At 38.0% G+C, this 144,179-nt stretch overlaps 1 protein-coding gene across 2 annotated transcripts; it reads right to left on the reverse strand.

Annotated features, from left to right (window-relative positions):
- Nucleotides 1-9,069: 9,069 nt before the first annotated feature.
- LOC149803630 (uncharacterized) lies at nucleotides 9,070-81,171 on the reverse strand. Of its 2 annotated transcripts, none has more exons than XM_089953384.1 (2): nucleotides 81,039-81,171; nucleotides 9,070-17,186 (listed from the first exon to the last, which is right to left on the reverse strand). In XM_089953384.1, the coding sequence occupies exons 1-2, from the start codon at nucleotides 81,051-81,053 to the stop codon at nucleotides 15,546-15,548; spliced, it is 1,656 nt and encodes a 551-aa protein (XP_089809510.1). In that variant the 5' UTR covers nucleotides 81,054-81,171; the 3' UTR covers nucleotides 9,070-15,545. The 2 variants fall into 2 exon arrangements, with proteins under 2 accessions (XP_089809510.1, XP_089809508.1); XM_089953382.1 differs by lacking the exon at nucleotides 81,039-81,171 and adding an exon at nucleotides 28,105-28,192.
- Between the last annotated feature and the right edge of the window lie 63,008 nt (nucleotides 81,172-144,179).

Genomic DNA, 144,179 nt, shown 5'->3' on the forward strand with positions numbered 1-144,179 from the left:
TCCAATCGTAATCGCCTTTGGGGCTACCGTTCTGAATAGACCATGAACAAAATTGCCGAGCCGATCTCCATAGAAAACCTTACTTGTTGGTAATCGTGAATTTATCACCTTGACCATCACAGGTCCAAGTTAAGGATTATGTAGGATCATATTATTTTGATATCACTGATCGAATTACATACCTGATCGTTTATGTATTCATCGGTATTTTCATCGATAAGTGCATGATAAACGTTGATGTCCATGACACCACCTTTAAATAAACGCTGACAAACCGCAGGTGCTTCATTGACGATTTCGAGCGAACTATTGCCGACTCGTCTTCCGCCAATGAGAATTTCTAGTCGATCAACATCAGCAAGAACGTTATTGGGACAAGGTTTATCATAAAGTACCGGGCATTTAGGTGACATATTACTATTTTGTTTTTTGTGACTTCGAGCTGACCCGCGATTGGCAAGGCCGCTACCTGTTGATTCTTCTTCCTCAATACGAGGTGGTCTGAATGGCGATTATTTGGGCAATGATGTATCTCAGGATAAAGGGGTTTCGGCAGCTCCCTTGACTTGTTTCTAAAAGCTTTCTTATATATCCCTTTAATGTTTATTGATTTTACTTATACCGTAGTAATTTCGAAACACAAAATTAACCCATTTAGATTCTGAAGCATCAGCGGTTTCTGGATCAAAAAAAAGTATTACGAGCTGAATATCCTGTTGCTATGGGGTTCTCTAGAAGTTTTATAACACCTTCCTCGGTAAATCGGGTAGGTGTTTTTTTCCAAACAGGTTCTGGTTCTGGTAATCGTTCTTGTGTAAGAAGATTTCTTATATTATCAATCTCAACGCTAGCGTGCTTAATACTTTCAATTGCTTCTTGTAATTTTTCCTGTAATTGTGATTGAGCAGCAGCTATTCCAGCTGGAAGTTCTCGAATAATCTGTTTATTTTCTGCTATTTTTTCGGTTGCTTTAGCGGGTTTTATTCTACGACGGAAGAATATCTTTATTGGTTTCTGTGACCAGTTTAAATAATTCCGAAGCACCCTCTGCAAATTCTACTTCAGTTTCCCGACGTTACTGCTACTGATATTTGAAAGAATCACGGACGGGGAGATATTTCTCAATTGCCTTTGGTCGTCGTCGAACTAGCTTAGATGTATAAGATTCCATCGTTAACACAGAATCACTCATTGTTATTGCTATAACAACGATTTTATTATCTCATCTATCACCACTGTGGCTATATTTTCTTACACCAGTAAAAAGGTTCGGTTTTCAAAGTTGATTCATCCCCAACATTTTGACGCAAGCATTTCGTGAAGCGTTATTTGTACTAACCATACAGCGAAGTGGTCTACGCCCCTAGCTTCAGCCCCCCGCCTTGTATAGCCAACTTTCTTATAGGCTTTATTTTGACCAAACAGTTGGTCTGTTCAGCCTCCCTGCTGATGAAGTTTTCAGATTTTGTTCGAGGTCTAATAAAATTGTGACAATCCCATTCACCACCACCAAACCATTATGTAATCTTTGAAGGGCTGCTTTGCTATCAGTATGCCATGTCTATACATAATTAACTTGTATCAGCTAAAAATAGTATGCTCATATATATTACCATGATATGAGGTTATAACATGGCTGCTGATTTGGAGCAGGGCGCAGTGCAGCAGGAACTGTGTCTGAAGGTTTTGTATAATTTATCTGCAGAGGAGAATGGAACACACTCCTGTACTAAGTGTGGTTTGAGGACAAAATAACTGTTTTCTCTCTTTCCTGACTGTGCGTAGCTGCGGCGCTGAACATACGTGGAAGAATACAGGTTACATTTGATTGTGGGTGCACAAGCCTTAATCGATATCAATGCAATTTTCATTTTATATAGGAGATATATTTGTGTAACGAAATTGACCTATACATATATAACAAAATAATTAGAAAAAAGCTGAGTGGTAGATATAGAGTAATGATTAGCAAACATATAAATGTAATCCATCTTGTCAGGCATGCCTAGATGATAATTTTCAATTGCAAATGCTCTACGATACTTATACAGCAGATGGATACAACAGTACAGAACCTACCAAAATTATTCAAATGAGGGAAGATGGAGAGATTTGCCAGAAGGACATATTCAAATGAACTTGCCGTTAATCGTGCCCATGACGAAGGTCCCAGTCGGTTCCAGCAGCACAACAAAATGTCGGGGTTGGGGGTTGGGTTATTTCTTACCTTAGATGTATAAGATTCCATAGTTAAAGTTGTATTCTCAAGTTACATCACGCACTTTAGTTTACATTTCATTTTCGCCACATGATATTCTATGCATGGCGGGCAGTATATCTGATTGAGGAAGAATACACCATGAACTAACGACTCACTCGAAGCTACTGTCCACGTTGGGTGAGCCAGGAACTCAAACCAGTGCAAACAGAGGTGGGATGTCATCGATCGGCAAGACTGAGCGCAGTTTACCCCTTGGCCAAAAAGAGCCCCACAAAATATCGTGATGTCATCGAAGACACTGCAACAACACATCACGCTAACCGTTGACGTCCTAAACAGTATTCATTTACCGAGTCTCAGAGGAATTTTTCCAGCACCTCTCCCAAGGGGCAGTCAAAACCACTTGACTTTAAACAGCGACACTTTAAAGTCAGCGTGGTTGTGAAAGACTAGCACGCAGTTGTACATGAAAAGCATGAGCTCGAATAAGACGCATTGGGATTTCATAATGCCATGGTACTAAGAACCTTGATATCCTACCTAGTGAACTACGAAGACTTGATGTCCTATATGTTTAGTCTCGTGCTAACGACACAGCTAGAGAAAGCTATGCAAGGCCTAGAAATTTCCAAGATTTATACCTTCTAGGCTTCAGATTCTGTTTTAAGTAAAATCTTTATTTCAGGTAGTAATTACTTATTTTGATCAAATATTTGATAATACGTGGCAAGCTATGAACGGAATGTGAAAAGAACCCTAGTTTGTATGTTTATAAAAAAGAAAATATTATGTAACGTGTCCGAACAGGGCTTGTATCCTTAAAGTCAAAACTTGGTAAAGTTGTATTCTCAAGTTATATCACGCATTTTAGTTTACATCTAAATTAGTTCAGTCTAACTTATACTGGTCAATACGTTTTTAGTATTTCTGAACATTTCTAAAGACATTTTAAACACTATCTGCAATTTCAAAATATCAGTCATGATGTTCAAAGATCTAACTTCATGCCTATTTTTTAAAAGGTATTATATGCACCCAAATAATATATATCTTCAAGGTGCAGATTTCTTGTCATGTAATGCCTGGCAAGTATTAGGCAAGGAAACTGCCCTTGATCATGAACCTAATAGCTGAAAGTTCCACAACACAAATAATCTCATGTTCTCAGTGCACCTTAAATGAAATCAAAAATGCACCGTCAAATATATATATATATATATATATATATATATATATATATATATATATATATATATATATATATATATATATATATATATATATATATATATATTTTGACGGCGCATTTTTTATTTCATATATATGGATGCCGTCCAGTTATGAACACGAATCTCCTCTACCTGGGGACATTTGTACAAACACGTATAGCATGATATTATGTTACGTTGTGACTAGACAGGACATGTCCCATAGGGACAACGCCGTTCCTTGTGCTGGGTCAACAACAGTGCAAGAATGAAACTATTTACTGCGGTACTGTACACATCGTTGTCTCTTACTTTCTCCTGCCTTCTCACCGGAATACTGCGATCTCTCCATCTTGATTGCAAATTTTCATTTTACATGCATAAAGGACCAGTGTCTTACCCTAACAGTATCCATTCAACTCAAACGGTCAAGATGGAGGATTTAAAACAGCTTGCCCTTCCGGTCAGGGATTTGCAGAGAGTCATAAGAGTCATAAAAAGTATACGTCAGAAAAGACGACGGGCTACTCTTACTCTCATGATAAAAGCAAAGATACTTGCTATATTTGTCAGGAGAAAGGATGTTGGGTCCCAGAAGACCCACAACGTCAAAGCAAAGAAACGACAGGAGAATAGAGAGACAAAGGTCAAGATACTTGTTATCGTTGTCAGGAGAAAGGACTCTGGTCTTCAGATTGCCTTATGTAAGCAGAGAACAAACAAAAGACGCAGGAGGAGGATGAGGGGGAGAAGAAGAACCCATCCTCGTCAAGAAATGCAAGAAATCCAAACCACGAGAAGAAACTGAAGACGAGAAAAAACCTATACCACTGAATAAATTCAACAAGAGCGACAGCGAAAGAGGCAAATGGACTTTTGTGATGTGTTTTGAAATTTTCTCTTTGGTCAAGTTAAAGAAGTCTGATACTTTTGTCTCAGACACCATACGTTTGCCAATATGTGTTGTATTGCTCATAGTGTTTTCACTGTCATTCCTCTGCCCTCCTCCTTTGCTCTTCTTCTTCTTCTTCTTCTTCTTTCTTCTTTCCTCTTCTGATCGATCCGGTAGCCAAAGTGGAAGCATGAGGTCACGGGTTCGAACCAGCCGAGTCATACCAAAGACTTATAAAATGATACTAGGAGCTACCTCGCTTGCTGCTCGGCATTAAGAGGTCAGTGTTAGGACTGGTCGGCCTGGTGTTAGGACAATGTGACTGGGTGGGACATGATGCTACATGTCTGAGGCATGATTCTCCTGTGCTACACATCACTATAAAATGCCACACTGCATAAACGTTAGCGATATGACTGAAAAATTGTTAAGGCTGCGTTAAAAATCCGAATTACACGCAGTTTCCTCTTCTTATTTTTTTGAATAACCAATGTCCTCTTCTGTTACTCTCTGCCGTTATTGTTGTTTAAAGTTAGATTTATAGACAGGAATTAGTTTATGTGATGGAACTGCAGAAATATGTGATTAAATTCACACAATTGTTTGATACCACATAACACACACACACACACACACACACACACACACACATGATTAACACTGGCTCTCCTTTGGCGACGTCCTTAACTGTAGTACCGTGCAACAGACCCAGGTTCGTTTTTTAATGTTCGAAAATTATCCCATTTAAAAAAATACGACGTACTAAACGTATTTTAAAACTTTCATTAGCATATATTTTCTGTTTCGCCATAAAGGAACGTGTATTTGTTCATTTATAAAGAAATACTCGATAGGTGGTATATTATGGAAATTGATAACGATCGTGATATTATTTTCCTGGATTCGTTAATAAGAAGCCGTAATTTGCCTTTATCGCATGACTGTATGTTTAAACTAAGCAACAGGTCATTAAACAGTTTATAGATAATTATTATTAGTCGATCATGATCACATGATGGTACTTTTGGCAAATTATATAACCTGCTCTATTTATCTAAATTGCAATTATTCATGCTTAATAGGACAGACATTACGAGGATGATGACATCAAACCTTTGGGCAGCAACGTGTCACATACAGATACAACGCAGGGATCGCATCAGTACCTCTACCAGCAACACTTGATGTAAAATGGAGTACATTTTCTTTCTTTCTTTCCTTTTTCTTAGATGCAGAATTCCATAGGTCTTTCTAATGCTTTGTACTGGATAGCCAGCAGAACTGGAATAATTTATCAAATAAAATAAGAAAAACAGCATGGGTATATACTTTCGGTAAATACCGTTTTGTTTTAAGTACATGGCCTTGAAGTATACAACCACCTAGACGGAAAAGACCTTTAGGCTGATAATTTAGCTGTTAGATTTCGGACTCGCTGGGTGTGAAAATAGCTTCAAATTTTATCACCGTTGTCCTGAATAGAAGAGAAAACCGCCGCTTCGCGACTCCCAATCACTGTCTCTCTAGAATGTGATAAACAAACTGCTGTTTGATGGCACTGTCTCTGTAGATTGTGATAGAAACAGCCGTTTATGACTCCGAATCACTGTCTAAAATGCTATAAATAATTGCCGTTTCATGACTTCCAATCATTGACTCTATAGAATGTGACAACCAGAAAACTGGTTGAATGTTTCCTACTCTCCTTCGTTCTAGAATATGATTGAAAAATATCGTATTTTACTCATAAACTCAGAAAGTGATAGAAAATTGCCGTTTTATGACTCCTAACACTGTTCCTCCCTCAAGAAAAAAAAGATTTTAATTGCACAAAATATTTATTCCATACCAGAGGTATAATTGGCATAAAACATTAGACATAGATGTTATATAAAATAGCTAGACAATACCCAAGACTGACAAACATCAAATTGCCAAGTATCTTTTCTGAAACCAAATATGTCTGATGCTAAAAAACGAAATTCAACATTAATAGTATTTTCAGAGTAGCTTTGCTCATTGGATGCTGTGATTAATCGAAATAAATAGTTATATTCATTCAGCTTAATGCATTGACATCAATATTTCTTGTAATGAGTCTTAGGTTGAATACATTTGAATTCCAATCAATGCCAGATGTGTATGTGATTTGTAGTCTTTGAATGTTCCTGTTTGGTTTTATTTACTGCTCAAAATGTGACAGCTTATTTTAGAGAAATCCTTTGAATCGCTTAAACATGATTTTATGTTTATCAGTAGTATTATTGTAGTACGAGGGTTAAAAATAAATGATTAAACAATCTCTCACATTCTCACTGTTTGAATGTTCAAAAGTAAACCCTATTTCTAAAAGACGTGACGTACAACATTTACTTCAAACGTACCTTTTTCAAATCGTTAAATATTTCTGTCAAACTTTCTTTAGTGTGCATCTTTCGTGTTTCGTCATAAAAAGAATGCATGTAATGGGGCGTACACACACATTCATATTATATGGTGATATATTACAGAACATCATAACACAGACGATACTGTTTCCCTGGAATTAATGTTAAGGTCACACCCTGGTTTCTAAGGCTTGACGGCGATATTGATAACATTGTTTTATTAGTATTCAAGTGTACAATTCAAAGTTTGATTTTTCCTGCGTTTATCGTGATAAAATGCATTCCTTGCTGAATATCACAGCAAATAATGTCCCATACGAGTCGGCAATGGACAGTTTATCTAACGATAATCGCAGAGAAAATGACATAAACAATACAATCTTACATTTGTAATCCTGTACTAATTTATTCTTGTCTAAGATTCTGCTGTTTTTATCTCTCTGTTTTCCGTTTCCGACTACAAATTCCTGCAACAAAAACAAGATACAAACAACCTAACTCCAAAATAGAACCAAACAAGAATACCAAAAAGTATTTTTTAAAAACCAAACAAGCAAGGAAGTGGCCTGTAGATGTAAGCAGTGAATGGCTGCATCTTCTCAAGAACAAGTTGATTTGTGTCGAAACTGCATCAGGAAAGTTGTTGAAGAACTGGATATACGGGAACGAAGATCAGTCCCCTAAAACTCAGCATACAATCACCGAACTTAGTATAATGTACATGTCAGTGAAGCTGATGTTTTGATTTTTTTTATCTCGGTAATACCAAAGGCAGATTAGATTATAGATTATTTCTGATTTCTAAGGACATGATTTCATATTTCACAGATGTGTCATGTCAGACTACACATCAGACCACCTGCTATAACTCTAAGCTAATTTACACTTCCCAGAGGTAATGTTTATTGGAAATTGAATGCAAGACTTCAAAGACAAAAGAAATACTCTAATACAGTTAAAAGGTACTGTTGTACTGTAAATACTGTTGAAGAATATCGTCATGAGGGTGAAAAAAGTATTCATTACAAGTAAAGCTAACATTATCAGTTCTCTCTTTCTTCAAGTTCATAATTTGAAAATTAGCACTGACACAATTGACTATTCACCGGTAAATGCAAAACAAGAAAAACGCATTATAATAATTGAAGATGGCATATAATTTCAAATAAATCACTTTATCAAATAAATAATTCAGAAGTTATAATACAAAACGATATTAAACAAACACAATTTGAAGAAATAAGAATAAAAGGAGCAGAATGAGTAATGTTAAGATAAAAAAAAATTGGTATAATTTTGGTGAAAAGAATCCAAACGATTCTTTCTTAATTTGGAAAAGAGAAACTACACTGACAAAATAGTGAAGGAATTAATTTTGGATGATGGCTAGAGTTTAACTTCAAAACGAAATACCGAATGAACAGAAAGATTTCTATGAAAACTTTATTAAATTAAATCTAATAGTGATCTACAAACTAATGAACACTTCTTCATGTACAATACATTTTTTACAGCTACTACCAAAATCTCATGTGATTGTAACCTGGCCTTTTCTGAGTGTGGTTAAGCATTAAAAATGTAGAAAATGAAACTATCCCTGAGTCTGGTGGATTCACGGTCGATTTGTATCAGTTCATTTGGAAAGATTTGGTCGATTTCAATATAGATCTCTGAATTTTGGAAATCAATGGAATTATCTCATCCATTCCTAAAGAAGTTAATGAGAATAAAAAGATTTATACAATATTACATAATTGGAGACCTATTTCATTCGAGCACCTATTTTATGATTGTCCAGTGATTGGCACACCTATATTTTTCTTTGTGTATTGGTGTGTGCGTGTGTGTGTTTGTATATGTGTGTGAGACGGGGGAGAGAGAGAATTTGCATTTATTTATATTATTATACACTGTCAATTAGAAGTCAGGATTTTTCAACGATTATGTGTAACCCTTAAAACACCGTGTCAAGTGGTTTTTAAGTGAAATTTGTCACGTTTTATTAGCGTTCATTTCAATTGGTTGATCGCATGACTATTTGTGAACAAACAAGTCAATAAACAGTTTATACATAATTATTAACATCTGCATATGATCACGTGATGGTATTTTGATAAATTAAAGTACATATTTCCGGGTCTTAATGGGTCTATTGCCCAATTGTTATGGTCAGTTTATTCAGTACAGTTCTTTTCGTCATGCCCAATTTATTGATGGTACACTTCCCAGATAGATAGAAAGAGAGAAAGACATCAGTCTGGCCACCATTTTGCCGGCGGTGTCACTCTTGAGATGTATGTGCTACATACATATGTGCTAGCGAAGAAGTACAGGGTTCGAACTGGGAAAAGGGAGTCAGAATCTGAAGTCTGCAACGCAGCAATTCTTTATTGAAATTAAACATCACTCGATATAGACAAAACTACACACAAGTAAACTTTTACATTTCATATATATGATGTAATTTCTCTATTTAGGAATCAATTGCCGAATAAATTATCAATAATCCGAAAATAATTAAATATAAAATGTTACAAACTAATACCAAAGTTATTTTCAATCAAATAATTTTATAGAATGTTTATTATAAAATAAAATAAAATATTACCTTCTGTAATTTAAAAGGTAATGAATTACTTTTAGCATGAAGTTGGTAGCAAACCATTATTACAAAAATCAAACATAATATTATAAATTCATACAAATTCTAAATACATTTTATGAATCAAAGAAACACTATATTTTAAAAAGTAATATTCTATAATAATAACAGATTACAGACATTTTAAATTTAAGTGAAATAATGTATAAATATGTTTCTTCTCAATTTATGAGACACCTAGGAAACATCTTTAAACTGATAATAATTAGATTTTCTTACCAGGCAAGAAGTCAGAATCTGAAGTCTGCAACGCAGCAATTCTGACAGGCTGTCGAGAGCGCAATATATATATATATATATATATATATATATATATATATATATATATATATATATATATATATATATATATATATAGTGGTTCACACTCAACTACAGCTTACGTGGGGGGCCCCGAGTGGCCGAGAGGTCTAAAGCGCTCACCGTTCCGGATCACTGCCATCTCACCTCTGTCTGCGTAGGTTCGAGTCCAAGGCTCGGCTAGCGTGGGTACGTGGGAAAGCCTGCCAGTAGCTTCTCGTGGGTCGGTGGTTCTTCCCTGGGTTTTCCAGGGTTCTTCCTCCACCAGTTATACTGGCCGCCATGTATAGCCTATCTTGTGCTGAAAAATGGCGTTAAACCCTAAAACAACAACAACAACAACAACAGCTTACGTGTTCTTGGATTGTTGCTCGTGTTTCGGAAAAACCAGGAAGAGCCCTCAATTTTGCATTCCGCTTCCAAGAATAATTTGCCTCGTCAAAAGTTGCCTACAGTTCACAACTAAGATTCTAACCGAACTATTTTTAGTCATTAGGCATCAGTGACTGAGACTGTTGGTGTAAAGTGTTGCCTCGTGTATGCAGTGCATTTGTTATTCGAGCTTGCTATAATACTTAGGAGATATTTCGATTGAAGATTTTTTTACGGTAATACAGCTCTGACAATGATAGACTTTATTAAAGGCATACAATTTTAAATTACACAATACAAAAATTCTAACAAAACCATCTTTACAAAAATATTATACAAATTTAAATTACAAATCAAAAATTGCATTTTCTAAAAGTTCCTCAAAAAATTTACATCGAAATAATACCCTTCTTTATACTTGAGCCGAATCGAGAGGCTCGATAAAGAAAAATACACTGAGATACAAAAAGCAAAAGAATACACCATAACTGTAAGATATGCAACAGAGATTTAACCCAAAACAAATATATATATATATATATATTGACTGGTTTGAAGGCATAAGAGCCCCTTCTACATAAAACTAGTATCAAGACGTGAGAGAAAAATCTCATTGACGTTATGGAACACATGGGGCTAATGAATACATCGGCATCAATATGTTTGAGACGGTCAGGCTGAAATTACACCTCTTCCTACGATGAGAACATACGGTGACACATTATTATGTTTGTAAGTAGCGAAACATAACATGCCACTTTTTCGTATTTCAACACAAACTGTTTACATGTAAAACGCAGTCTGTGGAATGCAAATCAAAGTTAATATGTTCATTCACCTTTTCGGTAGGTAGTAGGAACCAAGCAACAGTGAGGAAAGTTACTGCAATAGATATAGAAAGAACTATTTTTCCTGTATAAAAGATTAATTACAAGAGAAATTACTACATGCATTCGAGATGCCAGAAATTGTAGGTGTTATTGCAGGAAGAATTCTCACCGGCGATGCGTATATTGCTGCTGGAAATCATCTCAGTGATAATTATTTCGCTTCTCGCAATGATGTTCCTGGTGCTGATGTTAAGAGCTGTCCCTTCTTGTGGGCGAAATGTACGAAAGTCACAGAAGAGCGGTTCAATCTTTGCGGAGTAATATCTGGCTTCATTATGGTTTCATCTCCAATTATGAAAAAGGATCTCCACCAATTTTCAGGAGTGAATATATAGTGGTTTATATACAGGCAGACGCCTGCTTTGTCCTTAATAGGTAGTGGCCTGCAAATTTCAGCTTCAACTTACGTGTTCATGGAGGGCGGATGGCCGAATGCTTCCATAACAACACGAAGAGCCCTCCATTTTGCATTCCGCTTCCAAGAATAATTTGCCTCATCAAAAATTGCCTACGGTGCGCAAATTCTGACTGAACTATCATCGGTCAGTATGCATCAGTGGCTGAGAATATTGGTGTAAATTGTTACCTCCTGCATGCAGTGCATTTGCTACTCGAACTTTTGTTAATTCCTTAGAGCTATTTCTTCTGAAGATTTTTTTTTACAGTAATACAGCTCTGACAATGATATGCTTTATTACAAGTACACAAGTTTTAATTACACAATGCAAAATGTCTAACAATTGCTATCTTTATAAAACTTATACATTTTTAATTACAATTAAACAAATTTGATTATCTAAAAGTTCCTCAAATGTTACATCGAAATAATACCCTTCTTTATATTTGAGCCGAATCGAGAAGCTGTATAAAAAGAAATACATTGAGACACAAAAATCAAAAGAATACACCATAACTGTAAGATATGCAGTAGAGATTAAACCCAAAACAAACATAAATATATATAAGCCTGTTAGACGATGATAACAAACTATAAACAACATGCAGTTCGTGTTTTTTTTTTGTTTTTCTTTTGTGTGTTATTTTACTCTTTTTTAATTATTATACTTTATTAATTTTCTTTTGATAACATCAGCGAAACGTATTTAAGGGCGACTACCATTACTTTTTTGATTTAACGCATTGTTGGAAAATTCTCATTCCTATAGATAGTTCTAGTAAGCCGACTTCGAGTGTATCTTTCTATTGCATACAGAATATCAATAAACATGAATAATTGCACACAGCGAGGTAAACATATTTTCAAGGAGAGTGGCTTCAGATATTAATCAAGAGGAAGAAAAGTATGAATTTTAGTTTTGTGTTAGTGCTACCTTAAAAACCAAGAACTCAGTTCACTTTCAATCAAACCTTGACATGCGCATATATGAGATAGAAATCGCATTTAAAATGACCAGAGAGCGGTAAAGTGAAAATATTATTATAATCGTAAAACTTGTTCGATGTGGTTTAGTGCAACCGTGAAATGGAGGTATATGCTAATATTGACGCGTGGAAGAGAAATATCGCCTTTATCGTTTCAAACAAATTTGACTCAGAAATTGGCCGTATGTTCGCCGATAGCTTCTCACGTCTTATGAGAGCTATAGCAAGATTCACACGACTCGTGCCGAGCGATTGCTCCGACACTTTTATCTTGTTATTATTTAAGGATACTTAATTTTGCTGAAAAACACGACAACATCTAGGTTGCCAAACCTAGAGACGGAAGCGATTCTTTCGAATGGTTTGAAGGCGTAAGAGCCCCTTCTATGGCGGTATCGCCGAGTCATAAAATTAAGATCAAGACGTGAGGGAAAAATCTCATTGACGTTATCGAACACATGGGGCTAATTAATACATCGGCATCAATATGTTTGAGACGGTCAAGCTGAAATTACACCTCTTCCTACGATGAGTCCATACGGTGATACTTTGTTATGTTTGTAAGTAGCGTAACATACATGCCGTGTTTCGTATTTCAACACAAACTGTTTACGTGTAAAACGCAGTCTGTGGAATGCAAATCAAAGTCAATATGTTCATTCACCTTTTCGGTAGGTAGTAGAAACCACGCAACAGTGAGGAAAGTTACTGCAATATATACTGAAATGACTATTTTTCCTGTATAAAAGATTAATTACAAGAGAAATGGTTACTACATGCATTCGAGATGCCAGAAATTGTAGGTGTTATTGCAGGAAGAATTCTCACCGGCGATGTATATATTTCTGCTGGAAATCATCTCAGTGATACTTGTTTCGCTTCTTGCAATGATGTTTCTGGTGATGATGTTAAGAACTGTGTCCCTTTTTGTGGGCGAAATGTACGAAAGTCACAGAAGAGCGATTCAGTCTTTGCGGAGTAATATCTGGCTTCATTATGGGGTTTTTTTCTCCAGTTATGAAAAAGGATCTCCATGAATTTTCAGGAGTGAATATATAGTGATTCCTATACTGGTGACAGACATCTGATTTGTTCTTAATAGGTCGTGGCTTGCAAAATTCAGCTTCAACGTACGTGTTCTTGGAGGGCGGATGGCTGAATATTTCGAAAAAAACCCAGGAAGAGCCTCCATTCCGCTTCCAAGAATAATTTGCCTCATCAAAAATTGCCTACAGTGCACAAATTCTGACTGAAATATTTTCAGTCAGTATGCGTCAGTGGCTGAAAATGTTGGTGTAAATTGTTGCCTCCTGTATGCAGTGCATTTGCTATTCGAACTTACTTTAGCACCTTAGAGCTATTTCTTCTGAAGATGTTTTTTTTTCATTTTACAGTAATACAGCTCTGACAATGATATGCTTTATAAAAGGTATATACAATTTTTAATCACGCAATACAAAAATTCTAGCTTATTATCTCTATAAAATTATACAATTGTAAATTACAATTCTAAAAATGAATCTTCAAAAAATTGAAAAAATATTTACATCCCCAACACTCTTGTCAAAATAAACAGTTCAAATTGCATAAAACATTCATTCAATACCATATGTCTAGATATTTATAATTTTAAACAATGGAATGCCGACAGACAACCCATTACCTAGTACCTTTATTGAAACAAAAGTTTTTATAGTGCTAAAATTACATGATTCAATAATTAACTGGAATTTCATTTATGAATCTTTCCTGGTTCAGTACTATGATCGCCCAAAATAAACATTTACCTCAATTCAACCTAATCATTGACATCGAGATGGCTTGTAATGAGTGTTATTTTAAACTTATGTGGATTCTAATCAAATCCAGAGGATTCTTTTGTAGTTTTGTTTATGTATGTATATTTGTGCAAATTTGGAGGAGTATTTATCGAGAAAGATTTTGAGCGAGAATTTCTCTCAAAAGCACTTCACCTTTTTGGGGTACCATAAATAAATAATTAATTTCGCAAATTTTATAAGGATATAACTATTGGTCTAATTAATAATGGTAACTGTCAAAATTTTATTTCGCACTGGTTGAGGTTTGAGACAATTAGTGTCTTATCTTTAGAGCTCCTCGTTATAACTGAGCGATTTTTATAAGCTGTCAATTATGAACATCCTGACGTCAATATATTTTTCGAACATTTATCCGCGATCCTTGGATTAGGAGTCTGACGCTCTACCAAACTAGCAACCGTAATCGAACTATATACAGCAAAACCAATAAAATGAATAATGGGAAAAAGCTAAACTACTTAACAAAACTATATTGTCATGGTATTATAGTGAATAGATACACCAGGCTAAAAGTATTGTTAGAAAAATGGTCATTTGAAACCTTTCAATGATTAGTAAGATTTCTATACAATATAAAATATATTTTCACGATTCTTTGGGGGTATCAGAGGAAACGAGGTTATACATAAATACTGTTATAACCAATTACTAAATGGGCTTTCAAAACTAATTTATGTTTGTGGAGGCATGCAATGCTTTACTAATTTCATCATCTATTTTACCCGCAACTTTGGAGAATGTTGGAAAAGGTTAAGTCTGGTATCTAAGTACAGACGAATTACAACAAAAAATCCAGCTCTTGTTCCTTCATTTTTGGAAAGAATGCTGTTTCTGTAGGAAAACAAAAACCTTATTGCTGCCCGGATCAAATATTATCTTAACTGTTACAGTGGTCTGTATCAACGTTATCTTTATTTCCTTTCCCTCAAAATCGCAAACAATGACCCACATCAGTTGTAATAATCGAACCAATGTTTGAATGTAAAGCTGTGAGATATTTATTATTTATTGGAGTAGTGTGTGTGTGTGTGTGTTCTACACATTTCGCAAGGTGGCAAATGCTACTGCTGAGTGTATGGAAATTAGTAAAAGACAGGGTCTAAATATCAGTTGATGACGAATTATAATTCTCTGTACATGCAGGATTCTTTTTGTTTGTTACCTACACCTGTATTATCTGTCGAATATTCTTTGCGATGCTTCAGATGTACATGTAGTCTGCAGTAGGCAAAATTCAACAATGTTGTATTTGTGTCATTTGAAACTTGAGATGTGTTCTTAACTTTACAAAAAACTGTGACACTTTCAAATGAAATCATATTTTGTCAGCGAAATCGAAATATGTTTACATCTTCAAAAATCAGCTAAAAACATTATAATTCCACATAATTACTTCATTAGTCTGTCGAACAGAAAACCTGATATTCCAGAAAAAAGGGCCTTCCCAGCTGCACCGAAAATCATCGACCCCAGGCAGGCACCGACTCCTGGCACCGGAATTAAAATTTGGCCAACAGCTGCACCAATAGTAGATCCTAGATACGCACCAGCAGTAGATCCGGCAATAGAACCAACTGCCCCAATTATCTTTGTGCAGACTCCTCTTGCAAGGTCTGTGCCACTTATCTCTTTGTTATTATGAGCTTTATTTAGCTTATATATATCACACCCAACACCTATCGTTTCGATGACAGTGGTACCAATTGCAGCGTATTTAGCAGCTTGTTTAGCTGTTTGCTTAATTGTTTCTTTTCCTACTGCAGCAGCTGATTTTCCTGCTGTTTCGACTGCTTTATTACCCACTGATTGAATAGACTTTTCTCCCACTTTCTCTATTGCCACTTTTTCCACTGCAGCAGCTGATTTTCCTGCTGTTTCGACTGCTTTATTCCCCACTGCTTGAATAGACTTTTCTCCCACTTTCTCTATTGCCACTTTTTCCACTGCAGCAGCTGATTTTCCTGCTATAATCTCAACTGCCTGAATAGATTTTGCTCCTGCTTTCTTTACTGCCTCTTTTCCAGCCTTCTCAACGATTGGTTTCTGCGCAGTTTCAGCCGCAGTTTGAACCGCATTTAGATTGATCATATACTTTCTAGTTGTGTCTGAAACCAATTTTTGTATGGATTGTATGGATTCATCAACGAATTTTTTCCCTAATTTAGGTGCCATGTTTCCTGTTATAGGTATAGTTTCAGGCATAAATACACTTGCTTTGTCAACAGCCCATTTACGAAGTCCATCCTCAGCTAATTTTTCCTGCACATTTCCAATCACACGTCGAAATGTTTGATCAAGCTTACATATATCAGGTATCTCTGAAAACATTTTTTTGGAGGAGTTAATTATGTTCCGAGGTAGATCAAACGTTCCAATGTTTTCTGCAGGCGTTGTTATTGTTGTCGTCACGGTGAGTTTTGTTGCTGGCAGGTCAAAAGTCACTTTCGCTGGTGATGTTGGTGTCTTCGGTTGGACTAAAGCTTGATTTTCTAGCTGTTTAGGTACAGTTCCTCTTTTAAAAAATGCATTCAAGGGCACCTGGCCAATGCCTTCTATCAGATTGAAAGGTGTTGTCTTATCGAAACATGCATCTAAGCAATCTATGCATAATTTTTTCGAAGCCTTTGCATAATTTATTTGGCGACTCACAGGCCTTCCTGTTAAGGCCCAAGTCACAAAATGCTCACAGTTATTAATTGCTACCATATAAGTATCTTCTCCACGACGTGAGAGGGCGCGACAGATAGCTTTTTCCTTCTCCTCTTCTGACTCTGGATACCCATTAGACCATATGAGATAGACTCCTAGTTTGAAATCCATTTTATCAAATGGCAAGAATGTTTCGTGTACCCGTACAAACAATTTGTAGACTGGTGCATAATGAATAATGTGAACACCATTTTCCCGTACTTCTTTGACGAGATAATGGTGGTAATAACCCAATGGTCTCTTTTCTGCTATATGGGAACATGGACATACCTCTTTTATAAACTGTTCCCTGTTCATAATCTGTCGTTCGTCTGCATGACTCTGAAACCAAATTATCAGAAAGATAAAAGGAACATGTACATAAACACGTGCATGCATGCATGTATGCAAGCATGCATGCGAGCATCCATCCATCCATCCATACAAATATACATACATAAATACATACATATTTTATGTAAACTAGCGAGACATGTATTAAGAGAAAAATATAAAATAGATTTGACCTGACTGATTAAAGTAAATCACTTATTGCCTATTAATTAAAATTACAGCTATCTGCACGTGTTTATGTATTATGTAGACGTGTCTTTCTCCCGCTTTGGGACCGCTCCGTTGGCTTAAGTAGTCAGAGCGTTCGCCTAGGATGCGGGAGGTCGCGGGTTCTAACCAAAGACTTATAAAAGTGGTACTCACAGCTGCTTCGCTAGGCGCTCAGCATTAAAAGGTAAGTGTTAGGACTGGTCGAACTGGTGTCAGGATAATTTGACTGGGCGGGACATATGCTACATGTCTGCAGCACTATTCCCCAGTGCTAAACATTACTATAAACTGCTACACTGCAGACATCGTAGCGATATAGTTGACACTGTTTAAAAACTATGTTGAAAATCCAAATCTCTCTCTCTCTCTCTCTCTCTCTCTCACACACACACACACACACTATCCGTCTGTGCATGTCGTTGCCGATAAGTGACAAGGTTTGTGCATCAGGTGCAATGAGAACACTGCGTCAAAGACATTTCTAGAACATTTTTGGCAAGTCAGTAAGACATGGAAATTTATACATAACAGGGCTGATCACATACAGATTAAACTGGCAATGCCAGAATCCGTAAACGAATAAATGTTGATGGTTGAGAAAATGTATTAAATGAAGTGAGATCCTGAAACAGAAACAGACAAACCGTATCATACTGCGATTACAACCATTGACGCCCTCAGTTGCATAGAGATAATGTTAAAAAGATGGAAAGACAGTCAGTGGTCGCAAATAATTAATATGAGAAACATAATTAATCTGCAAGGAGATACTAAAAAAGCAAAGATCACTTGTCATTTAAGCTAAAATTTAAATAATAATAACTGAGTAAATATTTTAATAACACAAACGTTGGAATTCAAAAGCAAAGATTGATTATTAGAGACTTGCGTTCGACAAACAATTTACATATTTAATTTAATACCACCATAGTACCAAAAGCTGGCCACACCTGATAACCTGATACGTCATGGGTAGTATTAAAACAAAAAGTATATATATATATATATATATATATATATATATATATATATATATATATATATATATATATATATATATATATATATAAGTTGGTACACAAGTGATATATTTAGCGACCTAGATATCATAATAGCTCTGATGAAGAATTGGTCTTGTCTCTATTCCATGCGATCCTCCATAATAACTGAGGAAATTTGGTCTTGCGTAAGGCACTTGCTATAGCAACCTCGAACGAATGGTAAACAAACAACGGCAAAAAGAACCAGCATGTGTACAAATCAAGTATGCTACAAAGGTCCTGAGGATGACGTTATATATGGAGAATGGCAGACGAGAATTGTCTTGTTTAACTTTATGAAAGGCGTTGAGCTGGGTTATATAAGATATATCCCGTCAGTGTTCTCTAATATGATTTATTTTATTGTCCAGTATGTTTTAGACTCCTCCCATTTTACCTATTTCATACGTCAATTAATGTCTTGAAATAGAGGCCTCATTGGTATTCAAACTCCGAACAATTGGCTTCATTTTATATCTATCAGTGACAGTTTCACGTGGCCAAAAGCTTAGCTATGGTGCATCATTCGTTAATTGTTTTGTTGGAGGGGGATGGGTTTGGCACCAAATGTGCAGCAAATACTGAAGAATGTTTTCATTCTTTGTCAGTTGGTATTAAGTCGTTGACAATGAAAGGGTCTGCACTGAGAGTCATATTCAACTATCCTAAATAGCCAAAATAATGGAAATTCTTATACAGCCAATTTTAAAGCTACACTATGCTCACCTATGCAGATAAACAAGTACAAAAATCTTACTTTGCATTTCTCGATACTAATATTGACTTGTCACAGTTCTTGAACAAATTTGTGTTTAAGGTTTCCTCAGCAGTTGAATTAGACTTTAATCTAATATAAAACCGTTATTTCATCGATAAATAACGACTAACTATTACTCTGAAAATGCTGCTAGAGCCTATAAACACGCATCGCTGGCTGGAGATAATTCATGCAACAAGGATTCGGTGTGCCTTCAAACATTCTGCACAAATTTGGTTTAATCTCCCAGTTATGTAGATTTAATTTACATTTTTACTTGGCTTTTCTCCATTGATTATACGTTATGTATATTCGTAGTTTGTACTTGACCCTTGTCCAAAAAAAATTATAGGTGTATCTGACCGTTGACATTTATTTTGTAAACAACAGATTAAATATTCAGATTATTATGGATGAAAGCAAACATCTTTACTTCTGTCTGAATTCTAGATATTATTTTTTCACTTGGAAATTCCGAAACATGTTGACAACTTTAAATGTTTAAGGAAAGAAACTGACCTCTTAGCTTTTTGTATAATAGTAAACAATTTCTCACACTTTCCTTAACATCTGAAGCAGAATCAGTCTTAGTATTGTGTTCGGTTTTTAATCTGGGCAGAATTATTTGCTCAAAATCTTGTTCAGTGGAATTACGAAGTGTTCAAAAATATTCTTGGACTAAATATTATTTTGGAATTATAGTGATTTAGAAAACGACTATTTGGATTATATTAACAAACGATTGTTAGCACATCACGCCAATACAGGCCATTGGCACATTAGCTCATTGGAGACTAAAGGCACATCGACGTATACAATATTGGAATTTATCTGGAACTCCACTTGAATTTAGTTGAAACCTAATACATTTTGACTTGGGACAATTTGGATTTAATTCACTATACTGCATTTTTTTTTAAAGTTTCAATTTGTATTCTAGGAAAATACATTATTTGTTGAATTTGACAAAACGTGCTGGTTTTGTTCTTTTCTGTTGCTTAGAACAAGACCATATAGTTCTAAGACTACCACATATGCACATTGCACTTTATTTTATTCCTGTGCAGAACTTCGAGAAAAGGTTTGTTGAATATTATTGATCAAGGATAACACAAATTCGAAATGTATGTTTGTTTCAGAGGAATTAAAGTTGATTTCATTTTCTTCATATATTTATTTATTTCTCTTAATAGGCTGATCGGGAATCAGATACTATTCATTTCAATCTCACCAAAATTGGATACTCATGTATAACATGATCAATAACATGCTAAAGTGCCAATAAATTTGATGATTTCTCATTCTGTCTGTCCGTCCATTCTGTCTATCAATAAAGATCATTCTAAATTACCGCTGGGAATTCGTCAAACGTATTTCATACGTTGTTAGTGTAGCAAATACTTCTAAGAGGGGCATAGGTTTCTTGCATATATATAAGAAAGTTGTGCAGAAAGCCTAGCCTGAGAATAAACTCCTTAAAACTAATTGTAAATTTGAAGTTTATTTAATTTTATTGATCCATCCCTATTAATGACACAGAAAAAGTGACACAAATTGTTTGGTTTCAAATAGATGATTAAGGTAGTGTAAGTACACGAGGTTAAATGGCTGCTTTGCAAGGTTAGCACAAGCTTATAGAAATAAAATCGTATGTTTCAAACCAACCAATGCGTCAAATGGATGTTATTAGTACTATTATGCTGACCATTCATTGCCTCAAGGGCTGCTCTTGCTATATATGTCCCTGATTTAAGACACGTTTGCCCGACGAGAGCTTGATGTTGAAAAAAGCTATAATATGAAGAAAACACAGTCTCTCAGTAAATAGAGCAAGTTGCATATGTGCGAAAGTTTGTCAGGGCAGGCAAAATTCGTGCAATTCGTACTTTTCGGAGCCCGTAACTTCAGTTTGATAAAACTCAGATAACCAATGATGACTTGAAAATAGAAAAGAGAAAAGATAGTCATAGAATATAGCCGAGTGCCTTTAAGGACGTAAATAGTAGAAGGAAATCGAGGGTCAAGGGTGGAACGAAGTTTTTGGAAGTCACTTGTCTTGTCTTTTTTATACTATGATAGTCATGGTCCTACATCAAAACGGGTCAGTGGGTAATCTGAGGCAATTTGACACTCGGTATGACTTTTTCCTTCATATTCTGACTTTTTTTCAACATCAAGCTCTCTTTGAGCACCTGTGATTTCAGACACAAGTATTTCGAAAGGACACAAACTATTGTTGTTGAGGGATTAATGCCATTTTTCGGCACATGATATAGGCTAGACATGGCTGCCAGTATATCTGGTGGAGAATGAACCCGAGAAGAAACAAAGACCCATGAGAAGCTGCTGGCAAGATTTCTCACAAAACTACGTTGGCCGAGACCTTAATTATGACAACGCAGACTGAGGTGTGATGTCTGTGATCTGCAAAGGCGATCTGCCACCCAGGGCCCACCACAATATGTAAATGAGAGAGAGAAAGACAGAAAGAGAGAGAGAGAGAGAGAGAGAGAGAGAGAGAGAGAGAGAGAGAGAGAGAGATAGGGTTGAATTTCTAAAACAGGAGATATTGTTCTACCTGTTGATAAACGGTGAATGTAAAGATCGGTCTCTTCACAGTTCTTAACTTGTAGAAGGAGCATTCATTAAAATAATAACAAATGAAACAATCTAAAAGAAAACATTTATTTTGTCTTATTATTCAATAAATACTAAGTTGCTTTCGATACACGATATGTAAGGTCTGTAGCTTAGTACACCATAATTTGAATATGCATTATGTCTGTTCCTCCTCATTATTTTCTTATTTATCACGGCGCCATCTGTTGTTTTAATGGTACATTAATCTATTGCAGCTTGCGGCATGTTACCAGTCAACTTGTAACTTTCATCGTGTTACAGTATAACTTTTAGTATGTGAACGTTTTACATGTGTAAGACTTAACACTGTGTTATAAAATGAAATGTGTCAATTGCACAGTGAAAATTTAACGTTGGAAGGACACAGTTTAGAATAACAACGTGTGTACTATTAGAAACGAAATAGCAGTATTGTTGTATTATACTTAACAAACTCAGTAATACATACTGGCAGATGTAAAGATGCCATCTGGAACGTGCAACCTACACAGTTGGAAAATACAAACTAGAATAGTATAAATCAGAATATACAGCCTAAAACAAATATGAAATGCAAATAGAATATACAGAATGTAATAATAGAAAATACATGCATATAATTATGGCGGTAATCCCCTCCATAGCCATGAGAAATGTATACGACAAAAATTAATGTTAAAGTACGTCGACATTTTGAGTCGAGGCCACCAAAGACATCCAGTGAAAACCGGATTGAATATCGCACTATGATATTAAAATATAAAGCCCCGCGCAATTGAAACAATTTAAACTAATCTCCTGCTCTCTTACCGAACAGGGCTGATGTCCGATTGTTTTGACTCAGGTTAGTGGAGGTCACTAAATAAGTGACTCGGCTATCTGACGATTTACTATCCGATTTGGGATATTATCCCTACGCCGACAAACTCTGAGGTTACGTCTGTATGTTAAGAACAACAAATTAGTCCCAAACACATAGCCTTATTACTGTGTTAATTTTTATGACGTACTGAAGTCAATCTAATACATCTCTTGGGAGTAATTTTAAACTAAGCAAAATAATTTCGAAATAGTGTGTTATTATGTGTTTTTTCCGATGCTTGGTGGAGTACTTTCGTTGTCAAATCCTCATTTTCGGAGGTGCTTAGTTTTGTAAGTTGTAAAGCTCCTCTATTTTCGGAGGTAAGTAAATACTGTCTGTAGTTCGCAATTGCATAATGCCAATAGAAGTGATATGTTTTAAAAACAAACAGCGGAACTTGTGAAGTCTGAGTGGAGGTCTGCCATTTTACAAGTCCAAAGTGATCGATAATATTCGTTATAGGTACAGATTATGTCTTTTTCAAACCACTTTTGCATGAAATTTTAAACATGAACTAATATTGTTTTAGATCAGTGAAAGTACATTTGAGATTAGTTCCAAGCGAAGTTACAAAATGGTCATGCTTGAGAGGGAAAGATGCCGTTTTCATTGTAATATCAAATAAAGAAATAAATAGATTGATAAATAAATAAATAAATAAATATACTGGAATACCTGATGTATGCTATACCTTATTGTCATTGTCACGTCGCTTTGATGCTTAGAATGAAAAACAATATGCCTAATGCTTGAGATGAAACTCAGAAAGTTTAGCAGGTCAGATTTTCTTCAACACTGGCAAATTATAACACTGTAAGTATAGGGAACTTTGCTTGATACAACATTAACAGGCACGTACACCGAATTTCAACTAGTTTCTTAAGTAGTTTTCTGTGTACAAGGTAGATTTAAACCGACGCAATGAGTTATACATACACAGTCACCAGATACACTGACGGAGAATTTTATTTTGGAGCGTATCAGGTTAAATAATATTTCCATATTTAGCAGATCTTACAACAAAGGTCTAGTCTATTGCAGATGACAAACGTGCCATATAGTGGAATGTTCTAGAAACTGTGGAGCACCATCTTGCCCCCTTCCCCATCGCTCTATACTTTTTTCAGACCTTCATTATGTTTTTAAATTAAAAAAAGCTGTAATATTTTTTTCAGGCTCGTTTTCTTTCAGTGATGTGTGTGTGTGTCTTAGCCAAAGTTTTAACAACATGGAAATCTTTTTAGAACAGCAAGATGGTTTTGTGGAATTATACACATCTACGGTGATTTAGTGCGGAGTCTAACTGGCAAGAGTGGAGGAAAGATAGTATATGCTATCCAAATATAAAAATACCAAAGTCTGAGTTTCCTCCTCTCCAGTGCCAGTAGACAGTTGGAAAAACTTGTGTGATTTTACTACATCTTTAAAACTTAAGATTTCAATGCACATAGCCCTTTCGTCTGTACCTAACCGTAAGAACACTGATTTACTTTCCAATAGGTCAACAGAGAACAGTTCAAATCTACAAAAACATGCAATGGAATTCGTGTACAGTTTGTGTATTTTCGCATTTGTTGACTTATATAAAATCAGTCGGTGGTTCTTTCCGGGGATTTCCCGGGTTCTTCCTCCACTATTAATACTGGCCGCCATGTATAGCCTATCGTGTGCTGAAAAATGGCGTTAAACCCTAGAACAACAACAACAACAACTTATATAAAATCAGTAAGTCCTTGAGTTTAATGCATTTTTTACTCTTAACAATAGCTGACAAAATTGAAGGAATGATTAATTAATAGTCTGTAATTATTATCTCACACTCGCACCCGCTAATAGTTCCACTACCTTACTTAACCCTTTAAGTGCCTACATTAAGTGAAACGAATTCCTCAGTTGACATCCATTTTAATCACTGGCACGTCCTTGATTAGCTTTAATTATTGAATGATAAATGAACTGAAACGATTTTGGAAGTTGTGTCCGAACATGTAGATGAATAGCAGGTTTAACGGAATGCTTACTAGCACCATTACAATTACGAGAGAGAGAGAGAGAGAGAGAGAGAGAGAGAGAGATAGAGATGATTATTTGGTTTATTTGGCATTGCATCTAAAATACGAACATTTATTGAAAACTGTCATACTCACGTCCATGCTAGTAATGGTTCATAGTCCAAGATGTTACTGATGCTGACGTTAATATCCACCTATAAATTAATCTGAACGCTAATTACGTGGTTTAGCGATGACACGATACGTTCTCAGTGAAAAGCCTATCAGGTTTGTCGGTTTAGCTTTATGTATACTTCTACTTTAGATCCTTTTGATATCGCTAAAAATTATACTGTTATGAACTTTCTGATATAACAAAGAACTGGTTAGCAAAATGGCTCCTATCCCGATTCTGAATATATATCCATCGTGTGATTATTTTCCAGTTAGTATTTATAACTAATGAATGATACACATATTATTGTGGATTGATTTGGTGTTTTGGGCTGTGTTGGTCTTGAAACAGGTATGAAGCTTGCGTATACCGTTTCTAGGTTGCCTAAAATTATCTAAAGTACCAAACCTTTATATACTTATATTGCTCTATCTGATAAAAAATTCAGATTCACATCTTCAATCAGGTAAATATTTTTGTCATTATGTTTAACATAATAAAACTACTCATCGTCGGTATATAGATTGCCTAAAGCTCTTGAAAGATGAGTCATGGCGAACGTTCAGATTTCTTATAGTGTCAATCAAGTTCATTGCACGGCCTGTGATACATTCGTGTCTCATGTTATTTCTCAACTTTCATTCACTGTGCCAAAATTCAATTCTCAAATCCCAATCACTGTGCTAAAAGGAATTTCTCACATCCCACATACTGTGCCAAAAATGTATTTCCCAAAATCATTTACTGTGACAACAAGTATTAACTAACTAGATAAACTTGCTCAGATTTATTTTCAATATGTCCTGTTTTTCGGTACAACTTGAAATTGCATATCTTGATCAAAACTTGGTAAGGCATGGAGAAAAGTAAAGTCTGAGTAAATGATACCTAGCGAAATGTTAAACGAACATTAGTTCTTATGATTAAATAAATATAAAATATTACGTAAATTGGCAACACAAGGGTCTGTCACATTAAACTCCATTCTTGGTCAATTTTGTCTTCTTAAGTTACACTAAGTCCTAATTTCATTTAAATAATTTCAGTCGACCTTGAATAGGTTAATAAGGGTTCTGAGACATTTATCAAGAGTTATCATATGTTTTAAACACAGTCTTTAGTATACAAACATGAACTTAATGTTGTATTCCAAATACTTACTCAGAAATGACATCATAACGTTTAGAACTTATGTTCACTTTATTCTTTATCCTAAGATCTATAAACAAAAATCATCACATTTTATTTGGGCGTGAAAGGACATATCTTAAAAGCACAGATTTATCGTTCTCACCACGCAAGTGTGTATGATAAAAGGTGGCGGATAACCTATTTATTACAAACCCATTTAGTCTTACATGGCTAATCTGGCGTTCGATACAGATTTTCCGTATGTGAGTCCGTAATGCACACCTAAACTTTTCGTATCGCACACCTAGCCTGGAAGTAAATTTTCCAAAGTAGTCAATAAACAGTCCACTTATATAGCAGCGACGAGTAGTTTACAGGCATTTCACGTCATCTACGACCGGAAAAATTCGAATCAGTTGCGGTTGACAACAATATTTTGGACATAAAGTTTAATGACAAGTTATCAGTTGAAGCTGGTGTGCAAAGTGGCACGAAACATGAGAGAGAGAGAGAGAGAGAGAGAGAGAGAGAGAGAGAGCACTTGGTGTTGACAGTTTAAAACGCATGGTTAGAAATGCCCCCACATTCGGAGAAAACTTTACCCTATGTTATATTAAACACTGAAAAAGGTGTCTACCTGGTTACTTTTTTTATTAAACCGGATTGTTTGTCCATGAACCAAATACTGAACCGCACAATATATATCTAGGCCTAGCCCCTTTTACGTGCATTGGGCTTTTTTCAGAGAGTTGTACAGTATAACCCCAAATGCCTAATCCATAAAGTATACATTAGAAAATGTAAAATAATGCGTGCATAAAAAAGGGAAATGTAATAAATTCAAAACCTCGTAAGTTCTAGATCAAGGGAAATAACTAATTTCGTACGGCGTTGGAATATTAGCATTACATTTGACAATACAGTATGCACTTCTTACTTTTCTAAGAATTTGTAAAACAGAGAATACAGATCGATTTACAAGTCATGTCCACGGCGGTGTGTCCACAATAAAGATGATGAGACCTCAAAACCTTTTGTGCACACACATACACACACTCTTTCTTTCTTTCGTTCACACACTTGGACACAAATATAAAATATCCACTTACACAGATCTCGCTTTTACTCAGTAACGTTTTCTATCTGCCTCTACCATTCATCATACGCACAAATGCACGCGCGCACACAAACAAATGAACACACAGATTTAAAATTATTTTTTCCTTCCTCTCTCATATTCGTTCCTTTAGCGTCCACTTCTCTCTTCACACACACACACACACACACACACATATATATATATATATATATATATATATATATATATATATATATATATATATATATATATATATATATATATATATACACACACGCGCATATGAAATCGCATACAGAAAATACTATGTGTCTACAAACTATATTATCTACCCAATGAGGGGACCTCATGTAACGATACATTCACGGATGTAATTATCCTATTTTTCCAACCATATTATGTTTTCCGAGTAATTTCATTATAATCGAAAGATTACGATTTCAAATAAAAGAATATATCTTGCAAGTCGCACACATTTTGATCCGTTGGAATATATTTGCTCGTACTAGTCAGCATGCATGTGGGGTAAGAGTAAATTTCTGGAACCCAGTATCCACCTTGCATTTTCTATGTTATTAATCTAGTAATGTTTCTGCTTACTTAGACGAAGTTTAAAAGTATTTTAATTGATACCTAGCATTTGAGGTGACATAAGTAAGTTTGAACTGGATGGGTCAATGATAAGTTCAGTCGGGAAGAAACACATAAAGTCTTCAAAACATCAACACATGGGTACTCTATTTTTAGCACACAAAGAATAAATCGATAGTTACCATGTTTATATCATTTAACGGACAGGTCGAATACACTAAGAACTACTCCTCAATTTGAGTCGCTATTTTGTAACGCAATCAGTTCTACATACTGGCGTAGTAGAAGTAGCTATAATTGACTATTAATTAGTAGTGTTACGAGAAAGAGGGGGGGGGGGGTAGCAAACAGGAAGAATTATTTGATATTCGGTATTCTGATTCAAATACATACATTTATTTCATACATTTATTTAAAACTTTTGTACTCACCGCCATGCTGTTGATGCTAATGTTAATATCTTCCGACAAAATGGTTTGTCCACTAATCATCTAGTTGATCAGCGTTCGTCGGGCAGGTATGATCGAGTGAGTTCGATGAACGACTAAATAGTATAAAAGCAATAGACACCGCCACTAGAGAGCGCTGGCAATCAAACTTAACATTTCTCAAAATGGTAACCACATTACACAACGTACTTTATTCACTTTCATACGTAAAATGGCGACACTATTAGATCCGAATGTAATCATAATTGATAGGTTAACTATCTATATTTGGCGTCTATGACATCGGTGATCTTTTGGGGGATTTTCCACAACGTAATCGGCGGAGAAAAAATCGATAACAAAATCTGTCAAAACGTAGAAAAATTCATACAACGAACATATACACTTACCTAGGCTAGCTTTTTAAATACTTTGAAACTCGTATTTACGAGAATGGTGGTAAAATGTGTGAGAATATTTTTAAAGGTCACTCATTACAGCAAGAACCGTAAGTATAGCAAATATCAATGTGGTCACGTAGGCGAATTTACTCACCTTAAAATAAATATTAATCGCTGTTCTAAAATTTAATAATATTATACTTTAACCGAATGTCCATTCAGGCTTGATTATTAAATGCTATGCTACTCCTTTACTGTCATGAATAAACTTCCAAACTAAAATTATTCATCATTGTGGACCGTTCAGGTGATGATACAACCTTTTGAACGTATTCTGCCATATGTAGTGCGAAAGCCGACTTGTTTGTCCTACATCATGCAGCATAGTCTGCAAGGTATAAATTGGAATGCCATTTTTAGCGCTTATCATTATCAGTAGAGTTCTGCTATGGGTTGTTTTCACTGACGTCACAATCATGTAATCAAATACGCACAATGCAATACGCGCGCACCTTGTGACGCCATTTTGCTTCCTAACAAACTGTTGTCAGCATCAGTCATCACGTGAATAATGAAGTTGAACCGCAATCATGCATATTGCTATCAAATAGAAATGCCGATATTTCTGACAAACATACAATATTGCGATTTGTTTTTAAAAAGTATCTTGTATGTCCCCAAGATTGTCATTTTGAATGAATATTTATGGACAATGATCTTCGGGATACAATATCAGATACCATCAAAAACGGAAAGAGAGTGGGGAGAAAATTAAAACAGCAGAAGACCGCAGGGGAACCTTCAACTAGCCTGCCAAAATAGCCCTTCGTATGGCTTTTCATTGCCTCTTTCCAAAGTGATTACATTTTGGCTTGGAATCACGATTCGATAAGACCACAAAATTAATTTGATCCTTGTTACCACCGCTTCTAAATTAACAATTTACGATGCCTAATAATGACTACAAAAATATTACTTTAAGTCGCTAAGACCTAATAATTAGTAAAATATCATTTAAGGACAATACAATGTACACTTCGTACTAGATTTCTTTAGAACGGTTAAGATGTAGAAAAATTTCGAAACTCGTATAATTTGACACAATTACAGAGGTGGCTTACACATTATTGGATCTATTTTTTGTCCACTAGTCCACTAGTCGAATTGAAATAAGCACAAGGCGTTTCAGGGCTACAAGAATGCTGTGCTCGGCTGTACAACAAATCGGACTCAAATTGGAACTGTTGGTACTTTTGTTCTCAAATCTGATTGGCAGTTGACTCCTTTTCATTTCAATCCCTTGGTAAATTTTGCAACTTCACTAGGTAAAACGGATTGAAAATCGAAAAACTCGGCTCACATCTTAACGCGGGAGAATCAGGTTTGTAAACCCTTATCTGATTGGCAGTTGAATCCATAGTTGATTTTCTATCTTTTTGAAAACTAAATCGGATTGAAAATTCAAAAACTCGGTTCGCAACTTTGCGCGGGAGAACCAGGTTAGTAAACTCGAATCTGATTGGCAGTTGAATCCATAGCTGATTTTCTAACTTGCTAAAAACTAAACGAAATGAAAATTGAAAAATCTCGGCTCGCACTTTACGCGGGAGAACCAGGTTTGTAAAGTCAATTCGGATTTGTAGTTGAATTTAATGAATTAAAAGCATATTATGACAAAGAAGAAAACATATTTTATTCTTAAATTGAAGAGATCGTGACAATAGCAAAAAATTAACTCTTGACTAGACATATTGATTCTATTTTAATATTATTCTGATTTTCGGAAATGTAACCCAAATACTTAAAAGCTTCATGAAAAACGGACAATTGGTGATTTTGGTACACACGGATTCATCAATGGTATCTTGGACAAGTAGAACTGTGCGTAATATTTACTATACAAAGGTCTCTCAAGTAAATCAACGCTGGATAAAGGACTCACGATCCTAATTATAAGAAACAAAATTAGCCAGTGAAGAAATTTGTGTAAATGTAATAGAATATATTTCAGAGTAAATATGAATGGTGCTAAACAAATGATGTAAGTTACGAAATCACACTAAGATGGAAATAATCACGGGTTCCTGATTTAGACAAATACTGTGCGAGATTTAAAGAACAAGGTGTGTCATTTTGTGTGCATACAGAAACACATACAAATAAAAGATACAGACATTTTCTGAAGGTTATACAGTCCACAGAAAGCAGAAAATGAACAATACAAATTTCACCATTTTTAGCTATTGATTGTTTTGTGCCTTCAATGTGAAATTTTAAATTTTTGAATGGGTTAATCTGGTTCATCTCACTGTCAGTAATTCAGCTATGTCTGTAATGTTATCCTCAAATTCACATCCATTTTTGTCAGTTGCACTGACATGATGATCATACTTAAAATAAAGCTGGTTTGAATGTGGAGTCCAAGCAGGTTAATTAAGAGTTACTCTATAGACTACTTATTACCCCAATTACAGCGGAGGGAAAGAGAGACAAAGAGAAAGAGAGAGAAGGGGGAGCGATATTTATCTGATCAGTTGCAGAGACTTGATTAACCTTAATATAAATATTCATAACGTGAAACGAACTAATTATTTACACAACCAATCCCATGTGTGGAGAGAGAGAGAGAGAGAGAGAGAGAGAGAGAGAGAGAGAGAAGATTATTTGATATTCTCTATCGCATCTTGAATATGAAAGTATAGAGAAAATTATAATACCAAGATCCATAATGTCCGTACTGATAAGGGGTTGTAGTCTAAGAGGTTACTGGTGCTGATGTTAGTATATTCTTATAAATTCCACTAACAATTTGGTTTTGCGACGTACGTTGGCACGGTACTCTTGGAAGGAATAGATTATCGGGTGTAACAGGCAATAATATACCCCCAGTCCGGAGTATAACTGGGGTTAAAGCGGCCTAAGCTAGATTACACCCGGGTATATTATGGCCTGGGCCAATTTATGCCCCTGGGGTATATTATGGCCTAAGCCAAGTCATACCCCTCATACCAAATTATACCCCCATCATATCAATAGTGTTGAGCGATATACACAAGAATTACTTAATTTTTCAACATTTTATTGAGGATTCAGCTTTGTCAGGTATGTGACATGTTTCAGTCGTACTCGTAGTCTGTCAAGGTATACACATACAATATATATACTCTTCATGTCTAGAGATAGTGTTAATCATGTGGTACACTATCGTGGTAGTGTGTCAATGCACAATTTGAGCTTTTTGTGGAAAACATGAAGAAGGAATCAAGAATCATAATACAATATATACCTCACATTCTTCCAGTCCAATTGTATTGATTAACTATTATATTTCCAACACTCCCATCAACATGTTCTAGTTTTTAGATCACAATGGTATTCTTATTTCTTTAAGCTGAAGCTAAAACATACCTCATTAAACTCAGAAAAGGCGATGATGAATGTTGTTCATGTTTTCCTGCTACAAGTAAAGACCAGAACGATAAGTAAATAATAATTTAATATACAAGTGGGGCATATTCTCGCCGGAAGGGGTATGGTGTGGCTCAGGCTATTTTACACCCCCAGGCACAGTTTAGCCTAGAACGCTTTATCCCCCGGAGTATACTCTGGCCTGGACCAAACTATACCCGGGTTTTAATCTGACAGAGGTTAATTTGGCCTGCAACACCGGCTCGTTGATTTGGGCTTATTTAGGTTTCTACTCGATATGGTAGCAAATTGGTCACTGTCCAATTACATATACTTATTTAAAATTTACCATGTGATTTTTCAGCTACTGTTGTTTGCTAGTGACGGAGAGAAGAGACACATTTCTGATAGGTGTTCTGGGTATGTGTTGGGGTTTGAAATTGATATGAGATATGTACATCTCCAGTGTTAGCTTAAAGTTTCGTGGTACTAATTACATAGCAAAATGGGAAGCATTATATAATATGATGATAATACAATGGAGTGTAACAATTCATTTGCAGGGCCATGCTAATACAATGTAAAAGTTTAGCAAAACGTATTTTTAAGAGATTGTCGTATTTGTAACAGTAAATGTAAAATGAAGGTTTCAGATTTTGTTCGACATCTAATAAAATTGTTTGACCATCCGAATCACCACCACCAAATTATCAGGTAACCTTCAAAGGGCTGCTTTACCTCAGATATGTCATGCCTGCAAATCATTAATTGTATCAATTAAAAATAGTGTGCTCCTGTATATTAACATGATACGAGGTTATAATACATATTCATGGCTGCTGAGTTGGAGCAGGGTGCATGGAGGGTTGGATATTTGCCTCACAAGACCTATTCAAATGAACTTTCCGGTCTTCGTGCCCATGACGAAGGTTCCAGTCAGTTTCAGCACCACAACGAAATGTCGATTAGTTTGTAGGTTTAACGTCATTTTTCTCCACATGCCACGAACTACCGACACACTTGAACTTACTACCAAAGTTAGCTAAACTCGAGATTCGAACCCACGCGGACAGAGGTGGGATGTCAGAAATCGACATGAGCTAGCGCTTTTGACAACTTGGCCACCCGGGGCCCCAAGAAATGTCGTACGGTTTTCGAAGACATTGGAACAGTAGTACATTGAGCTGGCAGTTGACGTCCTAAACAGTTTTCAGTTATCGAGTCGCAGAGGAGTCTTTTGCAGCAACTTTCCGGATTGGCTGGTTAAAGCAAGCACCAGACTTTGACGAGTGACAGTTTAAAGTCAACACGGTTGTGAAAGAATATCACGCCTCCGTACATTAAAAGCATGAACTTGAATCAGACACATTGGCATTTCATAATGCTATGGTGCTAAAAGCCTTGATATCCTATCTAGGGAAATTCTAAAACTTAGAAAATATTCATGATTGCTACCTTCTACACTTATGATTCAGTTTTGATAAGAGCTTTATTTCGGTGCAGATAGTAATTGCATATTTTGATCACAACGTGATAATACGTGGCAAGCTATGCATCGGAATGTGAAAAGAACCCTAGTGACATAAAATGAAAATATTATGTAACTTCCCCGAAGAGGGTTTGTATCCTTAAACTCCAAACTTGATAAATCTGCGTTCTCAAGTTACATCTCACGTTATAATTTACACCTAAATTAGTTCAGTCGAACGTCAGTACGGTTTAAGAAAACTTTCTGAAGATTTCTAAAGACATTTTAAACATTATGTGCAACATCAAAATATAAACTTATGATGTTCATAAATGTTAACTTCACTCCTATTTATAAAACGTATTCTATGCACCCAAATAATATATATCTTCGATGTGCAGATTTCTTGGCATGACTGTAATTTCTGGGCAAGAATTATGGACAGAAGATGAATCGTGTAACTTCCCCTGATCATGAGCCAAATAGGTGAAAATTCCATAACAGAAATCATCCCATGTTTTCAATGCATCTTTAAATGAAATGAAACATGCTTTGTCAAAGGATTTATCTAAATAGCATTTGATTTTCATCCTTTCAATGCAGTTGTATACAATATAACTTGCTGACTCAGCAGCATCAAAAGATCTTTGACGACATGAACACCGACCGACTAAGATGGGTCCTATCATTTGACTTGTATACGCATCATCTTTGAATGGGATTCTTGATTAGCTTATGTATACTTAACTACATTAGGAGGAAATCATCATGTTTACATTCCAACATTCTAATAACATCTGTCACTATGCTTTTTTATTTTCCTAAGATTTTACGATACTTACTTTACAAATGAGATAATGTAAATCTATCTAGTAAGTAAATCTTGCGTGTAGTTCGAAACCCATAATGCCTAAATAGAAGTGATCGGTTTTCAACCCACCTTTCCCCGGGAACTTATAAAGTTTGAGGGCGCCCGTTTACTTGATGAAAATGTTAAAGAAGCAATCGACGTGATGCCAAACGTGCCACCCGAGTACAAGTCGTAGATGCAGACACCACTTTAAATAATTTAAAGAACACTTGAGAGAGGCAATTTATGTGAATCCTGTGAATATCGATCTTAAGAGACTCGATATCTTCTTTGACTTCCGCCATCGCCTCTGGCAAATGTCCAATATTATCTTTCCTATTTAAATTACTACCAAAAACTACACATTTTCACTGAATTGACTAACATTCTATTTAAGAATCTTATTTTTATTTTTTTTTTAAATTATTGGTGAACTGTGGAATAAACACATTAATGCATTTAAGAGCAGAAAAAGAGAGGAAGCTAAAAATGTATGGAGAAAACATATGGCGCTGTAGATTCCTCACCAGTAATACCCTCGCAACCCACGCAGAAACAACAACAAAAAATTGCCAAGACAACAACCAGAAGAATTAATAGAGAACAAGATGAATTTCCAAGACACCAACAAGAAAAGTATAATGTATATTTAATTTGTATTTTGTGCTTGACGTTTTCCTTTATTGAGCCTACATGATTTTTTTCATGGTTGTACAAAGTAAACGAGACGTTTACTTGAAATTAAATTCAAGACCACTGTTTTCCGCAGAAAATATTATTATGTCGCAGGTCATATGAAATACGTACTGAAAGAGATCTGGTAAACAACTAGTCATTCCTGTCTTAAATGAGTTTGTGAAATCATTTGTGTTCAGATATAATTTGAAAGGAATTACTTATTTAAATTATTCAATGGAATCAAATAATGATAAGTTATCTTTTCGACTAAAACACTACTTTGGGATTATTGATAGCTCATTAAAAGACATATCGAGATTATATCATTATGATACATCAAGACAATCACGAATTCATTCGGAACGTTCCATACTTTGATAGAACATTTGGGATTTAATTCACAATGCATTAAATGTCTTTGAATTTTCACTTTAATTTCATGGGAAATAAATTACTTGTCGAATTTTGCTCAAATTGTTGCTTTCACTTTCTTACTGTTACATAGTTAAAAATCACAGAGTTCAAAGCAAATTTGGCGGGCATTTCTGGTACATGAATTTCTATAAAACATTTAGAGATAAACAATTGTCTTCAAAAGTGAAATTCACTTTGTTTCGGAATTTTCATTGTCCCTGGTCAAGATTAGCATTTCAAAACATTTGATAAATGCCATACATTATGAGCTTTGTGAAGCGAAAGCATCTCTGACAAAACAAATAGATAACGAATGTTTTGGTTCAGTGTTTTGTGGGAAAGGAAACTTTGGATGATAGTACTTTGGATTTGATTGGTAAGTCTGTATCTAGTTCTGATATGATTTTAAATGAATTAGAGGTAAATGCCCAGAAGAAATTGGAATTAACAAAGATATGATGGAAAAACTAAAGCAGATATATAGAGATAAATACAAAAGTAAAAGGGTAAAAAGAGAAATATAAATGCAGAAAGAGGAAAAGAAGAGGCATATGCAAATGGAGAGAGAGATAGTTGAAAGTAATTTTCCATGGAAATAAAATATTTGTAATATTTTCAAAGCTTGTTTTCACTCTTACTTGAATTACTGTTTGTTCCAGCCTAAACACGTAACATAAGAGTAGTTTTAATTATTTTTTTATATTATCATATTATATTTGACTGATATGTAAAGTAAGGCTTTATTGTATCAATCTGTCTTTTCTTTATTAGGATATATGTTATGTATATTTAATTTATATTATGTGTTTAGCTTTTGTCCGTGATTGAGGGTTGTGAATGAAGTATTACCTATCTGAATTTTGTTAAGGTGGTAAGTTGTAAAAAAGATGTTTACTGGAATTTGAGGACAAGGCCTAGCCTTCTTTACGATAAAATTGGTTTTCCCCTTTGAAATTCCGGACCATTCTATTGCGTCGAATATCAGGTGGGGATGTGCATATATAGTGAGCTTGCTATACAGAATATTTCATTCCTGTTATAGATCAGTCTCTGGGAATCTATCGAATTTAAATTTATGTTGAATCAGAGATAATTCAAGAGGAATTATTTATTTGTATTATTAATTGGAATGACTGAAGTGAGCAATGAAATTGAATTAATACATTACATTAGATTTTTGTGAAAGGCATTTTGGATTGCATCATTGATATATCATGCAACTGAACAACACTATTCGCATGTCAGAAAATTCAAGAATATTGGAATTCATTCGGAATATTCTATATTCGTAGACATTGTGATAAGGCATTGTAAGAATCATTTGAAATTTCATTTTGTATATTAGGGAAATAAACTTTATGTTGATTTGTATTTAAAACGTTGATCTCACTTTCTTTCTGTGACATATTGTGAGCCCTTGACTTGCAACACTAAATAATCTCATTTAGAAAAGATACAGAAGTATATAATTTCATTGGAACAGTTAGTTCCTGCTTTAATGACAGCGTTTAGGCGTTTACTCACTTTGTAAATGTTTACACGTATCGTTCCAATCTTAGAAGCAGGATAAGAATAGCATCCTTTGACAATACTCTGTGATTGAAGAAACAAATCCTGCTGAATGTCATTATTCAGGCAAAGAGAGGTATATTTAGTCGAGTTGTGAATACTTTTGTATTGAATAAAGTCTGTGGTGGTTATTTACAAATGTTGAGTGGTACCCTGGCCATTGACTCCCAAATTATACTGAATTAATTTATGAAGTTACAAATATTGGCATAAACCTGTTAAATGACTGGAATATAAGAGATATGACTGACAAAAGGAGATCGCTGAATAGTTTGAATGCATCACACAGGTTTATTACAGAATCCCAGAATATTCTGTACGCATTCACAGAAAATTCAGAGTAAATCGATAAACTGGTTAGTCTAGGAGTGACCTTAACAATTGAATGAAATACATTTTGGAGCCAAATACAACTACAAAGAAACTACAAAATATCGTGCATGGTAAAAACAATTCCTCGTCCACTACGTCTGAAGCTAGTAACATTTTTGATGTGGTCAGTGGCGAGGATGTTCAAAAGCAGGCTAATTAAACAAATGCTTTGGGGCTATAAATATAAAAATGACATCCGAACTCAACGAGCAACACTGTTTTACGAAACAATATACCACCATGCAGAAGAGAGGAAGCGCGGGTATATGAGAAAATTAGCAAACGCTATCATCATATTTAAGCCAATCAAAAATGTGGAATATTTACACGACGTTTGAAATTATTGGTTACTTTCAACAGCCTGAAAAGATACCCAGTGATTTAGGCTTATTGAACGGACGTTTTTCTGAAAGAAGTTTTATTTCGGACTGCAAAGATATTTCGCTATGAGCGCCATGATATAGGCGTACTAAATCATTTGACAAGGGCTGACTTACAGCTCCGTGTTACTTCTTTTAACGGTAGATACCACGGGTTACTCCATAAAATACCACTGGAGGGTTATAATAGGAAAAAACAAGAAAATGTAGCGGTGTTTCCGTCAATTAGATAAAATGCTTGCGTGTATTTATTGGAAGCTCCGTGGCATTGGGACGCAACAAATGCAAAGCTGCCTGCCATGAAAAATACGATCTCTGTGGCAGAACATGCCATTATGAGTACTGTAAATATACGCAAATATTACGTCATGGCATATAGCATCTCAAAAGAAGATTACGAACATGCAAAGAAAGTTTGGATGGCACTCGAATACAAAAAATCTATGTGACTATCACGATCTGTATCTGTGCAATTATATGTTGCTTGCTTGCTGATGTGTTTGAGAAATTTCGTGATACTGCCATACGCGTGTACACGCTCGATCCCACCCATTACTTCTCGTCAGCGGGTATCGATTGGGATATGGTATCGTTGAAAGCCAGAATTGAACTAGAATTGCTTACATAGATCAGCATCTGAGAATCTGAGACTCGAAAGTTCATTTCATGGCGGAATATAATCTGGTTGGACACGCCTCTGAAAATAACATGAAAGTAAAAAGTGTTCCAAAGGTGATTGTGAATACGGACACACAACACTTATGATTCTATCAAAGAAATTTCGCTATGTTGTAAAGTTCTGTTCCAAGGTGAATTTCTGCCCTCTTTACACCAAGCGATGGATGGAATCACCACTTATATGTTTGGTCATCGTACTGTTGTGAACCAACTTACTATTAACACTGGTTAACGTGTCAACACAAATCCTGGTGGCAGTTCCGTATTTGCTGGAACGACTTGCACTTCATTTCGCATAGATGTACAGATCGGTGGACGATGCCCTTCAGGTGATGGTTGAGGCAATCAGTAGCGTGTTAGCTGTCTTAACTCTAAACACATCTACGGACCATACCGGGTCAGTTGCACGACATTGCTGTCCTAACTCTCCGGGTGCATACCGATACCGAATAAACTCGTCTCAGAGTGGCTGTAACGGTGCTGGCTGTAAAATAATTTACTAAGTAACACTGACGGTCTTTTGTCAAATCGCAATGGCTGGTTTTAATCCAGTCGTGCGTGCCGCTTCATTGTTTAATGCTGCCATGACAATGGAAGTCGTACTACCGAAACCTGAGGTCACTCTGGTCTCAACAACTGTGCGTACTGATGACTGAATTACCGTTCTGCAAGACTGCGATTAAATCGTTCAAAAATAGCTTGGTCACGATATACACTGACATGTCCGACAGGTACTCGCGCACGGTATTTGGCTAGCATCACAGCTGCAGATCCGAGAAAGTCTTTGCTAGGATCAACTTGTAACAACTGTGGCCGTGTAATTGGTCCTCGTTCATCAATGCACTCGAGTGCTATGCGACACATGCATACTCTTTTGACATTCTTTGCTGACCACATTGACAGTAGTGAACGCGTATTTATAGGTGTACATTAGGCCTTGACCACAGACACGGTCGTGTGGAATAAATAACAAGTCTGCTTGATGCATATCATGTGGTGTTTGGACCAACCACGTGAAATTGTCTTGGTACTGGTATGTAAATTTGCTAAAATGCTTGATTAGCTTGCCATCCTCTGGTAATCCCATGAGTGACCATGGATGCACTGGCTAACTGTTACACGGCGGCTTCACCTCTGCATTTCCCGCACTGACTGTAGTATATTTTGAATAATGTCTGGCTCATTGTGTCCACTGTTTGTTTGTTTATATCGGTATAATTTTAATTTTAATTAGTGGACTTTTGTCTGCCTCCAAATGAACTATGTCCACTAAGTGCCATCTTGGCTTTGATACCTTCGTTGACGATCTATCGTGCGATTAGTTCTTCCAATGTTGGATTAATTGCATTCAAGCGATGGATAAGTTCCACATCGGCACGTTGACGTCCTTTGATATCATTGGATGCTTTATAAGGAAGGTTATCTCGGTAACACGTAGCGTCAACTCGTTTGATTGGTGCTTCATTCAGGCCTTGCCTTGTTAGAATAGAGTCGTATATCTAGCCGAGTACCGGGTCAACAGTAACTGTACCCAGGAAGAGACTTTTCACCGAGATATTCACTCCATGGTGTCCAAAGTAACTTTGTTGATGCAGTCGTGTTGTCAGGGTTGACGACTTTTTTGAAAACCGTTTGCGACTTTCCTGGTAAATGTGAACCTCGTTTGCTCCACAACAACCGTAAGTTCCAGGAATCGCTGATCCTCCATTGTGTGCTTCAACTCGAGTTGGATTTGCAGTAGTTATTTTTGCTCGACATTGCAAACATTCTGAAGAGATGGCTGTATTGCATAAAACAGTCATTTTACTCAATGACATCATGCAAAAGTAAATTCGCATGTGATTTTGGAAAAGTCAAAGACTTTTCCGTCATCTATTTCTCCGCGCAAGCAACACATAAACCATCAAAGGATGTTAATGGAACCGTATTTCCAAACTCAGTTCGTGCGCTAATCATTTGCCTTGCTGGATGAGGAAAAACACAATTGTTGCTGAATGTGCTCTTACGATAGTTAATAAGTGATATTTTTGTATATGATTTCACCATCGGCTGATGAATAACTGTGTTATCATATTTTAAAAGACTTTCAAAAAGCGAAGAATGATAAAAAAAAATCTTTTTAAAAACAGTGATAACTTCAAAACGACTTTGTTGTCCACCGTTGACGTCTTTTGTACCATTGATAAAAACTCTAGCTTTAACGATCTGGATGCAAATAAAAACAATCTTGTTGTATACCACGATGTAATACCTGAGAACAAAGTCAATCCCGCACAAATATTTTCACAAGGCCGGCAAAAAGAAAAAAAAAAAAACAAGGACGAGCTGCATTTGACTCAAGGATACGCACATGTGCATGAAGTGAGCAGTGAAAACTATAACATGTTGATGAAATTTCGTGGCAAAGTAGCGCATAGATTTGGAAATATTCATTGGGCATGGTTAGCTGCTTACCATTCTTAGCATAATTTTCGTGAGATTTTTGCACGGATCCGTATAGTTTTCTCATAATTGGTTTGACCGGAACTTGCAGTCGAGGCGGTAAATATCATATAGCTTTGGACACAAATGTGTCTCACACGGATGGGTCAACTGAACAATCAAAATTTAAAAAAAATAATCGTATAAAAAATGGATCTTAGTAATGCCATAAAGGAGTATAGAAAGCAAGGAGGTGAAGCCGTTCAGAACACCTAAAATTAATTCAAAATATTACAAGCGAGGACACTTCTTTCATTTCTTCTGCGACCTATTTAAAAACCGGCACTGATAAAACACGCTACACTTAGCACTGGGTAAAAACTTTAGCGCCCATCTTTAAGTCAGAGATTCGCTTTTTTAGGCCTACATCAGATATGGCTCACTAAGCCAGTTTTGAAGAATGTCAGCACTTTTTCAACCGTTACCGCTGCCCATGGTCATGATTGCGCCTGCTTATATGCAAGTGCAACGTGCTGATTAGGATGCTGCCCTCTCACAGGTCGAATGAAAGTGAAGTTATCATTAGGCGCATTATGTCAGAGATTTCAGTACTTATTTTGAGTTGAATGATACCATTTATGTGAAAAGAGATCTTTTATGTTTCGTGTTCGCAAAACTTTCAACATAAAATTCTTAAAATATTTTGGATAAGTAAAGAAACATGTCTCTATATACAAACGACAAAACCGTACGGGCATTGTTCCAATATTACTATATGTGGGACTGTTACTTTACATTGTATTTGAAACTATATCTTTATGAGTTCAGCCTACCGTGAATAAAATAGAGTTGCTATTAACATTAAACAATACTGCTGTTTCGTGTTTGGCAAATTTTCTGTTGTTAGAAACTGTGATCAGCTATATAGAAAACAATGGACCGCATATAAAAGACAAGATATGGTGAATGTTGAATAGGTACCGTTTATGGAGTAAAAAATACCACATACACGAAAAAGTATCCTTTATGCTTTGTGCCCGCTAAATGTTCAACAAAAATATCTTAAAATCTTTCGATAAATAAGGAACCATTTACTCGGTACATTTTGAAGGAAAGAAAAGCCATGCGTGGATTGTTCCAAAATTATTCTCTGTAGGGGAGCATTTTAAATCATGTTTTATACTTGATCTTTGTGAATTTAATCTACAATGAATATTAGTAAAGGCTCGCCACTGCAGTTAAAGAATCCCAATTATGTTTGGCAAGTTTTCTTTTGTTTGAGACTTTTATACGTCTTATAGAAAACATTGGACGTCGTTTGAAAGACAAGATATGCTAAATGTAGGATACACTCTTGTTATATACAGTTACCCCCAGGATAAACTCATAAAGTACCATAGCTTATTGTTCTCAGTTTATTTTGCTCAGTTTTGTACTATAGTTACGCTCTTCAAACTTTCATTTTATAAATGAACAGCAAAGTCACTAAAGCTTAAGTCAATGTATTGCAAGATTTGATGTCACTATTTCCATTGCGTAAACTCTCAAAACTAGTTTTACAACGTCAGACGCAATGACATTTCTGGTACAACTGCACAATTTAAAAGTTAGTGTCGTTGTAGTTTTGACCGCTGGAAGCACAGCACCCTTAGCTTTTTCAACTTTGTTCCTTAATTACACACGGCCTTTATATTTTGTTTGTCTTAGATATTCTTCCCTGCTATGATGTACCACTCTGTTCACATTGACTGAAGCTCATAGAGTTACGTTACTCAATATTGAACTGCACTTCAGCGTACGCAAATAATTATTTATGTATGTTTTCATTTAGTATGTCACTTTCTTGCATATGCATGATTTTTAAAGTCTGTTTGATCTGCTTGATCGCTCGAAACGTTTCCAATTTTTCACAATGTATGACTGAGGTTTGTGTAGTTTACTCAGAAATCATACAGAACCCGGTATGATGCATGCATATAACTTTCTTAGATATTTAAATGGATACAGACACTTAAATATCAACAGTCAGCGAGGATGCAAAACTATCCACTTGTTGCAGCAGACACGTTGAATTCAAAGCAGGTGCAATATGTAAAAACGGCCTGGATGGCAACTAGTCTGAATTGCATCAATCTAATTAGTACACAATCGTTTTCAAAATTATTACATGGGAACCGTTTTTAACAATTTCTGTCAATAATGACATTTTGACATGAAAATGCGTGGGTGAATCCGGAGCTTGGTTGCATTAAGTTCTTTTGCTATGAACTAGTACAGACTTGTCAATCGAAAATGAATTATATTGATATATTTGATTCGTTATGGCATTCTAAAAACATAATCCTGTACACCTCACTATAGGAATCTATTTGTAGGACTTTTTATTGGACGCATGCTGATTTAGAATTCAGTATTTGTATTTGTCTCCCATTGTTTGGAAAGAAAAGGTATGAGACCATATGGTAACAGTGCATGCGTACTCTGCAATTCCTCTTACACAATTCAAGACATAATCTTCAAACGTTAGGATATTATTTTGAGCGATCTGTAAGTTGTACAGTGTAATCGGTGTTGGCCTTACTGAAACAAATTCTTTGTCCCACACGTATTAGTTGGTTTCATTTTAGTCAGTTATGTTTTATCTTAAAATATTTGTTTATAGACGCGAATGGCAGAGATTTATTTTCTACTATTTTTTCCAAATACCTACGCCGTAGATTGTGAAGCCGGTTCATATGGATCTACATATAAATATTACATTGATGTTATCAGTTAATAAATTTAGTAAAGATTTTGATATTTGCGCTAAGGTTTCGTGGAAAACGAGCACAGTCCTATGACGAAGGTTGTTAAGTAGACCCCAAATGAGTAGGCTGCCCTAAGTTCTCTTATCATCACCTAGTAGAATCAGTTTCACAATTCTGATAATCTAAACATTTTCTTCATCAGAACTGTAACCAGCTTTTCCATAGATGAGGTTACAATGTTTACTCTCGTTAACCATTTTCAAGCGTTCAAAGACAGAAAGAAACTGGGAGTTTCTAATGATGACAGATCCATTTTCTTATTGCAGAAAGAACTCCTATATTTTGATAAATTAAGACTGAAACGTTTACAAAACATTCGATACCCGAATTTGTTAGAAACGTGCCCTGATCTACGGGATAGGCTACCAGTTGACTATTATTTATATGAAAGACATTGACCGATCTCTGTAACCATGAAACTAAGTATCAATCCATTTCCGATGTTCACTATTACAAAGGCCGCTATACATTACTAGTTTGTGCGAAAGGCTACGATGCATCCTTTGTGATATTTCCTTTAACTATTATTACATGATCAAAATTTTAAAAGAGCACATTTTCCTTCACAAACAATAATCCTTAGTTTCGATATCCGAGGAGGCAGGCATTTATTCAAATTTTATTTACCTTCGCTTGTGAAAATAATTCCAACGTACTCTAAAGATCGCCAAGCAGGATCAGTTACCTTATCCATACAAATATCCTTACAAAAGCATTGAACTACCTTTCAACTTCTTTTTGTCAACGATATTTGCATTGATAATTCGATTATTTACAAAGGACAGCACTATTGGAACAAGACCATAAACCGAGAATGAACAGAATACCGCTTTTGATCCACGTTTTTATAATATCTAATGAAACAGTTACGTGGTTGTATAGGGAATTCTTTCATATGCTTAATTTTAGAAAACTAAACAGGTATAATGCCTGAATACAAATGAATTACATTTTGTCTTTTCGCTTCTTATCACGGTTCTCGTGACCTTAACGTTGTGACTGTGTCGAGTATATATCGATTTTAACATATTATAACATGATTAAATTTGTAAGAAAGATCTTTTTTTATCTGCGAGACAAGTTTATTTAATCTTACATGTATATAAAAATTCGTGTTATTTAGCAATTCACTCATTTTTGCATTAGTAGTATAGTATACTACTGATTGGGGTGGGTGGGTAAAAGAAGAAAAGATACTACAGCTAGTACTAAAAACGTTAAATAATATATCAATTAAAGAATGGCAATTATTCCTTACAGTAGCTATTTTGGTCTTCTTAGTTTGTCTGTGATATATTTTTGACGGCATTATGTTATATTAGTAGAGAATCATGATTTACCTACACAATAAAGCTCTACTGTACGTATGAATTTCATCGTGTACCTTTGTCAGTCTGTAGTTGATACATATATTTTCCATCTGTATATATCCAGAGAGATGAAGATGCATGTACTCAAAAAATAGTATTCTATCATGTTCTAAACATGTTTTGTATGGTTAGAATTTAAAATATGCTTTAATAAAGTAAGATCATCCGGTCATAATCAGCAGATTGGAAAATGAAGAAGTGACTTAATACAAAGACAATATAGCATATACTGAATATGTAAATATCAATGCCATTGGAGTACTACAAAATATAAAATCTACATTTTTGTCTATAAAACGAGAATACATTTGTGCACAGTTTAATGCATTTTATCCATAATGACGTTTTTACAGAATGCAGTGGGACGTGACAATTATGGCACCTTAGTGAATGTGTGTATTTGATCTAATACAGAATCAGCTTCACTGCTCCAAAGAGGTAGGTATGTGTATTTTTGTCCTTTTTTGTACTTATTTGAAACAACAACTCGTTAAGCTTCTCTTCGCATACACACACATGCATGCAAGCGCACACGTATGAAATCACATGCAGGAAATTATATAGGTCTACAACTTATGTTATCTACCCGATGAAGGGACCTAGCAAAACGATAAATTCGCGGACTGAATCAGCTGAAGAAGAAAATACATGTTCTGAAAATGTCGTCGTCATAATTTTACAAACCGGGGTTATTTTGCAGAGTAATATCATAATAATCCAATAATGATGATTTCAAACAAAACAGTATGACTTGAAAGTTGCACACGTTTTGATCTCTATTGTGGCTAACGAGCAGGCTGGGGGGGGGGGGGGGGAGAGAGAGAGAGAGTAAATTTCCTCAAGTACGAAGGGTGGTGGTGAAAATATTTCAACTTGAAGAACTATGTAATCTATTTGACAAGGCGATGCGAACAGGACCTGAAACAGAGTAATAGGTTCGAGTCGACAGAAATACCTTTGTAATATTACTTATTATATAAATATACCGAAATTATATGCTCTTTAGCACGACAGTCAGCTTGTAAATAATGCTGTGAACCTATGATAAAATAACAACTATACAATGTGAATGTTGGAAAAATCGTGTACCCTTTTTTATCCCCATTCAATAAATAACTGAAGTGAGGGAGAAGTACATAAAGTTTTTAAAATGCCAACATACAGGTATCGTTTTAGCACACAAAGAATAAATCGATATTTATTATGTTTATATTATTTAAAGGACAGATCATATCCATTAAGAACCACTCATCGATATGAGTGGCTGTTTTGTAAAGTAGACAGTTCAAATTACGCATGCCATATTTTCAAAGCCTTTCATATATTTCTGCTGCTATATGTTTTGTAAACATGTAGGTTTTAAAAGCACAAACCAGAACATAGATAATGTATGTCTCCTAAAAAGCGCGTTGGCCGTTTATCCGCTCTTATGCCAGCCAAATGTAATCTATGGTGCCAAGGTGCCAAGTGCTCCGCTGAAGGGGCGTTAGATGTGGGGTAGGGGAGGAAGTCATTCTCCTGCAACAAGAGAAGGCTTTGGTTTATCGAATCTCAAAGTTATGGTTGTAAGTTTGTTTCGTTGTGGTTTTTGTTTTTTTTGTTGCTGTTATATCCGTGTTCAGAGACAGTATTGGAAAAAGGTAGATGTGTGTGTGTGTTTGTGTGCGTGTGCGTGTGGACAGGATGGAATCGTTTTTCTCATCGATTTCAAGGTAGGGGCTAAACGTTATCCTGATTTCAGAGCTGAGACCAAAATATTTTAACCTGGAAATGGGTTTGGAATCCTTTTTGAGGCCGTAAAAGTTAAACTTTTTTGCTGGAAACGTTCTTCAAGAATCGGAGTAAAACAATTTTCATCCTAGAAATGGAATCACTTATTTTTTAATATGGCTGAAAAAATTCAATTGTTTGGTGGTATACGTTGAAGTTATTAAACTCACATCAGGAAGCAATTGGATCATCCTTGCTTAGTCTTTTCATTGCATGCCAGAAAAAGCCTCAGATGTAATTAATGGGATCTTTAGAATCCCTACAAGCCTTACGGTTGTTTCCACTTCATAATTGCTTAATTGAAGTCACAATTACTAGATGTATTGTCATGACTAACAGAAACGTAAGCAACAATTTGAACTTCCAAGCAAGAGGGCACTACGGAGAGTGGGTGTATTTGCATTAATATCTGTATAGAGATTTAAGGACCGAAAAGGAATACATGTATGAGAAATAAAATATGGCAACACTAATTTCAGGATATTTCAACCGGACGATTTCTTAAATGTTTTCATTACAAAATTGTAGGAATAACATTAAAACTTGGGAGTGCATGCATTTCATTGATGGCCAGAACGTCGTCTCGCATCGAAAAGAAATGAGTTAATTCCAAACTATCACACACATATGAGGATGTTCCAAACTATCACAAAGATATGATGATGTTCCAAATGCAACAGATCAGGCACAACCACCTTTGCTTTAACAGCATTCCGCAAAAAGGATAAGGAGTGCAGTCTTTTCTTCACAGCACCAAAGAAAGAGTAGACATATATTTTAATATAAATTACAGTGCGCTATGGTACCACAATAAGGTACCACATATATATTTGTATACGGTTACGTTATTTAACGAAGAATCCTTAAATGTACCAAATGATTTGACTTACAAATCATACAGGCTAGGTAGGCGTTTGGTACCAACTATTTCAGCAATAGACGTACTTTTTGAGAATTTGATTCCATTCAATTTTAAATGGCTATTCATTTTATTTCGCTCTTGGTCCATCAATAGTCCAAGATGATACAATGCCCCAAGTTATAGGTTTGACAAAGTCATTATTCAAGAACATGGACCTTTCTAGATGATGACAACTAAGAGGACTGATCCAGTGGAAATGGATGAGAAATCTCATTATGATGTTACAATTTAAAGCGTGACATATTAGAAACAATATCAACTGCCCCTCCTCCCCACCTTCTGCCTGCACTGTTAAAGATTAGACCGGAGTCAGCTATTCTTTACTGATGTTAGTGTACGTCTTCCATTGTAAATGTCTTTATAGTAATGAACAATTTTCATGATTTATGATTTATGATGAAATGCAAATTCAGGTAGTTCACACTTTCAAGCGAGTGCAGTACAGGAAAAATCGTTTGCAAACAAACATACCGTAAAAATGAGATTTTAGAAGCAATTGTGCATGTTCAAAATTTTGATTAAAACCCATTCAGTGTCCGTCCGACTTAAATTCTGGAAGATGACAATGTCTGACATTGAAGATTTGTGGAACCTGTGTAATGTAACCTTAGTGGAGAAAACGAGAAAACTCTCGGACTACGTAATCTCAGGTAAGTGTATTTGCTGAAGAAAAGCACGTTATCTTTCAAGCAAAAGGCAGAGAAAGAGAGACAGACAGACAGACAGACAGACAGAGAGTTTAATCCAAAATTTAACAAAAAATCTTTATATAACAGCAAGATCACTGAGTGAAAAAATGCGCATCAATTTTGCTTTCAATCAAAAGTCTAATTTCGAAAACTGGAGGCATTCTAGTAAATGTTACTCAGATCTTCACAAATGCCAACGTTTGAATTTCCCCCTTTTCCAGTGCTAATAGACAGTTGCAGACACCCTTGTTGCTCTTTTAGTTTTGTTTGGGGTGGAGTTTGTTGTTATTTTATTTTATTTTTTAGTATATATCCCCCAAAGCCTAATACGACCAGGAAGTCGACGATTGATTCCCTCGTTCATCCGACACTATCTTGAAACTAGTTGATACAAACCTTGTACGTGCTTGAGAACTACAGTTGCAGCCAATTTCACTGATCATTTACTAATCAATGTGTAGTCTTTTTGACTGTACCTATTCTTGGAAATAGTGAGATCCAATCAGTCAGCAAAGAAAGTCTAAATTCATGTACAACTTGTTTATTTTTCATTTACTATTCACTATTTTTTAACGACCAACTCTTTGAGCTTAATGCATTGTTACTCTTAATGATCTCTTATAATATCAATGGAACTTAACTGGTCTCGTTAGAGAATGCTTATATTGATCTATGACTCCATGTAATACAAAACCAGATTCACGTCTCAACTCTCCATATATTTTTCCCCTAGTTTTTCACGATAAATAGCTACATTGTTTTGTCCTCCGTACTTTAATCTTCCAAAAATGAATGAAGATGGAGCTCAAAGTCAAACTTCTTGCAATATGAATCATCACGCTTCTTTTCAAATTTTGGTATCTGGTGAACCTAGTTTTCTCACAACCAGTGGCACAGACACGTCTGTTATTTGTCCTTCTTATTCGCATCCACGGTAATCAGTTCGACATCTATCCATATATCATTATACGCATGCGTATATTAAAATGACTTTTAAAATTAGCAGAACGTTTGTGGAACCTGTGAGTAGTAAAGGGGGCCAGCAGCAGGGGGGGCGAATCCGACATTTTGTCCAAACGTCATTTGGCTTAATTAGTACTTTCTGCACTCAGCGGATCCGGTGTCGTCAGCGCCTGGTAAAAAAAAAAACGACGTCGTCGTCGAGGGGATCGTCCGGACGTCATTTGGTTTAATTAACACCTTCTGCGCGCCGATCCTAGCGTCGTCAGCGTCCGGTAAGCACATCGACGACCGCGTCGATGTCATCGCCCCCCCTGCTGCTAAGTGGCTACTTGCAATTTAACCGAATATTTGGTCAAGTCCGATACGATATTGTGTCCGAGGATCATGTAAATTTATCGTTACGAATCCATGTGGGGTCGACTGAGCATGACTAAAAAAGTTTCGAAAACCATTAAAGTCCATGTCACCGCCGCACCATGTTTGCCAAATATTTCGTAGCGTGTGTGTATCAACGCCGTTGAATACAGCAAGAATATTACAGTTGTCTCTGATTACTTTTGGAATCTGAGTATACCGTTGAGTGACATATATCACGTCAGTGTTTTTATGCCTGCCTCTGGAAAATATCCTAGCTGGGTTTTTTTGATTGTCTAACATAACATCATCGTACACGACTAGATTGTTAACGTCGCCATCAATATCATCGATACCTGGTGCATCATTGATATCTGTAATAAACTCGATGACATTTTTTTTAGCGATCGCTGATGCATTCTCGTTGAAATCTTTCAACACCTCGTAGCATCGTTGATCATCCACGCTAGGGGCGATTAAATACAACTTATCCCACTTCATCCATCTCATTATTAAATTAAGTAGTAATTGCGTTTTGCCGGATCCAGATGGTCCGATGATAATCATCCGGATCGAGTTTGGTAACGCTGCAACATGCTTAACTGGTTCTCTTGTTTTAGTCGCTGAAAAGTCAATTATATTCATGTCTCTATACATAAATTATGGATCTATATTGTGTGAAGTGTAGAGTGCGTACTGGCACAAATGATATGACAACCGTTACAACAAGAAATAACAGATCGACACTTACTGGTAAGTGTGTACAATGCGGTACAAAGAAATTTAGATTTATTTCTATTAAACCCGGAGATGTTTTAAAAAAAAGCGAGGAGGTGATATTGCAGCCAAGTTATCAAAACTCCCCGGAACCCCGTGGGCAAAGTATCCAGGAGAAAAGCACCTCCCAGGATATAACTACTGTGGCCCCGGAACACGATTAGATATCAGACTCGATGATCAAAATCAGCCCAAACCCGGTGAGTATCCAATAAACGCTATCGATAAGGCGTGTCATGCTCATGATGTTGCTTACTACAAAAGTAGCGATCTGCAACAGCGTCATATCGCGGACGTAAAATTAATTCACGCGTTAAATGCTATTCCTGATAAATCCGTCAAAGAAAAATTGGCCTCATGGTTGGTAAAATCGGCTATGAAAGGTAAATTAATGATTGGAAGCGGAGCTTCTCGCGCTGGTAATTGAAAACGCTAGCGTTTATAATAACAACATGGAATCCATCTATTATTCTCCGAGAGGATACTGGAAGGGGAAGGCCGCAATTGGTAAACTCGCAAGCGCTGCAAAGGTAACAAAGGCCACTGCGGCTAATTGGTTATCCAAACAGGCTATATGGCAAATCTATCTACCACCGCCTAAACAAATCAACTTTTCGCGCTTTGATGTCAGCGTACCTAATGAAGTTCATCAGGCTGATATACTATTTCTGCCGCATGACAACGGTTACAAATACGCGCTAACCGTAGTTGATGTTGCGAGTCGATACAAACAAGCGGAGCCGTTAAAAACAAAGTCGGCAACTGAAGTAGCCGATGCGTTTGAGCGGATTTACCGAAGGGGTCCTCTGCGCTGGCCAAATCTATTACAAGTTGATCCTGGCAATGAATTTCGCGGCGCTGTTTTATCAACGCTGAAACATCATAGCGTCGCGATACGACGAGGTCATACTGCGCTACATCGTGATCAGGCAATTGTTGAACGATTCAATCGGACTCTTGCTGAACGGTTATTTGGATATCAGTACGCAAAAGAATTCATCCAAGAAAAACGATCTCGTGAATGGGTCAAAAGGTTGCCAGGCGTAATTGCAGCGTTAAATAACGAGATTACCCGAGCAATCAACATGAAGCCCAGCGACGCGATTAAAGAAAAGTATATACCCGGAAGATCAAAAATAGATAGCGTTTCCAAGCCGATTCTCGGCGATGTTACCGTGAGATATCTATATGAACCAGGAGAGCTTGAAGGCGGTAAAAAAAGAGCTACTGATCCTATCTGGAGTGTTACCACACATAACATATCAACGATAACACGATCAACTGGTAGACCACCGATCTATAGACTGGATCCAACTGCCCCACAGCGGGGGTTTACACGCGAGCAACTACAAGTGATACCTGACGATACTCAATTACCCCCGCGTGGTCTTAACTAGCGCCGTTGCGTCTATTGCACTCAAGACAGGTCAATCTCACATTGTTTTTGACATGACCGAGACTGTTATCGATCCTGTCCACGGTAAATTGGCGAGCGTCTTTATCCGAATAACGCCAGCGCATTACGCAATTACAACTCGCGCAGTGATTATTCTGTTGTTGTCGTAACGCAATTATTAATTCGGCATCAATATCAAAACGCCGTTGTTTTTTTTTATCCTGTTGGCGGTAACCCGAGAGTTTTCTATCAATGACGCTTGCATCGATGACTTCGTCAGTGACTCCGTCAATAACAATTCTTCGAAGCTGATTTATCCTCCGTACTCGGGACACCGCAAGATAGACTAGATTCGACCATTCGATGCGATTATCAACTATCCAAACAATTGTGTCCGTGATGGTTAGTCCCTGCGAGGAATGTATTGTTGTTGCGTATCCTAGCGTCCAAGGGGATTTATTAGCACGTAGCGCGTCCTCGACGACGCTGATATCAACGAGCACAATATCATTCAGCACGAGAATTTGTTTTTCTGTCCGGCCTGGAATTTCAACTTCAATGTTCTGCCGCCGTGTATCCGCGGGTCTATAACATAACGGCACTGGGCGCGTTGGAAACTTTTCCTTATGCAACGTAAACAACTTCCGCTGAAGTGTGTCTCTGACTATCTTTCTACTCGCTACAATCAAATCGTTTGGTCTCCATGTTTCCCAGAATTCATTTAACGGCGTTTCCGGAATCACCTCGCGGATTATTTCACACTGAATTCTATCCGGCTGTAATCTGATTAATTTTTTAACCCCGCGCAGTTGTTCATCAAGTGCTCGGTAATCAGTATCGGTTTCTTCATAATAGTCCACAAAACCCTTTAACCAATCATGCGGGCCCTCGCCGACAAATGGTGGTGGTTGGCCATGGTCGCCACACATGATCACCGCTGTATTCGCGCGCAGCAACCACTCAAGAAACATTTGTAAAACATCTAACGAAACAGTACATATTTCATCCCAAATGATAACTTCAGGAATAAATTTTTCACCCATTCGATCAGGAGTCCACTCGCCGCCGCTGTATCGAAAAAAGCTGTGATAAGTAACGGCGTCAACATTTCGTTGTTTTATCTCTCGCGCTAGTCTATGGGTCGGTGTAAGCACGATTATACTTGCCCGCGTTCGAAATAATTCAATTGCCCGAGTCGTCTTTCCTGACCCGCCACAGCCGCTTAAATAAACCGTCTTGTGTCTACAAATTGGATCAGAACACGGTGGTGCATTAGACCATTCTGACAATTTATCACCGCGTAAGTAATTGTTTTCAACGGTGACATCTGCTGACGGGGAATAATCGCGTCGTATTTCATTTTTAATTCTCCATGTACCCCAACTCTCGTCCGGACTAGTAAACTCGGCTACGTTTTCCTTATACGCTACGTCAACATAAAACGAATCAACGGCTACTCTAACCGCGGTGTCGGGGAATCTATTTATCATCGAGAATAAATTGATAGCGGCGTAACCCAGCATAGACGCCCTCAAATGCGGGTATGCCGGGCTGTCTCCATCGCTGTAGGTAACAACTGTACCCAACCTTGTTCCATTGGACAAGAAAGCTGTTTCGCAGTTCACGTATCTATTTTTCGCCACTGCGTCCTTGATTACGAAATCATATTCTGCGTCATCTATAATCAGCCGTGAGCAATATCGTTTGTAATCGCAGTTTTTTCCACCTTGTGTGAACTTACCAATTATTCTTCTACCGAGATCTTTTGCCTCGCGGTTTCGTTGGTTGAATATCCTCCTGGACCATTCGACGATATATTCCTCGTCGGCATCAATGTGTTTTTTGGACTCGTCAATTATGCTATCCAGACGCTCCGGTTCTGGTAACCAGACTTCAGTCTGCGCTCGGTATGATATAATCGCGTCGCTGACAATCAACGAAACTAGCATGCTACAATCAATCATATACCGTAGCAGCGCTATTGGCAACCACTTCTTTTCAGTCATGTGTCTACCGATCCAAATATAGCAACAGCGATGAAGTCCTGCCGCGAACTCAAATGATACTATGCGAGCGAATCCGGTTAAATCAAAATCAGGCAGTGGTCCATTAATAGCAACACGAGTCATTTCATGTCTGGGGTGTCCAAATCGTTTGAAATACTCAGCGGCGGATCCATACCCGAGAAAACTCGCTGGATAACAGGCAACCATATCAACGGAAATCATAGCGTCGCGGTTGTATTCAGTGTTCCATAGTCCGCCGTGATAGTATTCCAAACAACTGGATTGTACATCCGGTAAAAATTCCTTGCGTGTTGGACTCCACGCATTTTTCTTTGCTGCAACATGAGCCGCAACCGATGGAATCGTAAAACAATTTGTTAGCAGTTGTTCATCATGCTCCTCAAATTCTATGGCGGTTTTTTTCATCTTGTTGTGAAATGCTTCAGTGCGATATAATTCACCGTTTGGTCTTACAAACTGATCAAAGGTATCAGCGCTGCGAAGTAACCACACTGATACAGGGTCGTTTTTACACAAGTAGGCAATAGCATCAAATAGTTTCCTCTCCGCGAGAAAACCATCCTTGGAGAATTCTTCGGGTATATACTTTACTGTTCTATCCCGTGGAAATATTGTGATTGCGGGCGTCCATGCGTGTTCGTTATGATCAATAATTTTGATTGGGGCCCCATTTGATTTATACTTCGATTCGTATAATACTTCACCGGTTATCGTTGTAACGGTTATTGGAAATCTCAACGACGTTTCTAATCTCGCTATGTCGCTGATGGTTGCTCCACGCTCTTTTACGGTTAGTTCCCACTGGTTGATTTTGCTACGTCGTAAATCAGTCAATTTGTTTCCTCGACATGCATTTGTAAAATGCTCTATTATTCGTTCTGCTACACAATTTATCCCCGTTGACTGTTTCATTGGTTTCAGTTTTCGGATATCAGGTTTCTTATTTAACGGGTATATTCCATCAACAACTGCTGTTTCAGGATACGCTCGTTCATAGTATGGTTTGTCAATTCCGGTTAACAACCCCGGCTTGGAGTCGCGGCTGACAATGACTGTTTTCTTGTCGCTGAGAACTGGTTCAAATTTATCACGTATGATCCAATTACCTGATTCCACCCGGACAATGAATTTTACTCTGAAGAAATACTTTTTACCGTCAAGTTGTGATATTATCATTGCTGCGCGGTTGTCGTTCATGGTAGCATCAACAACGCCATCAATTCGAAATGTTGACCAACTATGAGATGCACCATCACGCTTGAATTCATCGATACAATCGCGTATTTTATTCAACAGGGTTCTATCGTTTATTAACGCTTTTGGTGTGTCCTTGAGGACTCTATCGAGATTGAAATTAATATTTTTCCAGGGCTTAATTACTGCTAATCTCTCGAACTCCTCATCCATATAATTAAAACAAGTATTTAAATAAAAGAATATAGTATAATGAATTACTGCAAATGGTTGATGATTGGGTCGACAACCCCGTGCAATAAATCATGTAGAGGCGAATTCTGCGGGTATCATTTACAAAGCGTTCGTAATGGTTCTCTTGGCCCCCTCCCGTGCTTGGTTTGTCACGTCGGTGTAAGAGGAAAATCGCAGTTGTGTATCAATTGTGGCGGAAAGCGATACAGGGAACTAAAACGCTATTATGACAAGCGAATTAAAAACGCCGTCATTGACCCCACCGCCGATTTCGTCATCAAAACCCCCCAAGACTACGTTGAAAGATTTATAATTAAACCAAATAATAAATTAGACAAGTAGTATTATTATACAAATGGACCAAGAATTTCAGCCGCATCCTGTGCTCGTCAATTACGAGGCATCTCGCGACGGCATTGTTAGAAATCGTAGACTGAAGAAGCCGGTTGGATGGAAAAACAATCACGGGTATTTAATGTTTGGTGCCGGAAAGAAGAAGTATCTTGTTCACAGGGTGGTATATGAAGCGTTTAAGGGGCCAATCGAGGATGGTTTCGTTATTGATCATATTAATAATAATAAGACTGATAATTCTCTTATAAACTTGCAAGCTATCTCTCAGAGTGAAAACAATAAAAAAGGCCAAACCGGTAAATACCCAAAGAAAGCAAGGGGCGTCAAATCGTTTGATACAACAACTCACGAAGAAAAAACATTTCAGTCGATGAATGAGGCAGAAAAATATTTCGATATTTGTAGAACCTCAGTTCGAGATGTTGCAGAGAATATAACTAAAACAGCGATCTCAAAAAAGACGGGCCACAGAATTCGATTTTTATATATAGATATGAAGTCACCGGCGCCCATGGCGCTGACGAAGTCGCCATGACAATAAATTGTCCATTCCGGAAGAAAACGAATTATTAAACACCTTCGGAATTGATACACGGGGGTTTCATTTTTTTTTATTTAAAAACAAGATGTTTTATAGGAATAATGAATATCGAAGACATCAATAATATATTAGCCGAGATTTCAAAATTAAAAAATCAAGGAATTGAATTATCTGATGGTCTTGACAGTGAAAAAATATTATCCGATTATGAGATTATTAACGAACAATCGAAACGGGGGCGTTTTACCCTGGCCCGCGAGTACTTTTTTATAAAACGATTACAACATACGATCAATGAAAACTTGTACCACAATGACGCAAATGCATTCATTGGACTATTCACTGCCGTTGAAATAATACGAAAAAAACTCGGACGTGTTTATGAACGACGCCGGGAGATTTCTAGTAAGATCAAAAACATTAGAAGGATTATAGACGAAAACTCCGGCGGGAAATTAGAAATTGCTTCGCAATTGCAATAATGGTAGGTGAATCACTCACTACTCGGCTAGCCAGAGAGCGGCTAGCAGCGCTTAAAAAGTTCATACCGTTACGAGACAGGGTCCGAGAGCAACTTCAAACGCGGCAGCAACTACAGACCGATTTTACTGTTGGAAGCGAACAACTCTTTGCCCCGGTAACTAAAGCGACCAAAGATGTTACGGCGGCAACTGTACCCGTCCTCGATGCGCTTGAAAAGATAGCGGCTCAGACCGAACAAACAAAAAGGTCTTTAGAAACACTAGCGGCTGCTACAACACGGAGGCCACCACCACTCGCTATAACCGAACCACAAGAACCCTATGTTACAATGGCCGACGAAGAAGAACTAGGTGCTACCGCAAGAGAACCAGAAGAAGAAATACCGGAAGAAACACCGGAAGAAATACCGGAAGAAAAAGAGAAAAGGGGGAATATACTCAAGAAGAGCACAATAGATCAAATTAGAGACCTCAGCAGCAGGAGGGAAGAATTAATTGATTTTGCTGCCAACAATTTTGCTAAGAGCATACGAGATAAGGAGCATATCAATAGCGGTTACGAGAAAAATATAAAGTCGTTAAGGGATTGGACAAGAATAGTGTATTTAGCGAGTAAATACAAGAATGTATTACTACGTGGTGATGGTCCCGATTACGACGCATTCCACAAGAAAGTTGATAAAAGGGTAAAACAAAAAAAAGGAAAAGGATACTCTGTTGGCAAAGAATCCTACGGCGTTACCTGTCCTAACAGTGTTCTCAGTGATATATCACGGCTAGAGGTACTAATCGGAGGAAAACGAGCCGGAAATAACTCTCCGGAAATAATCAATGAGGCCGCTGATATTTGCAAGCGGTTATTTACGGGCGGTATCATGGACGTTAGTGCGTATCGAACGCTCATAGACGAACTCGTGGATGATTAAAAAAATTATCGTTTTTGTTAATTCTGGCCGTTTTTGGTCGTTTTTTGACCGTTTTTGGTCGTTTTTTGACCGTTTTTGGTTGGCTTTTGACCGTTTTTGGTTGGTTTTTGCCCTCAAAAACCCCAGGAAATCATTTAGAGAAAATCGATGTTTTTGCTGAAAAATCGAAAAAAAACGACTATAGGCAACAAAAAATTACCAAAAATGACTAGAAATCAAGAAAAAACCGGAAAAAAACCGGATTTTTATCGAGGGCAAAAACCCCAGGAAATTTTGATAAAATTTATTCCGGTTTTCCACACGGCGGTGGGAAGGGGGTGATCAATCACTGGTGATCACAATCACTAATTGAAAAACCGGTGTTTTTATAATAAAGATGATCATACACTACAACCACGATAAACCAGTACTCGTCTACGTGGTAAACTCGCGATTGCCTGTTTACCGCGCGTACTATGGAGATGGTCTCGGTAGCACCATTGCGGGGTTATTTACAAGAATGGCTCCAAAAGTAGCGCCGTTAGCCAAACAATTAGGAATGAAGGCTATTGATGTTATTCGTGATAAGGGTATTAGTGCTATTGGAGACGTTGCCGGAAAGGCGCTTTCTGCAGCAAAGGACAAACTAATGTCGTTGGTGAGAAGAAAAAAGCAAAAACCACCGGTGATGCCATCAACGACAGTGATGCCTGCGAATATCAGTAAAGTAATAAATAACGCCGTGGAAGAAAAACTAGCGTCGTTGGTAAACAATAATCAAGATGACGCCGCAAACATAATAGCGGGAGTGGTTTAAAACGACGACGATGATTTAGATGCATCAGCGTATTATTAAATAAAATGTTTAAACGAACAGCTGACCCGGCGTTTGATATGGACGCACCAGTGCACAAGGATGATTCTGTCCGTAATTATCAATTTTATTCCTATTATGCAGTACAACCCGACATACGATCGCGAATTGAACTTCAAGTCCATGATACCAGTAAATACTTTTTACCGTGTGAAGCGTTTATTGAAATCGAAGGAGAACTTGTAACAGAGGCCGATACTCCTGCTGTACCAGCACCGTATCCAGATGGTACCAAAGTTGGCTTAGTCAATAACGGCGTAATGGCGCTGTTTGAGAGCGCAAAATATCTCATTGACGGGCGAGAGATCGAGTCTATAGAACGCGATGTTGATGTTGCTACAACAATAATCGGGCTAGCAAGATATTCCGACGATTATACAAGATCAGCGGGTCCATCTATGATGTTTGCAAAGGATACTAAAAACACTGCCGGAAACTCGCAATTTGTGATAAGACGACCAAAAAAAAATGCTGGTGACGCTGATGCTGATGTTGAGAATATGATTATAAACAGCGATCCTAATTTCAACCTCGGAGCCGTAACACGCATATCAATGTTAACAGGACCGCGTAGATCTTTCTCATGCGCGATTCCACTGCATCATATATTTGGATTTTGTAGGAACGTGCGAAAAGTTATCTACGGAGCAAAGCATACCGTGGTGCTTGTGCGAAAAGGTGATGATAGAAATGCAATTTGGAGAATTCCAGCGGATACTGCAAATCCAAATAATGACCCTGGTAAAGTCGTTTTAACTAAAATGTCATTGTGGATGCCGGTGTTGACTCCATCCATTACCACAGAGGCACGATTGCTATCCTTCATGGAGCAGGGAGGAAAATCATTACTAAGTTGGCTAACAACAACAACAGATACTAAGCAATCAAATATCAATGGTATATTCACATGGAACCTGGCATCACAACAAGGTATTTCGGCTCCGCGTCATATATTTGTTGCGTTGCAGGATATGACGAGAGTTGATGATCAATTATCCAGCCATATGATATTTGATCGATTAGGCGTTACTGACGTCTCGCTGAGAATAAACGGCCAGCAGGAACCATCTGAGGATATACAACTTAATTACGGTCAAAACCATATCGCACGTGTGTATCATCGATTGCTGTCGTACATGGGTCGTGATCAAAACGTCGACACTGGTTTGCAAATATCACAACTTGATTTCAGAGAACTATATCCGATCTATTACTTTTCGCTGGAACATCTTGATTTAACAAGACAATCCGTCGTTGATATACACTTCCGAGCTAATGTAACTCGCGGCACTATTGCTAATTATAGAGCGGTTGCTGTCATTCTCAGCGATAAATCAATGCTGTTGGAAGGTGTTGGTGGACGAATGAGAATCGTTGATGCACCAGTGGAAAACATGTAATTGAAAGCACAAACACGTTTACAATAAAATGTCGTATAGTGTCGTCAGTGTAGAGTTGACTGATGGTCAAGTCAAGAAATTACGATCAAAGTCGGCTAAACAATGCGGGACCACAATAACGCTGAAGCCGTCACAGACGGCGGGTGGTAATCATAAGATATCGTTGACGGCGCGTCAAATAAAACATTTCAATAATGCGATGAAGAATAAAAAGGGTGTTCAAATAGATTTCTCGGCCGCAGCGATCAAAGACATGGAAAAGACCGGTGGGATATTTCCGTTGTTAGCCGCGATTCCGGCATTGATTGCCGCGGCGGCCCCAGCAGTGGCTAAGGCGGCTGCGTTAGGAGCCGTTGGTACCGCGGCGGGGATGGCATTGAAAAAGGCAACCGGGAAAGGCTATAAAAAAAACGATCCGTAGCCGGAAAGGGTCTAAGACTACCGGGAACCCCGTATTCATGGTACTCGGGAAAGGGTCCAAGACTACCGGGAACCGTTTATTGACTCAGGAGTCTATGACTCCCATGTCTAATTTTGATTTAATAGACGCCGCAGACGCGCTAGCGATAAAAAACTTCAGAGGTGTTTTTATGAGGGATCAATTACCGGCGGCACCAAGGAATATTGAAACCGGCATAATTAACCTCGATGGGTCCTCCGGAGCGGGAACTCATTGGGTTGCATACGCGATTGATCCGCGTGCGATCGTCTATTTTGATTCATACGGGTTAGCCCCGCCGAACGAGTTTATGCGGTATATCCGGGCGTGTTCAGCCCGGGTTTTTTATTCCACGCTGCCAACGCAGCAATTAAGTGACCCACCGATATGCGGCCGTGAAGTATTGAACGTACTCGCGGCGATTTCATCATCGCGGAAACCACCTCATGTGGTTGTAAACGAATACACTAGTAGGGTCGTAGAGGCCCGGCGGGTTAATTAGAAACGCCGTTTTTTTTTACAATAACGATGATTGATATTTGGGGACGACCGGTTTCGGCGCTGAAAGGATCCACGGAAACGCCCGCCACCGATGACATAAAAAAACTAATCGAGGATGAAATCGCTGATACGTTGAATTTAACCAGTGTCGACCCGGGCGAAATAGTTGTATTTCAAGACCGCCAGGGTAAATTGAAATCCAGTAATGTGTCGCTGGATGACGTTTTAACACGACGGCGTGATGCCGCCGAGGACACTATCGCGTTGTATACCAGCGACGGACGACTCAAGCCGGGTGAACATCTGTCGACGATAACATTAGTCAAAGACGGTTTTATAAGGTTGAATAGATCGGTGACCGAACTTGACGCGCAGGTGAAAAAATCTGTCACCGAGGTGAAAAAATCTGTCACCGATATACAACTCACTACCGCTAGTTTTTTCGGGACCCCGACGGTAACCTAACCTAATCTTGCAACAATAAAAAATACTATTTCGGAGTTTACAACGCTGTCGGGCCAATTTTACACGTTACGAAAAAATGTTAACAGGATCGATGACAACTTTGATAAATTCTTTGGTAAAAAAAATACCAAGCTGGATGAAATCACAACAACTATAAATGATATCACTGCGTATGGACAGGAAATAAAAACAATCAAAACTGATGTTGCAGCGAACAAAGGGAGTGTAGACGTGCATGAACGGGAAATAGAAATAATCGGCGCTAATGTTGCAACGATCATAAATAATGTAGACTCGCATACAGGGGAAATAGGAACGATCAAAACTGATATTGTAGCGAACAAAAGGAATATAGACGCGCATACACAGGACATAATGACAATCAGAGCTGATATTGAAGCGAACAAAAGGGGTGTAGACGTGTATAGAGGGGAAATAGGAACGATCAAAACTGATGTTGCAACGAGCAAAAGAAATATAGACGTGTATGGACAGGAAATAAAAACAATCAAAACTGATGTTGCAGCGAACAAAAGGAATATAGACGCGCATACAGGGGAAATAGAAACAATCGAACTTGATGTTGCAGCGAACAAAAGAAATATAGACGCGCATACAGGGGAAATAGAAACGATCAAAACTGATATTGTAGCGAATAAAAAAGGTATAGACGTGCATGAACAGAGAATAGGAACGATCAAAACTGATATTGTGGCGAACAAGAATAATATAGACGCGCATGAATGGAGAATAGATACACTCATTACTAAGGTTGCAGCGAACAAAAAAGATGTGGACGCGCATACACGGGAAATAGATACACTCATTACTAAGGTTGCAGCGAACAAAAAAGATGTGGACGCGCATATACAGGAAATAGATATACTCATTACTAGGGTTGCAGCGAACAAGAATAATATAGACGCGAATTTGCGGAGAATAGAAATAATCGGAACTGATGTTGAAGCGATTAAAGACGGACTACCGAGAGTAGCAGAGCAATTCGAAAAAATAAAAATCCCTCATGAGAACATCATCAACACAGTATACACAATTCGGCATGGATCATTCGATTGGACTCCTACACAGAATACAGTAAATACTACCGCAACTGTTAAGGGCATTTATCGATTGACACTGGTTTCAATGATGCAGTTTAATATATTATCGTCGAGTTCATCTGGGTTTAACAATACAATATCAACAATTATAGACAAGAACGCAACTGAACAGTTTACAATTTATGCCGTTGATGGAAATTTAGCCCGGGCAAACATCACATGGTATGTGGAATTTGTAGCGAATCTAAGTAATTAAAAACACTAGCTCTTTTAGAATAAAATGACCACCAGGGTAATTGAATCAGAGGTATCACCGACGTCACATCAATATCGATTCGATACCGCAAAAGAATTCTCCGCGAATTTGAAACCGCTTTCCGAACAATACCGCGCAAAAATAAAAAAATACCGCAGAAAAATAACCACCATCGACGCGGTCGTGTACTCGGTGTCGGGTATAGTAGCTGGCGCCGGTGTTATTTTATCCACGGTGACCACGATAGCCCCGATCGCTGTTCCAATCGCTGTCTCCGCGATGACAACAATTGCTGCAGTCGCCAACGCAATCACTAAAAAGATATCATCGTGTTTTCAGAAAAAACTCAACGAGTATACAGTAAAACATCAAATAGTATCCGACGCGTACTCGAAATTATCCGGGTTGATCTCGTTATCGATTGATAATTTGTTCGTATCCGATGTTGAATTCTCCACGATGGTCCAGTTGTATAGCTCCGCGATGTCAAAAATCGAGGATTTTCAACTGGAAGCCGGAACCACCTGGTTGTTGAAATTAGACACTAAAAACAACGAATAATAATAATGTCGCTGAACCCCGAAGGGTCTCAATTACTTCAGCGGATCGCGGAGAACACCACTCCGGTACAAACAAATATGATATCGATAACGTCAACGAAGCCAGAATTCAGTGTGAACTTCCCGTCGCCGGTTCCAGTGAAGGAAATAGCGCTGACAAAATTGCGAGTATATCACAGTTGGCCTAATATTCGAGCGGACGCATTTAACGGACAACAACCTAATAACTCGCTGGTTTTTGCATGGACAAATAAGCCCGATGGGACCCCAGACTGGAATGAGGTTACAATACCAACTGGGTCATACCAAATAGAACAAATCAATAAGGAATTTCAACGCAGGATAAAATCGATCACAGGAAAAGAATCAAAAATCGCTATTACGGTTCATGAACCGACGTTATCGTCGACGATTGAAATAAGCACACCGGGGTATATGGTTGATATTTATAACAGTTCAATAAGAACCATACTAGGATGGCCTAAGAATCCACCCGCGGACGCCCCCCCCATCAACTATCCTCAGACACGATAACGGAGATGGTGGTAGGCATATTGCTCCATACAACGTAAATATTGCATCGGTGATAGCGATCAATCTGGTGTGTGATGTTATCGAAGGGAGTTACCAGGTGGATACCAAGCAATCAAATCAAGCTCAACAGGGGTATATCCTTTATTCGTTTTCACCAACAACCCCTCCGGGATTTTTGATCGTTGAGAGTCCGATTAATCCGGTCTATATGAGATGCCATAATCGGTTTTTAACGAGAATTAATTTTAGAATTACAGATCAGTCAAATAACCTAATTGATTTACAAGAGGAGGAGTTAGTGATCACTCTGTTTGTAAGATCATAGCAGCAGGGGGGGCGATGACATCGACGCGGTCGTCGATGTGCTTACCGGACGCTGACGACGCTAGGATCGGCGCGCAGAAGGTGTTAATTAAACCAAATGACGTCCGGACGATCCCCTCGACGACGACGTCGTTTTTTTTTTTACCAGGCGTTGACGACACCGGATCCGCTGAGTGCAGAAAGTACTAATTAAGTCAAATGACGTTTGGACAAAATGTCGGATTCGCCCCCCCTGCTGCTGGGCCACTATAGCCTCAATGGAAATTAGCATTACAAGAGCCCCCCTGGGCCACTATAGCCTCAATGGAAATTTAACATGGAGAAAAACCCTGGGCGACTATAGCCTCAAGGGAAATTTAACATGGAGAAAAGTCTTGGGCCACTCTAGCCTCAAGGGGATTGAACATGGGGAAAAAAGCATGGGCAACTCTAGCGACAAGGGAAATTGAACATGGGGAATTGTAACAGGGTCCAGACCTGATGGGTCTATGGAAAGGGAACAGGGGGAGAGGGACATAACACACACACACACACACACACACACACACACACACACACACACACAACGTACGCGCGAAGACACACACACACACACACATATAAAATAATAATTCGGGGTTAGGCAATTGAAAGTCAATCTCTTTTCGAGAAATAGGAGTGGCCCTGAAAAGGGCCTTTGGATTTATGTTAATATGCCCTTAACATAAAGGGCATCTGTGGCATCTTCTTGTCCTCAAGCTGCGTCTTACAGCAGGGCCATACATCAGAGTCCTCTTGAGGCATCCTTGTCTCTCTATGTAGACTCTTCGTATCCACAGACTGCTGGTGGTCCTGTGGACAACGGTCCACTTGGATCGGACATACATGAGCATATCCGTCCTGAACATCATTGAAGACACGAGGGTGGAAGATTCAACGTCAGTCCACATCTTGCGGCTACGAGAATAGGTGAGTGAGTGATTGCACTGAACTGCGCTTATTTATAGGGAGAGGAAGGATTGAAACGGATTGAGTTCGTTGACCAATCCAAACACGCGTGACGAAATTCAGTCAGTCGGCATCCAATCGGAAGAGAGCAATCTGTGACGTCACGTGGCCTATATACATTCGCTAGCGCCTGTGCGCTGTCAATCTATGCGACAGTTATTCAACATGACGGAAACTCAGAAAACGATTCATGGGGGTGCACCGACGGTGGATACTACCCAAGGGAACCCGGACTTACTTTTAGAAGCCGTAAACTGGGATTTTGTGGATTTTCTGACCTCGCAAGAATTTGTTCCAGAACCTTCGTTACCATCTTTACCGCACGTGGAGAATTTTCGACAGGGACAGAAAGAAGAATTGGAGAAATTTATACAGAGACAAAAGGAAGCAGAACAAGCTTTTCTGCTACAGCAACAGCAGCAAGAAGAAGAGGTAAGAAGAAAAAAACAGCAAGAAGAAGAAGAAGCAGCAAAGAAACAAGAGGGTGAAAGTCAAACCGTCACGGTACTGTTGGACATTTTAGCGGAGTTAAGAAGTCTGAAACAAATGTATCAGACTTCTTTATCACGACCGAAGAGAATACGACCTTCCCGAGCTAAACACGCCAACCCTGAGACTAAGCCTACCTTACCACCCTTAGTGATTTCAACCCAATCATCATCATCAAAAGTAGGCCTCGGACGTGGCAAAGGGTTAAGACAGTTAAAGTTGATTGCTTAAACTCACCCCTACACCAAGAAAATAACGGCCCTTTTCAAGGCCACCCACTTCTCTCGAAAAGAGATACCATTTCAATTGCCAATAACTCAAAATAACAACCCATTTTACCCCTATAGTACGTGTCTGTGTATGAGTGCGTGAGTGTAGGTTCTTATTTTAAAATCATAACCCAAAATCACTTTTACCTTTTATCATTAATGTATTCTGTTATCCATAGTTACAATTCAATTCACAACATAAACACTCTTAAAAAAGTTCATTCACTTCTTTTGTGTCATTATTTACTCTCTCTGTTTTTTAGATTTCTTCACAGGCTTTTCCTCTTCTTCCTCCTCACTTTCTTCCCTTCTTCTTTTCTTCTCCTGTTTCTTTTTCTTCACCTGTCTGCTTTCTTCCTCTTCTTCTTCCTCTTCTTTCTCTGAAGAATCCCTCTCTTCTTCTGACTCCTCTTGTTTCTTTTTGGGGCAATCTGGAGACCAATGTCCTTTTTCTTTACAATAATAACAGGTATCTTGACTTTTGTCTCTTTTAACCCCTGTTTTTCTTTTTTGACGGTCTGGACACTCTGAAGACCAATGCCCTTTCTTTTGACAGATATAGCAAGTATCTTCACTTTTATCTCGAAAGGAAGGAGAGTAGTCCGAAGGCTGGTCTGAAGAGAATTTTCTAATGACCCCTCGCAACGCTCTGATGAAACGTTCCATCTGGCTAGTCTCTTCCATCGTTGTGATCAGGTAGAGAGTGAAATGAATAGTGAAAGGACAAGACACGTACACTTTTATATACGCTGGTCTGCCAGGACTATAAAGTAGCTCATGGTGTTTAAACTTGAGTCATTTGAGAAGAAAGAAGAAGAAGAAAGTAAGAGGCAGAAACGTGATCTATCGCCTCGTACCAGAGCTGAAGTCTTGGCACAAATTCATGCCAGTGATTTTGAAGACGACATGAGTGAACCAGAATCCAAGCCCTCTCAACCAAGTTCACCGCCCTTAGTTAACCCTGACAAATACTATTCCAATCGAGAGACAGAAAAGCGCTCCTCTAGAAAATTTAGAACCACGGCTTACACCTACACGGTGAAGTTTAAAGATTTCAAGTCCGAAGTACCCTTAGAGAAAGCAGAAGGGTTCATCACCGAGATGTGGGATTCTTTACTCACCGCACTCAAGCGACAATGTCAACCCAAAGAAGACAATCGCTTGACACTATCCATACAACACGATGGTCTGAAGTCCCCTGTTTGGATCGAGTTTAGCAGACCCACAGAACTGACCCCTTCCAAAGTCATGGACAAGATACAACAGGTGCAACAATCCAATGACCAGTTTGACATCACCGATGGAAAAGCCACACTGAAAATGGCTCACGTCTCTCTTCCTCAAGGGACTGGACGCAAAAAGATGTTATTGGTGAACGATCTTCGCAGCATTAGGCGTAGCCTCGTCCAAATTTACAACCCTCATGACCAGATGTGTTTAGCCCGGGCTATCGTGGTGGGGCGAACCTATGCCAACAAGAACGACACGGCAGAATGGAAAAGAGCCTGGAAAACTATTCGACAATCGGACCGAGTCAAACAACGAAACGAAGCAGAACTCCTGTTACAACAAGCGGGCCTGTCCAAAGACACACCCTGTGGCATTCCTGAAATGCAAACATTGCAAGATGTCCTAGCTCCACGCTACACCTTGAAAGTGCACCCTCAAAAAGTGCGCGGACCTCTGTTGTTTCGAGGCCAAGATTTTAAGGATGGAAAATACATTCACCTTTATCATCACGATGACCATTTCGATACCATTACCAATATCACTGGATTCCTGGGATACAGATATTACTGTGAGAAATGTGACCGTGGTTATAATAATCGAGAGCAACACAAACATTGCGGATGGAAATGCTCAGGATGTTTGGCCTCTCCACCCTGTCTGAGCGAAGGACCAGTGCCTTGTTCAACTTGTCTGCGCACGTTTGTCAGCCCTACCTGTTACCAACAACATTTGAAGACTCAAGGTTCACAGCAGAAATGTGCTTGTCAACTGCTGAGATTGTGCCCTACGTGTGGACAAGGCATACGTACCAATAATGCCAAGGCACACGTATGTTCAGGAAAGAAAAAATGTCACATTTGTCACCACATCGTGGAGTTGGAACATTAATGCTACGTGCAAAAATACCAACCAGAGAAAGAGGATGGTCACAAAAATGAAAAAGGCAATTTCATCTTTTTCGATTTCAAATGCATGCAAGAAACTGGCATTCACATTCCTAATTTCTGTGTGGCTCATCGAGCGTGTGAGAAGTGCATTCAAGAACCTATTTTCAGTCATTGCCCTCACTGCAGCAAGATTCCTGGAGGGTGTGAAAAACTCTTTCGGGGACCGAACACGCTAGCCGATTTTGCCCAATGGGTCTTAGACCCCATCGACAAGACGTGGAGCCAACAGGACATCGAACGTTACGGAGATTGTCATCGTCATGCCACGGTGATGGCTCACAATTTCTCCGGATACGATGGACAGTTTCTTTTGAGGTATTATACGGAACAAGGCACCGAACGACCTAAAGTGACTTTGAACGGAGCCAAAATCATTTTCATGCAAGTGGGACAAGTACAGTTTAAAGATTCCATGAGTTACTTGGCCATCCCTTTGAGTCGAATGCCCAAAACGTTTGGAATGACAGAAATGGCTAAAGGGTATTTTCCACACTTTTTCAATACGGAAGCCAATCAACACGCCGTTCTACCCCATTTGCCTGAGGCTAAAGATTACGACCCCGACAACATGGGTACCGAACAACGAGAAGCTTTCTACGCTTGGTACCAGGCTCACGCCTCGGACCCTTTCGACTTTCAGGAAGAAATGCTAAACTGTTCATGGAACACGGAGGGGTCGATCCTTTGAAAGAAGCTTGCACCATTGCCAAAGCGTGTTCCTTAGTGTACAGACAAAGATTCATGACTGAAAACACCGTGGCGGTCATCAGTCCTCAAACGACCAACTATGTCAAACGTCAATACTCGGTCAAAGCCCTACGTTGGTTACATTACTTGTGCGACAAGGAAGACAAATGGATTCAGCATGCCCGCAACGGAGGGGGCGAAAAGACCATTGGAACGCATTCGGTAGATGGCTGGGACTTAGAAAACCCCAAGATCGTGTACGAGTTTAACGGCTGATTATTTCACGGATGTCCCGTCTGTTACCCTGACCGTAAAACTAAAAATCAGTTTCTACAACGAACCATGGAAGACTTGTACCAGGCCACTTGTCAGCGACGCCTAAAGTTAGAACAGGAAGGATACCAAGTGGTGGAAATGTGGGAACACGAGTACGATCACCGTTTGAAAACCCATCCCGAGTTTAAATGTTTCGTGGAAAGTTACAAGTTGGTGGACCCCCTGAACCCGAGAGATAGTTTGTACGGAGGAAGGACCAGTGCCACCTGTTTGATGTACCAAGCCGACGAAGAGAAAGGAGAAGAAATGAAATACTTGGACGTGTGTTCACTGTATCCCTACGTGTGCAAATATTGTCGCTTTCCTGCAGGGCACCCACAATTGTTCACGGAACACATCGACCTGAAAAACATTCGACAATACGAAGGCTTGATCAAGTGCAAAGTTTTGCCTCCCACGGACTTGTACCATCCCGTCTTACCTCACCATTGTCAAAGCAAACTGATGTTTCCTTTGTGCCGAACTTGTGCCGAAACGTGCAACCAAGACCAGCCTTGTCAGCACACCCAGGAAGAACGGGCCTTGACGGGAACCTGGGTCAGCGTAAAATTGTTCAAAGCTCTGGACATGGGATACCAACTGTTAGAAGTGTACGAAATTTGTCACTTTCCCAAGACACAACAATACCACAAGGGTGACCCCACGCAGAAAGGGATTTTCGCAGACTACGTGGATGCTTTTTTGAAACTGAAACAAGAAGCCAGTGGCTATCCGTCCTGGTGTCACACTCCCGAAGACGAAAAGACATTCAAAGAGAAATACTATGCACAAGAAGGCATCTCTTTAGACCACATCGAGAAAAACGAAGGCAGGCGATCGTTTGCCAAATCGATGTTAAATTGTTTGTGGGGCAAAATGGCACAACGTCCGTGTTTACCCAAGACGGAGTATTTGACTGAACCTTCCCGCTACTTTCAGATGATTCACGACAAAACCAAATACATGAAACACGTGGACGTCGTTCGCGAGGATTTGATCTTGGTCAATTACGAAGAAGATCTGGACTTTGTACAAGACGGCCCTTTTGGAAATGTCATCATTGCGGCTTACGTGACAGCTCATGCTCGCTTAAAACTGTACGAAGCTTTAGAACTGTTAGGGAAACGCGTCCTGTACTTTGACACGGACAGTTGCATTTACATCCATCACCCGAGTCAACAGCACCCTGACATCGAAGGAGACCGTTTAGGAGCCTGGACAGACGAGCATCCCGACGACAAGATTCTAAGTTTCGCCAGTGGTTGTCCTAAAAATTACGGTTACGAATACCGGGACAAACAAGGAGAAGTGCACACGCAGTGCAAAGTGAAAGGATTGACCTTTGAATTATCGTACCAGTCGAGTGGTGAACTTTGGGGTATTGAAAGAAGCCTTGCAGTCTGGAGAGGACGAACACTTTAAAGTGACCACCTATCAACCCAACAAGATTGTACGTTTACCCACTCACCACATCGTCAGTCGACCCTTGCAAAAAGTCTATCAAATCGTGTACCAGAAGCGAGTGCGACTTCCCAATCATTTCACCGTACCGTATGGACACGTCGGTATTGGTCTGTATATAAAACGGAACCCTAGGCAAGATCGATAGTTCATTGTGACTACCAGGACCAAGTGAACAAGATGAATACTTTCAGAGAAACACAAAACAAGTTTAGAAAGGAACAATTCAAGTGTGGGGTTTCTGAAGTGGAATGCGCTTGTGAGCCTTGCAACTTTTCAACCTGTGTTAGTGACAGTACCAGAAGAACCCGTCACCCAGGACAGGACTGTCGTGGACATTCCTGAAAGGTCATTCCGGGAGGACACGTGTGTGACTGTACCTCATGTAGAGACTGTAAGAACATTACACACTGTCGCTAGGACATCTTGCTTACCCAGAACATGTTGCACAGAGACTTGTTTATATTCCACTTTGATCGTTTTGATGTGTTTTTTATTCCTGTACATCACTATTTGGCTTTTATGTATTTTTGTCTTTCGTGTTGTTCATATTTGAAACATTCAATAAACGTGTCCTGAAAAAGTATATAAACTCTCGTCTTGTTTTTTTTCGTGTCACAAGTGACATTCCTAACACTATGGCTACTTCTACTGTCTCTGCTCCCTTTTTCCTCCACTGTCAAAGTCATCGACGAACACTTAGATCGTACCAGTTGGGAGGCTTTGTATCTTCGTCATCCTTTTAACATGCTCATTGCTGGACCTAGCGGTTCAGGCAAAACCGAATTTGTCAAACGTTTGATCGAACATAAACATCATTTGATCGATCGACCACCTCAACGCATCGTGTGGTGTTACAACGAGTGGCAATCGGCGTACAGCCTCTTGCGAGAAAGTCAAGGCGATTCCATCGTGTTTGTGGAAGGCATTCCTAAAGAAGACGATGGCATCGTCTCTGACTCCCGTCAAACCCATTTGGTCATTTTCGACGACATGTTAGGAGAAGACGAAGAAGAAATCAAACTGTGGTTCACGCGCAAAGGGCATCACCGTAATGCCAGTGTCGTTTACATCACTCAAAATTTGTTTCAACAAAGTAAAGCCCATCGCACCATCAGTCTCAATGCGCATTACGTGGTTTTGTTTAAAAGCCCTCGAGATAAATCGCAAGTGCAAGTCTTAGCCAAACAGTTAGGAACGCCTTGGCTGACTCAGGCGTACGACGATGCCACTCACACTCCACACGCCTATTTACTCGTCGATTTGAAACCTACGACCCCCGAGGATTTGCGATTTCGTACCCACTTGTTTCACCACTGGTGCCAAGACGGAGGGCCTGTCCTGTACACGTCTTCGTCATCGACTTAACTTCATTCCACAAAAAGTCTATAAAAGCCTCAGACCCTTTTCGTCTGTCTCACACACAGTGTGAACATGACGTCCCTTCAGTCGCATCTTCCCGTCAAATTGATTCGTGCGTTGTACGGCATCAGTCGAGAAAAAAATCCACAAACACGAGCTCGTGTCTTAGAAGCTAGTCTCAAAGAAGTCTTACGATGGTTCACGGTGACGGCACGTCAATTACTCCAAGGGATCATTCAGATTCCTCATCAAACCAAACGCTTTTTCGATTGAAACAAAGTCGCTTTAACCCAACTGGCCGATCCCCGCATTGACACTCAAACCAAAAAACAAATCATTTTGAAACCTGGAGGGAGCGGTACTCTAGGAGGGGTCATCATTCGCTCTCTCTTAAGATGTTATCCTAATGCTCCCAAAGTTTTCCCCAAGACAAAAAAAGCAGTCAAACGAAGCTCCAAGAAGAAAAAGAAAAAGACCAGGTCCCCAAAAAGACACGTGTCTGCAAGAACTTCTCCAGTGGCGGGACCCTTCTCTTACCAGACACCACCCCGGAGAAAGAAAAGAAGCCCTCAGGAAAAGAAACAGAGAAAAAGTCCCCAGAAAAAGAAAAGCCCACAGAAGAAAACTAGTCGCAAGAGAGGCACTTCGGCCAGCACGCAACCTTACACTCGCAAACCACGACCTGCCACGGCAGTGACTGCGTCTCCGGTAGCCTCAGGTTCCATCACTTCTCCGTTGATGTCACCAAGAACCGAACATTACTTGGAGACGTTGATCACACCAAGAACTTCTCCGTTGATGACCCCAAGAACTTCCCCAGTGGCAGGACCCTCCAGTTTCGCAACAGTGGCTGCGGCTCACAAAGTACCTGCTTCCAAAGTCAAAGTCCAAGAAAGATCGGGCATGTTACAAAGTTTACTGGATTTGTCCAAGCAAGAACTGGCTCGATTTAGTCCGTTGCGTACCCCTCCACGACGTGTCATGCCTGTCCTCAAGTTGATACGATGTCAAGACAATCAGTGGCGACGCGTTCCAGTATAAAAAAGGTCTGTGACTAAGTAGGGGTATCAGTGTTTTTGGTGCTGAAGACTCAAAGATGTCACCCTCTAGAAAGCATCCCTCTTCTAAACCCCAAGGAAAGAAAAGGAAAGGACTGCCTCCTCGTTTAGTCAAACGTGGGGACATGTTATCTGTCCTGTCCAAAGCTTCTCCACCCCTACGAAAAAAACTCATTCAAACAGCCTCCAAAGAGGTCATCGATACCGTGTGCGAATGTTGTCTGAACGTCTTGAAAGGCACGATCCCTTTGTCCAAACACCAGAAACAATGCTTAGGTAAACATCGTCACGTTCTTCGCCAAATGGTTCAAAAGAAAATTCCCATTCGTCAAAAGAAGAAGATGGTGGTCCAACGTGGAGGCATTTTACCCCTCTTGTTAGGTCCCTTACTGAAAGGAGTCTTGGGAACCATGTTGGGAGGACTGGTGGGAGCAAGATGAAAAGGCCCTCGGAAGTCCCAAGATCTCAGAATCGACCCCTGACAACCCCATGAAAGGACGAAAACTAGCTTTAGTGCCTTACAAACGATGGATGGAATACCATCGTTGGCAAGAACAACGTACTCCGCATTTACCTCCCAATCCCAATTTGAGCGAGATGTCCCAGTTGCAACACGAATTGCAGTCCTTGATGGATCGCCAAGATTTGTCCGAAACAGAAAAATCGCAAAAGTACGGTCAACTTTTGCAACGACTGCAACTATTTCACCAGAAAGCTTTAGACGAAACAGCTCTACCCACTCTGAAAGATTTTAAGACCTTGATGAAAAGTCCAGCACCATCACCAGTACCAGTACCAATACCGGTACCAGTGGTCAAGACAGAAAAAGGAAAAGAAGAAGAAGAAGAAGGGTTTCAAACTCCACCAGAAAAAGTACGCAAGTTAACAACACCACCTACCTCCAGAATTGGATGGATTAAAAAGATGATGGCCACCCCTTCTTCATCACAAGAGAAAAAGAAAGTGAAGACAGAAGTGAAGACAGAAGTGAAACAAGAACCGATATCCCCCGCTCAGACATCCTCCTCTTCAACACCTATTGCCGGTCGCACACGTAAAGCATTGCAATCCAAGAAAGTACCCCAAGAGAAAAAGAGTAGCATCCTCCAAGAGTGGGTGTCTTATTAACACACAAACACAAAAAATGGAAAAAGTCTTAGCCAGCATTTACTACGATCCCTCTCATCCTGCAGGTTACGCAGGAGTTCAAAAATTGTATCGTGCTGCCAAAACTCTATTGAAAAGTCTCCGTTTACCTCAAGTGCAACGATGGTTACAAGAACAAGCTACCTACACTTTACACAAACCCATTCGACGCAAGTTTACCAGAAGTCGCACCCGAGTGGAAGGCATCGATCATCAATGGCAAGCCGATTTAGCCGATGTCTCTCATTTGGCCAGCTACAATCGTGGCTACAAATATTTGTTTTGTGTCATCGACGTCTTTTCCAAATTTGCCTGGATCGTGCCCTTGACTCCCAAATCGAGCAGCGAGTTAGTGCTCGCCCTGCAACGAGTGTTAAAACAAAGCGGTCGTCACCCTCTTCGATGGCAAACGGACAAAGGTACCGAATTTCTGAACCAAGCTTTCCAAAAAGAATTAAAGAAACGTGACATTCATTTTTTTACCACGGAGAATCCCGAAACCAAAGCCAGCATCGTGGAACGTTTTCAACGCACTTTGAAAGAACGCATGTGGAAATATTTTACGCATCACCACACTCTGAAGTACATCGACATCTTACCGCACCTGGTGCAAGCGTACAACCAATCTTACCATCGAAGCATCGGACGTGCCCCGCAAGAAGTGACTCCCGACAACGAAGTGTTGGTGTTTGAGCGCCTGTTTGGTACGTCCCCGACGAGGGCTGTCCCCAAGAAAAGTGGAGAGTTGACCGTAGGAGATTGGGTGCGCATTGGCAAAACAAAACGCACTTTCGACAAAGGTTACTTACCTAACTGGACGACCGAATTGTTTCGTGTCACTGGACGAGTGCATGGCCGTCATCCTGCCGTCTATAAATTGGAAGACATGAACGGAGAAGTGCTCAAAGGAACGTTTTATTTGCCCGAGTTACAACGTGTCACCAAAAAAGAAGACGACGTGTACGACATCGAACGCATTCTCGAACGCAGAACCCGTAAAGTAGGCAAACGACGTGTCAAAGAAGTCAAAGTACGTTGGAAAGGATATCCACCCAGTTTCGATTCTTGGATCGACGCTTCGCAAGTCATCGACTATAAAAAGAAGTGACCATCATGCCCTTTCACACAGACGCAGCTACGTCGACCACTCCTTCACCCAGTTCTTCTCTGCAAGATTTACAAAAACAAACCTTGTGGGTGTGGTGCGGAGAACGTGTGCCTAAAACGCAAATCGTCTTTTTCTGCCAAATCTTCGTGGTGTATTGTGTCATCGGGGCAGCCATTGCCAATTTGAGTTTGCAACAAGGAGACAAACAATTGTGGACCATTTTATTGAGCAGTTGCATCGGTTACCTGCTTCCTAATCCCTCCCTGAAATTCACCTCGAACGGGAACCACGGAAACCTTGCGTCCAGTGCCAGTGCCAGCCACTACTCCAACAACAACCCCATTTTGAGCGGAGACACGCCTCTGACGTCCAGTAACCCCTCGGACAGCCACAGAACTCTGGAATTATGAGTCACCAAAACCAATATTACTTAACCTTACCCAGTGACAGTTCCATGGAGGTGTTTCCCAAGAATACGTTGTGCTGTTACACGGCCAAATTACCTCAGACCATCCCCTTAGATCACGAAGCCCATTGGGAAGTGGCTTTAGTAGAAATCATTCACCCGACCCAAGTCCTCAATGTCCTTCCCAATCAAAATTTTTTTGATGTAGAAGTTCATGACGAACAATTGCAACAGTACTTGGATACCTATGGCAAATATGACAAGAAAGCCCCTGGCACAAAAAATCAAAAGTACACCACCTATCACTTGTTCATTCCACCAGGCTATTATTTTAGTGGTCAACATTTGGTGAGCACCATAACCTCCAGATTTAATGTCGTGTTTCTGAAAGCTTTGGAGAGTGTCAAAAAAAGTGTCACCATGGAATACCACAAAGCAGCTCGTCGCTTCTTGATGAAATTTGACGGGAGTAAAATCCTGTCCATTTTATTTTGTCCTGAATTGTTTGACATGTTGGGCGGAGACATGGACATGAGAATGGCCATGCTCAAGAAAAACGAATTACCAATCGTTTACGACAACGAGTCTTTTAGCAAGTTATTTCGTGCCCCGGTAGAACTGAACCAAGGACTGAATTTGATGTTTGTGTACTCCGATGTGGTGGAGTACAACGTGGTGGGACACACCTCCGCACCGTTACTGCGTGTCATTTCTTTCAAAGTGGATTCTGCCACGGTCACTGACGAGGAAGGTGGAAACACTTATCACGTTCACCGCGAATTTGTCCATCCTCACTATTTGCCTGTCAGCAAGTCGTATTTGGACACGGTCAACATTGCTATAAAAGGAGATTTGGGACAAAATATTCCATTCACCAAAGGAAAAGTCACGGTGAAACTCCATTTTCGAAAACGGTTCTCTCACGACTCGTAAGTCATGTATCCAGTGTACCGAGGGGTTGCTCGACAGCGAGGACACGGTTTAGGAGATATGTTAAAATTGGCCTTTCGTTCGGTAGCCCCGGTGTTGAAACCGATGGTGACACGCGGATTGCACGCCTTGAAAGATGCGGCACTGACGCAAGGCAAAGAATTTCTCCAAAATGTCATCATCGACAAACAAACCCCTAAAGAAGCCTTCATGAGGGCAGGCAAAAATGTCTTGCTGCAAACGGGCAAAGACCTTTTGGACCGACGCGAAACACCTATAAATGCCCTGCACGCTACCGAGTCAAGCATTCAGCAGGGACAAGGCAGAAAGAGACGACGAAGAAAACACCCTTTCACCAGACTTCACACGTCTAAAGCGAGAAAGACAAAGAAAAGAAGAACCGTTCGAGACTTAGACGTTTTCGATTATTGAGACACAGAACAAAATGATGCACCGAGAGTCTTGTGCTTGTTCCAAGTCGGAACTGGATCTCTTTGCCATGCCCCCTACCATGATGACCTTGCAAGAATCCCAATGGGTGGAATTTCATCCCGTCTCCTCTTTGACGGATTCCGCTCCCATCGAGTTTGAAATCAAAGGACAACCCGAAGATTACATCGATCTGAATAGCAGTTACCTGTATTTGAAAGTGAAAGTGATCAAAACGGACAACACCAATCCAGGAGGCGATGCTAGAGTAGCTCCTGTCAACAATTTCATGCATTCCTTGTTCAGCGAAGTGGACTTGTACTTGAATAACAAACTGGTCAGCAGCAGCATGGATACTTACCCATATCGTGCCTACTTGGAAAATCTCTTGACGTACGGAAAAGAAGCCAAGAATACTCATCTGGATGCTTGCGTGGTATGGAATCCTGACACGGCAGGTGTAGGCACGTTTAGCGACACAGCCCTGACAGAAGATGACAATCCTCACAATGTGGGGTTTAACGACCGTCGTAAGAAAATTCTGCAAGGGCGAAGTTTAGAACTGATGGATCGTTTGCATTTGGATATGTGGTTACAAGAAAAGTATTTGCTGAACGGGGTGGATATCCGTCTGAGACTGAATCGTAGGAGTGCCGCTTTCCATTTGATGGCCCATGCCAACGAATACAAAACTGTCATTCAAGAAGCCCGACTTTACGTGCGTCGTGTGGAAGTGTTACCTAAAGTGGGAAACGACGTCAGTCAGACGTTGAGCAGAACGACCGCCAAGTATCCGATACGACGCGTAGAAGTGAAAACGTTCACCATTCCCGCTGGACAGCGATCTATGATCGAAGATCATCTGTTCCAAGGACAGTTACCCAAGCGTTTGATTGTTGGTATCGTCAGGAATTCAGCCTTCAACGGAACCCACGATCAAAATCCTTTTGAGTTTCAACATTACAATGTGTCCAAGATCGAAGTCAGTCGCGACGGCAAGACCTTGTGTACCCGACCCTTTGAGCCCAACTTTGGTGTCGCAAAGAATTGTTTGAGATCGTACTTGTCCCTGTACGAAGCCACTGGACAGTTAGGAACCAACACCAGTCACGGTATTTCGTACGACGATTATGCAGGAGGCTATGCTTTGTGGGGTTTTGATTTCACTCCAGACCAAGGGAGCGACGAGGCACATTTCCACCCTATAAAATCGGGTCAGATTCGTGTGGTTAGTGTTAAGTGATTTTGAATAAAAAATGTTGTGTTTTGAAAAAAATGCCTCTGTCTTTTGTTTGACTATAAGAATGTTGATTCATGCACTTTGACTTCTCTCTATCTTTCTCATGACATTCATTAAACGTTGAGGATCGAAAACCGTGGAGGGATGTTTTCCTTCACGTCCGCGCTTTGACTTTAAGAAACGGGGTAGCCTCCAGTCTAACCATCCATTGTTGACTCATCCTCCTACGAAGATGTGCTCCAAACTAGCTAAGCTAAACGAAGCCTACGTGAATTTGCATAGGGTCAGACACAGTCTGATACCGAAGCCAGAAGAAATAGAGAACGTGAGAATACTAAAAGTCACTGAAGACCTGATCGAAGAGCTCTTCAGAGAAGAAGTGAACAGGGAGAAAGAAGAATGGACAGAGAAGTACAGACTTCAGAGACAGCAGCAACAGCAGCAGCAGCAGCAATCTGAACCTGACAAAGGCTTTGTCGATTGTCGTATCGACACCAAAGAGTTCTTCTTCTCTTTCCGAAGAAGCAGACCTATCGCCAGAAAGTCCATCCTGAGAGGACGTAGCATTCTTAGAAACTAAAAGATTGCCATAGCAAACAAAAAAAAACAGCCCTTTTCAGGGCTACCCAATACTCTAGAAAAGAAATAACAATCCAATTGCCAATATGTGTAGGTAGAGTAGTGTGTATATAAACACTGACTCTTTTATAGTGTGAGTGTTTGTGTTTGTGTATATGATTGTGTGCTTGTAAGTGCTCAAATACGTTGGTGTGGATAGTATATTAAGATCAAGTTTTGTTTTGTTTTGTTTGTTTCTTTTTTTTTTCTTTTTTTTGCTGCTTGACGTGTGTGGAGAGTAGATTTAGGGTTAGATTGCTTTGAGTATGTGGATAGTATATTGAAGTGATTAATGAACATTTTTAGAATAGTGGTGGGTAGTATAAAAAGTGAGCGAGTGTTTATTTTAGGTCCGCGCGTTGTTGGGTTATGATCTAGGTAATATCAATTTTTTGTCTTAGGGGATGTTTTCCTTCACGTCCGCGCTTTTAGTATAACTTAAAAACTAATCGTCAGTTGGACTACCCATCGTCGACCTGTTAGCAGCAAGACAATGAATACAAGGATTGTGAAACTGCTAGAACTCCAGATGCACCTGGAATATGCCAGGCGCATAGTAAATGAGGCTATCGTAGAAGAAGCAAGAATAAAGAAGGAAGAGGAGGAGAGAAGAGAGAGGGAAGACGAGGAAAAGAAAATAGGAGAGAGGATGACTTACAAGATACCAGAGACATATGATTGGGGTGCTGAAGCGAATCATCCCGCCTCTGCACTCTCAAGACAAAAAGCAAAAAGAGACTGGAGTCGAAGATGTGTGTGTGCTGCCAGACCAGGAAGGTGCCAGCATTAAATAGGTGCATCTGAAGTTCTAAAACAAACAGCCCTTTTCAGGGCTACACAATACTCTAGAAAAGAAATAACCATCGATTTGCCAATGTGTGTAGGTAGAGTAGTGTGTATATAAACACTGACTCTTTGTGTGTGTGTGTGTGTGTGTGTGTGTGTGTTTGTAAGCGCTCAAGGACGTTTGTGGGGATAGTAAATTTGGGTTTAATTTTATTGCTTTGCGTGTGTGTGTGTGTGTGTGTGTGTGTGTGTGTGGATAGTAGATTTGGGGTTAGTTTATTGCTGATTTAACTTATGTGGATAGTATATTATATGAAATGAGAAAAGTAGGGGAATGTTTTCCTTCACGGCCGCGCGTTTTAAGTGATGATCTAGGTAATATCAATTTTAAGTCTTAGGGGGATGTTTTCCATCACGTCCGCGCTTTCAGTATAAGAACCCACAGAGTTTGATGTTCGAACCATTCTACGGAATAATAAAAACGAAGATGGTGGTTGCAAGTCAGTTGTTTAACAACTTGGTACATATATACTATTGGATAATAGATGGTATCTATGTAGTGGAGAGACTAGAAAAAGAATGGAAGATAGCAGAGTACCTGTACTACGCTAAATGCCTAAAGGTAGCAAAAGAAGTGATAGCAGGAATGATAGAAGAGGAGGAAAAGAGATTGAGAGGTATGATAAATCCCACCTATGTCAGAGTGGGAAGCCTAAAGGAAGCACTTGACAATGCAAGCAAAGTCAGGTGCTTTCTTGGAAATATGTCACATGGGACAGAGTGCTCTTTTATGGAGAGAGGTCTGGACAGACTGAAGAAAGGAGAGGAGTTGATGAGAAAAGTGATGGAGGTAGAGGTCAAGAAGATTAAAGAGAGATGGAATAAAGAAAGAAAAGATCAGGAAAACAAAAAGAAACAGGCAGAGTTTGAGCGGCTAAACAACAATTGGATCAAAGTCCAGGAAAAGTTCAGAGCCATGGGTCATCCTGACTGGATAACAGAGGAGGAGAAGAAGAAGAAGAAGAAGAAGAAGAAGAAGAAGAAGAAGAAGAAGAAGAAGAAGAAAGGAATAATGGAAAAAGTGAGATCTTGGTGGAAGAAGTGGAGGAAATAGAAGAAGAAGAAGAAACACAAAGGCCCTTTTCAGGGCCACTCCTATTTCTCGAAAAGAGAATGACTTTCAATTGCCTAACCCCGAATTATTATTTTATGTGTGTGTGTGTGTGTGTGTGTGTGTGTGTGTGTGTGTGTGTGTGTGTGTGTGTGTGTGTGTTATGTCCCTCTCCCCCTGTTCCCTTTCCATAGACCCATCAGGTCTGGACCCTGTTACAATTCCCCATGTTCAATTTCCCTTGTCGCTAGAGTTGCCCATGCTTTTTTCCCCATGTTCAATCCCCTTGAGGCTAGAGTGGCCCAAGACTTTTCTCCATGTTAAATTTCCCTTGAGGCTATAGTGGCCCAGGGTTTTTCTCCATGCTAAATTTCCATTGAGGCTACAGTGGCCCCCTTTACTACTCCTGTGGAATGTAATCTTAGTGGAGAAAAGTAGAAAACAAAAGGACTACATGATCTCACAATCTAACAACTATTAAATACTAACATTACAAGCGAGAGGGAGAAACTTTACTCACAGTCATGCTGGCCATAAGTAATTCTTGATGATATCAATATCTTCGTACAAGTTGGCTTGTCCTCTAATCAACTGGCTTATCACCGTTAGTCAGCGCGATACTCTTTCAAAGAAAACCCTATCCTGATCGTCTGCCAAGTGTTATTGAGGCTTCTACTTTTGATATCAACTAACGTTGTATGTCACTCTGCTCCTATCACGTGCCGATTTGGATGAGGTCACCGACCAATACTATCGTTTCTTCTCTTCAGGTATCAAGTGTTTCTGAAAGAGGGACGGTGAAGTGTGCAGTTACAACAAGCAAAGAGAACAGTGGCATACCTCTATATGGTATTAGAGGAACAACATGCTGCCTAAAGGTGGCAGGGTCCAGTTTCGTAAACTGGCCCCTGGCAAACTTCCTAACTTAAGGCTATGGTGTGACTTTTTCAGCTATTATTGTTTACTATTTAAAGATATGGCTATATTTCTGACAAGGTGTTTCGGGCTTGTGTTGTTCTTGAAATTGATATCAGTCATGTACACCTTCCATAGTTACTCTGCAGTATGTTGACAGTGAAATACCAATTGTCGGCTAGGAAGAAGAGTTAGCCTCCCATAGCAGTAGACACGTGGGTTCAAGGCAAGTAGAATATCTCAAATACGGCTTGGAAAACTATTCTGAATTGCATCAAACTATTTAGTAGTCAATGTTTTTCAAAATTTACATCCAGGGAAAGGGCTTGCGTTTGCACTGTGAGCACCACATGCTGTCAAAAATGGCCTTTGGAGGTGAAAAATGCATGTATAAAAAGGGGTTAGTGTGCATAAACTTCTTCTGCTATGAAATGCCATTGACTTATTTGGTCAAGTGAATAATAGTCTTATGCTTTATTTTAATATAGGTATCTAAAAATATGGACCTTTTTGACCTCACTAGTGTATTTGATTTTTTTATGATTTTTTATACTATGTCGCTGATTGCGGCATTAAATTTGTACATAAAAACTGGCACCTGCCCCCCTAAAGCAAACAGCTGATAAAAATGGCTACTCACATATGCTCTGGAAAAAAACATGAATTAGTCCAAAGTACACTAACTTTAGCAGTTATCAAAATAGAGAACATTTATTTAACCAGAGTCGATAATACTAACCTCTCATAGTGCAATTATTGATTTATAAAATATGAAGGAAAAAGTAAAATAACAATGTTATCTGGTAGGCAATTTTTTCCTTTTACGAATTGGTCTTTTGGGAAATGCACATCTAACGTCAGGCCGAGCTTTAGCCTCTTATAAGCCAAACTACACCCATAAATTATATATCAAAGTAAAGGTAATTAAATTTCACAATTTCCTTAGATTTATGAGGTCTATTTTTAAGTTACTATGAGAATCAGTGGGGGAAAATCTATTTAAAAAATATAATTCATTTGAAGTTATTTCGTGTTGTAACGATTCGAGTTGAATAAAGTCGACTGTCTGAAGGAGACACAGAGGAAATCCTAATAATACCTCTCAAAATGGTAAGAGTTTGGAAGTCGAACTGCCAGTTGGATGTGCGAACATTATAGGTCTTGAAAACAAAATCTAAGACGTTTCATTAATCAATGAAATATCTAGACGTTTAATTTGTATATTTATTCCTGCAACTTTGTAATGTTGAAATTGAAAAAAGGTATTATGATTAAATTGTATGTAACCATTGCTTGTGTTACTCTAAATCATGACATATCATATATCTGCTGTGACGTTTTAAGGCTAGTATAATATAATAGTGAAAACACATTTGAGAGCAGTTCAAGGTGGAAATGATTTACATTCTAGATTTCATTTTACAGCTGAAAAAGACCAAGGATGAGTCATTGACGTCAAGCTGGTTAGTTATTCCTTATTCCCGATTGAATAATAGTTTGACCTTCACTCTTCATTTTTGTAAACATAAGGTTGACCTGGTTCCCGACCTTAACTCAAAATTAGTAACAGCCACGTGAACAATTTATTTTTATTGTGGGAATATTAAGGTTGAGATCGATATTGTTTTGTATATGTGATCCCTCGACTTGTAAATAGCTTTTAGTGACTTAAACAACTTTTATTCTCGGAGTAATAAGGACATACGTGATATTTTATATGTAAGCATGATCATGTGATCCTCTATTTTGCAATTAGTCATGTCCAGAGTTGCGCATTACTTAGTTTTAATAGTGATATTTGATGTGTGCTCATACAGAATTCTTGAACAACGACATTTCTTAGAATTTTACCTGTATTTCAAAAACCGGATGATTATTTCCTGTGTTCTACAAGGAACTGTAGACAACAACATTGAACAGGATACAGAATACGTCATCGACTTCCATCTTGGATTCTTCGTTTGGACTCGAACTTGAAATCGTGTATTATTCTTGGAGTTTATTTTGTAGATTTGATTCTTGAAACATTAAGCTTTTATTTTTTTATGTTTACAGTATCTTTCCAAGGAAATAAATTATTTGTTACATTTTTAAAAGCTTGTTATTTTCACTCTTTCTTGTGATGCTGTTTATTCGAGCCTAAACACGTAACATAAGAATTGGGGGCTCGTCCGGGATTTTCAATTTTGGCTAAGATATTTCAAAATACTTTGTTTGTTTTGAGATTTGAATTCCCCTATTTTAGAAATCTTAGTGAAATCGACAAACCTTTTCTAAAACGTCATCAAAAGTGGAAATTTTACTTTCAAATCCCACACAGGAACAATTAGATCTTTTCAAAAAAGATGAATTGATTCAACATGTCAGAAAATACGTTTTCATGAGGAAAAGGCGTCCTTAATGAAACAAGAAATGAGAAATATTTTGGTTCAGTATTTGGTTGAAAATATATTTTTGGGATAAAAATGATTTGGTTTCGCAAAGGAAGTCTGTATCAGACTCTGACATAATAGGGAAAGAATTAGAATTAAAATATAAGATGGAATTGGAGTTGAGGAAGCTTGAGCATCAGAATGAAGAAAGAGTAAAAGAAACGCTATTATAAGCGGACGAAAAAACAAAAGAAAGACAAATACAGTTACAAGAAAAAGAAATGCAGTTACAATATGAGAAAGAAGAGAGAGAGAGAGGAGAGATAGGAAAGAGATAAAGAAAAACAAATGCAATTAGAAAAAGAACAAATGCAAATACAGTTAGATAAGGAAGAACAAGAGAAAGATAGGGAATATCAATTTAGAATAAAAGAAATGGAGCTGGCAAGTGAAAATCATATTTCCACTTCAAATACAAATTTAAGTTTTGATCTTGTAAAGAATATTGAATTAGTGCCCCCTTTCAGAGAAAAAGAAGTAGACAAATATATTACTCGTTTTGAAAAAGTTGCTAAAATTTAAAATGGCCAAGGGAGCATTGGACTCAAATAACACAATGTGTACTCACTGACAAGGCTAGTGATATTTACAATTCACTGTCAATTCACCAAAGTGGTAACTATAATGAGGTTAAAGAATGCATCTTAAGGGGTTATAAGTTAGTCCCTGAAGCTTATCGGCAACAATTCAGAAACTATAGAAAAGAAGCATTTCGAATTTGCTTGGGAAACAGAGTGTTATTTGATAGATGGTGCTTAGCCAAGAAAGTTCGAGATTATGAAAGTCTCAAACAACTTGTATTACTTGAAGGTTTCAAAAACTTTGTCCATAGTGATATTAAGTCTTATCATGACGAGCATCAGATTGAAACCTTGGAAAATGCTGCTCAAACTGCTGATGAGTATTCTTTCGCTCATAAAGTTCCTTTAGCAAATAAGACTTCTACTCAACAGTCTTTTGGCACAAAAGCATTTCAGCATAATACAAGCCCTTCTAAAACTCAAACTGGCACAACTTCTAAAAATCAAGTTTCTGATAAGCTTGATTAAAGATCGTTGTCTCTTCCTACGTGTACCTATTGCAAGAAGAAAATTCAAGTTATTTCTGATTGCTACAATTTTAAAAATAGGCATCAGAATCAAGACAGACCTATTCCAAATGCTTTTATTTCTAAGAGGACAAGGTCACGGTCATGTATTGAAAGCAATACGTTTGTTGGCTCTAATAAACCCCAGTCTGATTCTGTTATGGAGAATAATAAACCATTCATATCGAAGGTTTCTATATTACTCTTGAGTGATTCGGCTAATCCTATCCCTATTAAAAAATGTAAGGGACACAGGAGCTTCTCAGAGTCTTTTATTGTCAGGTACTTTGCCTTTTTCTGAGAAGTCTTCTTCTAACGAGAGTGCTCTTATGCAGGGAATAGAGTGCGGTTTTATTGATGTTCCTCTCCATTGTGTAAATTTGTCATCAGACTTAGTCTCAGGACCCATGACAGTCAGCACAGTGTCTGTTTTACCCGTTGAGGCCATTCATTTATTACTAGGCAACGACCTAGCTGGAGACAATGTTGTGGTTAATCCACTTGTAACTGACAAGCCTTACTTGGATCAAAAAATCGATCCAATTGAAAAAGAATTCCCGGATTTATTCCCAGCTTGTACAGTTACTAGAGCTGTGGCGAAGAAAGCTCTTGAGAATGATGTTGATAAGGAATGTATTCCGTTAGCTGACACATGTATTGGTCAGGCTTTTGATAAGTCACGTCCACTCCTTGTTTGGGTCAAACAGAAGGTATTCATCACAGTGATCCTATTTTAACTACACATTCTCTTTATTCTAATCAGGGTGATACACGACAATTACTTGTCCTTGAACAGGAAAAAGATCCTGTGATCTCCTGTTTGTTGCAAAGGGTCATTAGTGAAACTGAAGCTACTGAAGTTCCTGTCTGTTATTTCATTAAAAATGGAATTCTTATGAGAAAATGGAGGCCTCTCGAGGTACCTGCTGTGGTGAATGGTCACTATTCCAAAACCTTACAGCCAGGGAATACTCTGGCCCATGAAACTACATTTGCTAGTCATTTAGAGATTAAAAAAGGTATCACAAGATCTTGACTCACTTCTATTTGCCAAAAATCAAAAGTGATGTTAGTAAATACTGCAGATCTTGTCTTGCCTGTCAAAGGGTAGGAAAACCCAATCAGAAAATACCTAAGGCTATTCTACGACCTATTCCTGCCTTTGATGAACCATTAAATAGAATTATCATAGATTGTGTTGGTTCCTTACCTAAGACCAAATCAAGTAACCAATACCTGTTGACCATTATGTGTACGTCAACAAGGTTTCCAGAGGCAATTCCCTTGAGGAATATAAAATCTGAAACAATAGTAAAAGCTTTGATAAAGTTTGTTTACTCAATTTGGCCTTCCCACATCTATCAAGTCTGATCAAGACTCAAAGTTCATGTCTGGAATGTTCCAGCAAGTTATGTACGAATTAGGCATCCAACTATTCAAATCTTGTGTCTATCACCCTGAGAGCCAATGGGCATTAGAAAGATTCCATTAGACTTCGCAAAATATGATTCGACCATATTGTTTTGATACGGGTAAAGATTGGGATGAAGACGTTCATGTACTATTGCTTGCTGTTAAGGAATCAATTCAAGAATCTCTAGGCTTCGGTCTCTTAGAACTGGATTTTGGACACACTGTGCGTGGACCATTGAAGTTATTGAGAGAGAAACTTCTTTCTAAAGAAGAGTCTGAAATTAATCTTCTTGATTATGTTTCCAATTTTAAGTATAAATTGTCAAAGGCTTGTGAGGTCTCAAGAGCAAATCTGCACTCTACTCAATCCAAAATTAAGTCAAGATAAGATAAAACTCGAAGGAAAGGAGCATTCAGCCTGGTGATAGAGTCTTGGCTTTCTTGCCCATACCTCAAAATTTCATACCCTGTACCCTTAGGATGCCCTTATTTTGATACTTCTTCTCCTTGACATTCGTCAGGACTTGGATCCTAGGTCCAATAGAGATAAAATGTCAATGAAGAGTCCATGTTGAAACTCTTTAAGGAGGCGAGGTAATGTCCCATCATTATACGTAAAATATAATCTTCTTACAGCATGTGTTCGACCCATACCTCTTTATCTAGCCGCGAATATTTTTTTAAAATTTTCCTTTTGCTAGGACGGGTCTCTTATTAAATGCTGTCCAAGAGACGTAGAAATCAGTCTTTTGATCGAGAGTACAAATAGTACAAATGATTGATCTATTAACCTTTTTGTATTCTTCATACCCGACACCCATGGTGCGCCCTTATTTCGCTGTTTTCTCTCGACGAAATGTCAGGACGTCCTTGGTTAGTGGACCTTATACACTAGGGTTAAAATATCAAAGAAGGGTCAATGTTAAAACTGAATAAAGAGGGGACGTACTGATTCAAATGGAAACGTAAGATATAATCTTACAGCATCTGTAGAGCTCTAATTGCTTTATCTAGCCGCGATTTTCTAGAAATAGGCTGGAAAACGTTTTTCTCTAATGTTTCCTACTGTTAGAACGGATCACTACTTTCGTAATATCTAAGAAATGTTGAGATCGATATCCGCTAAGTAGGAGTACAATCGATACAACATATTGATACAATTTATTAATATGTTCTTGTTTTTTATACCTGTACCCATAGCGCGCCACTTATTTCGCTGATTACTATCGACAAAGTTCAACTGGTCATCCTTCGAGAGTGGAATCTATGCACTAGAGATACAATAACAAAGAACGTTCTATGTCGAAACTCTAGAATGGGTGGACGCATTTGCAAAACTGTAAACGTAAGGTATAATCTTCTTAAGGCATGTATTGAACCAAACCTCCTTCACCTGGCCGCAGATATTTCGAAATCAGCTTGAGGAATCTTTATGAAAGTTTTCGTATTGCTAGGACGGGTATCTATTTAGATACAGTCCAAGAGACTCTGAAATCAAAATCCTCTGAGTACAAATTAGCACAAATTAATGATACGATATATTAACATGTTCGTGTTGTTCAAAAACGACACTCACTGGGCGCCCTTTATATCGCTGTTTCTTGTCGACGAAATTCGTCAGGACTTCCCTTTTTGGTGGACTTTATCCTCGAGAGACAACATATCACTCGAACTCCTGTCTCTAGCCACGTAATCTCGAAATGGGCTCGAAACCTTTTCTTCAAACATTTCATACTGTTAGACCGGGTCCTGATTTAAATACTGTACAAGAGACGTTCAAATCTAAATCCTCTAAATTTGAGTACAATTATTAGTCTATTGATACAATCAATTAACTTTTGAGTTTTTCATACCCGATTCGTATAGCCTACTCCCCCTTATATCGATGACTCCTCTCGACGAAATTCGTCAGGACTTCCTTCATAGATGTACTCTATCCCCTAGAGGTAGAATATAATAGAAGGGTCCATGTCAAAACTCTAAAGATGGGACTTAATGACCCAACTGTGTTCATAAGATATAATCTTCTTTCGGTATTATTCGTACTGTAACAACGGGCCCCTAACTAGATAATGTCTAAGAGACGTTGAAATCAAAATCCTCTAAGTAGAAACTCAATTAGTACAAACTATTGATACAGTATATCGAGATTTGAGATTTTTACATACCCAGTACCCGTAGGACGCTCCTTATTTCCATGTTTACTCTCGGCGAAATTCGTCGGACTTCCATCGTGGATGGACTCTATCCCCTAGAGATAACGTATGGAAGAAAAGGCTCATGTCAAAGCTCTTAAGAGGGGAAGTAATAGCCCAACGTCCTATATCAACTTCTTATGGCATATATTGTATTCGACCTCCTTCATCTAGTCGCGAATTTCTCGAAATTGGCTAGACGAAATTTCTTCTAGTTTTTACTACTTTTAGAACTGATCACTGATTAGACGCTGTCCAGGAGCAGTTGAAATCAAAATCCTCTAAGTTGGACTACAATTAATAAAAACATTACCATCTATTAATATTTGCGCGTTTTTCATACCCGCGACACATAAGGCGCCATTTATTTCATTGTTTTCTCTCGAAGAAATTCGTCAAGATATCCTTCCTAGGTGGACTCTAGCCGCTACGGATAGAATATCAAAGGAAGGTCCATGTCAAAAGAGTACAAAGAGGTGAAATAATTGCCCAATAGTAAACTTAAGATATAATCTTAAGGCATGTGTTCTGATTGACTTCCTTTATCAAACCGCTAATTTCTCGAAATCGGCTCGACGAATTTTCTTCAAAACTTTTCAACTGTTAGAACGGGTCGTTAATTTAATACTGTCCAGGAAATGTTGAAATCAAAATCCTCTAACTTGGAGCACAATCAGTACAAACTAGTGATACACTCTATTAACATTTACGTGTTTTTCATCCGGTACTTACTATTCGCACCTTATTTCGTTCCTATCTCTTGACGAATTCGTCAGGACTGCCTTCGTGGATGGACTCTATCCCCTAGAAATAAAATATCAATTAAAGGTCCATGTAAAATCTCTAAGATGGGACGTAATGACCCAACAATATCTGTATGATCTCATCTTCTGACGGCAAGCGTTGTACTCGACTTACCCTATCTAGCCGAAAAATTATCAAAATCGGCTTGACGAATTTTCTTCAAACTTTTCCTACTGTTGGAACTGGTCCCCGTTTAAATACCGACCAAGAGACGTTGAAATCGAAATCATCTAGGTTGGCGTACTCTTAGTACAAATTAGTGATACAATCTATTGACATTTACGGGTATTTCTTACACGGGACATATAGAGCGCCCCGTATTGAGCTGTTTCCTCTCAACGTAATACATCAGGACTTACGTCGTTGGTGGTCGCTATCCCCTAGCAGTAAATATCAAAACTCAGTGAAAAGGGTACGTAATGGCTCATATGTAAACGTAAGATATAAGCTTACAGCATGTGTTCTGCTCGCTTTCCTTTATCTAGCCGCTAGTTTTTCGAAATTAGTTCCACGAATTTTCTTCAAACCTTGATTACTGTTAGAACCGGTCCCTAATAGATGATGTCTGAGAAACGTTGAAATAAAAATCCTCTAAGTTGGAGAAGAATCAGTATAAACTAGTAATACGATATATTAACATTTGCGTGGTTTTCGAACACCCCCTATTTGATCGTTCCCTCTTGATGAAATTCGTGAGGACCCGCACTGTTGCTGGATCTATCCTCTAGAGATAAAACATCAAAGACTGGTCCACGTCAAAACTCTTAAGATGGGACGTAATGGCCCAGCTGAATAGGTATGACGTCATCTTCTGACGGCACGTGTTGTACTCGACCATATTTCTCCAACTGCGAATTTTTCGAAATTGGCTAGATGAAGTTTATTCACATCTTTCCTACATTACGAACGGGTCCCTATTTAGATACTGTCCAAAAGACGTTGAAATCAAAATCCTTTAAGTCGATGTACAATCACTACAAACTAGTGATAAATCTATTAACATTAGCGTGTTTTTCATACCCGGTACCCATAGGGTGCCCCTTATTTCGTTGCTTCCTTTCGACCAAATTCATCAGGACATCCTTTGTGGATGGTCTCTATCCCCGAGATATAAAATATCAAAGAAGTGTGTATGTCAGAGAAAAGGTAACGTAAGATATAACCTTACGGCATGTGTTGTAGTCTATCTCCTCTAGTCGCGAATTTCTCATTTAGCTCATTTATCTATTTTCCTGCTGTTCGAACGGGTCCCTAGCTAGATAATGTCCAAGAGCCGTTTAAATCAAAATCCTCTGCGTGGAAGTTCCATTAGTACAAACTATTGCTACAATCTTTGAATATGTGAGTGCTTTTCACACCCGGTACCTCTTATTTCGTTCTTACCACACGACGAAATTCGTCATGACTTTATTTGTGGATGTACTCTATCCCTTAGAGATAAAATATTAAAGAATTGTCTGTATCAAAACTCTAAAGAGGGGAACGTAATGGCCCCACTGCACAACAGTAGATGTTCTACTCGACCTCCTTTCTCTAGCAGCGAATTTCTCGAAATCGACTCGGCGTATTTTCTTCAAACGTTTCCTGCTGTTAGAATGGGGCCCTATTTAGATACTTTATGAGAGGCGTTGAAATCAGAATCCTCTAAGTAAGGTGTCAATTAGTACAAACTATTGATACAATGTATTAACAATTGAGTGTTTTTCATACCCGGTACACATCTGGCGTCTCTTATTTCCCGGTTTCCTCTCGACGAAATTCGTCATGACTTCTTTCGTGGATTGACTCAATCCTCCTATAGAGAAAATGTCAACAAGGGTCTATGTTAAACTCTATAAAGAAGGGATTCAATGGCCCAAATATATACGTAAAATACAATTTTCATACGGAATGTGTTGTACCCGGCCGCCTTTATGTGGTCGCGACTTTCTCGAAATCGACTCAACGTATTTTTGTTTGGTTTTTTTATTTTAATTTTAGCACGGGTGCCTAACCAGGTGCTGTCCTACAGGCGTTGAAATCAAAATCCTCTAATCATATGTTCAGTTAGTACAAACTCTTGATTCAGTTTATTAATATATGCGTGTTTTTTATACCAGATACCCTTCGGACGCCCCTTATATCGTGGTTTGCTATCGACGAAATTCGTCAGGACGTCGTTCGAGAGTTGACTCTATCCCTTAGAAATAAATTATCAAAGAAGATTCCATGTCAAAACTTTATAAAGATATAACGTTCTCACTGCGTGTGTCTTACTCAACCTTCATCTAGCAGTAGATATTTCGAAATCGCCTCATATAATTTAAAAAAAAACAAAACTTTTTCTCCTGTTAGACCGTGTACCTAGTTAGATAATATGCAGGAGACATTGAAATCAAAATCCTCTTAGCAAGTGTTCAATTAGTATAAACTATCGATACAGTATATTAATATTTGTGTGTATTAATATTTGTGTGTCCTTGCTTTTGTTGTGTTTTTTCGGGGGTGGGGGTGAGGTAATACCAGGTACCCATAGGGCGTTCCTTATTGTGCTGTTTCCTTTCGACGAAATTCGTCAGGACATTTTTCGTGGATGGAGCTCTATCCCTTAGAGATAAAATGTCAAAGAAGGGTCTATGTTATAATCTTATGGTATGTCTCGTACGAGACCTCCGGCATCTAGCTGATTTCTCGAAATCGGCTCAACGAAATTTCTCAGGACGTCTTTCGTTACGACACTTTCCTCTAGAGATAACATCTCAAGAAGGTTCCTTGTCAAATCTCGTAAAAGATGATACTTAACGACCAAACTGTATAAGTAAGATATAATCTTTTTGCGGCATGTGCTTTACCCGTCCTCCACTCCCCTTTATAACCCCACTTTCTGGAAATCGGTTACAAGTATGCTAATTTCCCCAGTTCCAAGGACTTCAAGACAATATTCTTTTTTTTTGGGGGGGGGGGGGCACCAGACAGATGCCCCCCCCACACACACACACACACCTATAAAAAAAGAAAATGTTTTTTATGTGTTGTTGCTTCCACCAAATTAGCATGTTGTTTGTTTTTTATTGTTGTTTTTTTATTTAAAAAATAAAAGAATTTTGATCCAAAAAAAATTTAAACGAAATTTTTGATGGGGTATTTAGGTCCTAGTGTTATCTATAGGGTTATTCATCCGAGTTCAGTTTCTATCACCTAACTCGAAATCCCTCACCTGAGTTCTTAGTTGACCATGGCTAGAGGTCTCCTACGTCCCGTGTGTGATATGTGTATATATGCTATATTGTGTGTGTGCTATATAATTTTCGTGTAGAACAGCACGCCTTTTTCAGTTCATCCCAGATGTCTTAATATATATTTTTATTTGGATATCACAGATCCATTTGATAATATTCATGTCAGCCGAAGGCTTCTTAAACTCGTAAATACTGCATATAATTCTCCTTTAAGGACATGACGACCACACAAGAAAAATCTCCAATTTCACCCTTGTATGATTTTTTGTGGTTTCACTTGTTCTGAGTCATTAGTAAGCTTTTCGAACCCGAATAATAATACTTAACGCCATGCATCACAAGACACGACCCAGATGCCTAACACAGCTAATTAATCCTATATCAAATTACAAAACACGTATTCCTATCAATATGCTAAACCATTCCTTCATCTATCTTTGATCTGTCTATATTTAGCTTTATATTGCACTCGTATAGCACTCGTATTTCTCCAGTCATGTTACAATTACACCAATGCGTGCCCTGAAAGCTTTCATCTGCATTAACTAAGTGGTAACTAATTACACACTGAATTGGGAATAATGAATAAATAAAAGAACTCGGTGTGAATAAGGAATAAGTATTCAAATGTATGTGAAAATATTTGAATCGGGAATAAGTAACTGGTTACTTATTCCTTATTGAATCGAGAATAAGGAATAAGTAACCAGCTTGATTTCGCTGGATGATTCGATGGGCATGATGCCTTGTTTAAAGTACAAAAATACAGAGTGAAATGTAGCTGACAAAGATGTGAACATCACGGTATTCACAAGCACATTGTTATTACCCATCATTTATCTGACCACCACTATATGTCATGTACAAATTCAAATCGTCATAACTTCAATATTTGTCAACCGTTTTTCATGAAATTTTCAGTAGGCAAGAATGTAAAATACTTTGATTTAATATGGTGTGATAAGTCAACAATTAGGGCGTTGTTACGTCTGCTCTGTCTATAGGTAATTTGTGGTTCGTTTTACAATGTTGGACCGATCCTTGGCCCTTTCTAGAATCAAAGGGCGATTTCATTGTGATTATTCCTCCTCTACGTAATACATCGATCGGTAATTGGTACTTTATACGGCATGGTGAAACCCTAGTGGTTCAATACTTTTACATATTTGGAGAACATATAAATAAACTCGTGTATCGAAACCTCTTTTGTGATATTTCAGGTGTGTTTAAATCTATGGTATCAACCTATTCCACAAAATTTGAAGCCATATCAATCAAGATATCTCAAGATGAACAATTTGTATCTTACGTACTGCATTTATTTAAGCTGGGCTGTAATAATATTTTTAATGTATTTATCAAAATGAACCGTGTTTCCAACTGTACCTAACTATTGAATGAACTATTCTTACAATACATAACAATACAATACACAATACAATACAATACAATACATGACAATACATTTGTTCAGTATTTCAGGCCATTGGTTGATAATACATATACAATAGCATAATATAACGTTGGAACGGAGCGCACACAAACAACCAACAATATAACTACAAATATGTATTATATCACAGGACACATCATAACCTTTCTCTTGATAGTACAGAAAAATAAGTAGACTTGTTAAGGTACTGGGATTAACAGCGGTAATAAGTTTAACAAAAAGGATAAATGATCTCTTATTAAACCATATTTTATGTAAATAGTTTTATATGAGATATCCGTCTACATAACATCTTAAAATAAAATCATGTCAGTTTTCTAGAAGCATTAAAATCATTCTTTCCACGATATGGGTAGATTCTATCAAATATATCCAAGCTATAATGTCGACTTGTCTTTATCTCTAAATTCTTACTTTAACATCAAAAGATAAGAATTTCAGTTGTAAATTTCAATGCATGTCATGTAGATAAAAGCTTCAGAATTTAGCGGACTCGATCCATCTGTAAGTTTCTCGCAATGATCACATGAATTTCATTATGCCATTTTTGTATCATACAATATTTCACTTTTTTGAAACATGTTATCAACTATTCAGATTTCCAACACGTGATGAATCCTTACCAACCCATATGAATAGAGTAATGTATTTTACGCATCACGCCGATGTAATACGATTATTTTCATAAAGATGTTTTGATATCAGATAACACTTATAAGAATACAGGTTTCGATTCATGTGAATTTAGACATAATCGAAATGTAATACACCTTGTATATTATGTAACACATAGTAGGTATCTGCCACTGTGTGTAACTGAATAAGCATTCTTCATCCAAGGTGAGTGGTTATGGTACCGTTTACAAAACTTGTGTGTTGTATTTTTATATTACTTCAGAATAGAGTCTTGAACTCTAGTCCAAACATGTTTAATCATACTATCGAAAAGTCTCAAAATATGCAAACTACCAAAGCAACCAAATTTACACCTATATCTAAACTATATTCAACAGTTTTCTTTGCCTGATCAGCCAATGTACATTTAGCTATATTCCATATCAATTTTAGGATATAAACCTAAACCTATATATTTATACAAAAAGACACATTCAATCAACCGACGTCGGAAATACATTGTCAAAATGCCACTGTTCTTTATATTTTAACATTCCACACTTAAAAAAAACCAATTATTTTTGTATTGTCTAGATTGATATTCAAACATGAACTTTGAAAAAAATTAAATTTGAAGGTCAATTTGTTTTGTGCAATAAAATCTCTGTTTCAAAACATTTTATAGCATCACCGGCATTTAAAGTAGCAAATAAAGTCTCTGTGTTTTCATTTACAAACATGCCTTGATTTTTTGTTGTTGAGTTTAATTATAGTAGCGTGCGCACAATTGTGCATGTGCCACTTTTTTCTGACTGCACCGCAGCCTGCTAGTTGTTCCTGGGAAATGTAATGTTGCCACCTCCCCCAGGCTTTTATGGATTCAAGGAACCCTGATTGTTTGGCCTCAATCTGTGGGTCCATAAAGGTCCCTTACAGTTGAATGGTTGGCTGTCATTAGTGGGAAGGAGAGCTCGGGAACGGTCCTGCTTGCTTCACATCGCTGGTTTCTTGTTGCATTTGCCTGGTGTTTCTTGGTTTTTTTTTTTTGTTTGTCAAAATGTCCCAAAAAGGGGTGTGTTCTATGCTGTTTATAGAGGTTCTTAGTAGAAATCATGTATGAAGAGAGATTTTCAAGGTTATTATGGTATTACTAGTCGAGGTGTTTAGGGTGTGCTTCCTACGTTATGTTATTTATAAGTTTTTAGATAGTGCCTCTTTAAGTTATTTATTTATTAATGTTTTTAGAGACTGAATGGTATTTATACTTTAGTTAGCAAGAGACCGGAGTCCTAGCCGATTACACGGTTCGTTAAAGACATCTAGGACCGGAGTCCTAGCTGATTACTCGGTTCGTTCAGGACATCTAGGACATCCGATTTTGCGGTTTCCTTAGTTTTTTATATGTGCTTCGTAAGTGAATCATTTATTAATACTTTTATAAAATTGAATGATATGTTATGGGTTTGTATGTGGTGGCTTCTAAATTTATTTAGCTAATTACAGGGTATTTTAGTTTTGTGGGGATAGTAATTTTATTTTGTTCCTAAGTCCTGCTGAGTCTATGAATTTATTTATATTTTTATATGCTAATTGTTTATATTTAATAGAGTCCATAAGTAACTCTGGGTATGTGTGTGCTGATCCAATCTCTTTTTCGGTTTTGATAAATATTTTCCTATATTTTGGGCATATATTGAATACGTGCTGTAGATCTTTGGTGGTGTGGCAGTTAAAGCAGTTAATGTTGCTGGTTTGGGTACTATAAACCTTCCAAAACTGCTTGCTAGTTACGTTTTTCCAGTTATTATCCTGTTTATGGTTTTCTGTTCTAAATAGGTACCCTTAGTAAGCCGTGTGTTCCTATCTACGGGGTTTGGGGTTTCATGGAGCATTTTACCTTTTGTGGAGGAGTTCCAAAAATCTTGCCATGTTTGGTCTATATATGCTTGTTTGTGCGAAACTTAGTGCTTCTGTAGAGCTATAGTTAAGCTTGAGTTTTGATCTCCTAGTTTGGTTTGTGCAACTTTGTCTGCTGTTTCGTTGCCAGAGATTCCAATGTGCGACGGTATATCCTCATGAGCTCGACTAATTGATGTGCTGTGGTGATATCGTCGATTAATTGGCATGCTCTCTCGAGGAATTGTTCCCTAGAGTGTGTATTGCGATTTTGGATCGATTTGATAACTCTTAGGGAATCGCTTATAATGACTGCTTTAGGTATTTGGTTGTCTTTGATCCATTGTAGTGATTCAAGTATAGCCCAGAATTCAGTGGAGTAAATGGAGCAATAGTCAGGTAATCTGGATCCCGTTTGTATATTGAATTCAGGGATGACTATTGCTGCTTCTGTTCTTAGTGGGTTGTTTGTTTTTGATCTATCGGTATATATTTTAACATAGTCCGGGTATTTTTGGTTGATTTCGTTTACCAGTACAGGTTTTAATAAGTTTTCTTGTCCTTTTTTATTGCCTAATTTTGTAGCTTCAATGTTAATCCTTGGTGGTTTTTGTAACCATGGTGATTTGTTCTGGTCTGTATTGTTTGTTACATGTTTTTTTAGTAGAGGTATCTTTTCTCTTAGTTCAAGGATTACTTTGCCACTTGGTGTGGTGGGTATGATTTTCGGTTGGAAGACAAGTTCACTCTTATTTATAGCTATTTTGGTGGGATGGTTGTCTGGGTGTATATCTAATCGAATGGAGTATCGGAGGAGCAGTTCTTGCCTACGTAATTTTAAGGGTAGTTCTCCTGTTAGTGTTTGTAGTTCTTCTAATGATGTTGAGGGGAGTGATCCTGTGCATAATAGTAAGGGTTGTCTCGCCGCTTTCGTTGTCGGATCTTGGTCAAAGTCACGGATTGGATGCGTAGGTATGCAATGCATTGGGCTTTTCTCTGGATAGTGTCAAGTTTTTCTAGTACAGGCTGCTTAGCCGAGTTATATGCTTGGCAACCGTAATTTTGATATAATTTGGGTTTTATATATCGTGAGGAGGGTTTCCTGGTTGGATCCCCAGTCAGTCCCTGTGATGTTCTTAAGTAAATTGAGATCTTACTTACAATTCTGGGTGAGTTGTTCAATGTGCTGTTTCCATATGAGGTGGTTGTCAAAGGACATTCCTAGGAATTTTACTACTGTTACACATTTGATTAATTGATTTTGTATATATTCGTTTGGATAGACTAGGTTGTTATTTCGTTTGGGGGTGAATATGATTGCCACAGTTTTTTCATGAAATATTTTGAAACTCCATTAGTCCGCCCATCTCCCTATGGTGTCTATGCTCTGCTGGATTTCTTTAACTACTGTGTTACTGGCAGGATTTCCATTCCTCCATATGCCACTATCATCAGCAAATTGTGACAAGTTTATTTTGTGGAGGCTGCATTGAGGTCAAGGTCGTTTACCATTAGGTTAAATAGTAGGGGACTTATTACACTGCCTTGCGGTGTTCCATTTTCAAGTGAAAATTCTTCCGAATGGGTGTTGCCTATTCTTGTGGTAATTTTCCGGCCTGTGAGGAAATCGCCAATCCAGTTGAACAAGCGTCCAGTTATTCCAAATTGGTTTAATTTGGCCATTAGTCCATTGGTCCCTACTAGGTCGAACGCTTTTTCTAGGTCTAGAAAAATGGCTATGAGGTTTTCCTATGTGCGTTAAAAGCGAGTTTGATATTTGTTTCCAATCTGAGAAGTTGGTTAGTGGTGGACCGTTTGTTCCGAAAGCCACATTGATTTATAGAGAGTAGGTTATTGGTTTCTAGGTGGTGTTTTAACCTATTTGCGATTACTGTCTCCATTATTTTGCAAATATTGTTTGTAAGGGAGATGAGTCGGTACGAATTTATGTTGTTGGGATCTTTACCTAGATTGGTGATTGGTATTACTATGGCCTGTTTCCATTTGGTGGATAATTGGCCTTTATCCCATATCCTATTAAGGAGCTTGATTATGGCTATTGTTATATTGATAGGTAGTTTTTTGTAGATAATGTAACCTAACTGATCCTTACCAGGAGATGTTTCGTTTTTGGATCGTAGGGCTGTCTCCCATTCATGTACTGTGATGTCGCTATTTAGGTGAGATTCTTTTGTTCCTTGGTCTTGAAACATTTGTGGTTGGGTTTCCTCCATTAGGTTTTTGTGTTCTTGAAAGTTTCTCGTGTGGTTATTGTTGCTACTCATGTTCGAAATGCTTCGCTAACAGGTCTGCCTTATCTTTATTTGTTATGGCATTTTTAATTTTTGGGGCTGAGGTAGTTGCTTTCCTTTTTATGGCTTTATTCTTGTGCCATATTTGTTTCGAGTTTTATTTTAGTCTCAGTTTAGAGCAAAAGGTTTGCAGCAGTTTTTATTTTGTTTTAGTGCTTTTTCTTTATCTTTATATTGCTGGAAGTAGATAGAATTTTTGGTGCGTTTATATTTATTTAAGGCTCTGTTTTTGTCTTTATGTGCTATAGTGAAATGTTTAGTCCACCATGGTACAAGGATTTTATTTGGATTTTAGTTGTCTTTTGGGATGCATCGGTTAGCTGCTTCTATAATTGTGTCTGTTATGTTATCATAATACATGTCAATACTTGGGCTTTCTAAGTTATCTGGATTTACTCTAGCTAGCAATAATTGGAATTGGTCCCAGTTTGCCTGTTGGTACCTCCATTTAGGTGGGGTTTCGTTAGGAATGTGTTGAGTTTTTGTTTGAATATTGATTGTGATGGGGAAATGGTCACTTCCTAACGTATCTTCTTGATCCACCCACCAATTTGTGATTTGAGCCAATTTTGGGGTAGTGATGGTTAGGTCTATGGCTGAAAGAGTGCCATCCTCAGGGTATAATCTAGTGTTCGACCCATCATTAAAGATGACCAGATTGTTCTCAGTTATCCATTTTTCAACCATTTTCCCTCTGTGATCTTTCTTTTTACCTCCCCATAATTCACTGTGTGCGTTGAAGTCGCCACAGATAATTAGATTGTTGTTGTTTTTGTTATTAGTGATTGCTTTTAGTGAGATTAGGTTGGTAGGGCAGAAGGTACCCGCTAGGTCGTATGCATTTATTATTTGAATGTTTGTGGTTCCTATATTTATCATTACTGACATTATTTCGATGCTGTTATTGATGTTTTGGTTAGGGGATACTTCTATTATTTCATAGTAGATTAGTGTATCTATCACAAAATTGCCAGTCCACCCCCTTTCTGCCCCATGTGTCTGTTTTTAAAGATTCCCTGGATATAGCCTTGTAGTTTGGGCAGGCGTTTGTGTTCTTTCTTATGAGGGTTTCCTGTAGGCAGATTGCGTCTGGTTTTACGGCCGTATTATTCAGTTTGTTCTGCAGTTCTGATAGGTTTTTAAAGATTCCTCTGCAGTTCCATTGCCAGATGGTGATTTTATTATTTTTTTGTACTATTCATTTTTGACGTTGTCTTTATCTGTTAGTCTTGTGGTCCAATCAGCTAGTATGGTGGAAATGGTTTTGAGGGTTCTCATTATGCTACTGAAAACTTGTATCAGGGTTCCTGTTGTTAGGTTCATTATTTCCTGCATTAATTCTCTGTTGGGGTGTGTGTTAGGTTTGGGTATGTTTGGGGTGACAGGTTTGTTTGTATCTGGAGTGTTATCAGGATGGCCTTGGTTTGTTACAATGTGGGTTGTAGTTTTTGGTTCTTGATTCGAGGGTATGTTTTGTGGTGCAATGTTTTCCCTTCTGATTCTGCGTGGAGAATTTTGGTGCTCATTGATTGTTTCAGAGGTAGATTTTGGTGTGTTGGGGTTGTTTTTACAGATAATGGTTTTGGCAGAATGGTAGGTGAGGTGTTTTTCGTTCATTAAGTCCAACATTAATGCCACATGCCATATGCCTTGATGGCAAGTATGACTTCAATAAGAACATTCACGAATATAAAGGAAACAATGCTCCAAAACACAAGTCAATCTCGTACCTATTTGACCGAAAAAAATATGTTCAATATTTAGGAGTTTTACCACATGATTTCAAACTAATACACATTGAGTTAATTATATTCACGAATTTACCATTAATACCTTTTCTTTATAACTAGACTCCAAGTTTCATATGATACCCTTGCATCAAAATCTTTGGACAAATAAACAAACAAATAATAAAATCTACCACCCATCTTTGACAAACGCTTCTATACAGTTGTATGTAGAACAACCAGACTGAATATATTGTGCGAAAACCTGTTTGTGATTAATGAATACTAATATTATCATCGGACCACATACTTGATTCGGTATTTAATACTTTTGAAAGTTTTACACAATACACCTAAAAACGCGACACCTCTGTTATTGTTGGGATCTTGTCATTACTCTTTCTTAAATAACGGGTGAGTTTATGCACAACATAATAGTACTGAAGTGTATGAAGAAAAATAAATGATTGAATACAGGTATTGTAAGAAATAAAGGATACATGAGTAAATGCATTTATTCTCTTCTCTTACTCACTCTATCTCTTTCTCTCTCAAAAATGCCACTTTTCATTATTACTAATATTCTATAACATCAATTCATAACTAAAATAACACTTAATTGAAATATTTAAACAATATGTGGCTCTGTCTCTGTGGGGGCTACTCTTGGGCTAGAATCTGAATGTAAAGACTAATTCCCAATCGATGCTAGGAGTATCTCAGCATTACAGTGTATACTGGGATGATCCCAGATTAAGTAGAATTGGCGCTAGGCTGATCCCAGCATTTGATATATTATGGGCTGATCCCATCTTCAAGTAAATCTTGCTAGACTGATCCCATCTCCAGTAAAATCTGGGCTTGGCTGATCCCAGCATTCAAGTGTATTCTGGGCTGATCCCAGCTTAAGTAAACAATGCGCTAGGCTGATCCCAGCATTCTAATGTATTATGGGCTGATCCCATCTTAACTAAATCTATGCTAGGCTGATAGTTTATGAGTGTCCGATTGAGGAAAAATAGAAAATTGAAGAGGATGCAAGTTTGGAATGTGAAAATCCATTTGGAATGAATGACATCCAAAAAACACATGATACTAAATGTATGAATACAACTGTTCCTGAGCAGAAAGAAGTCAGGGTGAACTATGATGTAACACGTATAAAATGACGAAGAACATCTTCCTCAAGTCTGAATTAGATGGTCCTCCATACCATCTGCAGCTGCATTTGTGGCTGCTCAAATAAGAAACGAATGACGATAAAAGTTTTGCTCTTCATAGCCCATGCGTGCCAGCAGGAGTTTCAAGTACGACAGAAACAGTTACCCACTAAACGGACGGCCCATGAAATCCACAAATAGAAGAGCATTTGCCCCATGGCCTCCAACCAAAGCTCCTTGCCGCCGCTGACTCAAATATTGCCCCTTACAGGGCACAGGACACATGCACGAGTTCTGAAAGAAAGAAATCTTGACACCAGCATGAAATGGGTCCATTTTTGAAGAGGCAAACTCAGCATAAACATAGATTTGTCTGTTGAAAATGTCACACCCCGAATCCTCAGGTAATTGCTTGAAGAAATGCTCTGCAGTGATCGAACTGTGAATTCACCACATCGCAAGAATCTAAAAAATGCCACCAGACACATCAGCCTTAGTTAATAATTTCAGCAGTTGCAGAATTGTCACGGTTCACTAGAATTCTTTCTTTGGCCACTGATTTCCCCATTAACACCACCAGTGCTGCACATGCTGTGTCAAAATGGCACACAATATCCAGAAATGTTTGTATTCCATGCCACTGAACGACAGTGAAAGAACTCTGTGTTGTAAGACGGTCATGCTTTCAATGGAGCCATATGATGTGCTCTCTAATAAACCTATATGAAGAGCAGTGCCATATGATGTGGACGGCTGTATCAGTCTGCACTGCACGCATGCGACTGCTGAGCTGTGAAAACACTTTCCAAAACATGTTTGTATTTCCCTGTCACAGAATGCCAGTGGAAGAATGAATCTATATGACGTGAAGTGCTCTCCAGTGAACCCATCTGAATTGCAGTGTCCATACGATGTGGACATCGGTATGGGTCTGTGCATCTACAAGACCTGAAAGAAGAAAATTGAAAAGCAGAACCAGGTAGTAGGAAGTGCTATGGTGATGTGCAAAGACGACCTGAAGTCAGCACAAAATTACAAACTTGAAATTTTATCGCTCAGGCAGATATATTTCTCAAAGTATCACCTACCCAAGACTCAAAAAGTACTGTCGGATAGACAATGCTTAGTACCCGGATGCAGCCCTAATCTTAAACGTACGAGTTTTGAATAAACGAGGATTAAAACTGCATAGCACGAGGAAGGTATGCAAGGCTTGGTTGAACTCCTGTCTAGTTATAGGAATCCCCCCCCAGAGGTAAGGAAGAGTGGTCCCAAATGCTACCACAGTAGTTGTAAATAGTAACGCAGCGCACGGACAGGACACTGATATTGTACCTTTTGGGGCATGACACTTAGGCAAAAGGGGTACCCTTGGAGTGTTACTGTGTAAACTCGACAACTAAACCATCGTCACTGATCTGAACCCGAGAAAACTAAATTTGGGTTTCCGCGACCAGGTTGTCTGTCATTTCCCCTAACCACAAGAATGCATGAAGTGCAAGGAGAAACATGGAATTAAATAGAGCCGCACGGATGGCGTTGTGAGTGAATCTAGGCAGGACTAAAATGAGGTTTTGTAGAATGCATTTATCAATGGTAGTCTGCGGCAAATGTTATGAAGTGTTTGCAGAAGTTTTTGAGGAAGGAGAAAAAGAAAGAAATTGATTGGATCTGGGATATTGTTCAATTTCTGTACATAGCCAGTAGCCGACACATAGGTAGATATGGTAGATACCGCATAGTGTTTTTCAAAAAGATATGAAATAAAATTGCCAAACTGTTACATGGAGAAAAAAAATAAGAATAGTGCTGTGGAGTTTTAAAGTTGTTGAAAAAATCGATGTAGTGTTTCCGACTGCACCTGTAACCTTCCATATAACATGGAGAAAAGGGCACTTTTTGCCAAAATGGACAATTTTATTACTCTCAGTCCTTAATGTTGGAAGTTCTGAGAACTGTACTAGAATTTCCTCTGCATAAGGCTAGTGCTGGATGAATCTGTGCACCTTCTTGAATTTGTTGGTGAAGATCCTGATGCACTGTCTCTACGAATGGCAAGAATTCTGCCTCGTATATTGCAACCGTCACTGAAGGGATGGGAATAGTCTTCCCTAGGGCCGCATTGTTGTCCATGGCGGGGACATCCGGCGGCAATGATTCTGCATGCTCTAAAGAATAGCATGTCAGATTGGTCCGTGCTTGCATCATGCCAAGCTATTCCTAGAGTCAGTCAAGGAGCGAAATACTTTCAGATAATGTAGCCAGAGTATTGTGCAATGCCACCACCATCCTCGACAATTGGATCACTGTCGAAATATTAGGATGTGCTGAAGGCACTTCCGGTTGTGCACGGGCGAACTTGTCTGTTCCAAGAACTGTTTGATTATCATTAATACCGTTGCTGCTACATTCCCTGAACAAAGGAATCAACGAGATTTCGTTACTCCCAGGCTGAAATGAATGCCTGATCATCAAATAGATCCTCTAGGTGCTGTCTCAATTGTAGATCTCTGACCATTACCTTCTTCGTTCAAAGTGTAAGGTCCGAGTAATTATCTGTGTGCCTTTAAGACATCATACATTTACAAGTAGCCACTTATCTGTGTGTCTTCCATAGATTTGTCTTTTAAATCCATTAAAAGCCATAATGCTTGACATTTTAAATTGATCTGTATGATAAATCCATGAATTTAATTATAGGTCACATACCAGTATAAAAATAGTTCACAATGATTGGATTCACAATATTCCATAATATGTTAATTCCACATTTCTGACAAATAAAAAGCGAAAGTTAAGTACACATTTTTGTGATTCAATGAATCCATTAAATGTCACTGTCTCGTGTCATCTGGTTAAAAGTCCAAGAATTTGTCCTCTGACAAAGTTCTGAAATCCTCTCTAGTAGCATAGTGATGGTATATTGTCTATTCCTTGAAAATGTCCTCTGATTATATTTCCTTGGCTTCACTGTCATGTGTCGGTGCTTATGTAGAGATTGCATTTGAGTTCTGTCAGTAACTCTTCGATCATACAGTTTATGAAATGTATTGAAAGCTGCAATTGAGCCTATGTGAATCGTGCAGCAAGATCACAAAAAAATACACCCACACCCACAGTTGATTGACGGCCAGCACAGATCCATAATAAAAGTTCGATGTGGAGACTCAAAATTCATTTTCTGTACCTTTGAAAAGCCAGGCCAGCGCAAATTCCTAAGAAAGGTGTGATGCAGAGACTCTTAATCCATTGTCTGTACCTCAAAAAGCCAGTGATGTGAAACCATACATTCATTGTCTGTACCTTTGAAAAACCAGAGAACTGACTGATCATTTGGTACTATATATGTTGCAGTGTTACATAAAATTATCTAATGTAGTTGGCTCTCTGAATTCAGCTGGCAAAAGCCCTATGAAGACAGCAAGTAAGAGGCTAATAACAAACTCTTGCATAATTCCCTGTCTGCCTCTCAGTTTCAAGGTACATGTAAAACACCCAGTGTTAGCCACTGACTAATCCTTATAATCTGACATTACATCATCTTACCACACCACCAATTCCTCCCTTAATGTCATTATCGGGGAAACCCCATCATAAAACCAGCAACATGTACCTAAAATAATTTGAGATCATCAAATTTAATAAATTATCATTTATGTTTTCCCCATTCCCTTCAAAATATACTATTAAGTCCAACATTTTCTTAAACGAGATCAGTAAGAACGTTGCACTAATCATGTCTCTTTAGCACTGCTTTTAACATAAATATAATGTTGTTTTTTTTTTTATAATAACTGCTCATTCAGAAATTAAGAAATTGGTGATTCAGAAATTCAAACTGATTAATTCAATTTCGCTTTCTGCATCACCGTTTGCAGTAAGTTCGGCATCTCAGGAAAGTCAATTTATAGAACAAATCACATACAACGAAGACTCGCTGTATCCTTTAAAATGGGCATGAAGATAAAGAGTATTAGGTATTGGTGAACAATTCGAATTCAGTTAGTGCACTTGGCGAATTTATAGTTTATTGTTTTAAATCGAACAGATTATTAACTTTTCTCAGAGATAAAGTATGACCGCTTTATGATGATCCATCGTCTAAGCAAAACATTTACAATGAATTGTTACTTCAGACAAAAAAGTGACAACAGTAATTGTGTGTACTGGGAGTCATGTCATACTCATATAGGCACCAGTAGGTTAACATCTAGTGCCTTTTGGAGGTCAAATAATGATTATATAGGTTAACATGGAATGGCATTATTGTATCAAATTCGTTTATGAGTTCATATGTGTTTATGGGGTCAAAGTGGAATGGGAATGTTTAACTGGTGAAGGAATAAAAGATCGACAGCTGATAAGCAGAATAAAAAATGTAATGTTACTATCCACACCTTTACCACGATCCAACGAAAAGGGTAAGATTGCACAGACTTTCACACAAACATATACACACGCTATTACACACAAAGGTAGGAAGCGATTATATAACAATACCATACATTTAGATAAAAATATACTATCATATACAATGAAGGATAGGAAGTGTTGATAGACACTCTTCTATACTGTTACATACAAACATACTATCACATACAAGGGTAGAAAGTTTGTATAAACATGCTAACTATACCTTAACGTACAAAGACACTATAACAAAAGATGGGGTATATGGGTTTAAAGTGTTCGTTTGTCAGCAACATAAACAAGCAAACACATACATGAACAACACTTGAAACAAACGTTCGATGGAGGTTAAGATTAGTGTCTCTCTTAGAGATATCTGCGGGTCCCTGAAAAGGCCGTTTGTTTTCTACCACTTTCTTAGCATTGATTACTCCAGGGTCGGGCGTAACTCACCCCTCATCTTTTCGCCGATAGTTTTGTTGGCTCGATGGCCTCTTTCTCGCAGTCCTCTGTCTCGTCCGGCATCTAATACAATGTTTCCTGGATCTTCATTTAATTGGCATTCAGAAGATGGAAGTCATGTTTTCTCTTTTTTTACCTGTCTTCTACCCATAACGTCTTTTTTCTGCCTGTTTACTAATAACGTCTCTCATATGTGTATTTGTTGCCTTTAAAAAGATCATTTCCCTCCTCAGGTGACACCACTCTTTAATTCAGTCCAGACGTGTTTTCTCTTTTCAAGAGACCCAGGGCAGTGCTTAAGTTTCCCACTCTGCAGTGCTCGCTACCATTCTTCTCTCTTCTGCTCGGTCAACGTTCGCCGTTGAATGGCACGACTGAGTAATGCGAATTTAAGACTTGTGCGGCCATTCGGCCATTTACATCTACACCCTGAATTGGGGATTAAATTGTGCGCAAAGCGCACTATTAAAATACTGGTAGAATAGGTAAGAAATAACCATTCGACGCCTTAGATGTATTATTAGTAAAAATTTGCCCATTTATCTAATTTGGACTGTTTATGACAACCAGCTGAGTGTGAGCCACATATTTTAAATAGAGTCACGCTAATTAGTTTTGAATATTCCTCGAAAGAATAGATATTATTTGCGTTTTTACGGAGTTATTATCGAACAGGGTTTTCAAACAAAAGGGAACACCTTTTGGCAAGGCAATTAATCTTTATCCCTACGAAGGGCTGTTTTTCGTGGTCCCTGCTCTGAAGACACATGCCAGGTGATCTGGGTATCTGAACGGACGTCTAACATGGTTCTTGAATGGTCAAGGTTCTATCAGTTTCACTTTGATTGATCTGATTGCTTGGCAAGGATGCAGAGCTATTCCAGTTCTATCGTGTGGTGTCCAATTAGGCAGCGTCCACCATATTTGTCCGACTGAGCAACGCTTCTTCCTGGATACTTGGCGTTGTTTACTGTCCCACCCCAGTGGTTTTCATGTTTTGCTCCGTCCTTTAGTATCGGTTATCACCTGTATGTGTTCTATGGTGGTAGATATATATGAGGACTCCCTGGTGCAAGTTTACTTCATGCTCCTCGTCAATAGCCTCCATGACCTCTGCAGCCGCTGTCGTTGGTGCCAGTGTCGATATCGCAGGTGATAGCGGTTGCTTTCTTTCTGCCTGCTTTCTCTCCGGTTGTTTTCAACTTGTTTTTCAATCTCTTCTCTGAGATACCTCCTCCCGTTGACTTTCCTTGACTTTTTAAGTGGTGTTTGTGGAGCTGGTGGACCAATAGTTTGCCTCTTTGTGTAGCGTAGCCTGATGGTCTTGGCTTAGGACCACATTATATACTATAACTGTTGGTTAGGGTGAGAGTTTCATCGAGTTCTTGTTTTTCCACAATTCATCGACACCCACGCTCTGTTTAGGGAGAGAGGAAGAATGACATTTAAAAAAAAAAAAACAATTAGACAGAGAGGATGCATGCAATTTTGTTAGTATAGGTTTAGCATGGGCTAGTGTTTGCGATAAGTGTGGAAGTGTTTTCATGAACTTGTTTGGTGAATAATGGGCTGTATTTGGATTTACTTAGGGATTTTAATTTAATTGTCAGAGAGCGGGTTAGTCGTCCCTTTCGGCACGACTACTTCATTTCTTATATTGGTGTCACGTACCTCTAGTCGGCTTTGTGGGAAACAGGAGCCACCTCCCGACGACACCGCGGCTGAATTCAAGCACTCACCTCACTGACTTGTGTACACTTCACAATAATTAATAGGTCGAATGGGAAACGAGAACGTTTTATTATATGAATCCTGTCATGTCTAAACGCGGAAAATGCGGAAAGACTGGATAGAGTCCCCGAACGTCAGCAGATAAGTACTAAAACCGCTAGTTATCTAATTTCCGGATGCTCCCTGCTGCTAGTTATGTGAAAGTCACATACTGAAATTAGGATCACACTAAAAGCTTGTAAATTTTCCGATTCAATGCGAATTTAGCAGAATTTTGTGTACATAGTGCGAATACATTTTTCGAAAAGATAAGAAAACATGGTCTAAGTGAACCATTAAATTTGTTTGTTCTAAATTACATATAATTCTAGTCCCTCTTTTGGATCGGTGTGCCAATGGTTATTTACATAGTAATCTACACAGAAGACGGTACATTTGAAAGTATGAATAAATATGTGTATTCATTAGCAGATTTGCTATGCTTAGGACTAGACATTCCTACTGTTATGGGTTACTTACCGACGATAAATGCTTATTGTATGTGTGAATGAGTAGGCTTTAGAACAGTTTTCTGTACACATTTTAGCTGCAGTGACTCATGAAGATAAGTATCGATATATGAACCATATTTGTAATAGTGGTGATACTGACTGTCACACCAGGAGTAATGACTGTCTCATTTAAATTAGGTAAAATCTTAATTTAGGTGGGACAATAATAATAGTTTCTGAAGCTGATTTTATTAACAATTTTATTATGCCCTGTCACAACAGCCTACAGTTTATAGGTCACGATCCCTTGGCATTAATTTGGTTTCTGCATGGTAGCAGGACACTGCACACTGCTTCATAGAGTCATCTATTTAATCAGTATTTACTGATCGTCAAAGAATTATTATAACTCAATAATTAAAGACACAAAATCTTACCTTTCTAAGATTCCTTTTGCTGTTTATATATTGCACGGGGCCTAATTCGTTTTTTCTCCCATATTTTCACCTCTGTTACATATGAGTGGGGACTTATGCAATTATTAGGACCCTTTGTGATTATCATAAAAATATGGGGGGAAAAACTACGAAATAGACATGAAATAAACTCACACCCAACTCTCTCTCTCTCTCTCTCTCTCTCTCTCTCTCACATAATGTTGATCAGTAATCATTGGTGTTCTAATTTATTTTTTGTAAAACTACAAAGCCTTGAGCAAGTGCATGTAGTTTCACCCTGAAACCTCCAGCAAAAAAACTGCACTGAACTGATTAGTATTCATGTGTCATGTGGTACCTGTTTTCGTGGATTCTGCAGTTGTTACGGACTGCGAACATAAAAACCAGACGAACAACCATGTATCCATCTAGATAACAGCAATCCATCGCAGTCAGACACAGATGCATGAATTCATACACTGACAGAAAACGTTGTCTTGTGCAAAAGCATGCAATGTGATACCTACAAAGATGTATGAAGTCACATTATTATTGACAACTATGGCGTATTTTTAAGTGGTTTTCTAATTAATAGTAGATGGAGAGGCAAATTATTTCAAACCAAATATAATATTAACATAAAGCATTGTTATAAATATAGAGGCGTTGGCTGCGATCTATTCGCTCATTTTGTGCAGGTGCCGGGAGTAAAGTATTTGTCAGAAGAAAAGAAAAACTAGTTCAGATTTTCCCCTACAAATGTAGTAACCTTTTAATGTATGCTCATTTTGTGTTGCTACCTTGGGCTTCGTAATAAAATACATTGCAAGAAACAGTGTAATTGAATTTGTGCTTTATTCTAAAATAAATTCACTACGGTAGATTCATCACTACACAATAACATTAGTCATGCCCAGCGACCTTTGATCTTTATAGCTTACCATGTGCTCTGTCTCTCATTTAAAAAAGGAGTCCTATTTTGCACTATCTAAGGATGAAATTTATTATGAATGACTGCGTCATTGAACAAAGTTCACATTTAGTCATTGTAGTGAATAGGGTCACTTTAGCCTCATTGGGAATTAGCATTACAGACCCCCCTTGGGTCGTTTTAGCCTCAATGGAAATTTAACATGGAGAAAAATCGTGGGTCGTTTTAGCCTCAAGGGGAATTTAACATGGGAAATAGTCTTGGGTCACTTTAGCCTCAAGGGGAATTGAACATGAAGAAAAACCCTGGGTCACTTTAGCCTCAAGGGGAATTGAACATGGGGGGAATAAAGTGTGGGTCTATTTAGGGACAAGGGGGACTTGAACATGGGATTTTTTTTTTTTTAAATTTTTTTTTAAAAAAAGGGGTAGGCAATTGAAAAGTCATTCTCTTTTCGAGAAATATGGGTGGCCCTGAAAAGGGCCTTTGGGTTTATTTTAATGTATCCATTAACATAAAGGGCATCTGCGGCATCTTCTTCTCCTCAAGCTGCGTCTTACTCGAGGGCCATAAATCAGTGTCCTCTTGAGGCAACCTTGTCTTTCTACATACACTCTTCGTATCCACAGACTGGTGTCTGACTTGTCGACAACGGTCCACTTGGACCGGACATACAGGAGCATGTCCGTCCTAAACATCATGGAAGACACAAGGGTGGATGATTCGACTGTGGTCCACATCTTGAAGCGACGAGAACAGGTGAATCAATGCAGTGAACTGCGCTTATTTATAGGTAGAGGAAGGATTGAAACGGATTGAGTTCATTCACCAATCCGAACACGCGTTACAAAATTCAGTCAGTCCGCATCCAATCCGAAGAGATCAGTCTGTGACGTCACGTGGTCTATATAGATTCGCTAGCGCTTGTGTACAGTCAATCTATGCGACAGTGATTCAACATGACGGAAACTCAGAAAACGATTCATTGGGGTGCACCAGCAGTGGAGACCGCCCAAGGGAACCCGGATTTACTTTCAGAAGAGGTGAACTGGGATTTTGTGGATTTTCTCTCCTCGCAAGAATTTGTTCCGGAACCTTCGTTACCTTCTTCATTACCGCAAGTGGAGAATTTTAGACAGAGACAGAAAGAAGAATTGGAGAAATTTATACAACGACAAAAGGAAGCGGAACAAGCTTTTCTCCTACAGCAGCAGCAAGAAGAAGAGGTAAGAAAAAAACAACAGCAACAACAGCAAGAAGAAGTAGCAGCAAAGAAACAAGAGGGTGAAAATCAAACGGTCACGGTACTGTTGGACATTTTAGCGGAATTAAGAAGTCTGAAACAAATGTATCAGACTTCTTTATTACCACCGAAGAGAATACGACCTTCCCGAGCTAAACACGTTAACCCTGTGACTAAGCCTGTCGTACCACCCTTAGTGATTTCAACCCAATCATCATCAACATTACGCAGTCCAGAAGTAGGCCTTGGCCGTGGCAAAGGCTTAAGGCAGTTAAAGTTGATTGCTTAAACTCACCCCTACACCAAAAAAAGGCCCTTTTCAGGGCCACCCACATTTCTCGAAAAGAGATAGCCTTTCAATTTGCCAATAACTCAAAAAAAATAATAAACAGCCCATTTTACCCCCTATAGTACGTGTCTGTGTATGAGTGCGTGAGTGTACGTTCTTATTTTAAAATCAAAACTCAAAGACACTTACCTTATATAATTAATTTATTCTTTTATCCATTGTTACAATCCAATTCACAATTCATATCATAACACTTTAAAAAAAGTTCATTGACTTCTTCTTTCTCCTTATTTAGTCTCTCTGTTTTTTAAATTTCTTCACCGTCACAGGCTTTTCCTCTTCTTCCTCCTCACTTTCTTCCCAACTTCTTTTCTTCTCCTGTTTCTTTTTCTTCACCTGTCTGTTTTCTTCCTCTGAAAAATCCCTCTCTTCTTCTGAAGAATCCCTCTCTTCTTCTGAAGAATTCCTTTTTTCTTCTGACTCCTCTTGTTTCTTTTTTGGGCAATCTGGAGACCAATGTCCTTTTTCTTTACAATAATAACAGGTATCTTGACTTTTGTCTTTTTTAGCCCCTTTTTTTCTTTTTTGACGGTCTGGACATTCTGAAGACCAATGCCCTTTCTTCTGACATATAGAGCAAGTATCTTGACTTTTATCTCGAAAGGAAGGAGAGTAATCCGTCGGCTGGTCTGAAGAGAATTTTCTAATGACCCCTGGCAAAGCTCTGACGAAACGTTCGATTTGGCTAGTCTCTTCCATCGTTGTGCTCGGCTTGAGAGTGAAATGAATAGTGAAAGGACAAGACACACACCCTTTTATATACGCTGGTTTGCCATGACTATAAATTAGTCTATGGTGTTTAAACTTGAGTCATTTGACGTTTTGCACTCAAGATGAAACGATCCTATTCATTTGAGAAGAAAGAAGAAGAAAGCAAGAGGCAGAAACGTGATCTATCGCCTCGTACCAGAGCTGAAATCTTGGCACAAATTCATGCCAGTGATTTTGAAGAGGACATGAGTGAACCAGAATTTGAAACCTCTAAACCAAGTTCACCAGCCCTAGTCAACCCTGAAAAATACTATTCCATTCGAGAGACGGAAAAGCGCTCCTCTAGAAAATTTAGAACCACGGCTTACAAATACTCAGTGAAGTTTAAAGATTTCATGTCCGACGTACCGTTAGAGAAAGCAGAAGGCTTCTTCCAGCACGAAACGTATAGCTGTCACTAACAGTGGTGGGAAATCCCTTGCTGATACAGCCAGTAAAGTAAGCAGTCGGTACTAAAGCATTATCTACTGTGCGAGAAGCTGTAGCTGCCAGTAGTGATTGTTCATCTAAATTAAGTGGTTTATGGGTATCATATTTCTTTTATTATTTTATTTTTTAAGATATAAATATATTCAGATTTCGCCGACAAAATATGATTTATTCACAGTTTCACGGACCTTACATAATTAGTAACATATCTAAAGTTTCAAAAAGTAAGCAACACAATTTGCTTTAAATATTAGCCACTGTACATTTAAAACATCAAAAAGAATATTCAACAAATAAATCAGATGTAGGAAACAAGAAACAAAAATTTTACCTGTACAATATTGGGAATTATAATTCCTGTCCAATGACATTCAGGCCTTGAATTTGTGGTAACTTTCATACATAGAGAACTACGATTTTCCAACTTTGCAAAATGCGCAGAACACACACACACACACACACACACACACACACACACACACATATATATATATATATATATATATATATATATATATATATATATATATATATATATATATATATATATATATATATATATATATATATATATATATATATATGACTAAGAACATTGAGCTTTTAACCCACTATCCAAACTTTATTTGTCTGTGTTTTTTCTCGATTTTGAGGAGAGTGAAGTAAAAGTGACGCTATTACCGCTCCGGTGGCCTAGTGGTTAGAGCATCCGCCTCGGATGCGGGAGGTCGTGGGTTCGATCCCCGGCCGAGTCATACCAAAGACTTACAAAAACGGTACTAACAGCTGCCTCACTTGGCGCTCAGCATTAAGAGATTAGTGTTAGGACTGGGTGGGACATCATGCTACATGTCTGCGGCATGATGCCCCAGTGCTAGACATCACTATAAACTGCCACATTGCAGACATCGTAGCGATATGACTGAAAAATTGTTAAAGCTACGTTAAAAATCCAAATCACATCACAACACAAGTGACGCTATTAAAAATCCACACATAAAATCACGAGCTCTCCTCAAATCAGTCACTTATTCATTTATGTTACATGTGTAAATATCTTTTCTGATAAGTATACAACAATTTATGACACAAAACTCTCTACACACGGATACGTGTTTAAATTACACACACAGACACACACATATAATATATGGGTTTTTTCTTTGTTGCTGAGAGCGATGTGATAGAGTTCTAATTTCCAACAAACAATGGTATCGGATAACAGTGGTTAATTCCGTTAAGTATATTGGCGTCAACATCCGAGATTCCCCGAGAGTACGGCGAGAATGAATAGGGCCCAGTTTATTCAGATTTCAGTGGGACTGCGTCATAAGGCTGTTCCTCTGGAGATATAAATGTCGGCAGTAAATCAAAATTTATAATTACACAAAAAATTTAAATCTCTAATTTTTGAACATTTAACAGCAATGACAAATTTATATCAGTTAAAAACATTTCTGAACTGTTATTTTGAGAGTTATAATAATTTATATCATTTCAGATTTGGGTTTGTCTAGTCTCAGAAAAAATTCTAACTTGTACAAAAAATTATAGGAATAATATTTCTAAATATAAATAATTAAAGGAACATCAGCTATATTTCTGTAATATCATTTATATATCTGGTTTGACAGGATTTCAGTATTTATTAGTATACTACATTTTTGATTCCCAGATTTTCAGATATCGGAAGATCTATAACCTGGTTTATAGAGTCTCCATATAAGTAACAAAATTAAATTGATTGCACTCTGATAATACAAACAGTAGTATTCATTCAGCAAATTTGATCTAGAAAATATAAATTTGGTATAGTTTTGTTAACCTGTTTTTAATAAAAGTTGTTATTTTAAGCACGCATGCAATTGTCTTGTGTAGTTTGTAATATGACAATTCAAATCATGCAATTGTCTTTTGAAGTTTGTAATATGAGAATGAATTATAATCATCATTACTGTACGTAAATAAAACTGTGAATATGTAAGTAAAAGGAAAAAAAAAGAGAAACATAATAAAAAGTAAATTAGAATTATTCTTTATTTATTTATGGCATCATAAATAGCATGTATTTCTTCTTTTATCTCTGTGATCTGTCTTTCAAGACTTTTATTATACAGAAATATCAGCAACAACACAACTTGCATATTTCTACCGCCCTTTCACCTCAAACAAGCACCAGGCTAACCCAGATATTGTTAGGACTGGAATAATCATGACGAACTCTCCCAATCTTAAAGCTGTCACATTTTCTTGAATTATGACGGGAAATCATGCTACTTTTTTCAAGAAATATAAAGTGGAAATATCTCCTGACTCAGTTTTTTAAAGACGGTTCAAATGTCCGTTTACAATTACTTTGTATAGTAGTTAAAGTGGAGAACCGAGTTCTAGGCATAGCACTTACAAACTCAGGAAGTTTATTAAGATTTAATCCTAGTCAAAAATAATAAGAAAAATAAGAGCAAAATTTGAAATTGTGGAATGGAAACTAAGACAGAAATATCATGGCGGCAATGTTGAATTCTGATGTCATGCCATGAAATGGAAGCTCAGTCGGCTTCGGTGCTTAGAATAACGATACCAATTGCTTCCCCATAGACCCAAATGCTAACGTTAGGTTAAATAAAACTACCTTCTGCCCTGCTTTGTCGTGTGTGTCATACACTGTTATAGAAACCAATCTTAGCTTGACAATTTGATGAGGAGAGAACTATGTACGCAAAGCACTTATGAGAGATAACTCTGCCAGGACTAAACTAGGGTAAGAATGATGCTGTTTCAAGAGATACATTTTAACTATCCCATTTAAAAATATTAAAAAAACTAACGTACAATACAAAACGTGATCTAAATATAAATTAACGAAATCTCTCATTTGGCCAAGTGACTCAACATTTTTTAACGCCTGACAAGAACTACAAATCTGGCATACTGCAAGAATTACAGCTAGTGTTATTCCTTATTTCTGAATAAAATGTTCCCTGCACATAATGCTCTGCCCATGGGCGTTTATGCAATTGCTTCCTGTAGATCTATAGATTACCTTAATTTTCTCAATAATCTGTAATATTTGTTCTAGAGTGTACAAGTTTTCTACGTCTCACTTGTGAAAACAGTTTTATGAGATACCAAGATATGTTCTATGTTAATGTGTATGTAAACGTCTGTTTCAATTGCTGTCATACGTGTGTTACTGGCAAAATATTGTTTTTTTATATAAATAAAACAGCTTTAACTATGAGTTGTATTTTTATCATATCAGCACTTATTGAACTTCACATAGGTGATATCGGATAAATAACATTATTTCATATTATGTAATAACCAGATCAAAGGTCAATGTAGCTTACACCTCCACTACTTCAATAAGGAGATTTTATCTAAAGTAAACGTCTTTATATTTGTGAATTAAACACAGAAATGAACATCAGGAAAAGGTAAACATGACCAAGTTTTATTATAAAGTATATGTTTCCAATACTTTTCACTGACTGCAGATAGATGAGGTCAGCCTACTAATTTCTCTATGTAAAACGAAAAGAAAGCCTTCGTCCCTAGTAAAGTGAATAAAATGGGGAAGGGGGTAATCAGCCAATATGTCATTAAATAGTGTACACCAGTTTAGCCTCTATAACTTTTTTGTATTTAGTTGAAAATTGGGGGAAAATCTAGAAAAAAAATGTCAAGTGAAAACAATAGGTATAGCAAGTAAAAGGGGGTAGAAACAGGACGAAAGTATGCAGCTAAAAGGGATGTATAGTTTATAACAAAGGAATCATAAGAGACAGCTGCAAAGAGAAGAGATAGTTTGATCGCCTTACCTAAGTCAAGTATGTGGAGGCAGTGCATCATTGATCAAAGGGCAATCCCCAAGGTGCCTGTGTTACTGCCCTACTACATCGTTTACAAAAGGGATGGGCAAAATACAACCCTAGGACCGAATCCGGCACATGACCGGAATTTATCATAAGGTGTAGATTTCAAAATCTCTTATCCGGCTCGAGACCTGGAGGAAGTTGCCCAAGCCTGCTTTACAAGTACCAAAACTTCAGGAAAGCGATGTGCATTCTCATTTGAAATAAAGTCTAAAAATTTTAAACTCGTTAAGATTCATGCAATTTATTATCTGTCCTGCACACGAATGCCAAACAAGTAGCTTAAAGTTGTCCCCCCGAGCCCTCAATAACAAAATCCATGTATCAGTACTTAAACCGATCAAACCTTACATTAATAAATTGTTAAATCAAATGTATTTACGTTTGCATCAAAACTGACTGTTAGTTAACATTTCACACAAAATCTTATTATTATTTTCATTAAAAAGCACTGAAAATATGAGGTATTATTACTAGCAATGTCATGTATGGCAAAGGAAATAAGTAAATGAAATTCATTAAGACGTATATTTTTTATTTCCTCTACCATATCATACATGTAATATAAATTAATTCATGGAAAGTAGTTGTAGGGGATGATTGGTGGACATGCGGGAATTAGCATTACCCCACAGGTTAACATGGAGTAGACTCTAGGGGACACATGGGAAATCCTATTTTAAATTTGTCCATAGGTTTAAAAGCGAGATGGTAGTATAGGGGAAAAGTGTTTATGGGAACAAATGGGAATGGTAATGTTACTGGAAGGAATGGACAATATGTAACCATTGTGGTTACCACTCAAAAATGTTTGGCTTAATATAACGAATGTGAAGTGTTGCATTTTGAATTACAGAAAATTTTAAAGTTGAATGCATTGAGAATTAAAATGTTATCACATTTAAGCCAGAAAAGTCTTTATGAAGGGACACTTCGACCTTTCTTCGTACATCTCCCCCCACATCAGTGTAAACTTCAAAGGGACATCATTCCAGCTCAGTGAAATTGACCGGGGTATCTTAACACGGTCCTCAGAAAGTAAACATTTGAGCTACCAACCCTAACCGCTTGGTAGGAACCTATGTCCACTTATCATTTTTTCAAAGAGAAATTGTTGCGCACTGTCGTTCACAGATTCTGAGCTATCTAAACCTGATGAAAGGAATTATTTCTTTGGGAAAAATTAGGGCGTACACTTTAGAGCAATCAGACTTTAAAGTCGAAATTCTTTAGTCTGGAAATTTCCTAGAAGAGGAAACTTAGTCTTAGCGCTTTCTCGTGAAACAAGGAAGGGACCATATGGTCGTCGTGTAAAAAGAAAGACATGTTTAGTGATAGGACGCACAAGTTCTAAAAGAGAACAGCTAAGGAACGCAATTTTAGTTTCACGTAATATTCTATTATTTGATTGTTTGTTTTTTGCAAACGTGTTTGCTATGACTAGGCATCCATATTATGTATCGTTTATTCAATTCATGGAAATGTGTTGATGCTAGAGTTGTTATGCAATTTATTTTATTCAATTTCATGGAAATTGTTGATGCAAGAGTTAGTATGCAATTTATCTTATTCAGTTTCATGGAAAGTGTTGATGCTAAAAGTGTTATGCAATTTACCTTTTAATTGTACAGTTATTAGTTCATTGGTAGAGTTGATCACATGCAATCCAAATGTTCGTATGTGTAGGATTTCATAGGGTTATATGAAATAACGTCTTTTGTTTGTTAGGACGATACAGATATCATGCGTTTACGATACTTACCTAATTATATCTGATTTTGTAATGCTTGGATAATCTTGTAGGTTAATGATTTCCGTGAGTTACATTTGTGAATTTCATGCAATAGTAATCGAACATGTAGCAGTATATGTAAAATAATACGGCACTATTTGGTAGACGTTCACGTGGTAATTTAAAACTTGCCATTGGAAGCGAGGTCAATGTCCTACCGTACAAAGTCAGAATTTACGCGGTGTGTGGATAGCAAACATGCTCTGAATAAAGTAAGTGAATTGTATGTACCTCTAAAGAGTCGGGTACCCAAAATTATGGGGTGATTTTGTCCTTTAAGGAACAGCTTTCTGAAAGAAAGACGAGACAGTCTGGAGACAGAAGTCCGGGGAAGGAAAGAAGGACGAGGTCAAAATAAAGGACCAGGAAGTCCATGAAGGGGCAGAACGTAGACCTTAGGAAGGATGAATTAGGAGACGTTGATATACTGTCAGACAGGAAGGTGATGCAAATCGGTCATGAACATTGCGCTCTTTTCACCTCTCGTTATGATGATGAAATAAATCCGAATTAGACACACCTGTTAAATTCTACTGATTTAATCTAACTTGAATTGGAATTGCCGTTATTAATTTGTTCTGATTAAAGTTGTTATTTTCTTGTCAATGGGGGCTCGTATTGTTTTATTTCTTCCCAGTATTCTCGCTCAGTTCTCTGTTGAAATTCCATTCTTCTTTCACTCCCGCTGGGCTATAATATCGAGGGCGGTCATACTCTAGATAACGCCAGCCAAATCCAATTAACTACCCCTCTTACTAAGAGGGTGACGTTACAACGAAATTCCAAATCAAACAGTTGGCCAGAAAGCAACAGAAGCAACTGGAAATCAAAACCGGGTTATTAATGGCTGAAACGTGTGTCGATGGGAAATGCTATCTCAGATAAACTGCTCTTGTCTGATGGTATTCCTGCTACATGTACGAAATGGAATGCAGAAGAACTTATCTTTATAAGCCGAATGACGTATTTCAACACAAGAAACTGTACAAATAGGTGCAATTACATGCCAGTAAAAAGAAAAATAGGGAGGAACACTGTATCTATAATAAGTTACCCAAATTTGCTAATAACATCATTTCCTACATGATACAAAGTAATATATAACAACTTAAGTACCTTCCTTGAGCCCAAGATATTTCTCTATCCTGGTTTTTAGCATGCTTTTTAAGAACTAGATGGTTACTGTTTATACATGGTTCATTATGGCAAAAACGTGAAATATGTCATATTTGTCCAAAATCAACTACAGGTGATACATTGTGCTTAAATAACTTATTTTGTTGCATGTATAATACACTTAACTGACTTTAATTACATAATTCCATCTGGCAATTTACTGAACTTCACATGGGTGTCATGGGATAACTCACATTATGTAATGCCATGTAATAATCACGTCTAAAGATCAATGTAATAATTAGTCTGGAACTCAAAAAGATTTAATCTAAAATAAAGGACTTTCTGTTTGTTTATTAAACACAGAACTGAGCATCAGGGAAACGTGTACATGACCCAATCTAATAATGTATATACTTACAACACTTTTCACAGGCTGCAGATACACGAGGTCACGAAACCCTGTCCTTGTAGACAGGTCAGTTGAGCAGGAAAGGAAGATTCACAATCAAAATCTCTTGTATGATTATATTTGCTTGGAATAATCAGGGGAGTGGAAGTGATGCAAAGAAAAGAAAATGGAAGTAACGAGCAAAGGATATCGAAATGTTTACATACAAATAGAAGTAATACTATAAGAAATTTTGAGTAAACATATAAAGTTTAATAACCTGCCATTAGTTCATCCACTTCTTAGATCTCGATCATACACACTATCTGAATAAGTCATGGTCACTCGAATGAACAATAATATTCCTCTATTATTTAGGGAGAGCCATCAATGTTCTCGTAGAGATAAATTCGTTCCTGTTTAAAAGTCTGATTTTTTTTCTTCAGGATCGACCTCATCAAGATTAACAAAGGCAGGACAGTATTTGACTAGGTCGTCCAGCGACGCCGACATAAACTGAAAACTGCCAATGAATCTGAAGAAAATGGCATGTACTTTTCAATGTCATTAGGGATGCACGTGATCTTGGTTCCGACAGATTTTAGAGTTCTTTGACCAGTGCATGGTTCAGCGCTGCCACGATACAGTGTTCATCGTACCCTCGCAGATTATGTGCAATCACTGGAACGAAGTCTGGATCCTTGGAACGGAGGATGCTTTCGGCATGGACTACACTGCGATAACGCCCAGTGTTGTTACAGTGGTCTCTGACTTTCTTATCGTGCGGTTTGAAATAATCTTCGCAAATTTGACACTGATCCGCCGACCTGTGCTGTCTCTGTTGTTCTGGAGTTAGTAGTGCTGGACATTTTTGATGTTGATGATGCGATTGCACTACAGTATGAGCTGCTCAAGGAACCACACTAACCCAATCAGGACCGGGATGATGGCAATACGGTGATGACAAACATTCAACGGTACCACAGCAAGTTTATAATCTGGATCAGGATGAGGCCCTTCCACCTTTTCAAGTATCGCTTTCGAGACAAACATCCATGCCGATCCATTCTGCTGGTGATCTTCTATGCGACGTTGGATAAACGACCAGATGATGTCGACTATCGCGCTAAAATCGTCACTGCCAGAAACGACAACCGATCTTGATTTAAGCCAGGCATAAATAGCTTTTACTTGTTCTACCCGCCTGAAATCAGCGTTTAATTCTATACCAAGTTTAATAGCTGTGTATGTTGGAAGCTCGTATGGATTGTCATAAATAAATCCCTTGTTGACACATTCGTATACTTTCTCACTGTGTCTCCGTGTCAATAACAATGTAGAGATGATCTTGACTTATTGAAGCTTGATCTCGGGAAGATTTTCATTTTAATATTTCCGCAGTCGGCTCACGATTTCGTTTTGAAGTTCAAGATATGCCACCCTCGTTCTTGGATACGCTTTGGTTTTTTCACGTGAGCACGTTGTACTCCCATACCGCTGTGGAGTGATGATTTCTCCGTCGATGAGATGGTAACATTTCACTCACGAGCTCGCGCCGAGAGTTACCAGCGACTCCAGAGTAACATCGAGGGAGCGCCTTCAGCACTTCACGGACCTGCTTGATGAGTTCACCTATCGCGGCATTTGACCTTGGTTAACGTGCTTGTCGATCGATGATCCTGAATTAAATTTCTCACAGGTGATGTATCAGTTTATCTCGTAGGATGAAATTTTGTTATTTACTTCGCGTCTCCTTTTCTTTCATAATGATAATAGTTAAGGCAATTTTAAAAAATCTTATATCATACATTTTTACATCTCTCTTTAATTGTTCGTCACTTTCAACTTTTTAATTCCTATTGATTTTTTCAAATTAGATATGAAATCTTTATCTTAATAATGTACAGTATAAGGAAGAGACCACCACCAGGAAAGCACCGATGCCAATGGTTATTTCAGAACAAGACAGAAAAATGCAACAGAACCTGCAGAGCCGAATACTGCGCATAGTACAACGCAGTCGTCGAAAAAGGTATCCTCGGACCTGCCTCGGATGCGGAATCGGTGTTCCTAGACACTTACAGGTGTGTCAGAACTAAGGCGGCCGAAACATTATGGCGACCAAATATTACTACCAGAAAACAAGAAAAAGCAACAAAATCAAGAAAACCATATCTAATAGCTAATTAATGAAAGAATTACCAAACACTTAGCAGCTTCTGTATAGTAAATGTCTTCAGGTAATGTAAGTAGCCATGTTATTACTCTGCAAATTATAATAAACAATGATGCTGTTTCTTTATTTCTTTATTTTGAGCTTAATGAAGCAAATAGTTGTCAATATTTCTCACATCTTTTTAAATTTTATAAACGAATAAACCTGTGTAATTACCGCGAAACTACCTCCAACTAACATTTAGAATACAGTAGATGGTGCATACCAGGAAATAACTGGCAAACGTTTAAGTGGCAATTTTGAATAAAATATATTTCTAAAAAATCAACAATAAATATGAAGTATGTTGAAATGTGGATCAGTTAAAAAGTCATTTTCCGTTGTGATGTAAATTTCTTCCAACTGATAACGAGTGAAGTACAGAAAGAGTTGAAAGATGAATAGTAAACAACAAATGGAATTAGATACTTTGCTGGGTTGTTATCTTTTAGACTGGGATTACCAATCGCAGGATTAAGAGGTAAATTTTAAAGACATTAATTTTAGAAAACAAACATAAAATTTTGGACTTGGTTTAGAGTCTCGTCGTTACGTCACAATACGTTACTACTCTAAATTATTATAATCAGAACTCTTATGGAGGTCAGGAAAATAATTACTATATAATATAAATATACAATGTATTTGTTTCGATGATATGAAGACAAAGTCAAAACACAAATCGATACAATTTTTCAGGCAACAATATAACGATCTAAAACTCCAGTTGCTTTCGTAAATACTTATTAATTGTGAAGGCAAATTAGAATGGATAAGAAGAGGGTACAATATTCTGAGATTGGCCGTTAAAAGAGTCTACTTACACATTACGCTAGCAGGCCAAAATAATTTTCACTGTAGAAGGGTTTATGTAAGTCAGGTTAGCCAAACAGATTTTTGTTGATATGCAAGCGTATCAAACTTATAATTATAGCTTACTGCATTTGTATGGGAAAATATGAACGGGTTTTTCTGAGTCTGAGTATTACTACACGACCTTGGGTGTACAGTATGAGTTCGAAAAAACAAGTTCATATTTTCCCATATAAGTGCAGTAAGCTTTTTATTATATAACTCATTAAGTGTTTCGATCTAAAAATTAATGATAAAAGAATACACTACAAGAAACAAAGTAACACTGCAAAAAACAGTGTAATTAAAGTTATGCTGTATTCCAAAATAAATACACAGCCATAGATTCATCAATACACAATAACAATATTATTGCGCAAACAGCAACGTCCAGCGACCTTTGAACTTCGTCGCACAATTCTTGTTTTGATCTAATTAAGAAAGAAATTTAGAGTGATATTGTGAATGAATGAACATTGAAACAATATTTCCAGTTGATTCTGAACGGATGGATTTTGTTTTCCTGTTGAATCAACTCAGTTTTGCTTTTCTGCTTGTGATGGACTGGAATAGTTAAATAAGTCAATTCTGTACGATGTATATGTGATTTCAGTTGTTGACTGGCATTGAATCAACCGTACCTCTGTTCTTCATTGATTGTTTGGAATCATAAAATGAGAAAAAAAAATTGAAATGATCAATAGACGCTATGGAATACTGCATTTATTTCGTTCTGAGTGCAGTAATGAGAATGTGATTTCTGTTGGAAATGTAGTCGAAATTACAGTACAATTTTGCAATGTGTATTAAGTTATTGCACCCATGACATAGGCCATGTAATTCGGATTTGCAGAACAAACTAAGACAGTACATTTGGAGGAAGTTGGAGATTCAAAAATGTAACTTTATACTATTGCCATTATTATTACCAGCTAATGGCGACATATGTTTATGCCCTGTCACTTGCATGTTCTCTGTTGGAGGGACCCCAGCTAATTACATGACCTGTATGGCTTATATTGCTATCCTACATACATCGTATCGAAAATCTTAAACCGGGAAATTTACAAAGCAGCTACTGTGTAACAGCCAGCGGAAATAAGACTTCGTCGTTTTCGCTTATTGGCTCTGATCATCTTAGTTTTCTACCAGTACCTTCAGTTCCATTTTTTTTTCAGGAATTTAGTATTTTGACTGACTTGTAAAATGGTACGTATCTGATAGATATGCGATATTCCTTAGCTTCAGTATGCGTTCCTGTGCTATTGTTATAGACCCTAGAGAGCATTGGCCATAATCGGAATCACTCTATTTGCGAAAAGCTACGAAGATGTTTCCTAAAAAGTTTTTAAATGATCGAATGGTAATTTCGATACTGCGTCTCCCACATTTGTTGTGGACATTGCGGATATCATGTTCATTCGTTTACTTGTTTGAAAAATTCAGTTGTGACTCAGTTAACTAGTTCAGATAGTTAACTTTATCAGTTCTACTTTCAAATAGACGAAACAGCTTTGTTTATTTCATCGACAAGCAAATCTGATAAGCCAAAAGCTAAAACATCTGCTACATAATATATATTATTAGTTTACAAAGTCGTTCCTAATTTGTAATGCTATTTTTAGACCCACGTGTCGTGTATTATGAAACTGTACTGTATGGAAAAATACTTCACAATTCTGACAATGGAAAGTTAAGGGAGAGAACAATGAGAATATAATAATTATAGGTTACTGCGCTTGTATGTGAAAATATGAAGAGTTTTTTCTGAGTAATACTACACGACCTTGGGAGTTTAATATTAGTTCCAAGAGACGAGTTCATATTTTTCCATCCAAACTGCAGTAAACTTTTTATTATATACTTATCTCGTTTTCGTAACTAAGGCTTTTTAATAAAGGAATACACTACTGGAAAAAAGTAATTGAATCTATGTTGTATTCCAAAATAAATATGCAACCCTAGATTTATCAATACACAGTAACAATATTAATACGCACATAGCACATCACAGCGAACTTTGAACTTCGTCGCGCGCTCGACATTAGTTTAAATAATTTTCATTTTGGTCTACTTAAAATTGACATTTATAGTCATATTTTGAATGAATGCACAATGAAAAATCTTTCCATTTGGTCAAGAACGAATGGATTTCGTTTTTCTGTTGATTAAACCGAATTCCGCTTTTCTGCTTATAACGGACTGGATTTATTGGGTCAATTCAGTGCAGTAAGGACATTGTTTTTGACGTTGGAAATATATTTTGAAATAACAGTCCATTTAGGCCTGTATTAGGTTTTCCATGACATGGGTCCTGTCATTTGGACTTGTAGAACCAAGCAAGTATAATTATATTTATTACCATTTTTATTACCAGCTAAAGAAGACATGTTTATGCCCTGTCGCTTGAATGCTCACTGCTGGAGGGACCCCAGCTATCACCTGTATGATACAGTGTACGTCTTGTATCGCTAGCCTAACATTGTATCAAAATAGTTAAATGGGGAAAATTGCAATGCAGCAATTGTGTGAAAGTCCGTTTCTCGATCGGAAATAATATTATTCCGTCGTAATGGCTTATTGGCTCTGATGCTCTTAGTTTTCTACCAAACCCTTTAGCTGTATTTTTCTCGAATTTAGTGTTTTGACTGACTTGTAAAATTCACGCCTCTGATAGATATGCGATAGCCCTTGGCGTCAAAATGCACTTCTGTGCTATTGTTATAGACCCAAGAGAGCACTGGTCATAGTATGAACTGTTCTATTTGCGGAAAGTCACAAATATTTATCCTAAAGGGCTGTTTAAATGATCAGAATGCTATTTTCAAGTACTGTGTCCCTCATATTTCTTGCTAACATTGCGAATATCATGTTCGTTCGTTTGCTTGTTTTAAAGTTTCGTTTGTGACTCAGTGAACTCGTCCACATCGTTAACTTTATCAAATCTTCTTTCAAATGGACAAAACAGCTTCTTAAGTTCATTCAGCAAATCTAATCAACTAATAGGGTCTACGATATGAGTGTACATGGTTTGTTTACAATGTAGTTCCTAATAAACAATACTATTTTAGACACGTGTTGTACAGTACGAAGCCCTGTAGTTACGAAAACTATTGCACGATTCTGACAATGTAAAGAAATGAGCATATAATAATAATGGTTACAAATCTATTTTGACATTGAAAGAAGCTTCCTGACAACACGCATGGGCACAGAAAGTGAAAATAAACAAAAGAAGTCGGCTCCTATACAAATATATTTAATCAGCGAAATTAACAAAAAAGACAGTCCGATAAAAGAAATTAATTTCACAATTTACGGGTCAAGGAATTCCACTCAAAAAATGAGTCTGTAGTGGAAAAATTTGATTAAATTCTGAAGACTAGAATGGTCCGTATTTTTCCGAAAACGAAACTGGAAAAATGGTGGATATATTCAAAAACAAATAACAGAGATCTAGACATACTAGTAATCCTAGCAACAGGTCAAAATTTTTAATTAATTTAGCGGTTATCGTACAATAGATGCCCATGGAGCATATAAATATAAAATACATGAGAAAGTTGCAATCTTAAATACTGAGGGAACATTTTATCTAGATAGATAGATAGATAGATAGATAGACAGACAGACAGATAGATAGATAGATAGATAGATAGATAGATAGATAGATAGATATTACAAACAAGGTATTTCAACGTTGAGAAACTTTTTAAAACTAAAAAGTAAAGGTGTGAAGTATATTTTGGTAAAATGGAAAACTGTTTCTTTTTGCACTGATATAGTTGTATACTCAAACAGGAAATGAACTTTAGGTATACTTTCATGTACAGTGGATATGCCAATTGAATACACTAACTCACTTTCGATAGTTTTGCAAATAATTCAGCCATAGTCGGGGGAGGGATCGTAGTTTATTTAGGCAAGAAACAGGGATCGCTGTGTTAATAATGATTTCTAACATGCGAATACAACATCAATGAGTGAAAGAAAAAACAAATTGAAGATGAAAATAATCATATCAAGAAAAGGATCTGTGTATGATACAGCTGATAAAAGTGATGTTAATGTAAGCAATAATGAATTTCATCTTACTAATTAGACAAGAAGAAATGATTTAAAAGAATAAAGCAATCATTTAAAAAATAGCTCTTATAGAAATTAAAAAGCTCTTGTAGAAATTATCATTTTATCGGTTGGGGGCTTTGAAATCACATATCGTAGAATCGACAATAATAATAATAATAATAATAATAATATTATTATTATTATTATTATTATTATTATTATTAATATAGGGACAACAATATAGCAAGATCAACTGCAAATTTTAAGTCTGTTCCATCTCGTGCATAAGAATGAGAAGTATAAAGTATGTAGGTGTGAATATGATCAATAGCTTAACATTTCGGAACCGGATGAAATCATTACTAAGTCCAAAAAAATGAGGGATATAGCACGATACACAGACTACATAAAACAACGAGTGATAAAAGCTAACAATCTTTTTAGAATACGACAGCCGATGTAGAATAGCTGATTAGAAAATGGAGCTAAGCATGCACGCCCTGCGAATTTGTATTTATAAAAAAAAACCAGATCAATAATTAAAGTACATAAAACAAACATCAAAGTTTAACAACAAAATTGTACACATGTTAAACATGATAAAGCAAATATTGTGTAGGCGATGTACGTGCTGAGTAATAAATGACAAATAAAATGAAAAGAAGCAAAATTTAAAATATGAAGTTGATTTTCACTAAATCTTATAAAGCTGAAAAACAAGTACAGTGTAAAACACCACAGGATGACATACTTATTAGATGCTGAATAGCATAAAGGGTATGAGAATCACGTTGTTCCAGTTATTAGAATATTCAGACTTCTTTCAATGTTCGGTTTAAAGTATGGTATAGCAGAGATTGCTCAATCAACTCTGCGTCGTTTTTTCTGGCACCAAATATTTACCCTATTTAGTTTTAAAGCATCCGCAAAACTTTAATTATAATGAATTACTGAAAAATCAACAAAAATCAGTTGATAGGGGAAAAATCTTTAAGCCATATGGATGAAGATAAAACAAGTATCTTTAAGATAATGAGGATGTACAGATTTTGAAGACGCAGTTTCCTAGACACCTAGCAGTAATTAACATTAAAAACAAATAAATACTTTGCATACATCGTAAACAGTACAGAGTCTACATAGAAAAATGGCCATACTAGATATGTTGCACAAAAAGCAATATGTATCGTGAATTACACGACATTATGAACTTTCTGCAAGACATTAAACATTGCGCATACAATTGAAAATATTTAATTAAGAGAAAGGTACTGATAACGCACGTGTCTAGTTGCTCGTTTACACACCGAATCTCTTACTTCTCGTTAAATATCACCTAAGACACACTGGTAACACTGCAAAACACACACAATGAACGTTGTGTACATTTATTTGGAAATGTAGGAGGTTTTGAAGGGTTTTACACTAAGTTTGAAAACTATCAGACGTTTTATTTAATTGTTTGGTTTTCATTTCGTTCTGAAACTGTACTTTGTATAGATTTTGGTGATGACTCAATTTGTATGCGATACTAATCAGCAACAGAAAGTTTGATGTATAAATAATACATTTTTCCTGTTTGGTCTTTCGTTAGCTCTACTTTTAACTTTTTTTCTGTGCCATCCTTAATTTCTTCGATCAATTAGTTTTAACTCTTGTTGTACATTTTGTTGTAAGACTCGATTTTTATATTGTTCTTTTTTAAACAAAATCTCCGTATTTTCTCTTTAAAGTTTTAAATGCGTAAATAAGGAATTCTTTACTCAATTCTTACTCCTTAAATGACATTTTTTGACCGGTTGACCTTATATAAAATTCAATACATCAATTTGACACAATGACCTCTGTGGGAAAAGATGACTATGACGTAATGTATTTACATTCCTTTCTGGCCAGAGGTGTGAAATATAGATCCTATTACAGTAGCCGATACAACTGACCGTGTTTCTTTAACAGCGTAAATCAATATAGTCAAAGCAGGTCAGTTTTGTGTGATCGATACATAACAGTAAAATCAGCAAACAATTGAAGGGTTTACATTTTCATCGGAAATGGAATTTGTGGATGAGAAAAAAATGCGTGAATAGTTTTAAGGGTAATTATATGTACGCAAGATTGGTTTGGATTTGTGTGCTGTACGGTACAGCAACACAAGCAAGCTATTGGGTGCCGAGTCGATTGGAGTTAAGTGTCTTGCCCTAAGAACACACCACAAAAGCTGACCTCAATCGGTCTGATGATAGGACTGAAACCCCAACCTTTCAATCTCGAGTGTGGCCAGTTGACTACTACGCCTTTTAGGTTCTGTCTCTATTAGTCGCCTTTTCTCGATGTGAGGCTATACTATTTTTAGTAAACCGAGATTAAACTTGGCATCCTAGGATGAACCGAATTATACCTTCCCGTGGATGCCAAAGCTGTTTATGAATAACATCGTAAATCAACGTAATTAACAGAGTCAGCAATTCACGTCATAACCTTGACAGAAGAAACTAAAAGGGCGTCGTTTTATTCGATTCCAGGTAAGTTTTTGGCTCTTCTCCAGTAATTATTCAAAAGACTTGGTTTTGACCTTGCGTAACTTTTGCAGCCAGCTACGAGGAATCCTTACTTTTCTACATTACTTTCATTGATGCCACAGACTTTGCAAACATTCTGTGACTATATGAATTTTAACCAGAATATCAGGCGTTGCTACCTATGACAGAATGGGCATATAACGTGATAATTACCAGTACTTTTTAAATCATCTATTTTGATACCCAAGGCTGTTTTTAGATATCTTTCCTCATCGATGTAAACCCCATACTCCCAGGAAAAAAATATCCTCATCCGATACCCATTGATTTGCGAATATTGCAATGTGGATAGCACCCACAACAATTTTACAGTATTTTCCTACTTGTCAGACAAGACGTGAAGAAGAATGAAAAGCAAATCAAATCGCAGCCTCCACAGAGGAATCGTTCATCGAATGAAGCTTTAAATAGATGGTACATTTTAAGAAGTATTTGTTAAAGATCTGGATTCGTTAGCCCACGGCCCCTAGAAAAATATCTCCGCCAAAACAGTATAACGTGAAAGACTGGCACTAATATCACCTTATCTTTAGGTGAAAACTTTAGGATCATTGCCATCATCAAAATGTACGGTGACCACAATCAGCAGAGCCAAACTAGATGTGTACCATTCATAAAAAATTGCAGTAAACGTTCAAAATTGCATTCCTTCTTTGCTAAACTTTATCAGCAATGTTTAAAAAGTATTTATAAAAATTGTACATACTATCAAAGGATATTTTTGGCAAAATAAATAAAGAAACTCATTTGTTGTATACAAAATTAAGTTTAGAGAAGGCGTATACGCATGAATGATTTTCCACAAAAAATTTAAATGACCGATAAGTGTTAAAAAAAAAGTTACCGTCCACCTTATAGCCAGGGCCGGAGTATTCATTTAACACACTAAGCACGTGCTTAGGGCTCCAGCCCAACAGGGGCACCAGAAAAATTCAGACTAACCTTTTTCAAGCTTTTAATATTGTTTTCTTTACTTCCACATGGGGGGATACTATTTTCAGTGCTTTGGGCCCTGGAAGGTCTTAATCCGGTACTGTTCATAACCACATGTATTGTAGCATGGTGTGAAAAAAAACAACCAAGAAGTAGATCTAAGACAGGTGATTTTGCAGATTTGGTTCATAAGCTGACCATATGGTATGAACAAGCAACCACCAATTTCATTAAAACACATTTCAATAGCTTACCATGTTTAATACTGAGGAAGATGAAAAAACTCATTTAAAGAGTCATTGGTTCTTTCTAACCCCTCTCCGGATTCTGGCTTCACTCGCCCACCCACCCACTCGGAACATTTCTGCGGCCTCACAGCTGTAATCGTTCAGTCTATATTGAAGCAGAGTCCGAGTTATCTTTTCTATTTTATCAGTCGTATTTCAAATAATTTGGACGTTATTGACGCTGAGATCTTTACATGATTTGACCTACTTAAATTCGGGGCAGTGACAGTACAACGACAGTAGTTTTGGCTCAAATCTGGTTGCATTTCTCTTGGTAACGAAAGAGGCCCATACAACCAGACCTGGATTGGAACGACGGCCATTCATTAGTATTTGTATTTATTTCACTAATATTTTGCAAACACACGTACCATAATAATGTTAAATAAACACTTGTAAATAGTGTAACTTTATCGAAAAGAGTCGAAGTTCTTATTCTTGAAGACAAATTAAATATTGATTAATATGCTGCATTATAGCATTGCATATTATTTCATTATTTTGAAATGACGTAGAATAAATGTCCAACAGTTTATTCTTCCGTCGTAGATCACTGGACATAATAAAATATTTTTTCATAAATAGACAGATGCAATTACCTCTGATGCAGTTGGAAATTCGCGATGCTTGTTCTTGCAGTGTACTCACATATATGGCGGGATTATAGTAGATATAGGGGTTTGCTGAACCTTGTGTACCCCCAACTTTTGAATGAAAAATAGACGTTGATGGAGACAGAACCATCCCAGCAGCAGGGAAGTTGTACAGACCAGCGTGAACAGACAAAATAAACCTTCCTACGCGAACTTTCTCCGTAGAAGCCTCAGATTTCACTTTTACAGCCTTCTACGGAAGCTAATTTTCATGCATTTCAGACTGAGTGCATCGGTTGGTCGCGCCGGTGTGTTAGTAAATATAGCGTCCAGGACAGGAAAAATAAATGAAGAAGAATTTGGGGATAGTAATTTTTGTGTTAATTTTTTTGTTGTCATTAGGGGCTGCTTTTGCCAATTTTACGTCACATTAAAATGATATACTTGAAAATAATATGAGTCAGAAAACTAGCACAGTTGGAGAGCCTCATTCTGCCAGATTAGCGCGAGAACAATTAGCGGCACTAAAGAAACTTATTCCAGCAAAACAATTATTTAAGAAAAATATCCGAACACACGAAGACACAGAATTCGGTATTGCCGAGGTATCGTCAAAATGGTTAAAGCCAGTTACTGAAACAACCGAGCGAGTCGTATATGGTGAGAAAAAAGATAAGGATATTATGAAAAGTGGAATTTATCCCATGTTGAAAGGTATCGAGGAACAATCACGAGTATTACCGGAACGATTAGGAATACTAGCACAACAACGCGGGCAACAACCTGCAATTGGTTTTAAAATAAGTAAAGAAAAACCTAGAGTAGGAAAACCTAGAGACGGAAAACCTGGAGTAGGAAAAAAGGCGTTTAATCTCGAGGATTTGAGAGGAAATTTCACCGAGGCGGGATGGGAAATAATATCACAGCCGCTCTCTACGCTGTATAGTAATATAGATCAATTTGGTCAATTTGCGGAAAATTATTTTGATGGTCGAGGAGAATATCTGACTAATGAAGGAAAAAGAAGATACACAAACCGTAAAATTTGGTATAGTATGTTATATAAAGTTTACACGGGAAAACCACAGGCGAGAGAAACGGATCCATATTACAGAAGGTTTTTAACAGCCGCAAAGGATACGTATAATTATAATGTGCAACAAGCGAAAGAAGAAAAGCAACGAGCGAAGGAAGAAAAGCAACAAGCAAAGGAAAAAAGACGACAGGAGAAAGAAGAAAAGGCTAAATCTTCACGGAAAAGAAAAGCAAAATTAAAAGAAGATATTCAACCACAGGAGGAAGATATTCAACCACAAGAAGAAGATATTCAACCACAGGAATTGGAAGAAAAATTAACTGAGGAAGAAATTGCACCTCGTCCAAGAGAGAAGATTGATTATAGAAAACCTGCCGATTTTTATTTGAGAGAAGACAAAATCGATGAGCTCAAAGATAGCGGTGAAAGATTATTTACCGCTGCAAATTATATTCCAGAGAATGTAAGAAGATATGTGAACGAAGAGCACATTAAATTAGTCACATCAGGAGATTGGCCGGCGTTAATTCATTTTGGTATTTTAAGGAAGCCAATAAATATATACGATCATGAATATTTAAAATTTTTAGAGGAGGTTAGTATCTTCAAAAAATTAACACAATTAAGAAGTCCATTTCAACATTCTCCTAGCGGGGTACCAGGGGATCCTTATCCCCCCCTAGGTACGCCACCACCACAAGATCCTAAAATAGGAAGCGGATATACCATTTGCCCTGACAGCGTCGTCAATGATGTATCTCGCCTCGAAATATTAATCGGAGGAAAACGAGCCGGAAATAACTCTCGTGAAATAATCAACGAGGCCTCAGATATTTGTCAGCGATTGTTTCCCGGCGGTGTCATCGACTCTTACATTTATAAAGAGCTCGTTGACGAACTCATCGATTAAAACAACACAATTGAAATAACATGATTGTTCACAAACATCAGCGCAGGCCTAGACAGGTCCGCATAGTTAACTCTCGATTGCCTGTATACAAATATATTCACGGCAATGGATTCGGCGACATCGTTAAAAGCCTCGTCACGCGAGTAGTCCCTAAAATAGGACCCGCAGCTAAGCAAATCGCGTCAAAAGCAATAGGAAAGATTGGCGAGACTGTTATTTCTGGTATTGGTAATTTGGCCACTAAAGGCTTCGATTTTGTCAGAGGTAAAATATCAAATTTAACGCGTAAAAAACAGCCCGTCAACTTACCTAGCACCAGCGAAATGCCCCCCGAAATCAGTAAAGCTATAAACGACGCAGCAAATAAAAAAATAAATGAGCTAGCGCAGGAAGTTGCTAACACAAATCTAGCACATGAAGTTGCAAATACAAGTTTCATATCGGGTAGCGGTCTTCGTTTTAGATGAAATTCTTATTAATAAATGTTCGCACAAGTGTCAAACGAAGTGTTCGACATGGACGAGCCTGTAGGTAGAGACACATCCGTGCGAGATTTCCAGTATTTCTCGTATGACGCAGTGACACCAAATACTGGAAATCGCTTGGAAATTCAAGTCCACGATACAACGAGATATTTTCTTCCATCTGAGGCATATATCGAAGTTACCGGGGAAGTTATTAAAGCAGATAATACCGCCTATGGAGCAAATTTTAAGGTTGGATTTGTCAACAACGGCATCATGGCATTATTCAAGAGCGCCACTTATATGATCGACGGAAGAGAAATTGAGTCAATTACCAATGATGTTGACTTAGCAACGACTATAATAGGCCTAGCTAGATACTCGGATGATTTTACAAGATCAGCTGGTCCCGGCATGATGTTTGCCAAAGATAATTCCGATCATCCCGAAAGTAATCCGTTTACCACCAGGAGACCGAAAAATCACGCTGGTAATGCTGACGCTGATGTCGAAGATATGATTATTGAATCCAATAATAATTACAACATTGGATTTACCACGCGAAAATCTATGCTAATAACAGATCGCAGAAGATTCTCTTGTGCTATTCCGCTATCCCATATATTTGGATTTTGCAGACATTTCAGGAAAATTATCTACGGAGCAAAACATACCGTTACGTTTGTTAGAAAAGGGAATAGCGACGATGCTATCTGGCGGGAATTTGATATCGATCCCGCTACTAATTTGCGACATGCCAATGATGCCGCGAATAATAGCGGTCAGGTAAAGTTACTCAAATTTACCCTGTGGATGCCAGCGATAACCCCATCTATAATCGAAGAAGAAAAATTATTGTCATTTATGAACCAAGGTGGTAAATCTGTCATGTCATGGCTGACAACAACAACAGATTCCACAAATACCGATATTGATGGTGATTTTACCTGGCGTATTGCATCGCAGCAAGGTACCTCTGCACCTAGGCATATCTTTATCGCTTTTTTGAACATGCGAGGATATGAACAAATACGCAGCCACATGATATTTGATAATATCAACGCAACAAATGTCTCTCTGAGAGTAAAGGGCCAACAAGAACCATCAGAGGAAATATCGATTGATTTTCCCAACTATTCGACAGCTCGCGCGTATCACCGTTTGTTAAGTTTCATGGGTCGCGATCAAAATATCGATACCGGATTGCAAATATCACAGCTAGATTTTAATAAACTTTATCCTATATATTACTTTTCCCTGGAACATCTCGATTTGGTAAAGCAATCTGTCGTTGATATCCATTTCAAAGCCAGAATTCTCACGGGAACTAATTTATATAAAGCGGTTGCGGTGATTCTCAGCGATAGAACAATGATCTTGGAAGGTATCAGTGGTAGAATGAGAGTCATCGACGCTCCTGTTGAGAAAATGTAACAAAATCGAAGATTTCTAAATTTAGATTAAACGATTATTAATATGCCATACGAACACGTCAGTGTAACTCTGACCCCGGGTCAGATGAAAAAACTCCAAACAGCAACAGGAAAAGCGATGCGGTGTGAAATTAACCCTGAAAAATGATCAAATTCAGGGCGGTCCTAACAAACTGTCGCTAACTAAAAATCAACGTGAACGTTTTACCAAAGCAAAATCAGCGAATTCCGGCGTTCATGTGAATCTTAGTATAGGCGCCATCAGAGATATGGTCAAAACAGGTGGAATTTTCCCTCTGCTAGCTGCTATTCCCGCGTTAATAGCAGGTGCAAAAGCGTTAGGGTTAGGTGCGGTTGGAGCCGCAGGTGCTAAATTAGCGCATAAAGTAATGGGAGGGCGATACGGTAAAAAAAAGGGAAACGGCCTAAGATTGGGACGACCTCCCATGTACGGATCCGGCCTTTACCTAAGACGACCCCCGTACGGATCCGGTCTGAATTTAGCCTACCAGCCTCAAATTTAGATTTACTCAGTGAAGCAAAAAATAAAAAAATAAAATTTTTCAGAGGCGTATTTATGCGGGATCAACTACCAGAAAAACCAAACCCCACCGAGACAGGAATAATAAATCTCGATTCAAATACCGGTCCTGGCACACACTGGGTCGCCTACGCGATTAATCCTCGCGAAGTTGTTTACTTTGACTCGTACGGACTAGCTCCACCAAAAGAATTTATCGATTACGTGTCAAAGTTAAATATTCCGATTTGGTATTTGACACTTCCAACGCAGACGTTAATGGATCCACCGATATGCGGTCCTGAATCAATTAATGTCCTCGACGCAATTTCAAAATCATCCGGTCCGTATCATAGAATCGTATTTGAATATGCCATAGATAAATATCATGGTTGATATTTACGGAAGATTCCTCTACAGGAAGAAGGAAGTAGCCGACGTCGATCTATCAAAATTCGCAACCAGGGATGATATTAATAATCTTCTATCGCTGTCAGAAGTAGATCCTGGCGAAGTTGCTATTTTTCAGAGCCGCGAAGGAAGATTACAAACCAGCAACGTGAAAATAACAGATATAATCAAGCGAGACGCATTAATCAATTTACTAGCCTGTCAGATTCGGTATCAAAATCCATCGCTGATATCGCCGATATTATAGCGAAGTTGCCACTGAAGGCTAATATCGCTGATGTGGAAAAAAAAGACAACGAGCTATCAGCAACGTTGCTTCTGAAGACCGATAAAACATTATACGACGATCTTCAGGACAGATTGACAAAGAGACTTAACAGGCTAAATAACGATCTTAAAAAACTCGACGATACCCTAGCTAAATTTAGTAAAAAAATTGACGAGGATATAAAAACATCCGTCGATAATATCTCCACCGCCGCGAACGAGCTTGCAAAGAAAAAAGCCGATCAAGCATCGCATGACGATCTTAGCGATAAAGTAAGAAAAATCAACGAGGATATTACTAATATTCTCGCCGATATTACCGAAATAAATATCGTAATGAGTCAGAAAAGCGATAAAACATCGCACGATGATATCAGCGAGAAAACGAAAAAAATCAACGAGGATATTACTAAAATTAACGATGAAATTAACGTGGTGCGTGAATTGGCGCGTCAAAAGGTCGATAAAACATCACACGACGATCTCAGCGAGAATGTGAGAAAAATCAACGAGGATATTGCTAAAATCAACGATGAAATTTCCAAGACGCGTGATTTGGCGCCTCAAAAGGTTGATGTATCGTCGTATGACGGAGAAATTCGAGATTTTAACACGAAACTTCTCGACGCATCTACAAAAATTAGCGATATTAACACAAAAATATCGTCAATGAATCTTGGAAGATTAGCGCGTATTAATATACCAGCGGAGGTAGAAACAGAAAATATTCCTTGTCATGTACCATTTGTGGTAAAAATACAGGATCTTACTTGGACACCTGAGAATAACACATTTAGCTTTACCTCGCCAATTACTGGCGTATATCGAGTATATATTATCTCCTTGATGACAAAATTCAATGTAACAATAGACGATGGTTATGATTTTCGTGAATATTATCCTGGGTTTTTTGTTATGACTATATTTAAAAATATAACGAAAACTTTTAGGCTAGAACCACCAACTAGAACCGTGATGATGGCCTATTGTCAAGTAATTTTCGAATATTTATCCGGAATACACGCAATTGGTTAGATAACCTAACTAATAAATGACTGCATCGGATTACCGATACAATCAGGCGCGTTTATGGCAGGATTCGCTAAAAAAGCTCCTCGACGAGTATCAGGTAAAAATAAAAAAATATCAACGCAGATTAATTGCCATCGATGTTGCTGTGTACGCGGTAAGTGCAATAATCGCCGGTGCGGGAATAATCTTATCCGCGGTAACAACAATCGCGCCGATCGCAGCAACGATAATAATCTCATCGACAACGACAATCGCCGGTGTTCTCAATATTATCGCAAAAAAATATCATCATGCACGAATGAAAAATTGTCTCTATACACGAGTAAATTATCCCAGGTCAACGAGGGTATTCGAAATTATCATCGTTGCTTTCTGAGAGTCTCAACGACGGCGTTATATCCGATCTAGAATTTTCTGTGATGGTAAATATCTACTCCGAGATTGAACAAATGAATATCAATAATGTCCGAACTAACTCAAATCGTGACAAACACGACACCGCCGATAACAACGCTGATATCGGCAAGCTCAACCAGGCCAGAATTTAGTATCGACTTTCCAATACCAATTAGCGTCAAGGAAATTGCGCTGTCACAGTTACGCGTCTATAATAGCTGGCCCAATGTTAGGTCGAAATCATTCGGTAGATTATCATCGAATAATTCGCTTGTTTTTGCCAATAAAAACCGTCCCGATGGAACTCCCGATTGGATCGTCGTTGGCATACCAACAGGCAGTTACGAAATTGAGCAACTAGATAAGGAACTTACCAGTAGAATATCAAATATAACCGGCGATGCTGAACCAGGAATAAAAATATTAGCACACGAACCAACGCTGTCATCGATAATCGAGGTAAAATCGCCATATGTCGTCGATATTTACCAGTCATCGATTAGGACAGTTCTAGGTTGGCCCGAAATCGCACCTCTGGCAAAACCAGAAAAACCAGATTTTATTATTCCAGGTTGGCACGAAGAAGCTCCTCCAGAGCTACCGGAGCCAAACAAATCAGATTTTACCACCGACGAAGGATGGTACGGAGATATCAAACACAAGCCTCTGATCCACAGCGCCATCAACCTCATGAATAACCACAAATTTAACCTGGTGGTGTTCGCTTTTACTTTTAGGGACGAAAGAATTCTCTCGTGGTTGCCTCTTCCTAAAATTCCCCCCGGTGTGAAAATCTTCGACGCTACCAATATTAACAGGACAATATTCCCCATAGATGGTATCTTGGTAAGAAAAACCCTCGACGAATTTATTCAAGAACATAAATTACAATTAAATTTATTGCGGGAATCCTTTCATGAATGCATCTTAAATAAATCAGGCTCATGTAGCGAAATTATCGGACGCGTGAAGATTTTAAATCAACTCGCTAATGATGTTGAATATTATCATGGTATGTTCATTCGGGCGATAATCGACGATATATCAATTGCCGATTATGTTCTTCCTATTAGCAAATTCGAGTTGATCAGAAATTCAGGAGAAAAACAAAAATTCATGAGAGTATTTGGATTAACCGAGGAAACGCTACCAAATTTCAAATTTCCTGATTATGATGTTGATGAAATGAGAAAATACGTCACTGATACCATCGATGATTTATTTCCGAAATTACATGCCGCGTGGACTAAAAAAATACAATCAGAATCGATTCTCAAACACAATAATGATCCTGCCGGGCAAGGGCGGCATATCTCGCCGGGTATCGTCAATATAACGGAGGTTATCGCGATTTATCTTCACGCGGACGTCGTTGAAGGTAGCTACAACGTGGATTCGTCTGTGTCAGAGCAGGCACAGCAGGGATTTATCTTATATTCGTTTTCACCTAGCGCATCTCCGGGTTATTTGATAATAAAAGAGCCAGTAAATCCGTTTTATCTGCGATGTCACAATCGATTATTGTCGAGAATAAATTTCAAACTAACAGATCAAAATGGACATTTGCTTGATATACGCGGAGAAACACTGAGTATCAATTTACTGGTGAGATCGTGAAAATCGAAGATTTTTAAATCTCTCCACGGGAAAAAAACAGGCCAAAAAAATAAATAAAAACCAGGAAATTTTTCAAAATTAGTAGATTTTTTTAATTTTGATGGGGTAAATACCCGTCAAATTGAGCAATTTATATAATTTCGTGAATCTGCTGGGGTAAATACCCGTCAAATTGCGCAATTTATATAATTTTGCAAATTTGATGGGGTAAATGGTAGTCAGAAACAAGAAAATTGTACAATTTCAGTAAATAAATTGTTTCGGTAAATAATAAAAAAAAAATAATAAAAATCAGGGAAATTAAGAAATTTGTGTAATTTAGTAAATTTGATGGGGTAAATACCCGTTAAATTGTGCAATTTATATAATTTCGTGAATCTGCTAGGGTAAATACCCGTTAAATTGTGCAATTTATATAATTTCGTGAATCTGCTGGGGTAAATGGTAGTCAGAAATAAGAAAATTATACAATTTCAATAAAATAATATAAAAAAAATAATAAAATTTGGTTTTTTTCGTGATAAAATCTTCAGAATCTTCAAGAATCAGGAAATCGAAGATTCTGAATATTCCTTGACTCTACTTTCATCGACCAGCTTTTTCAACTGCCTGACACGCGAGCTGGTAATTTTTCTTGACTCATACTCGTCGGACAAACTCGATCTAACTTTTTCTACCAGCGTCGATAATTTAACGAAATTCTCGATTTGATTATCGCTGACGGTCGCAAGTGATTGATACATCGCAATCTGGATTTTCTTTATAAACTTATATTCTGACGGTAGCGTGTATCTGTATTCGAGTTTCCCCTGGACGATCGTTTCAAATTCGGACCGGATTTTGCCTGTGTCCAAATCTGAGGATAAATTTATGTTTTTGTTTTTCAGATCCTCGATGGCCTCGATGATGTTATTTATATTCTGTTCGTCCATTATATAAATTTGTAATATTTAATTAATTTTTAGAAAATCCTGAAGAATCTCCGATTTTTATTTTTGATCAGATATTATCGGAATATAAGAAAATTCGATCCATTCGCCGAATTTATATGAGAACGCCGCGTTAGTTATTTTTTCTGCCACACATTGCACTGAGCGTGGATGAATACCGAAATATTTTACCGCGGCACACATCGATGTGAATACAAGATCTTCATTTGTTTCTTTATTTATCGATTTAACCCCCCTAGATGGTCGCCATCCGCCGCTGCTACAAAATTTGGAATTTTCACTCGGAGTAACCGCTCGGAGATTGGATATCTTGTTGTTAAGTTTATCTCCGTCGATATGGTCGATAACCAGACCGATATTGATAGGCCCGTGAAAACACTCGAACACAAATCTATGGCATAAATAACTTACTCTACTAAAATTATGCGATAGATAGCCCGAATTACCAACTCTACCAACATTTTTCTTTGTTCTAATATGCCTAACGATACCATCGGACGACGCTTCATATCCCATGATCGTAGGATGAGATTTGAACTCGGAAATCACTGTTGTTTCTGGAGTTGCTGATTTCAGATTCATATATGATATTCTATTTGTTTAAATCGTTATTTGCTTTGAATCGATTAATATAATCTTCTTCACATGTTATCACCGACGAGGATCTTTTTTCATAATACCGACGCAACTCTCGATAATTTTTCCCTCCACAAGCCAAACACAATCGAGTCTTTCCTCGAGTGCCAACTTGACAAACTAAACACCGTTGTGGTCCTTTACTGCCACGTCGAATCGCATGTGTGTGTGCACCGCAATAATCGCCTCTGCAGGATTTGTCACAGAATTTTGTTGAGCCGATTAATATCCATTTGCAATGCATTATTATAATTTAAACATTTGTCTAAAATATAATCATGGACGCATTTGATCTTGATGAGGCAGAATATATTATACCTGAAGCTGATCGGGCCAAGAGAGAATTTTTCGATGATGGAGCCGTTCACACTTGGTCGACCTGGAAAACGAACTCTGTCGATGCCACGATGAATCTGGAACGAGCCAAGAAAATAATCGAACACATAAAAACCGAACACTCCGAAGAGCGATTTATCTTTGGAATAAAATTTATCGCACAAATGCCCGACGATACCTAGATTATTCGCGATAAACGAGATCCAGTGCGTGGCGGTAAGAAAAACGTTATTCTCGATAAAAATTCCAAACCCGGATTATTACTGGGGATCGACGGTCCTTATTACGCTAGGGCATATCCATCTAGTGCAGTCGTTTATGGAATTTATCGGTTAAATAACAACCCGGACGTGAAAAATCTACCCGTGATGAAAGAATCACCGATGATAAATTGCGTGGCTGAGCGTGTTATCGAACATATGAAAAACGCCCGACGTGGATCTGGTCTGACCCAGTTGAGGTTGGATAAAATTAACGCGTGGGCGAAGACTGTCGCTGATGGTGCATCTGTGGACGATGTAGCTGCGTTGAGTAAAAAACTTAAATTTCCAATTACCGTGAAGACGTTATCGGGAGAAATATTATACTCGTCACCGTATAGATCTCGAGGAGCGCCAATCGAGATTGTCGATCACAATTCACATGCGTGGTCGCAGTCGGTAATGATATTTCCACGAGATCGTGTGGTTAAATTTTATCCTGTAGATGCTGCGAAAGATAATTCCGATTCCATGTTCAGATTTATCAAAAAATTAAGCGCATCTGATCCAATATCGATATGGTTGTTCTCGAGCGAAGAAAGATACGATCAGTTTATTCTACCATGCGGTGATATTTACCGGGGGGAAATATTACATGAGTCGATGAGAAAACTTGCGGTAAAATATTCATCGAATCTCGATCAGTTACTAACGAATTGTTTTACGGTTCCGTCTGTGGCCGCTCATGCCGCTAGAGAGAAAAACTCGTGGAAGCCTACGAGGAACGAATATCTTGCTGATATTCAACTTAGTTGTATCGAATACGGCCATGGCGGATTGTGGAATACCAAGTACTATTTCGAAGATATGATCTCCGTTGACATGAGCGCGTGTTATCCTGGAAGTTTTCTTGGATATGGCGATTGTGCAGATTATTTTGCTAAATTCGGCCATCCTACCAGCGAAATGACAAGAGTAGCGATTAACGGACCGTTGCCTGATTTTGCCATGACCGGATTCGCTTATGTAACGTCGTTCGAGTTTGCTAAAAATTTACATAAAATTTGTTATATTTGGTTCGGTAGGCATTTCTCTCAGCGCCGTTGGGTTCCTACGGTGTTATTGAGATACATGCTGGATTCATCGATGTTAGTGTCGTTGACAGTGAGCGAGGCGATCATATCGTATAGGAAGCAGACCGAGGTGTGGTTGCCGACGGATTGTGACAACGCGAAAGATATAGGAAGAAAAATAATTGGTAAATTTACTCAAGGTGGATCTGTTGATCATAAACACCGGCACGCTAGATTATTTATCAACGACGCCGAGATGGATTTTATAATCGCCGATACGGTATCACGAGGAATATTCTGCAACAGAGAGAATATTATCATTGACGGAGCGAAGTTAGGTACCGTGATTAGCTACCTTGACGGAGAATCAGCGCAATATACGCATTTACGATCGTCGATGCTCGCTTATGTAAGTATAAATTTACTCTCGATGATAAATAAATTTTCTGATATCGCGGTAAGAGTCGCAACGGATTCATTTTATATCGATAAAAAATACCAGTGTAGGCTGGAAAATTTAATCACCGATGGTAGCTCCTGGGGAACTTGGAGGATAAAAAACGAGGATATTCTAGATTATTGCGAAGACGCCGATGTCGAAGATTGCGATGAATTTCATCGAGGTAAATTTGAAGATTTTTCCAAGGCCGCATCTGCATTTGACCCAATTTCGCGCAGTAAATTCGTTTACCTAAATGGTCCTGGTGGTAGCGGTAAAACAACGCGAGCAATAAACTTATTTGCGAACTCCGATATGATTGTGTTGACTCCGACACATAGATTAGCGCGAGAAATAAAGCAGCGCGGCGTTGGTTCTTGCACGTATCACAGTTATTTCAAATACAGCGGTGGATCATGGGACTCGGCTCGTATGGGAAACAAATATATCAACAAGATTATAATATTCGATGAGATTTGCACGGTGAATTTAGATATATTAAAATCGATCTTGACTTGGCTGGAAGGGAAAAATACCGCTGTGATAATGTGCGGCGATCACGGCCAACCTAATCCTATTGATGGCGAATCGCCTCACGAATGGCTCAGAAACTTCGTTGATTATTACGAGGAAATCGACGCCGATTATAGATCGACGGATACTTTACTAACAGAATTCAAAAAATTGATTCGATTACAGCCGAATAAGAATTAATGTGACGTCATGAGGAAAATAATCGACGAGACTCCGATGAGCGAT

The sequence above is a fragment of the Sinohyriopsis cumingii genome, chromosome 3 (assembly GCF_028554795.1).
Source record: "Sinohyriopsis cumingii isolate HCF-2022 chromosome 3, ASM2855479v2, whole genome shotgun sequence".
NCBI lineage: Eukaryota > Metazoa > Mollusca > Bivalvia > Unionida > Unionidae > Sinohyriopsis > Sinohyriopsis cumingii.

Bases quoted from the DNA above. Each gene is read 5' to 3' on its own strand.
- LOC149803630 (XM_089953382.1), bottom strand. From the start codon at position 28,164: ATGATTAGTGGACAAACCATTTTGTCGGAAGATATTAACATTAGCATC. The intron at 17,187-28,104 runs GTGAGTACAAAA...ATTTGGTTTCAG, and splicing joins TTAGCATCAACAGCATGGCG to AGTCATGCAGACGAACGACA.